A 144,179-nucleotide genomic window follows, 5' to 3' on the forward strand; every position below is an offset into this window, starting at 1 on the left:
GCGCTTTCAGACTTAGAAAAAAGGATCTCCACAAACTCCTTAGGAACAGAACACTTCCTGAGAGAAATGGGACAAATCTATGAGTCTGCTCAGTCACTCCCAAAGGACTTTCGCAGTTGCCTGCAATTTGAAGACCTGCCACAAATCTGTGCCCAGTTGATGTTGGATGGCTTTCCATTGGAGCTGATAGATGGAGATACATCAAACCTACCAATCATGTGGATATCAGACGTGTTCAGAGAACTCCATCGGTTGACCTCATCAAATAGCAAAGTCAGAGTGATCACTGTGTTGGGGGTTCAAAGCTCTGGGAAGTCCACCCTTCTCAACACTATGTTTGGTATCCAGTTTGCTGTCAGCAGTGGAAGGTGCACCCGAGGTGCATTCATGCAGCTCATCAGAGTAGAAGAAGATTTGAAAAAGCAGCTTGAGTGTGACCTTCTCATGATCATTGACACGGAAGGCCTGAAAGCCTTAGAGCTGGCACAACTGGCCAACAGTTATGAACATGACAATGAACTGGCCACTCTTGTTGTGGGTCTCAGTGACATCACAATTGTCAACATTGCAATGGAGAATTCTACAGAGATGAAAGATACCTTGCAGATTGTGGTCCATGCCTTTCTCAGGATGAAGGAAGTGGGGAGGAAGCACATGTGTCAGTTTGTACATCAGAATGTCCCAGACTGTTCTGCCCATGAAAAAAATTCTACAGACAGGAATCGCCTCCTGAAAGATCTCGATAAGATGACAGAGGTGGCTGCTGAAATGGAGAAGAAGGAAGACAATAAGAAGTTCACAGACATCATGGTGTATGACCCTAACAAAGACAGCTGGTACCTCCCTGGCCTGTGGTTTGGTAATCCACCAATGGCACCTGTCAATGCAGGGTACAGTGAGGCTGTGAATGAGTTTAAGAAATGTGTTATTCAGAGGCTGACTGATGCAGCACATCCAGCACATACTTTACTGGATTTCATGGAGTTAACACAAAGCTTGTGGAACGCAGTTAAACATGAGAACTTCATCTTCAGCTTCCGCAACAGCCTGGAGGCTGATGCCTACAACATGCTCTCTGTGGAGCTCAGTAAGTGGGAATTGGACCTCAGAAATCACATGCAAAGTTGGTGGCAACAAGCCGAGGTTCAGATGTCAAACTATGGCACCGTGGCCAATAGGTCAGGGAGAGCCTCAAACCTAGAAGAACTGAAAGAATATCTGAAGTGTGAATGTACTGCTCATTTGGAAAAGGAGGGGGAGAAATTACTGCAGAAACTTGAAGACTACTTTGACCAGAAGCAGAACAACATCCACCTCTTAGTGAAGTACAGGGAAAACTTTGTCAACAGTGCCATGATGCTGAAAGTAGACATAAAAAACTCAATAAATAGCAAACTTGAAATAACGTTGGAAAGTAAACGAGACATGATCAAAATAGATGAGCTCAAAAAGAGCCAGTCTGACAGGATGGAAGAACAGGTGATCAAACTACTCGATGAATGCAGAGAAAAAAAGTCAGAACTGAACCCAGACCAACTGAAAGTGGCATTTGACAAAACATGGAATGACACTGTGAAATCACTGGACATCAGAGGACTTGATACACAGGACATAGACACAGACATACTCACTTGGTTGAGATCTAACATGGAGAGAAGAGGAAGTAGAGTTCATGAAATTATTGGTAGCATCAATTCCCTTGATAATTCCAGTCCTAGCACTAAAGGAGCTGGTGTCAGTGGCTCTTCATTAGGAAAAAAAGTTGTGGGTTTTTTCAAGAGCGGCTCTGATTATTTGAAAAGAGTTTTCAAAAAGTGTCCTGAAAAGCAAGACATGGTAGAGTTGATCACCACCAATTGTAAAAGATTTGTTGAGGAGACACTTAAACTAAATTCAGATTACAACAGCATGCTCACGATACATCTTTTGAAACTGATTGATGACACTCTTGAGAAATCCCATCAATTAAAAATAGATGCAGAGTGTGAGGCCCATCTAAAGATTGATATTTGTGGTCATGCATCTAGAGAATATCAGAAAATGCACATCAGTTTTCTCGAAGCCAATGACCCTCTGAAATGCCTGGAAAAGTTCAAATCTGAGTACTTTACTAACTTCAAGGATTTGTTCGAAGAGGGGGACCAATGTCAGAGAAAGGCAGAAGACTTTACCAAACTCTGTCTGGAGCCTGCAGTGAGAACGTATGTCAACAAATCACTTGGATCAGACATTGTCAATGAAGTAATACAGACGCGTGAAGGCATTGCATTTAGTACCCGAACCTTTTTCCAGTTCTCAATATTAAAGCAACTTCTTTCAAATGATGTATTTGAACAGTATGCGATATACATAACAGACTATCACGGTTTTGTCAAAGAGTTTATTGTTCAGAGGATTGAGAGTGTTTTCTCAAGTGGAGATCGCACCATTGGACACTTAGAAGACCAGAAACTGGAGGGCATAACAAGGAAGATAGAGAAGGTGATTGAGAATCTGGAGGCACGCCCTACCTCAAAAGAACACTCAACAACAGATGTTTGCAGTTTCATAGAAGGCATTTGCCAGGAATTGAGCACAGACCTTGTCATCCCCCAAGATGCACTCAATTCAGTCCTGCATTTGAACAAGGCCAAGACAAAACCGTTCTCTGATCGTCTGAAAGTCTGTGTCAGAGAGATGAAACAGTCACTTAGTGCAGAATTTCACAAAGACAACAACGTGAAGACCAAGCTGGAGGGTCTCCCATCAAAGCCTCAGGATGAGCTCTTTGACTACATGATAGGTTGTGGACATCAATGCCCGTTCTGTACAGCCCCCTGTGAGGCAGGGGAGAGGGGTCACAGGGAACACTTCATCAAGATCCACAGACCTGAAGGGATAGGAATGAACCAATGGACTCAGTCTAGAAAAATGGTATCTGACATATGCAGTTCTCTCGTGGCCAGTAAAACTGTGTTCAAGAACTCGGATACAAGGGACATGTATCACCCATTCAGGAAATATCGGCTAATATATCCAGATTGGCGAATTCAGCCAGACCCCAGCATTGAGGCCAGTGACTACTGGAAGTACGTATTTGCAAAGTACAACCAACAGTTTGCTCATGAGTACCAAGCAGAGCCTGCAGATATACCACCCGGATGGCTTGACATCACCAAAGAGCAGGCCATGGAAAGCCTGGAGACCACTTACAGACTGAAAGTATAGCCTCAAAGATGTAGCTTCATGAGACCATCCTGATCTCGCGAGCTCACATTCTGTTTTTCTCCATAGATATCAGTCTGGCCTTCCCCATAGCTAGAACAATTATAGTGGGTGGGAGTACTTGCCTTGACAGACTAACTCCTTCAACCAATCAGTATAACAAAACTTTTGCCAAATCCAGTCGGAATTTCTTCCAATAACATTACTGCTTGTTGCTTCGGGTGACTGTTTTGCCAGCGGCATCAACTACAGGAACCAATCAGGGGCTACGTTCTACTGGGGGGCAGAACAACAGTCGGAACACAGTCCCCTGGCCCGGTCACAACGTAATTGAGAATAATCATTCCAGGTAGGGGGAAGTCCAGACTGATCTGCAGGATCAGGATGGTCTCACGAGGCAAAGATGCACAATCACCAAAATGATTGGACAAAAAAAAGAGTTGGCAGAAAGTGACTGTCTAGTAGGATGAGAGGAGACAAGACAGGAGGTGAGGAGAGGAGACAAGACAGAAGGTGAGGAAGGAGACAGCAGAGGATAGGAGAGGAGACGGGACTTTGGACTTTAATTCTTGAAATGGTTTGATTCACCTTTGTTGGGTGGGTGCGTGGGGATGGTCATTTGGGGATGGTAGTAAAATATTATAATTGTTTTCTTAATAAACTGACCTTTGTCCTATTAGAAATAATAGTGAACCTTTAAACTTTGGATTTGAATACCCCTGTTCTAAAGATCCCACATATTTGTGTTTTTATTTTATTTTCCTATTCAATTTCCCCTGATCGTCGTTAGTGTTTTTACTCTATTTCTGTTGAATCCGCTTATAGGCCACACCCGATTCATTTACCTGTGGGGTGTGGGAAACCCTGCGTAAATAGCAGGGGATCAGTATGTGTCAGCAGTAATTCACAGGGGATACTGTCTCCAACCAGACTCATGCTCATCAAGAGACCTATTTTCATTCAGAAACTGATGAGCATAGCTCCTCTGATTACTGTCTGTTTCACAAAGTAACCACCCGAGGGCGCTGTAGACCACTACTACAAGAATACCCTTTGTGTCTGGGGACGGGGAACACCTGTAGAACCAGAACAGCTAAAAAGTGCAGCCTGTCTTTTCTGCATACTGCTTGAAGAAATGTGTTCGGTGTGAATACATCTATTTTAAATGCTGCTTTTTGTGTCTGTCCTGAAACACTAGGGTATTTCAGTGCCGGTCAAGGTAACAAGATTGCTGAAAATATAAATAAAGAAATTAATCCAGCTTTCCAGCTTTGTTCTTCACAAAGTCTTCTGACCTGTGTTGTGATGCTACTACTCTAACATGATGGGGGTTTGGGCTAGTTGACCAGAAGGCCGAATCCTGGAAAAAACGCACTCAAAACAATGGTCCAAACTGCACCACTCATATACTCTAGCCTACTGAATGTGTAACTGGAACTGTAAATGGAGTGAGATAACATACTGTAGGAGGCGATGTAGGCGATGACGTGATGGATGGACGTTCTGTACATACTGTAAGCAGCAAGTGAACAGAGTCGCCATTGCAGATTAGTGGATATTATGGTTCAGTGAGACAATTCCAGGCACACTCTTCTCATGTATCTCTTCTGACAGACCAGCAGTTTCTTACATCACCATATTTATCAGTTATCTGGTTAGTGCATATTACCATTGACACCATATTCTTATCTTATACTGTAATTTACATGTTAGTAAGTAGTTTATTCACTAGGCCTACTAATACATTTCTGATTGATGACAGAGCTACTGTCACTAATGTAATTCAGGTCACAGGTGAGTTTTAACCCCTGTTGCTCCCACCAGAGGACCCTAATCCACCAATACAATTACCACTGCCTCACAGGAACACAGCCCATGTACTGTATAGCCCACAATACAGGCGGACAGCATGTTTCTACAGGTACATCACAGAAATGGTAGATGACTGTGGGGTTCCTACCTGGGAATGAGGGAGGAAGTCAAGGAAGATGATCGTCTCCATCTTTCCTGCTGTTTTACTGGTCAGCTGACACCTGAGCTCGTTGTCGTCATCCTCCCTCTTGAGAGTCGTGGTCACAGTGGTGTCACAGTCAGACGTTGTGGTGACCTGGTACCTGGGGTCTACCTGCAGCTCTGTCTCTGGCTCGTCCACCCAGACCCAGCGTACGGAGGAGGGCATTACACCCTGCAGATCCATCATTGCTGGACATAGAGCAGCTCGGTTTCACTGGTCTATTGGGCTCTAGATCTGTCACTGGTGGTGATGAAGACACGGTGAAAGTATAGAAAATATGATCAATTATAAATCAATGTCGGTAATAACCATGCACATTATCCTATAAGTGGAAACTGAGTTGAAACAGATACTCACTGGTTAGAACAGATAGATAAACGTGCATCGCCCCATCTTTAGGGTATTGTTGACAGATGAAGCGTCCATTATCCTCAGCTCTGATATCATGAACAGTCAGGGAGCAGTGAGACCCCAGACTCAGTGCTCTCTTTGACCCTCTCTTCCTTCTCTGCCCCCGCCCCCCAACCCTCTCCACGTCTCACCTTAGCCTATAGCCTATCGATAATCCAAATTCAAAGTGTGTCCAAGTGCTGCCTGCTGCCATGATAGCATAACAACACCTACATATTGATGATTGTTCTGCTAGCTTTTGAATGCTAACCATGTTTTGATTTTTCCCACAGGACAATCTTACTCTAGTTACAAGAAGTGGACTATAGTCATGTATTTGATGGTGTGTAGTCCTGCAGGCAGCATCACCTTGTCCAAAAGCTGGAGTGGAAGAGCATCTGACCTGACCTTCCCTGAAGGTATCGAGGGAATCTGGCTTCATTTCACCACTGTACCACCATCCTGGGAACCAGGTAATGTTATGTTATGTTATTTTTATTTATAATGCGCCCCCCAACCAACTGTTATATCAATAACACTTCATACAGTACAAATATCACTACATACAGGGCACATAATAATGGTGATGATGATAATAATAATAATAATAATACAGATTATTTGTATAGCACCTTTCATACACATAAATGCAGCTCAAAGTGCTTTACAACTGCATGCTTAAGAGTGCTTCACATAAAAATGGACATAAAATGAACAAAAAGTATGTCTATGTCAGACTAAGTAAAGGTAGGAGTAGATGGTCATCTAAACTCCATGGACAGCTGACCCTTACCCTACACTATGTCAGACTAAAGTTAGGCTACTGAAGATGTCGAAGATGTCATCTAAACCATTTGATATTCCATGGATACCTACGATAAGAAGGTGCTCCTCTAATCTGACCCTGACACTAACTCTAACCCAACTAGAACCTAACCCTGACTCTAACCCTGACCCTAACCTTAACCCAGCTAGATCCTGATCCTGTCTCTAACCAGCTAGAACCACCTCACAGGCTGGCAGTTATGTATATCAATCAATCAATCAAAGCTTTATTTGTATAGCGCATTTCATACCCAGAGGCAACACAATGCGCTTTACAGAGAACAAGGGAGGTGGGCATACGACCCACTCTCTACATATTCCAGAGGGAAGCAAAAAAACAGTAATCACCCGGGGGCCAGATAAGTGAGCTGTAAAAATTCTTCCTTGACCCCTCTCAACAAGGCAAACGAGCAAGCTCCAGGAGTATGTTTGTCTACCGGCTAAGAACATTTATAAAGCAATACATTACATTAAATTACATTTCAGAGTAAGAGAAGCTAAAAAAGCATCATAGGAGAGAGGACATCCTACAGACATGCTACGACATCCACAGCAGACACGTGGGTATCTATCAGACTCCGGGAGGTCTGCTGGTGACAGTGGGGCATCCACTGGACCTGGACCTGGTTAGAAGATAGGAGGGAGAGAGAGAGGCACTAGTATATGTATATGTATGTACTATGTATATGATTTTAATGTCCAAATATTTGTATTTTCTTCTTTATTTTTTGTTAATATGTTTTTTTTTTTCATCCTGCTGTTATGTTGGAGGAGTAGTGTCTTTAATGACATGTAAAACCTGTATGAGACCATCATCCTGTCATTCTACATGTATGACCTACCTGCCTGCCTACACAAAGGACACATCTGTATATAATAATTACTATTTTTACTGCATTTTTGTACAGATATTCATGTCAGCCATGTACAAGTAGATAGTTGAACTGATTTTACGGTAATATTAAAAGAGTTTGGTTTTAAAGCACTAGCTACTGTCTGGTTCTTGGGTTGTTGTCTGGGTGGATGTTGAGTTGTAGTCAGTGATGTTTAGCCTTCAGTAGTAGTATCATTCTGATAATCATCTGGTCCTTGTTTTATAAAGACATTCTACCTTGGCTACATCCTTGTGTAGATCTTATATGTAGACTTATTTATTTATTTATTTATTTATTTATTTATTTATTATTAGTAAACATTGTAGTACAAAAACAATTGCATTACAACAACGAGGACTTTAACAACTGTAGTACAATAAGATAAGATATACTTTAATAATCCCTGTGGGGGAAATATGGGGTTTCAGCAGTGGAAAAGTTACAGTAGCAGTGGGAAAGGTACATCGGAATACATAGATAGCTAGTATACATAATAGATCAAATAAAATTACAAAGAAAAATTACATGAGAAATTACAAGAAATGAACAAAATATCTATATACTGTAAACAGTATGCTTAGATATTACATAATACATACAGTACATACACACAAATGCTACATACATACATACATACTGTATACAGTCTGTAGACATACGTATAATAATACTCAAATATATATATACTGTATATATATATATATATATACATACATACATACATATATACATACATACATACATACATACATACATAGGCTACAGTAGTTTGTATTGTTGCACAGGTTGTCACTGCAAATTTGAAATGGTTCATGGTTGACTTTCCTAAATAAAGGTTAATGAATGTCATCTTCAGTTCTTAAGCAGTGCAGCTACCATTCGTGTGTATGGCAAGCATGGTTTTCAAACAACACAGAATATTCCAAAAACCTTTTAAACGGCATCCCTTAGATATTTGAATGTGAGTGAAAATCTGAACAAATTGACAAAATTACATAAACTAAATAAATTATTGAGAAAAAATATGAATAAAACGTAAATGCGGTTGCTTCTATATGTGACATGATGTGTGTTCGTTTAAAGCATGAGATTTAGACCAATCAGAAGTCGCCAATACCGTTGCACACCAGCGCTAGAGGGCAGTAGAGATGACATCATAAAGGGGGAAGCCATGGAATTTAGAATTTGGAGTTGGAATTTGGAATTGGGTTCAATTATGACACCTATGAACATGTTTTTGTTTAACTACATTCAGATTAATTTGGTCATTGCGCATGTGGATAGCTTTGGAGAAAGACACAGTTATTGCAAATTAGTTATTAGAGTGAAATTATGTTCAGCAACTTGCTACTCAAGTGTGGGCGCAACACAGTGCACCCGTTGGTGTGGACGGCCGGCGCGGTGTTGACAGCAGCTGGGGGCGTCTACATTTACAAGAGGTTCTGGGGATCCTCATCCTCATCTGAGGAAGGTGAGCAGCAAACTAGCCTTCATATGCTAATGTGTTTTGTCCAAGGTAACTATGCAGCTCATATGGCCAATTAAATAATGCATAACCCTATGCATTAGTTTGCTCTAAATATGTACTACCGTAAAACTTCAATTAATAGCCCGGGCTTTTATTTCCTTCAATCGCTGAACTCAACCGGCCTATATTTGGGACAGCGTCATATGGAGCAGGCCTTTAATACCTTTCCCACAAAACTCAGCAAAGATGGGAAATACTCTCAAACTCTTTATTTAAACCTGTATGAATATTAGCCTACCCGTGTAAAAATTATCTATCGAATAACATATCAATTATGAATCATTCATTTGATCTGGCGTCGAGACAGCGCATCTACAATAGAACAACCTCATGCAGGAGAGAGAGGACTAGAGGAAGACCTAGCAAATACCGGCCTAGAAAGGATGAAATACGAAAAAAGTTATTTCAAGCCTGTTTATTTGTACTAGCCTACTTCGTCTGAAAAATATTTTAACAAACCAGCTATTTCTTTAGCCTTAATCCTGATCATCCTGTAGACCGAGATTTTGTGCCCGCATGCGATGGATCCACTTGCACATTTTAATCTCTAGCTCATCGCTGGCCTGGTTCCTTCCCCCACCTACGCAGTCTGGCCCATACTTTTTTCTCTGTTTTGCCATGGTGGGCAAATGTTTTACTAACGTTACATACACATAAAATTAAATAAAAAGATTTGCAGCGTCGCAACCAGATAAACAATAAGGCTAATGTAGAACCTACTTCTAATTGAGGCCGGCCTTTATCAAAACGTGTAGCCAGACCTGGCGAATAAAAGGGACAGGCGTCTATTTGGGACTCGGCTTTTAATTGAAGTTTGCGGTTATTCATTCAGTAGAAGTTGGTACTGTAGACCTCTCTTGGTTTATTGTTGTGGTCAAATATATAAGACCTATCAATTTACTTTGGCTGTTGCCATTAATTTGCGTCGCCAGTCTCACCACTGATTGGGCAGTGTGACAATGACAGTAACAAGGTTTATTGCCAAAACCTACATCCGTTGAGTCAGACTAGGGTTTGACCAGTCGCTGTGTTTATGGGAACTAACCACTTTGCATACAGTATGCATCCAATTGGGACATACTACCTTGTCATAACATTGCGCTTTCAAATTTGACCGCATCTGTCGCTGTCCATGAAGCGACATTCGTCCACGGCTGGGATTTATCAAAACACCTCCAGTGTAACTTGCACATGTGACAATTTCTGCTGAACACAGGATTGTGGGTCAAAATAGCCAGAAAAGTGTGCTGGCTTGCATAGGACATCCTGGTATTTTTGCCATACTGCATGTGGCATACTACGTACAATATTAAGACATACTACATCAGTTTCTGGCATACTATTTAGTATGGAAGAACGCAATTCGGAACGCAGCCATGGATTTTCATGTGAACTCCAACTGCAGTAGTTGGTTGGTTTCTGGTTTGTTGAGTAACCAGCTAATTGTCTGTTCTCAAGGCACGAATCATCAGTCTCCAGATGATCTCCCCATCGCTCCTGACGCCCCAACAGCTGAACCATCCCAAGTAAAGTTTCACTTCTCATTGTTTCCCACAAGTCATTCATCAAATAAATGTAGACCTTATAAAGGCATCATTTGGACAGGCTCTGTACTGTGTGTCTTTTGGCAGGATGTTGGCGGGGAGACTGGCCAGCGCCTGCTTCTACCGTGGAAGTACAGTCCAATGCGTTGTGGCCCGGTCACCATCTACAGAGTGAGAGCCCAGAAAGACCCATGAGCATAGTGGGTACATTTATCAATGAACTGAAAACTCTCTAATGCTCTTCTGAGGGTTTTTGTTTTGTTGTTTTTTCTTTTAAGGAGGTCAATCAGGAGAGCGGCCGGCACCTTGCTAACAACACCTGTTGTGGTCCGGTTGTCTCATTCCAGGTCAATGTTACATCCTCTATTATATGTCAAGCATTAATTCAAATCTCTTTGATTGACATGACATGGTTTATATACTTCAATGTGTTCCTATTACTGCGTAATTGCTTTTGCAAATTGTTAAAGTTGAAATATTAAATCAAGTGCACTGCTGTGTGAGAGGAACAATAGTTGTAAGGTGTGGGGATGTGTATGTGCTGGTTGTGTGCAGGCCCCTCCAGAGTCAAGGCTGGCAACCACACAGTCATACTGTAACCAGTTGAAGTCTGAGTACTCCTTCTGCACTGATTCTGAGGTCAGTGTGAAATTCTGTAATGTCATTCCTACATAATAATTATAGTAGTAATAATAACAACAATAACAATAATAATAACTATTATGGTTAATATTAATAATAACAATAGCAATAATAATTGTTATCATTATTATTATTATTGGAATAGAATGCCTTTATTGTCATTGTGCCAACAAAATTAAAAAGAGAGAGCCATGAGCTGCTGCGACCGTGCGCGCCGCTATAGAACAGTCCATTTTATTAATTTTATTTAGAATCTCAAAGGGCTGAAATTATCTGTGCACCATCAGTATCCTGAATGTTAGAAATCCTTCCATTAAAAAAAAATAAATGAAGTGAGGTTAAAGAAATCTTGAGGATTTACAGGAGAACCCCCCCCCCCACACACACACACACACACTAATTAAATTTTTTTTTTTTTTTTTAATAAGAATGCAGAATTATGACCATCAGACGCCTGACTGTGTTAATGTTTGGGTTGTGTAGCAATTCTCAGTCACGACTCAATACGTGTGGCTGACCAGTGGACGTGTGACCCAACTGTGGCGGAGCGATCTAGAGACTAGAGTCAACCTGCAGGTAACGTGTTGGTTTGTTATTGACTTTATAGTGTGCCCCAGTAACAAATACTCATTTATTTTCCTTTGCTAAAGAGTGTGTGTTTGACCTGAACCTAAAAATTTTTACTTTATGGTTACCTCTCTCTTGATGCTGAAGGGTGCACCGATCCTTCACTCCGCCACAAACAACGTCATTGGAGTTAAAGTACATTTCTTCATTTATTTGTAATATATATTTAAAAAAAAAAAAAAAAACGTGAGAGATGAAAATACCTATCATCCTTGTTTGGTCTGCTTATATTTCTTTAGCTAGTGGGAGGCGCTCTAGAGGAGTATATCTCCTACAGCCACAAGCAGAACACCTGCCTCAACCTTTTTGATGGCTTTGGCGTGAGTGGTCATTAAACCTTCAGCACTAACCAGGTGTTGTTTTTTGATACAACCCTACATGAATCAGTTACTGATCGGGTGCTTTTGCATTCTAAAACAGCAGCGGGACGTGACGGTGGAGTTCTCGGGGTTCTACGTGGATCCTAGCGGCCAGGTCCACCCCTCCCACTGGACAGCTGCTCGGACGTTCCACGAATATTCCCAGAACCATACCGACGGCCCCGGCTGCGCCCATAGCCCCGGGAATTCTGATGGGGAGTCACAGGATGCTCCTTCCACCGAGAAGGAGAAGAAGAAGCGGAGGAAGAGAAAGAGGCAGAAGCAGAAGAAGAAGGAGGAAGAGGGGGACAGGGATGCTTGCCGCCTCATGTTAGTCCTGTTAGACTGGCAGTCTGACACTTTATTGTGTCGTTTGATACGTATACTGTAAAGGTTTTCTTCTAAGGAGCCAGTGAGCAATATCCAGCCATAGCCAGGACAGCGCTGACATGTTTGCTCTTCTGCTCAGGCTATATCTCCAGAAGAAAGGATTCACCCAGGGGTTAAGTGCCAAAATGGCCACCCTTCGCACGGCATACGACGTGAGTTCACATTATGTACAAGCGTGCCTCTTCCTTTGTATTCTGTCCATGTACATGAGTCTAGATGTGCGATTTGAGCTCACATTGTTTTTCCGCAGTCCCTCCTGACTCAGGACACCACCAAAAACTACCTGACCGTGGCAGGGAAGATGGTCCTGTGTGGGCTGGTCACCCTCAACCAGACGGTCAGTAGACCTAACCAGGCATCTCAGGCTGAGAGCCACAGGGAATGTGAATACATGCCCATTCACAAATCAACTCAATGATTATCTCGGTCTCTGATTGGTCAGGATTCCAGGTTCATCAGTGCTGCATTTGACCGCCTGGTGAGCTACATTGAAGCCCCAGGCCACAAGGCCGGTATAGAGAGGGAGTTGGCCTCTGTCCAAGTAAGTTTCTGTCTACTGTATATGGGACCTTCTTTTCTGACATTGTATGATTTTCCACTAAGCAGCACATTTCTGCGTTGTTTTGTTTTTTGTTATTTAGGTGTACCACGCCAACTTCATGGACATTGTTTATGAGTACATCCTCATGGGAAAGATGAGGAACGGTGTCCCCCCACCGGCACAGAGAGTAAGCTGTAATTAGCGTGTTGATGAAAGACATTTCAAACTTCATTAAGGAAATCTCACTCTGACTTAGTTAATGTGTTCTTTCCCCAAAAAGGAGGAGCAAGGATTCCTTGACCACCTCTGCCAGGTCCTGGACCACGTTTTTAAACCCCCCACTGGGTGGCAGCCGCAGGCTAAAAGGTTCCTGGAGGTCCTCCAGGTACACACTTCCATTTTCTTTGTCAATTTTGCTTTTGTTAACATCACGCTCTGGATCTTTGTATGGGGTAATAACATGTGTTAATGTGTCTCCCTGCTTTCAGGTCCAGCTGATGAAACTTCTGGAGAGCATGGTGGAGATGGATGAGTCCATATTCAGCCAGCCAGATGAGCTGTCAGCTGTCCTCTTTAGCAGGCTGGAGGAAATGGTTCAGTACCTCTTCGAGGATCTTGAGGGCTGATACATTTTTAAATTTCTATTTCCATAAAGAAATCTGTTTGGTAACATAGCTACACCATTTTTTTCTCATGTATTTTGGAATGTGGTCCTCAGAATTTTTTAAACAATCAAAAGTGGGCCTCAAGCTACAACAGGTCGAGAACCCATTTTAGTTAATGAGTTATTAACGATGTGTTAAATGCTTATTAAGATAAACAGATGCACAGTTACAAAATAACCCCATCATTGCTTCCTCTAGCAGGATTACAATTTCAAAGGAAAACAAAATAACTACCTATTAGGTTACTTCATGTATGAACCTAACATCCATACAGGTACGCCCTACAGTACATAGCATAGCTTCACGTGTCACTTAGAACATTCTTACAGAAAACCTGCGGGCACTGGACCTCACATCTCCAGTCTACTGACGTGCAAACGTGACCTCCTTGCGGAACATGCCCTGCTAAGGATACAGTGAGATGTGTAAACAAGTGTCGCTATCATTACCACAGCCACAACAAACGGTGCCGCTAGCTGCAGTAAGAAAGATATGAGCGGATTGCCATGCAGCCAACCAAACAGATCTGTGAAAAGGGACACCACGCCGATGTGTAGCGAATTAGTCATGGCTCTGATCTGTTCAATCTGATTTTGCAACGGGAGTTGATTATCCGCAATGGTGAAACAGCATGTCCGCTTTAACCTCTTTGAGCGAATCTTGGCAAATCCTTTTTGACTTTAGATCAGTTAAAAATCTTCTACACCCTTATCAGTATGTAGTCTAGCTGTCTAATCATACCGGTAGCCCGGTCCTGGAAGGTCCATCTCTTTCCTCTTCTTTTCTGGAACAGGGTGTTAGCAGCCAGTAGCTCATGTTCCATCAGAAGGGTCGCAAGTTCACCATTTCGGTTTGTTGCATCGTGGTACATTAAGAGTGCATCCTCTGGTCCCAGAATTCTCCCAGAATTGAAAAGAAGTTGTGTGCTGGAACAGCAGAGATTGCTACTCTAAGGTCCTCGTAGAACCTCTCTACTTCCTAGAGTGGAGCCACGTTGGTGGGTAGGTACACATGATGGTAGTGACCGGGTTGCCGTCAAACTCTGTTATAAGGAACCTTTCGGAGTGCTTTTGAACCCGAAGGAGAGCCTTCCGCACCCAGGCGCTCAACATTCATCTCACACCACCTGTCGCTGCCTGGGCCTCAATGCACCATGCAGTCGAGGTGATGAACAAGCTCCTTCCCACTCTGCTCTACATGATTGGGTCTGAGTTCTGGTGTACTCTCCAGTGCTGCTGGACACCCAGAATCTCCAGTCCACACTCCTTGCACAGTGTGCAAGTTCCACCAACCTTGCATCCTCCCTCACTGTGCAAGCATTAAAGGTTCTCAATGATATTTTGACTGTGCATGATTATTGCTTGAGGATGTAGTACTTTGTGTGCTGTATTTATGGATTGATGCTAAGTTTCTCTTCGACCCAACAGATAGTGACACAATATGCCATTTTAGCACTACTGGGCTTTTGTGAGGGGAAAACAGTTATTGTTATATCTGCTTTGCTAATCAGATAAATTGTAGATCTATATTGATTCAAACCATCACCAATGCAGAATTACTCATGCATTCAGTTGGATGTGTTGAGATTGAGCATTCTCTCTCAATCACTTCTTCTTTAGCAACTTGCCAGTTGCAGATAAGAAGAAAGTCAGTGGCAGTTATGAAACTCACAGGAAATGACCAAGCAAGTACACATTCTTTCTAATGAGAGTGAAGAGAGCAGAGTTTAGAGTTGAAGGCTGAGAGAGGAAACCATGGCTCAGGTTAGTCCTACTGTTTGGGAATTATTGGTGACCACTGCATTTCACATCACAGGTAAGACAATCTGTATCTAAACCCATTTAAGAGTGGAGTCCAACCTCTATTTGAGTAGATCACTTATTCTTTTCACAAACATTGTATCTGTAATCTGGATTTGTATTATTGGTACTAGACTATAAATAACAGAGGAAGATATGTGGACACAGATTAAGACCAAACTGGGACTTTATCACAATTTCAAGAGAGACTGACGTACTGCAGTTTACTATCTGGGTGTTATCTAGCTTTGGAAATGTAGAAGTGAGGATAGTGAAGTGGGAATAAAAATCTTAAATGTCCAAATAGAGATCATGTTAGTTTGGTTGAAAATTTTGCTCCACATATAGCCCAATGTGTCTTATCTTATAATATAAAATATAGGAAAATACATTTTATTTGAAAATATGAGCAAATAATCCATTTTCATTACCAATTTACATAGTATTTATCACCATGAAATAATTCAAGGGGACGATGCACATTTTTATCTGATTCTAACCAGTGAGTATAGGCTATCTGTTTCATCTCAGTGGGCCTATGAAAGAATGCACATGGTTATTATTCCTGACATTGATTTATACTGTATGAAGAATGCACATAGTTATTATTACTGACATTGATTTATAATTCACTGACAGTAGCTCTGTTGTCAACATGGATGTATTAATAGAACTGGATAGAGTCACTCCATTCACTGACTGCTCTAAGAAGTGAAGCCCTATTCGCCTTATTCACCTGGCTGCCATATTGGTCAGTCTGGGGTGCGGATGCGGAAGTGCCCGTCGACTTCAATGTTAAAAGTTCGCTGTAAAAACACCACTTCAAGAACCGAAATAGTAAAAATAACAGGGCTTCACTTTAGATTTCGAATCATGGGGGCCTGGTTGTCAATCACATTGTATTGTCAATAGTGTCAATAGTAATCTCAGTAGGGACCATGGCTGTGAGAGTATGTTTTCCAAGACAACTGTTCTTAATACACACTTAAACTAAATATACTTAAGTAATTGTTATGTGGAAATGCTATGTTCAGATCTTAGTGGTCTACAGCGCCCTCAAGTGTTTATTTTGTGAAACACCTTGTTCAGAAGAGTCTTGCTCATCAGTATCTGAATGGAAATGAGTATATTGATGAGCAGGACTCTGGGTTAACACAACAAATTAATAAGAAAACTATACCTAGAGCTACTACAAACAATATATTCTGTGAGTTTAAGGACTGAAAAATCTACAAGAGTTTTACATGGTAGTACTTGGAGACTTCAGACAAGGAAAACTGTAATGTCAATGTCATTGTCAATGTCATTTTATTTATATAGCACCATTCATACAAATCAATGTAGCACATAGTGCTTTACATAAAAGGAGAGGGATAATAACATAAATCATGAACACAGTGAGAACATATTTAAAAGAAACAATAAAAGTAAAAGCATTAAAATTTAAAAGATAGTGTAAAATAAAATAAAAACTGAAAACAGAATGCAAATTAAGAACACTAAGATAATGTCAGTCGGGAATGCTGAGCTTATTAGATATCCTTTTTTACAGTTTGCCTTTCAAATATCTAGCCAGCGACAGCAGACGGAAACTAGCCATTTAAGTTAAATCTGGCTCATTTATAGTGTTGTTACTATTGATTGATGTGCATTAATTGTCCCTGTACAAATAAATAAATAAAAACAATATTAAAACAAGTAAAACTACATGGTAAAAGCAATGTTAAAAAGGTTTGTTTTAAAATCTCTTAAAAATTACCACGGTCATTTCCAGGTCCTCTGGCAGGGTGTTCAAAAGGCTGGGGGCATACGAACTAAAAGCTGCCTCCCCATGCCTCTTAGTCCTGGCTCTAGAGACCATTAGAAGCTCAGTGCGAGAGGACCTGAGGGACCTTCTGGGTGTTTATTTTAAATGTGTATCTGATATGTATTTACAGGTAGGTGCTTGATTATGTAATGACTTATAGACTAATTAAATAATCTTAAAATCTATTCTAAAACTGACAGGTAACCAGTGCAGTGATTTTAAAACTGGTGTGATGTGTGCCCTCCTTCTGGTCCTAATGAGACAGAAGGAGGGTTAGGGTTAGACATGATACCTAGGTTTCTGACTTGGCATTTGGTGTTCAGTGTTGTTTTTAAGTGCCCAGATAGTCTCTCCCTTTCAACTTTTGACCAATGATCAGTTTTATCCTTGTTTAATTGATGGCAATTCTGTGACATTTATATCAGCAATGCATTCTACCAAATAGTCAACTGAGCTGTAGTCATTCAGTGTCACAAAATCATAGCGCTGGTTGTCATGGAAGCGAATATTGTGCCTCCTAATGACATCACATAGGGGTAGCATATATAGACTGAAAAGTAGGGGCCCTAGAATGGATCCTTGTTGGACCCCACATGTCATTGAAGTGTTTTTTGAGCTGTGATCACCAAGGGTGACAAAAAACTCTCGGCCAATTAGGTAGCTCCTGAACCAGTCAAGGATTGGACCAGAGAGGCCGACCCACTTCTCAGGTCTTCCAATAAGGATATCATGATCTATCGTGTCGAAAGCTGCGCTCAGGTCCAGAAGGACAAGAACAGAGTTTTCTCGCATCAGCGTTGATTCTGAGGTCATTTAAAACCTATCTAGAAAGTCATTTAGCTTGAATACAATTTTTTCTAGAATTTTACCTAAAAATGGCAGGTTGGAAGTCAGTCTAAAATTACTGAGGACTGAGAAGTCTAGGTTGTTTTTCTTCGGGAGGGGCTTTATCAGGGAAGTTTTAAGAGCCGATGGGAAAAGACCTGTACTGAGGGAACAGTTAACAATCGCAAAAGTGTCCTCAGACACAGAGTTAAAAAATAGTCTTCAAAAACTTGGTGGAAATAGGATGGAGAGGGCATGTAGATGACTTCAGTTGTGACACCACTTTGCTCAGTATCTCTGTGTCAACCGGTGCAAATAACCTCATCCCACTGCTCAGTGGAGGAGGGTCATCAAGCAAAACATTTGGTCTTGCCTGGGTGATATTCATCCTCATTTATCTTATCTCTAAAATATGCTACGAATTGCTCACATTTTGAAGTAGTGAACATGTTGACAGGTGTGTAGGGGGCATGGTTTATGAGGCAGTGTAACAAAAGAGACAAGTGTGAAAGATAATAAAACAAGGTCAAAAACTGCTTCTGGATTATAGAGTCACTGTATCAATTGAGTGTGTACTATAATAGTAATAATAGTAACAATAACTGGAAGAGTGGGTGGTGATGACACATGAACATGCATACATACAGACTACATCAATGGCACAAAAAATAGTTTTAAAAGTTATATTTCTAAAAAACTATAAATAAATATCAAAAATCTGAATTAATCCGTTAAAGAGCTAAAGATGATGAACATTTTAAAGTTTGAATGAAGTTTCTAGCACAAAGTATGAAGAAGTAGTTAAGGGCGAAAAAACTGGGGAGAACTAGAATAATAATAAAGAAAGAAAGAAATAGTGGGAATATCACAAGTTGGGCTAGCTTCTGCAAGCTAGCCCACCTAATGAACTGCTGGTCTATCAGAAGAGATAAGTGAGAGCCTGGGGCTTCCTGAATGAACCATAATATCCACTAATCTGCAATGGTCTCTCCTTCACTTCCTGCTCAGGTACAGAACGTCCATCCATCACATCGGTATCCACAACTCCTAGTAGGATATTTCACCTTTTGAGTCTTTCTCATCCATATCTGAATGGAAATTAGTCTCTTGATGAGCAGGAGTCTCGTTTGACACAACAGATTAATTAGAAAACTACCTAGAGCTGGTACAAACAATATGTCCTGTGATTTGAAGAACTCTGATAAATCAGTTGATTAAGAGTTTGTCATGGTAATACTTAGTTGGAGACTTCAGACAAGTAAAACTGAATTAAACTATATTTAACTATCTTGTGCAGCAAGCAGATACAGTATGACTGGTAAATATGAATGATGATGTAAAGTAATGATGAACTGCTGCTCCGTCAGAAGAGATGAGTGAGAGCCTGGGGCTTCCTGGGTGAACCATAATATCCACTAATCTGCAATGGTCTCTCCTTCATTTCCTGCTCAGGTACAAAACGTCCATCCATCACATCGGTATCCACAACTCCTGGTAGGATATTTCACCCTATTTCCAGTTCCAAAACTGAATTAAACTATATTTAACTATCTTGTGCAGCAAGCAGATACAGTATGACTGGTAAATATGAATGATGATGTAAAGTAATGATGGACTGCTGGTCCGTCAGAAGAGATGAGTGAGAGCCTGGGGCTTCCTGGGTGAACCATAATATCCACTAATCTGCAATGGTCTCTCCTTCATTTCCTGCTCAGGTACAAAACGTCCATCCATCACATCGGTATACACAACTCCTGGTAGGATATTTCACCCTATTTCCAGTTCCACTTGTACATTCATCGTAGACTACTACTGTATATGTGTGTCCGCATGCCCATAACTGCGCCGGTTCTTAGCTCCTGAGCTACTGCTGCATATTGCACTACTCTCTGTACCCTAGAGGTCCTTTGTTATAGTGTGAGAGAGGACGTCTATCTAACCACATTACATGTTCTGTTTCCTTTCTGGTCATTTTCTCAGACTCTCCCATCTCAACACCCATTGAGGCTATAGCTGGGCCACTGGGAGCTGCTCTGCTCCTCCTGTGCTTCCTGGCTGTCGTCATCATTGTACGCAGAAGGAGAGCTAGTAAGTTTACGTCAATTAACGTCCAATAAATGAACAGTTTATTATTATTTTCCTTCAGTGTGGTTAGGTATTGATTAGTGCTTTTTGTTTAATTGCTTTTCAGAGAACCAAATGCTAACTAGAGACAATTCTGTAAGTATCAATATATTGCTAGTGATGTATCAATTAAACACATACTGTATAGAGGATTGAACTGTTAACTCACTGTTTTTTTTTGCGTGGCTATAAGCCAGCGCACCAAGGATACTGTAGCAAATGTCCAGTTGTGACTCCCTCCCTCCTTCCTTCCCTCTGTCGTGTTGTTGACCTGCAGTTCTATGTTGCTACCACAAGAAGCAGTGGTCCTGGGCCCAGAGAGGGGTCCACAGCCCCTGACCCATGACGCGAGGGGGCGGAGTCTTGCCTCCACGCCACTGTCCACGCTATGGACCCCACAAATCAGCCCCTGAGAGGGCTAGAGAAACACTGTCTTCACCAGTGGGGGCAGTTGGGTAGCCCGGAGAGGGCTCCACTGCCCCCGACCCAATATGAACTGAGGGGGCGGAGTCTCGCCGCCACGGACCCCACAACTCAGCCCTTGAGTGGGCTAGAGACACAGGGTCTTCAAAGTTACTGAACATTCCACCAGCAATTTCAAAACTATTATTAAAAATTTACTAAAAACTATTAAACTAAAAACTAAACTTAAACTTAAAGGACAATGCTCGTTTTTGACAACCTGGACCTTATTTACGACATATTATAAGACGTTTGACTTTGGTGTAGTTCGGAGGCCTGTAGAAGAAATGTAAAATCCAGCGCGAGCCAGTATATCCATGTAATGGCGGTGATCGGGGCAACAAGAATGCAGCTTCTAAAAATCTATTTTCTGCCGCGAAACGGTTGTTTTCATCAATCTGTCTGGATGAATCGCTAGTTGTGCTTACATAGAGCATAACTGTTGTGGTTTTCACATGCCATGATCTTTAGAAACGTCTTTCGAAACGAAATAGCTTCCTCACTTTCTCCAGCACTAATGCGCACAGCGCGCAATCGTTGCTCCAGCACGCTGTGCGCATGCGTGCTGGAGCAAGTGAGGAAATAAACTAAATAAATGAATTTGATGTAAGTAGCCTGGCTTTGCCAGACCCAATTCTATGTGTTTTTATTGTTTCAGGTGAGTCAGGATTGTGAGAATGACCCTGCTGCAAACGCTGTGGTGTTTGATCATAAGAACGATGCTATCTACCAAAACATCCAAAACCTGCACCCCCAAACTACCAACCAAGACTCTCTCTACCAAAGCCTGGACCCTCAAACTACCAACCAAGACTCTCTCTACCAAAGCCTGGACCCTCAAACTACCAACCAAGACTCTCTCTACCAAAGCCTGGACCCTCAAACTACCAACCAAGACTCTCTCTACCAAAGCCTGGACCCTCAAACTACCAACCAAGACTCTCTCTACAAAAGCCTGGACCCTCAAACTACCAACCAAGACTCTCTCTACCAAAGCCTGGACCCTCAAACTATAAACTAGGACTCTCTCTACCAAGTCTGCACCACCAAACTGGACCCAAGGACCCTTAAGTAAGATTTGACCGTCATACTGGTGCTGATATGCCGCCAGAATAAAGGTGAGAACGCATTATACTATTCAGGTTTTTTTTGTTTGTTTAAAGACTTTATATTCCTTTAGTAGTGTTCCTACTTCACTCAGACAGGTGGACGGTAGAGTGGAAGACAGAGTAGGGGGAGGACAGTAGAGATGATACTGGGACCAGGTTTTGAACACTGGCCTGTAGGCTCAGGTACTGTGCTTGATAGAGAAACAGCTGACTGGGCCACAGTGTGGTACCTGTATCTGAGTTCACCTGTGGATCGACTGCATTATTTGTTCATTGATGGGCTAGGTGCATTTTTGTCATGAGTGTGTATGTTTGTGTAGTGTTTGAATTTAGACTTGTGATCAAGAGCAGGGCAGGGACTTGTGTATATTAGATTTCCTGTGGAAGAAGTGAAGCTGATTCGCTTTGAAATGAATGGTTGGACTCCAGCTTTCCCTCAAAAACAGATTCTGTTTGTGTTGTTCACAGCCAAAACGACTGAAGAGGATGGGAGAGCTGAAGTCCCAGTTCAGTCCAGATCGCCCGCATCAGCAAGTTGGACTGTTAGTTCAGAATTGATTTCTGCGTTCGATTATTGCTTTTTTAAAGCCTTGCTTATGATATGATTTTCCTGAGTATAATGTTAAGATTATGTAAAGATTCATGTTCATTAATATGAGAGTTTGACTGTTTGGCTCATTGCTCCTCTTGTAGATATCACAGACTATGCAATGCTGCCACCTAGGGGTTGAGAATGGATACTATTCGCTCGTTCCCACTAACGAGTACTCAAATGGTATTCGGTACAGCCCTAGAAACCACAGGAATATGTTGGAAAGAAAAAACTTAATTTTGTACTTTGTGCTTCAACATTATTCAATAAAATAATTTGTATGACTGGATCATAGTGTTATCTGTAAATGTAACTTTGTACAGTATGACTGGATCATAGTGTCATCTGTTAGTATAACTTTGTATGACTGGATCATAGTGTTTGTTAGGGTCCTGGTAGTTTCCGCCCTGCTCGGCCTCCTGCCCCCAGCCTGGACCCTCATTCCTGCCGGCCTGGACCCTCACTCCTGCCCCCTGGACCACCCTGGACTCTGAGCTCCTGCACTCTCAGCACCTCTGCACACTTCGCGTGTAAGAGGAATAAACACGGTGAATGAGCTTATGCCACGGCTCTGACTCCGGAACCCGCAGAGCTGTGCTTCCCTGCTGTAGCTCCTCTGCACCCACCACTTCCCCCCCCCGAGACATTTCTGCACGTTTGTCACCATGATATGTTTTGCTTCCTAGTGTGTATTGTCCTGTGTTGGTTCCGCCTCCCCTGTAGTGTCCACTCCAGTCCCTTCCTAGTCCTGGTGTTCCCTGATCTAGCCCCCTCCACTCCTTGTGCTCCTAGTCTTCTTATAGCCCCCTACTCCCCTAGTTCTAGTCCATCCAGTGTCCTCTACTTCCTCTAGCCTCTCTGCTCTGTCCCTCTGGTCTCCTCTAATCCCTCTAGCCTCTCTGCTCTGTCCCTCTACTTCCTCTAGCCTCTCTGGTCTGCCCCTCCGGTCTCCTCTAGTGCCTCTAGCCTTCTACTCCCTCTAGCCTCTCCGGTCTCCTCTAGTCCCTCTACCCTCTCTGCTCTGTCCCTCTAATCCCTCTAGCCTCTCTGGTCTCCTCTAGTCCCTCAGGTATAGAGGCACATAGAGGGACTAGAGGAGACCAGACTCCCTCTAGCCTCTCTGATCTGGCCCTGTTCCCTCCTTGTGTTCCCAGCTACCCATTTCTAGTTCCTGTTTTAGTTTAATAGAAACAGGAAATGACGTTGAACTGTCACCAGGGACTTGGGTTCGGTCCAATCACAAACAAGAAGTGTTTGTCCCACTCTTTCCAAAATGTGAAATGTTGTTTTGTGAAATGTCATTGTCTGTTGTGAAATGTTGTCTTTTGTGAAATGTTGTGTTTTGACCCTCAGGGCCACCATACAGGAGCGCATTAGAGAGATTGTTTCACCTGAAAATGTGTTTCAGATGTTTGGATAGATCGGGGGAGCGCTACAATAGTCCTCAGAAAGCTTTTTTGCATCAGGTCTCATTTCATTGGCTTATAGCCAAACAATCTGAATTTTCTATTAGCCTACAAGCCAATAGCCTACATCAGTAACCAACAACACAAAACAACAATTCCGATTTCTTTATAGGCTAGAAAACATAGCCTACCACCACATCTGTCTGTAGTCCTACAAATTAACTTAATTAAGCACTGACAGTCATGCACCTCCATCTCCTTCCAAGCAAGTTTAACATTATTATTTGGTTCTGTAATTTGCACTTTTGTATTTTACACACAATATTGATCTGCTGTGTAGCCTAACGCATTTGCTTCTTTCCCTCTGCAACTCTATGCTCATTTAACCATTCTTACACTGACCCCATCTTTGTATGCTATTATAGCATTATAGCATGATTGGCTTGAGAAAGCCACGCCTGTGCCACATCATTCAATTATTTCCCTCCTTCACTGGACACGCCTACAGGGCCTACTTTGCGCAAGCAAATTCATAACATTTGACAATTATGCCTATTACATTTCACAACTGACCAATCTCTAGTAAGCATTTGTTAAATTGCCGATCCGTTGTAGGCAACAGTAGTATCAACCCACTCTGAAAATCCCTTTTGCTTCTTAAACAATGAATATAGGCAAGTGCAATAGACACAAAACTTAAGATTGAAAATATTCACATTCCTCTTTTAATGAACAAAATAATGTACTTTATTATATAGGCTATGTTAATAAGGTAAAATAAAATGTGCAATATTTAGAAACATTTAGAATTTATTACAGCACCAGGGATATGTTTTTTATTTTATTTTTACAAACAACAGGTTTGAGCAATTTTCTTTGCTTAGTCCAGTTGTAATCCTGTAAGTATTACATATGCATGTATACATATCTGACATGTACATTTTGAAGCCACAATTAAAAGCAATCCTTAAGTTCAAAGTCTTTGTAGTTTTGCTATTTCTGCCTTCAGTGTATTTATTATCTGTAAACTATTCTGGTCTACTGTGAGGAACAGGGGTTATCATCAACTTCTTCCATTAACAAGTTCTGGGTGCAAAGCCCTCAGGATGCATTGATTCCTTGTAAGGTCTGCCGGCAGCTCATTGTTCTGTAAAGAAATACAACAACACCAATCATTACTTTATAATCCAAATGAATAACCACACTCAGAGGTCCTACCTTGTCGGGTAATGTGGGATCTGCGTAGGCCTCGAGCAGATGCAAAACACTTTTGTGATTCCCACCCATGGCTGCAGCGTGGAGGGCAGTGGAGCCATTCTGCAAAACACAATATTCATAAATTGTATTTATCAAACATTTCCACACTATTATGACTGTCCAGGGGGAAACAACTAATCACCTTAGTCATACCTTGAGAAGGCCTAATGAAGGGGCAAACTTGAGAAGCTCCACAATGACATTGTTGTGCCCTTTGAATGCTGCTTTGAATAAAGCAGTTGACCCGTCCTACGAGGGGGTATAAGGAAATATGATCATGATAATGATCATCTGCAGTACATAATTATACAGTCTATAGAGGACTTTCCTGTACTCTAGAGGATGACATACCTTTCTGTCAGCATCCCGATCTGCACCACGCAGCAGAAGAACCTTTACTACTTCACTATGTCCCATCTGGGCTGCCATCCACACAGGGGCTGTGCCATCCTGAGGATTCAAGTGGAGAGAAAAGAACATGAGACAGAGGAAGAGAGTAAATGACAATGAAAGGAAAATTAAATGGTGGACAGGGAGCAACATTTTGGATTATGCCTTTCACAATAATTTCATTCACATTTTTACATTTATATTTTAGTTACAGTGTGGAAGCTATTGGTGAGGAACCTTACCTCTCTGGGATGGTTAACTTTGGCCCCAGAAGACAGCAGTTGACGAATCACAGTCACATGACCTCCTTGTGAAGCAAGGAAAAGTGGGGTGGCACCATCCTGAAACACAATGTGTCTGTCACACACAGGGAAATGCATGCATTGCTTGTCATGTGTAGTAGACTCGCACAGCCAGACCTTTCTCCACACTTTGTTTCACGCTGTACCAGCGCTGGATAAGGGTCTGGCTGCACCTAATCATTATTCTGAGATAGGGGGACAACTTTCTTTAAACCAATCACAATTGTCTTGGGCAGTGCCCTTACAAAATAGTGTCAGGAGATTCAATCTGCTGACACAAGGAAGGCCAGACTGATCTGTGGAGAGAAACAGAATGTGAGCTTGCAAGATCAGGTTAGTCTCACAAGGCTAGCAGCCACTCCCCTTGCTTTAGTTCATTTAGGAGCTATCTTAAAGGGGAAGTTCAACATTTTGGACATAGAATTTAATTTACGACTTGGGTTTAGGGTTAGGCCACTATGCCACTATGTTGTTGTGTAGACCATTTTCATCTTATTCCATGCTGTGTTTCTTGTCGGCATACAGATTTTGCTAATGCTAGCTCAGCGCAATCTCTCCTTTCGTCTAAACTCCTGGTAATGGCTGTGCTTTCTTGCAGAAGTATGGTCGTGTGGGACCAGGTCAGGCTGGACCAGGGCAAAGGGTTTTTTACAACTCATTCTTTTCATAAGTCTAACCACCAGAACAACACCTCAGCCTTAACTGAAAGCAACCCCACCTTTTATGGCCACTTTATGACACTCAGTTAAAGATGGGTTCAGGAAAACCTAAATTAGGGTGGAAGTTCATGCAAATGCTTACTTACACTTTGGGAGTGGCTATAACTACAGTACAGTCATCTAACATCGGTAGTTACTAGTGCTACTACTAGCAGCAAGAAGAACTCCGCTTTTCATAAACCATGTGTATGGGTGTCTTGCTGTAGTATAATGTAGTTTACTTGCTATAGTAGTTTGGGTATTATCCTACCTTTGTTGATTGTTTCATCTTCATCCCCCAGATGGCTGACCACACATACAGTTCACTCATACATACAGTTCACTCATACATACAGTTCACTCATACATACAGGGTACAGTTCACTCATACATACAGTACTGTACACGTTCAACCTCTTCAGGATAGGTCAACGATGTTTAATCACCATTTGAGTGCTTGCATCTTCAACTATAAAAGAGACTGTGTGTGCTTGCTAAAGGCAGTCACAATATTTAGGTTATAAAACTTGTGAGACCATCTCGCAAGTTCACTTTCAGTTTCTCTCTGCAGATCAGTCTGGATTTCCAGCTTTCTCTCCGAGTGTGTTTTGACCGGGCCAATCAGGGTCTGTTCTGACTGCTGTTGCTAGATCATTGTTGTAAAAAAGTTGCACTGGAATTTTGTGGCCAAATCTTTTCTTTCAAATGCCAGTTTGTCCCCTATTTTGGATGGGATTTCTTAGCTGTTAACACCCTATAGGGAGACAAATTTCAGACTCATTGGAGCGATCAGACTGGCAACCCAAATCCAATTTTTAGCATATCCAGATTGGAACCAGATTACTTTTATCAAGTCTGAACAGCTAAAAACCACGAGATCCGCAGCTTCATTTAACATTTTCAAGGGGCACCTGAAAACACATCTGTTGAGGAAGGTGTTTGATTATTACTAAGCCAGTCTGTCATGTTGTTGTGTCTGCTTCTCTTTTTTGTATTATTGTACTGCTGTGCAATTCTTGTACAAGGGCTGTTGTGACAGGGTATTTATTTTATTGTTTTGTGATTTTGTGATACTTTTAGTGGACTTTGTTCTTATGTGAAGCACTCTGTGGATTCGTGCTGGGAGGGGTGCTATACAAATGAAGTTTTACTTACTTACTAAAAACCACATGGAAACTGATTTTTGCGAACCAAATTAAAGTCACAATCACTTGGGTCAGTCTGGACACTGCCGTACATTGAGGAAGTTATTTGAATAGACTACAGTTTATAAGCACATCGGTTACCATTGAAAGAAGGGTGGCAGCCACTCGAGACATTTCAAATGAAAATTTAACTTATCTTATTGAAGATGAGGTGTCATTTCAACTAAATTATCTATTTTGCATAATGTCCTGCCTCCTGTAGGCGTATGCTCTACCCAGGCTCCACCCCACACCTAAACCAACCCAGGATGTGTGAACACGTGTGACACAATCTCTTGTTGTGTGCTAGGCCCACAATGTTATGTTTGACAAACATAACACAACACAGGTACCACAGCAGCCCATGCAGATAGGCTGACGATGTTTGAATACAAAACTCCAATCTGATCACTTGCAAATAACAGTGTGGACAGTCGGTCCTAAAGATCATATTTGAGAAACAAATCAGATTTGCCTGCAGTCTGAACGGGGTCTTCCATTTTATGAGAAGAAACTTTTAGTAGATTTAGCCAAATTTTCAACCTGCAGAAAAATCGATCATGGGAGACAGTATGGGTTTGTGAGGCAAATGTGTTCCCCATGAGGAAAGACATAAGTGTACCAAGTTTCATACACATTGTCAAATGGTGTGGAAATGCCAGTATTGTGTACTAAATTGCTTATTATAACACCTACTAGGGTCGAATCATGGTGACTCTTTGTGGCCTGGTTATGGTCTCATGGTCTGTAGTTTGGACCTGGTGATTTATAGCATGTTTGGTTCAGGACTTCCAAACTTATTCAAGCATCTCCAGGAAAATGAAGAATAATGACAAGAACAATACAGCGTAGGAGCCCTAACTATGGTACTCACGTGAAGCTGGTCATTAACATTGGCTCCATTCTTAAGCAGGGTCTCCACCACCTGGGAGTGGCCATACTGACAGGCAACAGAGAGGGCTGTACCTCCATCCTGTCAAAGCATGATAACACAGATAACACACATGATAACACACATGATAACTCTTTTGTGGGTGAGAGAAAATCATTGTGAGAGCTGGACATGAATTCAATATGGCTGTTCAGGCCAACAGAGCTTTGGGTTTGTGGATATAAACAATATGTAGTCTCGGCCGACTAACAGAACTGACAATACCCCCAGCATTGACCTGCGCCCACGTTTAATGCACCAGTATACTCACAGCTTACCACAAGTGCGTACCACAAGTGCGGAATGGGCTTTTTTGATAGCTAGTATCCGTGTTCAGTGGTAACGTAGTAACCGTTGCACTGCACAGTAGTGAATATCATGGGGAAAATACAAATTGACACCTTGCAGTCATCTGATTAGTCAAATTCCCATGAAGAAGAAAAATGTTCCTCATGAAATTCACTCCCCTTCATACCAGATAGTCCCACAGCTGTGACTATACACACTCTAACATAACATTTAATTTCAGATGGTGGCAGATGTAAAACTGTCATATGAGTGTTGAATACAAACTTGAACAGATATGATTGTAGGCTAGTATGTCATGGAAAACAGCATATGACACAGCTGGTACACTAGCCATATTTTGTGGATCAGCATATCCTGTCAGCCCATGATTATATCCTGTCTCCTCATGATTATATCCTGTCTCCTCATGATTGTATTTGTCTCCCCATGTGTATATTCTCTCTCTCTCTCTCTCTCTCTCTCTCTCTCTCTCTCTCTCTCTCTCTCTCTCTCTCTCTCTCTCTCTCTCTCTAAAACAGTGACAGGGCATACCTGTGTCTGGAACTCAGTTGAGGCGCCAAACTCAAGCAGGAGCTTCACAATATTGGTGTGTCCTTGCTGAGAAGCAAAGAAGAGGGCAGTGGATCCTGTCTGTAGAAACACAGGCCGTGGCTATAAAGCGTGACTTGTATAAGGATGTTCTCTGAATACATGCAGATTGTAGCACACCTTTCTCTGCAGGCTGATGTCTGCTCCCTGCATGATCAGCTCCCTGGCACACTCGTAGTGGGAGCTGAAGGATGCCACCATCAGCGCTGTGGTGCCACACTTAAGAGAGCAAAAGGCATAACAGTTCATTCAAAGTTATGCAAATGAGAGCTACAGTACATTACAGGTTCTCATGCCAATTCTAGCCCCTCTGCACTGATCAGCTTAGCAAGGTCTTAATGAGTATCTAATTAGTAGAATGAGGTGTAATAAACTGGACTTTGAGGTGTGTTGTCTGATGTTCTCTGCTCTCACTTTGCCGTAATGACGCAATGACTCAAGTTGAGGGACACTTCATCGCTCATCAGAGAGAACTTGAAATAACATTTCAAGTGTTTGTTGTTTTTTTGTACAAAGGCATGAAACAAACACACCGACTCAACAAATAATAAATGAAACTTTATACAGTATGATTTCACTCAAAGCACATTAGAGCATAGATAGAGCATTGTGTCGATCCAAAACCAACTGCTAAATGCAAAAAAAAAGACATACATAGTCCTCTGTAGGAGCAGTGAAAACAAGCGCCAGGGGAATGCTTTATGTCCAAGTCATGCCAAACATGTAAAAACATTCAGATTGCGATACATTTCCCAGAAGAACATACTGAGACTGGTAAGATTACAGTATACCCTGTGTTTCCCGTCTCGGAAAAGCACATGTATCATAGTTTTTCAACACGTTTACATATGCCCCATTGACCTCCATTGTAGCCCAGTGAGAGCCTGCATTAAAAACTGCAGCTTGCTCAACACTGGAACAATCATTGAAATGATAGTCTCTATGTTTCAGGTTCATGGTAGACAGACCAGAAATAGGGCTAAGGCCCAATCCCAATACCCCCCCTTAGCCCTAGCCCTTAGTTTTGGAGTGCCCTCAACTGGCTAGTGGCCCTTCAGAACAGAGCCACGGGGTAGGCCTAATGGTTGAAATCTTTACCTAAGAAATGGGACACCACTCGCTACGTCTTCAATCGGAATTTTATTAGTTGCCTGATTTTCATTCATTTGAGTCTCTGGGATGTTACAGTATGATTACTATTGTTATAGTGACAAATCTGACCAAATTTCAGGACAGAACAAGACAGATTAATCAATTGTACAGCCAGGAAGCATGTTTACACATCGCTGTTAACGTTAGTCCTGCCCATAGAAATGCACTGATATCAGATGAGCAGAGAGAAGTGCAGAAAAAATGCTCTGGATTATTTTTCGGACTTTATGAACGAGACATGGAATCAACTGTCACTCAAAAATAGTTGTTTACACAAAGTTTTATTGATTAGATTAGATTAAACATTGCACCGTAGCCTACTGGAACATCAAAATGCTGTTAAATTAAGCTAACAATGAAATGCAGTTGACATTGTGAATTGCGATTTTTTCTGAAATGCGTGTCATAACAATCCAATGACATGTTCCTTTGCATCTACTTAAACTAAGCTATTCCACAGATTTTATAATTTTTGAATGTGTATTTGCGAAGATATTGGGCTTGTTTCCCATGTTTTTTCACGGCACCGGCAGCTATGTTTCATATCACTGCCTCGGTTTGCAAAGCATAGTGTGAGTTTTCATCTACCCCTCGGTTTCAAGTCAGCATCTGAAAACCCTCGATATGCCCCCTAGCCCTAGAGGCTAAAAGGAATGGGGCAAGGGCTAGGGCTAAGGGGGGGTATTGGGATTGGGCCTTAAAGTCGCACTGAAATGAAAAAAGCATTCTGTCCCATTTTGGTTCACATAATTGGTCATAGTGTTCACCTATTCAACGATGTATGCCAAAAAAAAAATCAAAATTCTACTTTTGTTGTGATCTTATATCAAAGTTTTTTCTTATATCAAAATGTCTTACTTCCTGGAAAATGGTAGGTCACGTGCAATGACGACAACAGGTACCTTAGATTTTAGGCCAATAATCTCACGACATCCACCCATCAATCAACGCTATCCTTCTATCGAATCTGTCTAAAGTTCTTAAAACCTGTCCACTTGTCAATGTTCCAATCAAAACATATGTCCCACCCTCATAGCTTGTTTGAGGCTAAAGGAGATCCTAATGAACCACACCAACCACTAAAACTCGACAGGTACATACACATGCACACAGGAGTCTCTCTCACTCTCTCTTTCACCTACCACAGGTGGTTAATGGGTAAAACATGCAGCTGAGTCACCAGGGCATGCAGTGTCCCTACACTGTCTCTGCAGTCGACATCCACGCGCCCACTGTTGAGCAGCAGCTGAAGCAAGGCCAGGTTCCCCTTACGAGCTGCCCAGAACCCAGCATTAGCCAAGGGTGTCTCCTTCTGTTGGACGAACACAAACATCACCAGTCTCAGATTACATTTCCCTTACCCAAGCAAAATATAAGCCTACCGTCTCCGAATGCAGTGCAATATTATGGACACACACACACCTTTTTAATTATTTATTAGCACCATGTCTTGCATTAAGCCAAGCTACCCGTGATGATTTGGATAGATAGATAGATAGATAGATAGATAGATAGATAGATAGATAGATAGATAGATAGATAGATAGATAGATAGATAGATAGATAGGCAGGCAGACAGACAGACAGACATACGACATTTATTTATCCCCTAAGGGAAAGTCCTTAATATAATAAATACTGTACCCTTCTCCTAGGTAGGCTACATCAAAAAAAAGCATCATGAGCATTTGCCTAACCACCTTGCACCACCGCGCACACACACATACACACACACATCAGAAGAACTAATGCTTATAAGGCCACAATAAAGAACACGTAGCCTACCAGCGGGCGTTAGGCCACGGCGCTCTGTGAGGACCATACTTGGTACAGTATGAGGCTACCTCTATGGCGAGGACCAGCTGGGTTAAAGTGACTCATTTCTACAGCTTTATTGCGCACCCCTAGCGACCCAATACCTATTCATCGAGAATTCTTCTTGTATATCCCCCCAAATACTTGAATATAAAATAACGATAGGTCTATAGCCTAGATTGACCTGGTAACGGTTCTAACGTTAGACTATTTGCTCTGGGCTATTTTCAGCGTGAGGGTGCGCAGTGCTGAGAAAGATACAGCGATTACCTTGAATGACATCCTGCAGACTCATTCGTGACTCATCTTCTTGCGTGGTGTAACGGTGCACAAACTTGGTCTGACAGACGGCCTATTGTAGCCTATAGCCTAATAACCGTAGGCTATTTCTCACGTCTGCAATGTTTAGCGCAGCTGTTTGGGTGTCGGTGCTCTCCGCTCCGCCTGAATTACATGAACATGAAGCCTAGGCTACACGAATCGCTGCAGTGCCGCTGCACGCCAGGGCAGAGTTTCGGCTCTGTTCGTGTTCAAAGAATCCACTAACTCGATTCATTTCGACCGAGACGGTTCAGAATCGATCTCATAGAAGCGGCTAAAGCCTGTGCTTTGACGTTTTCTGACATGCATAGGCTACCGCAGTGAGACAGTTTCATGATGCATGGAGTTTAAAGTAGCCTACAGTTTAAAGTCAGGGAGGCCTACTTGCATTGCAGTTTTTTGTTTGTTTGTTTGGCTGTTTTTTGTGTGTGTGTTGTTGTTGTTGTTTGTTTGCTTTTACAGGCGATGCTCGTTATGCCCAGTAAGACTGTAATTTACAGGATTCTAGAGGTGGGCAGTCTGGAGCTATATTTATAGTCTTACTTTAAATTGTCACATGGGTCTCAGCCTTGCAGAGCCTTACTTGTTGATGATGGAGATTCAGACAGGGAGCACGCCCTCATTCAAAGACCATAAAAGAACACCTGATGGGCTAGAGTTAGTGTGACCTCAGCTTCAGAACATGTGGCCAAAACAGCAAAGCATTCCAGAAGGTGAGAATGTTATTCAATGATTTTTCATTTTCTATTAGAATAAGATTGTATAGCAGTATTACCTGCCACCAGTTACTTACCATGATAAATGGCTAAAGATATACTGGTTGTGTTTCCTTTCAGTCCAATGGGCCTGGTGTACAGTGAGGGCAGCGCTGCTCTCTCTCCTCTTGTGTGGTCCACTCCAAGTGGTGTCAGAATCTGATGAGGAGGTGGCATCAGAGTGGAACATTTGGAAGACCAGCTTCAGAGTGTCCTACGACTCAGAGGTTGTACCAAATCCTCTACTGTACATATCCTTACAGAATCACTCTCTACTTTAAACACCCCAAAATATGTACACTTACACGTGTTTCTTTGTTCCTCCTCACAATCATCTGGACAGCATGATGACGTTGAGAGAAAGGTCATTTGGCAGGATAACATGAGAGTGATTAAGGAGAACAATTATGCTTTCCTTGGAAGGAGAAGAATGTTCACCATGGCCATGAACAAATATGGAGACTTGGTATAATTGTTTTCTTCTGTTCTTATCATTTCTTGAGAAGATTTCTCTGTGTATGAGAAGCTTATTCATATTAAAGGGGAAATCAACGGGTTTAGATTTTTAAACTTGCACGTCTCCACTATTATACATCATGACAGATTATTTTCTAGAACCTCGTTAGATAGGCTACATTAGCACTTTTGTGTTACATTCTCGATGTCTGCTGGGTCCCATTCATTTGGTTACATTAGTCACTTTTTTGAAAAACAACAAATTAAGCTGAGTGGTTTGCAGAAATAGATAACATGCATGGACTTAATCCAACATTTTTCAAGCGGATTTAGGATGCACTTTGAAAATGAATGGGACCCTACACAGGTCAAAAAAGCTAACAAAAACTAAAATGTATCTAATTCCACAGTGAATGCTTTGACAAACAGTCTGCCATGATGTATAATAGTGGGAGAAGGTATGACATTTAAAAAAAATACAGAATTCTCTGGTATAATCTAATTCACATTAAGAACATTTGTTTTCTGCCCATATCTAGACAAGACAAGAGTACCATCTTTTGCAAGGTGCGGTGATCAATGGCAGTCTCAGGAAAGGGAGGACTATGTCGGCTAGCAGGCTCCGTAACAGCGCTAGGGGAATACGGGCTGCTTCTGTTGACTACAGAGACATGGGCTTTGTCACTGAGGTCAAAGACCAGGTGAGGTTTCCATCAGCTAGAACATTAATTCTGGAGGATGAATCATTTTGACTGCTATACACACTGTTGATATTCTCTCTAAGGGCTACTGTGGCTCCTGCTGGGCCTTTAGCACTACGGGGGCCATCGAGGGACAGATGTACAAGATGACTGGTCAGCTCAGGTCCCTGAGTGAGCAGAACCTGGTGGATTGCTCCAAGCCTTACGGCACCTATGGTTGTAGTGGAGCCTGGATGGCCAACGCCTACGATTATGTGATCAACTACGGCCTGCAATCAACCAGCACATATCCATACACATCAGTGGTAAGAGCCTGCATCACACTCCACCTTCAGTGTTCACCAGCCATAAAACAAGAGTGTTCAAAAAGGTAACTGAGCTAACTATTTTTTCTATCTCCAGGACACCCAGCCATGCTTCTATGACAGCCGCCTGTCGGTTGCCCATATCAGTGATTATAGGTTCATACCTAGGGGAAACGAGCAGGCCCTGGCTGATGCCTTGGTGACCATCGGTCCGATCACAGTTGCTGTGGATGCATATCATGCAAGCTTCCTGTTCTACAGTTCAGGTTCTCATTCTCACATTGAACATAGCAGACATACAGTATCTCTATAGTTTGTTAATATTTTATTCAATTTAAATTAGTCTAAAACCATCTCTGTGTTTGTTGAACAGGAATATATGAGGAGCCAAACTGTGACCCCAACAGCTTAAGCCACGCAGTACTGCTGGTTGGCTATGGCTCTGAGGGAGGACAGGACTATTGGGTCATAAAGAACAGGTGTGCAATCCAAAGCATGGGCTCACAATTTCTGTTTTTCAATATCCTGACTCTATGTTTGAATGTAAACATAGAGCATTGATTACTTTGTATGTGACTGTTCAGCTTTGTTTTGTTTTTGCATAACCTTCTCTATGTGTAAGGTCCCATGTATGTACATCTAAATGTTTTTCTTTTCTGTCTAGCTGGGGTGCTGGATGGGGAGAGGGTGGCTTCATGCGCATGATCCGGGATGGCACCAACACTTGTGGCATCGCAAGTTATGCCTTATATCCACTTATATGAACATGATGTGATCAACTATTACTTTGTCTGTCTTCCTTATTGTCTTCTTCATTCTCTAACTGTTGTAATGTATGTAGTTCTCATGTCAACCTGCAATGATATCAAACAACCTGTTGGAGGAGACAAAACCATTGAAGGCAACACAAACCTGGAATCAGCTGGATTTTCTCTCTATTTTATTGTTAGTATGTTACGTGTAATTGTTCACACAAGTTGTTGTTGTTCATGTGCTTTCATCTGGGCATCTTCAAAATTAATACTTTATTCATGGCAACATTGTTAACATGCTCTCAATATCATGTTTGAAATAAATGTCAGGTACATCTCCACACTATGCTTTGAGAATACAAAGATGTCATCTTTTCATTCGTTGCATTCATACTAGTGCAAAGTGCCCATTGAAAATACGCTTGTCATAGTTAAAAATACCCTTGTCATAGTTAAAAATACCCTTGTCATAGTTAAAAATACCCTTGTCGTAGTTGAAAGTTGAAAATACCCTTGCTATAGTTGAAAATACCCTTGCTATAGTTGAAAATACCCTTACCATAGTTGAAAATACCCTTGCCATAGTTGAAAATACCCTTGCCATAGTTAAAAAATACCCTTGTCATAGTTGAAAATACCCTTGCCATAGTTAAAAATACCCTTGTCATAGTTAAAAATACCCTTGCCATAGTTGCGTCCCCCTTCTATTACAATTCTTCGTCGTTTGGGTGAGTTTGTACATCCTCCCCCCCCCAGGCTCGGGGCCAAGGGGCTATCCTTTTACCATGCCGAGCCTGGGTGATGGGGTCACCCGGGCTATATATCCGGGCACACCTCCAGAATTTCGCGGCAGAAAATACATTTTTTAGAAGCTGCATTATCGGTGCCCCGTCCGCCGCCATTACATGGATATAGTACTTGGCTCGCGCTGGATTTTAAATTTCTTCTACAGCCCTCCAAATTACACCAAAGTTATCTTGGTGAGTCAAACGTCTTATAATAGGCCATAAATAAGGTCCAGGTTGTTGAAAAAGAGCCTTCTCCTTTAACTTTCAAATAAAGTTAAAGTTCCCCGGTTGAAGGTTGACAATTTTGCTTTCGATTAAGATGAGGGGGTTCCCCTGTCCCCGTCTCCTGCACCCATAGGCCTACATGGTAAGAGCTTTTTCTGAAGCCAAATCCAGGATGGCTATAGGTTCTGTTTGCAGCAACACCGTCAAATGTCAGCTGTTATTTGAGGGAAAATACATGCATTACAGTTGCCAGCTACTTTTTACAGCACCACTGCCAGAGAAGTTAGAATTCCCAGTAGTGCTTGCATCTGTGATACTGCAGCACTGCCACAGGTAACAGTAAGATGTATGACACACCCCATTGTCTCCTTTACAGTAAGGTTGGTTGGCCATCCCTGGCAGCTCGGCGAGACTATCATTGGCTCTTGTTCATTTTCAAGGCGTTGACCGGCAAACAGCCACCTTATATAGCTGCCCTGTTGGACAGGAATGCTCCAGCCCATCAAACACGTTCTAGTGACTGGATCACACTTAAAGTTCCACGGACTAGTACAGGACTTGGCAGGACAGCATTCACTTATGCAGCTCCAAAGTCCTGGAATGACATTCAGTCCAAGTTAAAGCTGGAAGTTCTTCCTTCCCTTAAGGAATTTAAATGCCTGATTTCATTTCTTTATGATACATGTTGTAACTGTTTTTAACTAAGTGCACTGTACATTGTTTTGTTGTTCTATTTTGTTGTACACTCAGCAGCTCTGCAAATGAGGTGGCCTCACCTCAGAGCTCACCTGAGTATAAATAAAGGTTTCAATCAAAGATAAGAAAACACTGTGACCATCCTGATCTCACAAGCACAAAAAGGCTGGGGTACACTTAGAATAGTTTACTCATTTTCTGTAAATTTAAAGCAAGTTTTGCTATGAAGAACTGATAGAATAATGTATTAGAGAACACCTTAGTTCACACCTTAGTAGCCTTCCTTTTTTGTGAGTGGCTGGAAGCCAGCGCACCTAGTATAGCGTTTGTCAGGTTCCTCCCTCCCGATAATGTTGGCCTGCATCTCTCTGTTGGCACCACAAGAGGCAGTAGTCCCAGAACACCAAAATCAAAAAGGACAGCAAAATCAACCTGCCGATCTCCACTGCACAAGTAGAGTAGTGGTCAGAGCATTTGACTCCCACCCGGGAGACCAGGGTTCAAGACCCAGTGGTGATGACTTTATGGGACTATACCCCAAACCTCCACATGCTCATCCTTTCACTCCAACCTTTACCCCTTGCCTTATAAGTCAGATCCTGTCCAAACCCCAACCCTTATTCTAACCCCAACCCACACTAAAGACTGGAAGAATGACACCAAAACCAACCCGCCGATCTCCACTGCACAAGAAGAGTAGTCGTCAGAGCATTGGACTCCCATTGGAAATCGAGAGTTTAACATGTTTTTGAATGATTTTTCACGGTGCCCACCCACATCCATTGTATGACCTAAATGTTGGTAGAGCAATTATCAACTTTCTCAAAAGTGCTAGTTTTGTCAACTTTTTGATCTGAACCATTGTATATGATCACAAGTAACCTTAAAACAGGGCTAAACATGATTTTTCCCTTTACTACTCCTTTAATTTATCAGAAATTATTACATTCAATTTCAATTCACAGCTATGTCAGTGGCATGACTAGCTTCCTTCCTACCAGTCCTGAACAGAAACAAGCCAGCCATGCACATAAGCCAGGCTGTAGCCTACCTGGCCTGGTTAAAATTGTTGCACTCTGCTGTATGCTTAAACGGTCATAACAGATAAAGTATCCTCGAGGAGGGGCCCCAAAAGTTAACTTTGTTGGCCCAAAATTAACAAACACGCCTCTGCCTTTAATATTGTATAGGACTCAAATGACTGGTTATCTATGGAAGATAGGCCACTCGTAATTGTAGCCGAACGTCAAAGGCGGATAGGCGAGATTTGAGAGTGGGACTGCGCATGCTGCACTCTCAGTTTAGACGAAAATAACATCATAACATCATGATTATTAATCTTATAGGAATACAAACACTTCCTATGGCAGAGCCGTCAAGGTGTGGTCTACTTGTCGCAGTCGACGAGGATCAACAGCCCCGTAGCCAAGACGGTAATCGGTGCTGATCGACTGTGCAGGTCTGATCCTCACGAACGAGCTCAAACACGACCGACCGGTCTGTCAGATATCATCACCAGTCGCTGGTTAGGGATGTGACGAGAGAAACCGGACAGACAGAGGGAAAGCCGAGCCAGGAGGCGGCATCGGCACGGTGATTTATTCTAATCTCATCGGGCTTCATCGGGAAACTCATCGAGATGCTTTGTGTGTTATGCGAAGTAGGCTATTTTTGACTGACAACCAATGCGTCGTGCAGCCGCCTCTATCCTGATTATAGGCGAAGATGTCGAAGACAGACGTTATTTAGCCCAATGGATAACCTGGACTCATCCAAAGAACAGAGTGATAGTAGCCTAATAATGAAAAATAACATTGACATCGACAGAAAATCATGCCATGGACGGATGCAATCTCATGAAGCATGAAACGCACCCAGGCCGATCTGTTTCGCTTTCTGAGAGGGCTGTCTAGCCTGTTTGAACAAGTCTGACAGCTACAGTAGGCTACACATTTTTTCCGGACGTTTTTCATAATGTTCGCCCAGCCCGTGATACAATTGGGTACAGTCTCAGAAGAGGATTAACCCTGGGACCATATTATTTCATCTAGCGGTCAGTAGTCTGCTTAAACAATGGCGGGGCCTCAGCAGCAGGTAGAGGACCAGATAGATGATGCGGAGCTGGCTCTGCAAGGCATCAACATGCTTCTCAACAACGGATTCAAGGAGAGCGACGAGCTTTTTAGAAGATACAGGTGATATATTTCTGGCTTCCCCGCACCCCCTTTTTTTCTCAAAGCTAATGCATAGCCCTTAGGCACCCCTGTGTTATTTTATGTCTGATGGCCAGGTATGACGTAATGGACGTCCATTTGAATTGCTCAGTGATTCCCAAGGGTGTTTCTTTAGCAACTTAGTTATTATAGCAGCTGCTCCCAGCCAAGCCCCCTCTCCCCTGGCTTCTCACCACTCCACTACTAGGCTAGTAGCCTACTTGCCATTCGCCCTCTGGCTTGGTGCTGCCCTCCTCCAGCTTCTTACCACCTCTTTCTGGCTTCTCACTGCTCCCCTCTGGCTCCTCATGTTCTCGCCAGCCTCCTTGCTGTTACCCTCTGGCCTCTCGCCAGGCTCTCCCTCCCTCCCGCCAGCCTCTCCCGCCCTGCTCGTCGCTAGCTTCTCACTGCACGCTCTGCCCTCGCACCGCGCCTCCTTCCCCTGCTCCTGCTGTGGGGCCCTCCTCTCAGCATTGCCCCCGTTCTCCACAGCCTACGCCTCCCCTGCCACTGTGGTCAGGCGGTCTAGCATTGGCCGCTTGCCCGGCCCTTCCTAACCGCGTCCCGCAGCTCCTCCAGCGGTGCGGCCTCTCCTCGGTTTCCCCGCTGCGTCCCCCGCGCCTGCCTTGCCCCACTTCCGTTTCGGATTCTGTTGGCTTTCACCACAGAGTGATTTCATGTCAAATCAGCCGGCCCATTATACATTTTCAGCAATCACATTATGTAAAAAATGACACATAGGGCCTACAGCTAAAGTAAATTGTGTCACATTTGTGTAATATAGGCTAGCATTTATTGATATGATCATTTAGACTAGCCTTTAGTGATATAATCATATGCCCATTGCAAATCAGAATAAGCCTTTGGGCATGTCTCCCTGCTGTATGCTGCCCTGCTGTGCACAGACTAATCACTCTACTACAGGATGTTATCCTCCTGAGACTCGCGGCCCCAACTATACCTGGAGGTGGTTGAAGCAGGGATAACAACAAAACAACACAATAGCAGCAGCCTATCAACCATAATATGAATTTATATAGTAATTTGATTTAGTAAGTGTTGAGCTTACCTAATGAGATGGGTGGGCACTATGCTTGGTCTGTTTCACTAATCACCTCAGGGGTAACGTGGGGACAAAGAAAATCTCCGCATTGTATTTTTTAATTAAAATACAATTTTACCTTTTGTAACAATTATGGTTAAATATGCTATTAATCAATCGTTTTAAAATGGTATTCTACACATTCTGGAAATAGGCAATTTATAATTGTAATTTTTAATTTAACCTGGACTTACTCCCACCCCCACGCCCATGTTAACCATCCCCGCCCCAAAAATCACTCCATTCACATATCTAGCGTTAAAGTTGTGAAAGACATAATAGTCCATTAGATTACATGGCACCAGTTATTGCTAAATATCACTTAGGTGAAATCTAAAATAAATTACAGCTGTTGCGCAGCAATTGATCAGGGCTAGTAAAACATTTTGATGTGCTGTGGGCTCAATTTTTGATATTTCAAAAATCTGTGAAGATCATTTGTGGAGGACAGTCTGAAGATGTAGTGTAGCAATCGGGGTGTCAAGTGACCAAACATGTGGGAGAAGTAGGGCTTGATAGGTTTGACAGTTTTTGAGAAAAACTGAGTGATGGACTTCATAATTCCTGCCAGCTCAAAGCATATGGATGTTTATACTCACTTGGGCCTACATTTTGGTGGTGGTTTGAAAGTGATAGCACGTTTGGCTGATTTGTTATGATTTTTTTTTAAATTTTAGACTTTAGACGGTTGCTATAGCGCCACCATCTGGACTATTGTTCCACAATGCCAGTTGAGGACCTCTGGCATAGGACTGAACCTATATATGTGCAATTCTTTTGGATTTTTTATGCATGGGAAGTCAGACTTCCTAGGAAGAAGGAGAAGAAGATTCAGGATTCAGAATATTGGGAAATACAAGAGGGACCGTCAGCTGAGGCTGCCCGCCTCCTAACAATTAAACATGCTTATGACAGTGTGAGCTAAACCAGGCCAGGTCCAGCCTGGTTTATGTGCGTGGCTGGCTTGTTTCTGTTCAGGACTGGTAGGATGGAAGCTAATCATGCCACTGAAATAACTGTGAATTGAAATAATTTTTGATATAATGTCTGATAAATTAAGATAGGTCTTGTCGCCTGGATCAGTTCCAATGCTAATCCTGCACAATAAGAGTGAGATAGCCAGTTAGCTCATGAGCTCACAACAACTAGCAGCAGCTTCCATAACATTAATGGTAGCGGTCAGTGGCTAAAGCAGTTATACTGATGATTACTGTAACGTTAGCTATTTTGCTGCAATTGGTTCAACTTCTATTTCTGCCTCTTGCCTCTCGGGCAGCACGGTGGCTCAGTGGTTAGCACTGTTGCCTCACTGCAAGAAGGTCCTGGGTTCGAATCCCGGTCGTTCCAGGTCCTTTCTGTGTGGAGTTTGCATGTTCTCCCCGTGTCTGCGTGGGTTCCCTCCGGGTACTCCGGCTTCCCCCACCATCATAAAGACATGCAACGTATGAATGTTGGTGGTGGTCGGAGGGGCCGTAGGCGCTGGCTACAGATGTAGCTTACCACCACCGGCATGACTGTCTGAATGAATACTGGACTCTGTAAAGCGCTCTGGGTATCATGAAGGGCGCTATATAAATCCAACTTGATTGTGGTAGCAACATAGAACTGCAGGTCAACAACGGCATAAAGGCACTGACGACTACTGGGCATTTGCTATTCTAGCTGCGCGGCTGGCCAGCCACGCACAAAAATTTTTAGATTCTTCAGAGAGGTGTTCGGAGACCTTCCTCCTGAAATGGCCCACAGAACCCACGTTCACCTATTCCAACTTGTTCTGAAAGACATCCCAGGAGGACGGTGCCCAAACACTGAAAGATGTTCATAGCAGTAGCTGCAGGGGAACTTCTAAAAGAAGCCTGTCCTGTGACCGTGCGGTGTAGTCCTCCAGCTAGGGGGCAAGTGGAGGACAAAACTCCAGCCTTCTCACGTTCCTCCTGACAGTTCAATAGTGACTGAGAAATCCAGGGGTAGTGCACTCACAGAAATCCAGCTCTGTATGTGCGGACAGCACAAATCTCTCAGGCTAGTCAAGCTTTTCTCCCCCAGGAGCTGCTTGATACCGGCTGTCCTTCTGTCAGGCACTCTACAGAAATCCAGCAGTGGAGGAAGGGTTGTAGTCTTTTTTGTTTGTTTGTTCTTGATTGTTTTTTTCTCTCCAGTTTTTTCAACCAGTTTATTTATACATTGTAATGGATAATGATTCCAAATATAAAACGTTTGTAGTGATTTGTTGCTTTTCCATCTCTGTCGGTGGTGTTTCTTCTTCATATACTGTATATTCTGTTGTGTTCTCCCTCTATAGGAATCAAAGTCCTCTGATGAGCTTTGGGGCCAGTTTTGTCAGTTTCCTGGTGAGTTTCCACCTATATTTGCTCATTACTGTACAGTATGGCCCGAACCCCCTGGCTGCCACACAGATAGAGAACTCTCTCACCCCTTGGCTCCTCTGTGTCCGTCAAAAATCAAGAAATGAACCTCGGCAATTCTCTTAACGTCGTACGCTGGCGTCGAACATGATGCAACGGCTGCAGTGGAGCCGCTGGCATTAATTACAGTGGATTTTCCTCAGGGTCTGATGGTTGACGCAGACGCAGACGCTGACGCACGCAGTGGAGCCAAGCCTGACATTTCCCCTTATGACATCACAAACATGCAAGGACATGACGGAGATGAAGCATAGATTCCTCCTCACGCATCACATCAGTCATCATAAACCATGCAGAGTTCTGACTGGTTTTGATCAAGTATCATGACTTGACATTAGTTTGTTGGAGGGATTACTTCACCTGTCACCACTATTGCTAATTTCCTTGCTTTTTCATCCTTACTGCAATGGGATTTAGTTTTATCTTAGTGATAACATTCGCTTGTGGGGAAAGATGCTGCAGCAATAATGTACCCTGGAAGCCAGACTTCCTTGCAAAAAAAACAAGTTTTTGTGATATCATAGGTATAGGTATCGCAAAATCTTTTTGCGAGGAAGTCTGTCTTCCAGGCTAGCAGTAATGTGTCTGTCACCCTTTCAGTCAGTGAGGGGGGGGGGGAGATTTTCCACAACATGGTTACAGAACAGGCTTTGGCACCGCCCCTTCTGCCACCTGATGTAACATCGCCTAAAAAGATAGTGGGTGGATGGGTTGTACAAACAAATGTCCTCTTACAGTGTGATGACGGAAACAGAACAAAGATGGAACAATAGTACAATTTTTGCATGTAATATAGCCATATGGTGACACTGTGATACACACAGACACACACACACAGACACACACACACACACACACACACACACACGGATATCCATGCCTTTGTCTGCTCAAGGCTGGATGACTGCAATGCACTGTTCATTGGGATCCCTGGCAAGCGTCTTTTTAGCTTGATTGTTCTAGCACTTTGAGATTGTTTCATAATGTAAAGTGCTTTATAAATAAAATCAAATATTATTATCATGTCACTTTGTTCTTCCATGTCATCTACCAAAGAAAGGCTTGTGTGTCCTGAGCCTGGTTTTTGAGTTCATGGTGTACCGTCCTTTAGTCCTATTACTAAATTGTTCCTCGTTTTAAAAATGTTTGTAAGCCTTTTCTAGACAGGATCTTTTTGCCCCAACGGTTCTGATGACACAGTTTTTGCCTGATGTATAATCTTATGAACTATTTCCTACAGTTCATATGTTTTATTTTTTATGACTCGTAATCTTTCTGCCAATAAGTCTGTGGCTGGGAAAAATGTGTTTGTGTTTTGTGTGTGCAATGTTCCAGAACGCCATGATGACGTTTGAGGAGGAGAAGATGCAGACGGCGTGTGACGACCTCAGGACCACTGAGAAGCTGTGCGAGCGCGACAACGTCGGTGTCATAGAGACAATCAGGAACAAAATTAAGAAAAGTGTGAGTGGGAGAAGGGTGTTGCAGTCAAAAAACACGTAAAGAATGTTTCCTTTAAATCGAACCTTCACTCTAGCTCTATCTTGACATTACTGGCGAGGGTGGACAGCATGCTGTGTGTTCTGTCTGTTAGATGGACTCCCAGGAGTCAGATCTGTCGGTGGTGGACCGACTGCAAAGACAGATCATCGTGGCTGACTGCCAAGTCTACCTCGCTGTGCTGTCCTTCATCAAACAGGAGTTGTCAGGTACTGGGAGAATCCACATGTTTAAAATGGAAGTCTTTGTCTATGTTGTGTCAGTATTGTCTACTGATTGGGCAGTGATAAACCAATGACCAGGCTTGCATTGATTGAAAAACTTGCATTGATTGAATTGACATGCGTTGAGTCTGACATGAGTCAGACTAGGGTGGAAGCAATACTGACAAGTGACACGGTGTCACAGCTGTTACACTAGCAACTTATCCAGGCTCTCCAACTAAAAAATATTTAGCCTAGTTACAACTCAAGTGTATCCATCACTTCATAACAAAACATTCGACTGGTCTAATGCCACTCAGTATACAGTGAGTGTGGACCCTGCCCCTTTCTAGTCCCATGCTGACATTGTTGTGCCGAGTCTGGTGCTGTCTGTGGTACTGAAACAGCAGAGATTATTTCGGATAATGCTTTTATTGAGTATGCACAGAGATAGACCTTGCCTATATCTATAGTATGTGGTTATATCTTTAGTATGTGGTTGTGGTTGGCTTTTATTGCGTTGAATTATGTAATCACAGCATTGAGTTATGTACTCACAGTAAGTCACAATAGAAACATTCTAGTGCCAAGACCAGAGGGAAGTGAAAGGTTGTGTGTTCAAAACAGAACAGAAATCTTAAAGATGAGTCATACTGAGGTAATATGTAAATATATGTTTTTCCACTGACATTATTCTTTACTGATTTACTACTTTATTAAAAATAAATGTATTCTCAACACGAATGTAAGAAATAAAATGTATAATTTGACAAATAGGTGTTATTGGTATGTGTTTAAACAAGATACATAAGACTGCTCTCTTCAACAGCATACATCAAAGGGGGATGGATTCTTCGCAAGGCCTGGAAGATGTACAATAAGTGTCACAGTGACATAAGCCAGCTGCAGGAGACCAGCCAGAGGCGCTCCTCCATCCACAAGGAGGCGCTGACATCTGACGAGGCCAACCATAACGCCCAGATGGAGGGCGCCGTGACTGCCGAGGCTCTGGGCCGGCTCAAGGGCTCGGTCAGCTTCGGGTACGGCCTTTTCCACCTCTGCATCTCCATGGTACCGCCTCACCTGCTCAAGATCATCAACTTGCTGGGCTTTCCTGGTGACCGTCACCAGGGCCTGTCCTCCCTCATGTACGCCAGTGAGAGTAAGGACATGAAGGCCCCCCTAGCTACGTGAGTAGGCATGTGTGCGTGTGTGTGTGTGTGTGTGTGTGTGTGTGTGTGTGTGTGTGTGTGTGTGTGTGTGTGCGTGTGTGAACCAGCCTCTTTCAGAGCTGCAATCTGCATCCGCTGCCTTATACAAATCATTTGTGGAGTTTCAAAGTGGTGTTGAATGCTGATAAAACCAGTGTGTTATTCTCCAAACCACACAGGAATTAACCTATTGACTTGGGCTTAGTTACTGTGAATGGTGCTCATATTGATCACGTCCCTGCATACCTGGGCATTTGGATAGAAGATACACTTCCCTTCAAAAGGCATAAAGATGAGCTTCTCAAGAAGTTGAGAGTAAAAATGGGCTTCTTATCTAAAAAAAAGGTCATGTCTCTCACTGAGTAGAAAACAAACAGTCCAGTCCTCTTTCATAGGGAGGCTAATATCTATATGAATGTTACGACCACTGCCTTAAAACCACTCACTGCAAGTCCATCACAGCGCTCTGCACGTTATTGCTGGCGACCATTTTAGTACACATCCCTGTACACTGCAGGCTGGCCCTCTCTCAAGTCATGTAGGTCAATTCATTGCTCTCTTTTTGTGTATAAGCTCCTCTTTCAGAAGCTATCAGCATACAGTATCTAACCTCCTTGATCAGTTTTAGACACCATGCATCAGTCTCAGGGAGGAACACACTTTGGTCACATCAGTTGGAAAAGTCTGCTTTCAGTTATTTTGCATCGTCCCTAAGGAACAATCTTCAAAGCTCTTTAAAATTGGACACACTGGTGGCACTAAGGCAATTAAAAGAAGCGTGTCCCTTGCAAAAGAGATCTTAAAGGGGCTCTTGGCTTAAATAAAAGTTAAATAAATAGATTTATCAAAGAATAGTTACAATAACATCCATGGTCATAAAGATGTCTTGCTCTGGCAGAAATTAGAATTTGCTCATCAAATTTAGATGGTATTTTACCATATCACTGCAGTGAGACTCAAACTTGATCTATTAGTCAGATTTGATTACAAAGTAGTTGAATCATGGTATTGCATGTATCCTTTTGTCATAGGTTGGCCCTCTTGTGGTACCACACAGTAGTGCAGCCCTTCTTTGCACTGGATGGTTCTGACACACACGCAGGCCTGCTGGAAGCAAAAGCCATTCTGCAGAGGAAGTCTTTGGTCTATCCTAACTCTTCCCTCTTCATGTTCTTCAAAGGACGGGTTCACAGGCTTGAGGTGTGTATGGTGGAGCCAGAGAGCAGCATATCAAACCCCGTTTAGGTATCTGTCATACCTAAAATCCCCATACAATACTATACAAATTAAAACATGGCAGTATTTGGCTAATAAGTGCTACACGGTTAGCTGTTATCAAATGCTATTCTGTTTCATCGGTCTGCAGTGCCACATCAACAGTGCTTTGGCCTCATTCCATGATGCACTAGAACTGGCATCAGACCAAAGAGAGATACAACATGTCTGTCTCTATGAGATTGGTAAGTCTTTCTCACTGTAAACTTACAGACATGCACTCGCTCATTATGCATTCTGGGATATTAAGCTTACAGTTCCTCATAATAAAACGATTCTGTCTCTGTATGGATACATATCTACCATACAATATAACCTGTCTTTTTCCTAGGCTGGTGCAGCATGATAGAGCTGAACTTTGAGGAAGCGTTCAGGGCTTTTGAGAGGCTGAAGAATGAGTCACGGTGGTCACAGTGCTACTATGCCTATCTGACTGGAGGTGATGGTGTCCATGCCTTTCAAATAAAATGATATAGCTATGGACTTTGTTAAATTGAAATTATAAACATTTGAATTCCTTTCCTTCCCAGTATGTCAAGGAGCTGCAGGTGACCTGGATGGGGCAGCAGGGGTCTTCAAAGATGTTCAAAAACTGTTCAAAAGGAAGAACAACCAGATTGAGCAATTTGCCCTCAAGAGGGTAGGTTATATCAAGAAGATAGACTATACTTATCAATCAATCAATCAAAGCTTTATTTGTATAGCGCATTTCATACCCAGAGGCAACACAATGCGCTTTACAGAGAACAAGGGAGGTGGGCATACGACCCACTCTCTACATATTCCAGAGGGAAGCAAAAAAACAGTAATCACCCGGGGGCCAGATAAGTGAGCTGTAAAAATTCTTCCCTGACCCCTCTCAACAAGGCGATCGAGCAAGCTCCAGGAGTATGTTTGTCTACCGGCTAAGAACATTTATAAAGCAATACATTGCATTAAATTACATTTCAGAGTGAGAGAGGCTAGAAGCATCATAGGAGAGAGAATATTCTACGGACATGCTACATCATCCACAGCAGACACAGGGGTATCTATCGGACTTCGGGAGGTCTGCTGGTGTATGTTTGAATTTGTTCAAGTGAAAGTGACTGTTACAAATTCTCCCCCTCCCCGTTCTCGCAGGCAGAACGACTCAGGAAGATGACTCCTACCAGAGAGCTTTGTATTCTGGGGGTGATTGAGGTGTTGTACCTATGGAAGGCCCTGCCTAACTGCTCCTCGTCGAAACTGCAGGTGATGAATCAGGGTAAGGATGTCAGATACAGTATATTAGCCTTTTAAGCCTCCCTATGATAGACAGCATCTAGCAAGCCCTATTTACAGTTCGATTGTGCTTGTGCTTGAAGTGGCACGCAAAGACTTTCAACATTAATCTTGTTTTCGAAAGCTTTACAGAAACGTCTGCATCCTTCTGCTACACTCCCAATAAGTGCAAAAATTGAAATCATTGAAGTTAATACAAAAGATAAAGTAGGCAGCAGAAGTTCGTATTCATATTCAGACCTCTGATAAGCAGGTGCTTAACTCTGAAATTGGGCAGCACATTTAATACATAAATGAGCAACTCTCTGTCTGTCTGTATCTCTGTCTGTCAGGCCAGACAGTGACGGGGATGGATTTTATATTTAGGTGATTAAGGCTGACTAATAGTCAATTACTGCTAAATAATTATGAATGATAACACATCTCTTCTGCCATCTTGCATCACACACCTTCTAAAATCGACCAGATGTCAAGAGGTGGATATCATTGGATTCCTCTCGGCCTACAGAATCAAGCTATGGGCTTTTGAGCAGTCATTATAAGCACAAAGAATAACCGCCCATTAACCACCATTCAGTTAGGACTTGGGTTCAGGAGCAAAATACATTTCCCCATTCATTCTCTATGGCGCCCGGTTCAATACCTGTATCTCGGGTTCTGGGGGAGCAACCGACATATAATGGACTAAATGGCCAATTACTGATTGTGTGTTCCAACAGGTATCAGAACGAGTCTTAATTACATCAATTTGACCTCTCTCACCTCGGACAGACAACCCCCTGTGGTTATTAGTTTGACCCTTGACCCTGACAGTGTCTGTCTGTGATGCCTGGTTCTCTGTGTGTTTAGTGTTACAGAGTGTGGATGATGCATCGTGCAGAGGCCTGAAGCATCTCCTTCTTGGCGCCATTCACAAATGCCATGGAAATATCAAAGATGCCGTTCAGGTTTTGAAACAATTTATAACTATCATCCAAAACTGTAGCATTTGACTACTTTGTTGTACGGAAATAGAACCAAGCTAAGCGTTTAGCTACAGTTTATAGCACAGTATTTATAGCTTGATCCTCTTCCTCCTGTCTAGTCATTTCAGCTGGCAGCCAGAGATGAGTACGGGAGGCAGATCAACTCTTATGTGCAGCCATATTCCTGCTATGAACTTGGATGTGTACTGCTCGCCAAGCCGGAGGTAAGGCTGTAGCCACCAACTCAACAATCTTTTGAGTTATGTTGGTGTAAGATTTGAATTGCTAGAGGCTTATCATGTGGCATCACTAAGGATGTGTACTGTAAATGGACTGCACTTATATAGCGCTTTTCCACCTTAGCGGCACTCAAAGTGCTTTACAATGGCCTCTCATTCACCCATTCACACACCAATGGCGGTAGCTGCCATGCAAGGTGCTAACCTGCTCATTGGGAGCAATTTGGGGTTAGGTGTCTTGCTCAAGGACACTTCGACATGTGGACAGTTGGAGCTGGGATTCGAACCACTGACCCTTCGATCACTGAACGACCCGCTCTACCAACTGAGCTACAGCCGCTAGACCGTGCAAGACGAGCATGTTTTAGTATTAGAAATGCCAGTGGGAGGGCTGCCATAAAGATCAGGCTCAGTCACATTCTAAATGACCTATGTGAGAATTTGACCTGATTATTGATGATATGAATTTATGCACATCTCACCTACTGTATATCTGTTCTTTTCATCCAGACTGTGGGGAAGGGGAGATCATTACTCCTTCAGGCAAAGGTATGTGTACACAATAATTCCATAGGGGCATGTGAGATGATGTCTTCTGATCTTGAGCTAATGGTGTGTTTTCTTCTATATCTATCAGGAGGATTATGCTGGCTATGATTTTGAAAACAGGCTCCATGTGCGCATCCACTCTGCCCTGGCCTCACTGAAGGAAGTGGTACCTCAATGACACCAGCTACTACTGAGGGACGGTGCAGTGACTCCGCCTCCTCCAGCTGTGCTCTCGATCATACAGGAAGCATAGCTTTTTTTCTGAAAGCCATTACAAAACGGCAGTACTTTATGGCATACTGCACTCTTGTAGACAACTCCTCCACCACTTCCTTGTAGGTGTTTTACACATCCAAATACCGTAAATAATAGAATATTTCAACTATCAATTTCAATTTTATTCATAATGTAGTGTATTAGGGGGATTTTAGCTGTGTTCTGTTCCCATTCTGTGAGCCAATAGAAGCCTACACACAGTATATTGTTGATTAAATACACACTATTTCCATGTAATAGTTTCTTGATTATGGGTTTAAATTACAGGATAACCCATCTTTGTTTTCTTGTCATACTAAAAGAATTGTAACCCGTATTTAAAAGGTTAATGATCTATTGCCAAATGATTGACTTAGTTCTTGCGTCATGTGACAGCGCACAACATCGTGTCCATAACTGTCACATGTAGGCCTACAGCTGATATTCTGTTATATTCAGCTCGCTATACTGTATCGTGCCCAATTTGTGGGCAGAAAGCAATTTTACTTTTTCTTTTGAAGCCAGTGGACTTGAATAATAATTATGTGAACTATGCATGTGGTGATGGGCAGGGGGAGGCAGGGTGTGGGTGGCTCCAGGACTCTACAATAATCCGTACTTTTCTTTCTGATAAAAGGCATGTACAGTACAGTATAACCATATTAAACTGTGGTTTGTAACATAATCTAATAGATCCTTATGGATAGAGGCATTGTCACAACAAAATGTTTTACATTTAAATACAATCTGATACAAGCTTATTTGATTATTCAGTCATTTTAGTATGACCAGGCTTTTCTATCAGGCCACACTATTTACAAATTTGTGTACAAATGATTTATGTAGGCTATATCAGTTAAAGACAATTGAACTGACAGGGTATTACTGTACAGTATATCACTTTTTTGTAAGGTCACCAAGCAATAATAAAGTGAACAAGAGTAGACACCTCATCTCATACTGGAAGTAAAATGTCTTTCAAAAACATTGTTTTATTTTTAAGTGTTGTGTAGGCCTATGTCCATGTTTTGTTGCCTGGCTCATTTTGGTTCTAGTCTTGAAATTACAAGTAGCCTAGCATCCCATCTTCTCTTGTGATTGTGATAAAAGGTGTTGGTCTGTCCACTCATACTACTGTAAGTCCCGTATAATGTCATAATATGAGTCTACCAAAAAATCCCTCGTCATTGAACTGTGCTCTGGTCACTGGTGAGGTGGTGAATCATGTCGAGGTGGTTAAAGTGTAACAGGGAATGGTTTTCTTGTGTGATTATGTTCTGAGGGCTCTAAAACCTTTCCATTAAAGTGTTGTCCATTCATTCTATTATTTGAATAGGGTATTTATTTGGGATTTTAATAATGTCCTCTTGTGACTTTTAAATTGAACATTTAAATGAGAAAACCTCTGTATCTCTGTCTGTTCCCATTTTCCTCGGACACCGTGGGCCTAACAGCATTCATATTTGGCACAGGTACCAGCAGGGGTCCCAAGCAGACAGTGACAGGGCCGGACTTTTTTTTTTTTTAGGATTTTTTGGGGGCATTTCTGCTTTATTATATATGACAGTAATCGCGTTTCCATTACACCTAGAATTGCGCAAAACCTAAATATCGCTATAGAAAATTGGTAATGGAAACACCTACATTTTGAAAAACCTCTCAAATTTCTATAAAACATTTTTACGCTCTCATGAGGTGGTTTTTGAGAAGTTTCGATATAGAAGTATATCGCAAAAGCGTAATGGAAACACTTTTTTCGAAATTTAGGCAGGAGAAGAAGAGGTAGGCGTTATGTGATTTGCTTGCTTCAAAAAATGACGTGATATGCCTCCATAGCAAGTGGAAGACCCTAAAGCAACGATACTTAGCTGGGAAACGCACGCTGTTTAAGAGCGGAGCCGAGGGGAAAGCTCAAATAAAGTTCAAATATTACAACGGTTTGTTGACTTAATACATCCATGGTTTACTTCCTGGTTGCGCTTTGCGTGAATTGTGTGGCGTCGCGAGACTAGACTACGAGAATTACGGCTCTTGCGCAAAACACCTTTCAATGGAAACACCTGCAAGTCGCAATTGTACTTTGTCGAAACTAAATGATGAAAAGATGGTGAAAATAGATCATAGGAAGTACTGACATGAAATGGTACAGAGGTCTTATTCATCATGGGCCATTGTGTATGTGTGTCTAAAGTGCACATCTGGAGTTATGAAGCCTTAAAAAAAACAGTACAATAGGCGGAATATCCCCCAAAATATTCTCTGCACTAAGGGGTTAACATTGTACGTTGTTTTGTTGAAGGAAAAAATAAAACTTTTCAAGACATGATGCAAGTCAAAAAGCCACCTTATTTGTTGGATCAAAATTAATTAACAATACTGTGGCTGCTGGTGTCATGTCACTTGTTCATGACAAATAGGCTTTAGTAATTGGCTTGTGTCTCACGGTGTTTGATATTTGTTGTTTGATTTGATAGGCTAATAGCAGCAAAACATGTCATCGGTGACATTGCGAAAGATAAAATAACATGCTATTTCGCCTTAAAGTCAAAGGAGACTTAATGTTTTCTAAACGTGTGCCAACAACGCGTCATCGTATACCTGTATTGATATATCTGTATTGTGACGAATGATAATTGTCATAGGCTGTCTATAGTATTCCGTCGTTCTATTCCCGGGCCAACGACGACAGAAGCCAGGAGATAAGATAGAAGAAACAACAGCGTCCTCCTCACACAGTAAGTTGGCCCGAACTTACAAAAATGTAGGCTATAGAGGTCATCAGGAATTTCAGGGGAAAATGTACTGTAGGCTTTTTTGGGAAAAAAGAGAATCCTGGTGGAAATTTACTGTATGGATCAAAACAAATTAGGCTGTTGACAATTCGTAATTGCTGTAGGAAGAACCCTTATTTATTGCAATGTGATTTATAATATTAATAGTATAGTATACTATATATAATAACTCGAGTTACCAGTAAAATCATGTTAATATTTCAGCAATTTTAAATGATAGATTTCACAGCACTAACTCCAGTTAATTCAAACAATAGAATTACCGTTTTTCTCATACTGCTGTTGCCACTTCTAGATCTGGAGATTTGATGTGATAGAGTCACGTACAGTGTACAGTATACAGACACACACACACACAAACATCTTTATTCGTCATACGAACACACAGCACAGGGAGGCGGTGACACTGAAACACACATGCGAGTGACTGCTCCTGGACAGACAGTTACTGGTCTGTTCTCCTGCATGTTTTCGTATTGGGTTGTTTATGGGGGTAGAAGAACATACAAACTCGGGCGAGAACGGAAGCCCCATGTGTGAATCAAACCCAGTACCTTCTTGCTGTGAGGCAATGGTGTAACGAGCCACCGTGCTACCCATAAGCAATTTGGGGTTCAGTGTCTTGCTCAAGGACACTTAGGCACACTTCCGGGATCAAACTGAGGACCTACCGATCCCCATCCGGCCACTCTATCTCCCAAGCTACGCTGGGCAGATTAAAATTGGTTCATTTCGTCGTGGGGGGACACAAGCCTTGTTGGTGAGGCAGCTGGCTGTGGGGAAGAGACTTTTTGTGGCGTGAGGTCCTAGTCCTGATGGACCATGGCCTCTTGCTGGAGGGGAGTGATTCAAAGAGATTGTGACTGGGGTGGGAGGGGTCGGCCACAATGTTTCTGGCCCATTTCAGGGCCCTGGAGGTGTGCAGGTCCTGTAGGGATAGCAGCTTACAACTGATCACCCTCTCAACAGTGGACATGTGGACATAACAGTGGACATGTGGACTACTGACCGGCAGTTGTTTAATTGTCAGCTCACACCACACCATTTACTACCCTATTATCCTAGTTTAGTGCACTAATGTGCTGTTCAGGGGAACTGGTAGTCCTACCACCACTGGGTGATCGGTTTTAAAGTTCTAGGTCTGACATTATTTATATTTATTTCATATTTAAGTTTTCAGAGGGAGTATGTGTTATATGTAATATGATACTAAAAAGAGAGGTTAGGACCAGACAAGTTTGTACATCCTCCTGTCCGTTCGAACGAACGAACGCTTTTCGGGGTATCAGGTTGACTTGTATGTTGACCTGAATATTTTATGTCTTTATGTTTTATGTTTATATTTTGAACAGTTTGAGATAAATAAAAAATAAAAAAATAAAAATCAATCAATCCTACTTTTACAGCCTCAGTCTGTCTTGACCACCACCCACCAGTCATGCTCTGTTTTATCTCAATGGAAGAGTATAGATAACAGCTGATGGTTAGAAATCATGTTTGTAAAGTTCAGTAGTTCAGTTCAGTACTAACACATTCTACCTTGCAGGTGAGTCATGACCCTGGGAAAACCTGAAACATAATATGCCAGGAAGAGTGGATTTGTCAAGGTGACTACAGTAAGTTATACAGTAGCCTATGGATACTTCCTTCATAATACTTTTTACACAGAGACAACTTTTAAGCAAAATCACATTATCCTAATCTTTGCAAACCAATGATCACAAAACCAAGACCATGGCAGTACAATGCCACAAACGTATGGAGGAATGTACTGTAACGTTTATTCTATATATCTGTGGTATCTATGCTGTTAATTTTACAGTTAAGCATTGTAAAAAAGTTGTTGACCATAATGCACTGTGGTTTACGGCAATGCATTAAGCGGTACCATACTGTACTGATTTACTGCCTTTTACTGTATTATCCATTTTTACAGTGCAGAATATTCTTCAACAAACACAAAGAAACACTCTCAAAGCCGAGATGTACAGATATCCCGCCAAAGTCACTGTGCCACCAGGCTTGAAGACACTCGTGGAGGGCCTGAGTCGGGCTGTAGTGGAGCTAAAGCCAGACTCCATCTCACACTTCGCTCAGTTTTATTTTGCTGAGCTGTTACGCTTCAGGACAGGTGAACATATGTACAGTGCTTCTGTAAAATTTGTTTACATGTAACACAATACTTTGGGACATAGAGTAAATGTGTGAAATGAAATTCTTTATTGCTTTGCTGTTTACAGACCATCCAAGTCTTGGAGTCAGAGACCTAGTGAGACAGTTCAATCTAACTAAAGGTAAACTGGAATATGTAGAGAGTGGGTCGTATGCCCACCTCCCTTGTTCTCTGTAAAGCGCATTGTGTTGCCTCTGGGTATGAAATGCGCTACACAAATAAAGCTTTGATTGATTGATTGATTGATTGATTGATAAACTGTAAACCGTGTAGAATCTAGCAATTATCCAAAACGCAGAGCACATTGTATGGCATGTTAACGTTCTATGTTGAACAGCACAACCTCTCACAAAACATTAATAGAATACAGTAGGCTAGTATGTTCATTAGGCAGTTAATTGTTCACTTTACAACCTGGCATACTTGCGTCACTTTTTCATGCATACAGTATACACCCATATTACATATTTTTTAACAGGAACTACGTCGATTTTCACGGCTCTATTCAAAAGTGACCAGTCTATCATTTTTGTAACAATATTATACATTATATAATCAACACATATACTTTTTCTTCCAGTGAGCAAGTTCCCGAGCCAGGGGATTGGAGCTGTTATAGCATCACGTGCTGAGTTGGCAGTTCAGAGGGAAGCAGTTTCTTCAGATGGTTCAGAGGTCAGGCCAGGAATCGTGTACCCGCCTCCTGCAAGGAATGACCAAACCCTTTCCAGCTGTCCAGACATGGAGCATGGGGCTACTGAGCCCAGGGTCCACGGGCAGGACATTTTGTACACAGTGACAACATTGCCCAACACTAAAGACACATGCTCTGCAGCTGATGAATTTCTGAGTGACTATGGCCTGCAGAGCCTTCTGGATGAAGCCACCTCTGACCTCTCCCCTCACCCCGTCTCAGAAGCGGTAGTGGTGTACCGCAAGAAAACCAGCACTGAATGCATGATGGCTACCACCGACACCGACTCTGATTCCCCCAACCAGTGCGAGCGCATTGGGTCAGCCCTTTTTGAGAGGGTCCCTCTGGGTGAGGTTGACGTCATATCCAAAGCAGTGCACGTGCTGATTAGGACACCGTCAGTGCCGTGCGAGTACATGATCGTGGTGCAGTCTGAGAATGTTCCGGAGACCATAGTGTTTCGGAGAGACTCGCTGGTCAGCGAGAGGGTGAGAAAAGCCCAGAGACCAGCAGCTGGTGGTGCTGACGCCGACGGAACCGGCCCCACTATCAACACATCGGTGAACATTCAATCCTCTGGTCTTCTGTACCCTCATGTCCAATCCACCAAAGAAACAATTTCACCTGGTCTGGTGTACCCTCCAATTTCATCCCCTGAGGAAACAAGGGCACCTGGTCTGGTGTGCCCTCCTGTTTTATCACCCCAGGAAACACCCAGTCAGTTGTACCTCCCAAATAAATCCCCACAGGCATCCGCTGTGCCTGGTCTGGAGCACTCTCAATTTTCATCACCTTGGCAAACTGGGACAACCGGTTTAGTGTGTCCTCCAATGCTAACGCAGTTGGAAGTGTCTGATGCCACCGCATCATTCAACCCACCACGTGTTTCAGTAATACAAACCCCTACAGCCCATACTGTGGAACCAAGGAAGAGCGTGCCGCCCATTAATCCGCTTACTTCACTTCTGAAGCTGGGAAAGACTATTGAGAGTTTGTTCAGCCCTTCTGTTCCTGCTGCCGAGGAGATGATTGATTCCACGGTGGTGGACGATCCTGTTCACTCATCTGAAGATGGGAAGGCAGCGTGGACTTCACCAAACCCATTTATACCAGGGCCACGGGAAACCATTGCAAATCCACAAAATGAAGCCCTGGCGGGTATGAAAGTCCCCTCAGTGACACAGACACAGGCCCTGTGTTCTCACCTGCCTCAGTGCTCTGGTCTAGCAGGACATAATGCAGCAGTAAAAGTGGAAAACAGAACGCCCTCTGTGGTCCCACACGACTCCCCAAATCATATGGGAATGCCACAAATGTGTGCCCGACAACATCAGGCCCAGTGCAGTTGGTCCAGGGAAGCAGGTGAGTTCAAAGCTCTGTTTAAGGGTACCCCCAAAATATGAAGACCTGTACGGGCATAAGAGCACCCCTGGAGGCACACTCTCTGAAACCTAGAACTGCAGCTTTTTTTTTTTACCAACAGCTCATTATTTTCTCAAGCATTCTATTATGATTTTAATTGTATTCATTCTAATTGTATGATATTACATTTTGATATGATCCCTACTTCAGTTTTGCTGAGGCCATGTGATGCAGGGCCCGCTGTCGCCATGCCAGAATGCCAGTTATTCCGCCCAGCAGAATGTGGTAGCAGCTGGACACTCTTCCACCAGGCACATCCTGGGTCTATGAGTGGGATGCCAACAGCAGTGGCCCGTTCGGGGGGATCCAGAACTGTGCTCGGCTGTGGAGCTGAACATGTCAACATCTATGACCAAGCTAACGTCCCCATGTACCAGGACTTTAGTCCCCGCTCCAGTTCCAACCGTGTACTTTTGCTTTTGGGCGGTGGCTGTGGCTCCTTTCAAACTATGAGTGGTACTTGCATTCCTGTCCAACCTCCGACACCTACCTTCACACCCTCTGACCATCGCTGCTGCCGTGCCCCTGGTGTGATCCCGCCTCACTACGTGCTGGTCAACAGCCCGACTCGGTGCATGTGCAGCACACACAGTGAAGCTGGGAACGTGGCGTCACCCACCTGCCCTGGTGTCATGGCCCAGGCCGGACCCCAGCAAGGTGCAGCTGAACACTGCCACATGGGCAACTTGATGTCCTCTGGCCATACACCTTTCAACGGTAGGCATACATTTCTTTCTCTGCTATGCGTTATTTAAATTTGTCATGCTTGTCACCATTGCTGTGATCTAACGTATCAGGATGCAGACTCAGGCCTCTCTTTCTAACCAAGAGAGCCCTAAATTGCTTTGTGCCAGCAACCATGCGTCTTTAAAATGAATACGCTTATTGATCCCTCCCTTGTATATTATATTGTTAGATTTGTATTCCGACAGACTGTGTGGACTATTTTTACCATGTCTGCAAGTTTTGCCTTAATGTCACACCTGAAATTCTCTCTGGAAAAAAATAATTAATTCTATGCCATTGTATACTATTGTCTGTGTAATTACAGGTTAATGACACCTTAGCCAAAATTAATGAAGAATTTCAGTCATCTCCAGAAGCTACTAACTGAACTGCTAACTCCCAGCAATAAACACTTCTTCAGTGCAATCAATGTTTGATGAATTACTGTATATTTAATAGACTTTACAATGCTCATATGTTTTATTATTGTTGTTTATTGCATTCAATATATTTTGTAGGCTACTGCATCACTTTATTTTTCACAGGTAATAATTGCTAAACTATAAAATGTAGATGGCCCAAAGAAAGCTGGAAGAATTATTAAGAAATTGGAACTCCCATTAATTCCAAACTACAAACACTGTAGAAAAAGTCTAATAAAATGTGCTGGCGGAAATTACACCTCTTCCAACAACTGATATGAGTACTGAGCCCTTCTGTGCTGATATAATAACAACAACAACAACAACAACAATAATAATAATAATAATAATAATAGGATCCAAGGAGGGGTTTTCATTCCGCCACACAGTGATCACACATTACATATCACATGGTGAGAGGCACACAGCACACACATGGACCACCGGTGGAAATTGTTCGCTGCATTTCTCCCATCCAAGCCATCCTCCTCCAGGGGCAGCGGGCAGCCATCAGTAATGGCGCCCGGGGATCAAGTCCAAGTGCTCAGTCCAGGTCTTGGTCAGGTACTGGACTGAAGAGCATCCGTTCTTCTGTATGCTTTTTGTGTTGGGTTCTTTTGGGAGGAAACCCTTGCAAACACGGAGAGAACATGCAACTGACAGATACACACAGAAAGGCATACTAACTCCTCATAGAAAGGCCCAGAGACCTTCTTGCTGTGAGGCGACAATACAAGGTACTGCGCCACCGCGCTGCACATGAGCGATTTTGGGGTTCAGTGTCTTGCTCAAGGACACTTTGGTACACTCTGGAAGCTGGGATCGAATCAGGAACCTGGCGATCCCCAGCGCACCGCTTTACCTCCTGAGCTATAGGACATTTGAGCCTATGGGCTCCTATGGGATCATATATTGGTGGATAAAACCAACCGAAGCATGATAAATACAGCTGATGAACACAACAGTGATGTCAATAATAAGGTCATAGAATGCAATACTCAATACAGTATGAATGTTTATCTTTGTGAATTGGTTCAGATTAGGTTTGGAATAGCAAATTATTTTATATAGGTTCAGACTGATTCTATGTATAGCGAACTGCACTTGTAAAAATGTAAAGCATGTATACAGTCTAATAAAAAATTCAAAGGTTGTGTCTTGGGCCTCCGGGAGTGCCACCACACGCTAACACCCCCCCAGCCCCTCACGAGGTTCTGCCCCTGGACATCATCTAGCTTCACAGGGTTCACTCATGTCTGGTTATGGCTGAAACCCAGACAACAGATTTTGAAGTACTGTTTTATGACAATTGGTACAGGTTGGAAGAGAGAGAATACTGGAGTGCTTAGTACATTTATTTAGTTTTAGTACAAGACAAACATGTAGTCGTGTAGAATTGTAAAAAAATCTAAAACTGTACCGACATTCAAAACGTCATGGTACAGCAAGCCAAAATGGTACTATACGCTGATGGAAAGACACTGCTCAAAATTATTCCATGAGTCGTATCATTTCGCATCAAATTATCTCAGAATTCTTAATGTATAGAGTAGCAGGGGAACCTGAAACTGAAGAATAAGTGACGACATGGTATGTGTCACATTTATGCATTGTGTACATGCTCTAAACTACACTAGCATCTCTTCAGGGAAATAATAGTGTTAATTGTTAACTTGTATCGCAATTCTACAGCATATTACTTTGAGTATTTACATAGACTTTGCTCCAACAAAATACGGTTGACAATGTAAAACCTGCAACTAGTGATAATGTCGGCAGTAGAGATCTCAGCGGAGTGGGTCATTGTAGGCAATATGGTGGATATTCATAAAAACTAAGAATCCAGAGCTTTTACCACATTGCCTCCATATCAAATCCCCTTAAATCGACCCATGTGCATTGACATTTGGCTTGGGGGTTGATTTGGGTTTGTGGGTTTTGTGTTCTTCAGTTGGCTGACCTCAGGACAGTGGGGGGTGGGTGGGGGGTCTTCACACACCACCACACCAGCAGTTCTTTTGGTTTTGGCTGACCTCAGGACAGTGCGTGTGAACCCTACATAAGCAGTTCTTTTGGCTGACCTCAGGACAGTGTGGGGGGGATTCTCCTCCAGAGACCCCCACACAGGCAGTTCTTGATCCAGCGTTGCTCCCACTGCTTCATTGCATTGGTCTTGTTAGGTGAACGGAGCATGGTCACACACCCACACCTGAGAGAGAAAAAAAGTTTGATCAGAGTTAAAGCAGCATATTCAGAGAGAATAGGCAGATTCTGTATTCAATCATTTAATTGGCCGCTAGGTGGGCATTCAGTTTGTGTATAATGCTCAGCGATTCACCGTTACAAATCACTCAGAAGTCGACACCAACATGTTAAATATTAGGACTGACCCGATGATTCGATCGAAGGAGCCTATTCGAACGCCAATAGTTGAATCGTCGCAGTTGCGGGAATATGTTATAAAACACAGGATCATTTCATTCGGGTGTCTGTTTTACATAGAATTGCCTGGTTTCCCCAATGAATCATGATATATAGCCTATTTTGGTATTTAAATATCAAATGTAAAATAACTCATGTGCTTCCGATAGATAGCGTGCAGGTCCAGGCCTATAGGCTTAACACACCCAGATGTCTGTGGGTGGTGATATGCAAATTAGCCATGTGGGAATTCACACAAAAAGACATCAGGACAGATGACTAGTCTCGGTTAAATATATGGAATAAATCCAAAGTTCATTAGGCCTACTTGCAAACTTTGGGTTCACTTCAAGTATTTTGGTAACACTTTACAATAAGGGTACATTAATAAGCATTAGTTATTGCATTATTAAGCATTAAATAACAGTTAACTAATGTCTCTATTAACCATTTACTAATGTTATTTATGTTAACTAAGGTTAACTCACCTAACCATAACCTTAACCTTAACTAAGGTATTAACATTAGTAACCTAACCTAATCCTAAATAAGCATTAGTTAACAGTTAACTAATGTTTTTTCTGACCCTTATTGTAAAGTGTGACCAGTATTTTTTAAGGTAAGAGAATATTCTGGCATGTTTTCTGTGACTGAACTGTGACAGACCAGCCTGCTGTGTGGTGTGAGTGTGCATGTGTTGTTTGGATTCAGACACATTGCTGCGTGGTTGTGGCTATTGTTAACGCCGGGGAGACTCCACTGTTGCAGTGAGTCTGTGGTGGAGCAGGTGGTTAGGCTCCACGGCCCGGCGGGCCAGACGTGCTGTGGTTCTCCTGTGCGGCGGAGGCCAGCGGGCTGGATGTCTGCAAGGATGGGAAGGTTGTCCGTAGGACGCAGGCATCCTGTCACCATGCGCAAGTCTTCGTTGATAGGCGGGTTGATGAGACGGGTGTGAGCGCTGCGACATCAAACCGGTGCACAGTATTCACTGGTCGAGTAGACCAGGGCTAGGGCTGCCGTACTCAATATTTTTGCGCCGGCGCCCCAGCCTGATCGGACCAGTTGCCTCATCAAGAAGGAAGGAAGGCGCCGACACTGTCTTCGCCTCGCCAAGCTTCAATCTCCATTTCCGGAGGTATGCTGCTAGTGTCTGCATGTCCTGGCTCAATGTCTCCTCCACGGCCTGCCAGTCTCCAGCTGAGTACAGCAGCGCAAGGTTGTCTGCGTAGGCGTACTTCCTGGAGACTGTGATCGGCAGGTCGTAGGTGTAGATGTTACATCTTGTATAAAGGAGGGGGACCAGGACAGATCCCTGGGGGACACCGTTCTTAAGGCGTCACAACCTGCTTTGCTGTCCGCTACCAGTAGGGCTTGGTATCGAAATTCAATACCTTTGTGGTATCGACCAAAACACTGCTAGGTATCGAGGTATCGAAAGATGTAATGAAAAATTATTGTAAAAAGACTTCCATAATGGTAAAAACATTTTCAGGTGATTGCATTACAAAATGGGCTTTAATTAGTCTAGGTATCGAAAAAGGTATAGTTTTGGTGTCGGTAATGCAAGGTATCGAAAAATTTAGAACGATACCCAGCCCTAGCTACCGGTGGTGAGGGTGAAGCTGCGGTTTTGGACAAGCTCCATGATCATGCTGACCATGTGCCTGTCCGGCAGCAGGCGGAGCAGCTTACAGGCGAGGCCGCGGTGCCATACGGTGTCGTAGGCAGCCGTCAGGTCTATAAAGACGGCTCCGGCCTTCTTTTTAGCCGAAAAACTGTCCTCGATGATCGACGGTCGATCTTCCACGTCGGAACCCGGCCTGCTCCTGTGGGAGCAGCGGATCGATGATTGGTTCGATGCGGGCGTAGATGAGCTGGTAGTGATCTGGCTATGGCGGCTCGTTGCGTCCACACACCAGGACGACGTGTTAGACGCTACACCACCGCTGACCCCGTTTGGCTTTTGTAATCGTTACAGCATATCTAAATATAAAGAGTGAAATAATTCAGGTATACAGAGGTAGAATTGTCCAAACTGACCTGGTGCAGGCTTTGCTGTCCTCTGTGGGGCACACACCCATGTGGAGACAGCGTAGGTTATCCATTCTCTGGGCACCTGGGCTCCTACACACACACGCACGCACGCACGCACACAAACACACACACACAGCGTGGAAACAACATTACCCTTTACATTTTTTCTCCATTTGTTGAGGACACAGAAAAGTATAACTTAATGTCCCAGTAAGTGCAAATACAAGCTAAATGTTCAAAATCACAGAGCACCAGTTTAATATTTCCCATTACTATGTACAGTAGGGACATTTGAGCTCTTAGTACTATTCATGTTTCTGTTGAGTAGTAATACAGTATCACTTAATAAATACATATCTAAATAAATAAATAGACTGCTTTCAGCGAGCATGAACATTTGTACTTTATTATGTACATTTTGTTTCCGTATATGCAAAAGGCTGACATCTTCAAAGAACAAACCGCGCATTGCCCTGAACTCTGGCTGTTTCAACACCTCTCTCCTAGTCCTTACCTGGAGAAGATTTCCACCTGGGCGCTGGAGTTCAGCCCTGGCAGGCTGTAGGGCTTCCCGAACTGCAGGCGCAGCGGCTGTTTCCCCTGCAGCTTGCAAATGACCCCGTCGTTGACGGGCAGCCAGTCCATCGTGGGCACCAGGAGCTGGCTAGGCAGCAAGCAGCACTCGTCAATCAGGGTCTCGTCAGGGTCCTGGGGGTGGCCCTCGTCTCGAGCTGGGAGTGTGGGGGAGGGGGCTTAGGTGAGGGCATGTACAGACTTCCACAGCAAAACTTCAATAAGAAATAAAGGCACACAGATGTACTCAAACGTACAGTACATAGAAACGGCCCCATAAAACATCTATAAAGAAACAAGCACACACACAGACACACACACGCACGCACGCACACACACACACACACACACACACACACACACTCACACACACACAAAGAAAAAAGGACGTGATACCCAGCAAACACCAAGTATCGAGATGTTTTAATACAAAAATTGGAGATGTTTTGAGACCAGCTGTGTGTCAAGAGGTAAGTTTTGGGACATTTCTCATATGTCTTGAAGACATGTAATTCAATTTTACCAACATAATTACCAACCTAAGTTCCATCCCTCCCTCCATCCATCCATCAACCCACCCAATACTTTTATCCACACCTTTCGAAAAGCTCTGTGGATGTATTACTTTCTATATCAGTGTACACAGTCTACATTGAAATCTTGACTACTGCACCTTTAATATTATATCATTTCTTTTTTGGGGGAAATTGGTAACAACAGCCACGTTTTTAAATTATTCCTTTTGTATTTTGACCACCACACTATTGACATTTTGTGCAATTTGGTTTGTATATAGATGTTTTATTGTAGGATTCTCACATAGCATCCATTGTTTGGTGCCTCACCTAACATCCTACAGTAGTCACATCACTTCTGCTTCTGGTGGAGCAAAGAGCCAAAACAACAGAAAGGCAAAAAAAGGTATCTCTTACAGCACAGCCAGAGTTTGGTGAGGAGGCGGAAGAGCAGGGACATGCTGTCCTGGTTGTCGGAGGTGGCGGTGTAGATGGGCAGACAGCCTGGCTTCAGCAGCCCCCAGATCCTGATCATCACCATCACCTCCCTCAGCATCCCCAGCGAGGAACCGTCCCGCAGGAACCCAAAGCCTGGACGCACTAACGAGCCCTGCAGAGTCAGACACAGAACTCACTAACGAGCCCTGCAGAGTCAGACACAGAACTCACTAACGAGCCCTGTAGAGGGGTCAGACACAGAACTCACTAACGAGCCCTGCAGAGGGGTCAGATACAGAACTCACTAACGAGCCCTGCAGAGGGGTCAGATACAGAACTCACTAACGAGCCCTGCAGAGGGGTCAGACACAGAACTCATTAACGAGCCCTGCAGAGGGGTCAGATACAGAACTCACTAACGAGCCCTGCAGACTCAGTCAGACACAGAACTCACTAACGAGCCCTGCAGAGGGGTCAGATACAGAACTCACTAACGAGCCCTGCAGAGGGGTCAGACACAGAACTCACTAACGAGCCCTGCAGAGGGGTCAGACACAGAACTCATTAACGAGCCCTGCAGAGGGGTCAGATACAGAACTCACTAACGAGCCCTGCAGAGGGGTCAGATACAGAACTCACTAACGAGCCCTGCAGAGGGGTCAGACACAGAACTCACTAACGAGCCCTGCAGAGGGGTCAGATACAGAACTCACTAACGAGCCCTGCAGACTCAGTCAGACACAGAACTCACTAACGAGCCCTGCAGAGGGGTCAGACACAGAACTCATTAACGAGCCCTGCAGAGGGGTCAGATACAGAACTCACTAACGAGCCCTGCAGAGTGGTCAGACACAGAACTCACTAAGGAGCCCTGCAGAGGGGTCAGACACAGAACGCAGCACAATCAAATGGAAGCACTGAAAGCAGGTTGGTGATCGTCATTTTTTGAGGGGGATGGGAGACACAAAGTAGGGGCGGGGTCGGAGGATCACCCTCCCTGCCATTTCCTGATACTAGTTCTGATACCCATTGGAGGGGCACACAATCACTAATTGGCCATTTAATCAGCCCTAATTACCTAATTTAAAAATCCTGCCTTCCGGAAAATGGAAACAAAGATTGCTAATTTATGCTGAGTATCCAAGCAGAGTGAAATCTGCTTGCTTAGCTACCTACATCACTCATGGCTGCAAAGGTTACAAGAGCGATTTCATACACAAGTTGGCCAAAAATCCATTATGCAAAATGCCAGGTCTATAGTACAGTCAATCATGTCGAGTAAGCTTTTAGATAATTGATTACCATTTGTCCTGAATGATCCACTCAAGTACCTCCCACTTTGTCCTCATTTGTAAGCACATGCTTAAGTCAGCAAACTAAATATACCGTACCTACATATTAATGAGAGGTAGAAGTAACAACATGGCTAATTGATGCAAGAATTGATGCAGAAGAATCAACCCTGGAAAAACACACAATGCTGTCTGTGCGCTCACCTGATTAGGAAGGTTGGCCATCAGGTAGAGGACAAAGTCTCCCACCCACTGGATCAGCTGCTGCAGAGACTGGAGCGGGGGGCCGTCCAGGACAAACTCCTCCGTTTTCAGATTGATCATCACTTTGTCAATATCTATGGAGATGGGTCAATGACAGGAGCAAAGTTAGTCTCTACCAAAACAACTGAGGTCATTTACAACTACACTGCACAGGCCAGCATATAGGGGTTGGTGGTAACAAACCTGGTAACACTTCTCTTTTTCTCCCTCCATTTCCAAAAGAATACTAAAATGCTTTATGTTGAGATGTCTTAACAAGGCAAAAATATGTTTAGAAAAAAACAAAACCAGAAAAAGACATGAAAAAAAGGACATGCAAAAAGATGGTATGATAATCTACTAGGGTTGCAAATTGTAGGCGCGTCCCTGAATCGATCTTTGGTAATGTTAACGATCAATCAATGGATTAATTGTAATTAAAATACCAAAATTTCCAAACAATACAAAAAGCATTTGTTTTTCTTAATCATCGCTTTATTACGGACGGACTGGATTATTTTTTTCTGCCTGCTGTCATAGCTCCTCCTCGCAAACACTGAGCCGATGGTGGGTTTGCTGCAGGTGAGACACGGTTGAACGTTAAAGTGATTGCAGGCAGTTAAAGTGAACAGCATTGCTGTTGTCATCGTGTTGTACGTGTACACGGCATCACAATATTTCCAAGTGGCTTCTTGTCCTTTCTTTTCAAAGTGGTCTCACACAATGCTTTGCTTGGCCCGCTTCATTTTTCAGAATGCTGAATATATATATAATATGCAGCAGCATATATAATATGCTGCTGTTGATTTCTCTGCATTTCTCCCAAAATGGCTGCTTCGCTACCACGTTGTTTGATAGTACATAAGAGTAAATTTCACGTGCTCAAATAAATCCTTGATTTTCGATTAATTGTTTGCATCCCTATAATCTACTATTCATTTAAAATGTGCCCACAGAACAGTTTGTTTCCTTTCAGGAATACGTTCTTGAAACAGTCAAAGGCTCCCTCTGCTGGCCGTATAGCGTTATCTGCTCCATGCATTCTACAGGGTCCAAGAACAACCAAAAGAGCTACTAAACACCTCAGGCTCTGAACTGTGCGGATTTAGAAAGTAGACAAGCTCCTGAGTAGAACATACTAGACTTTTACTGGGTGGATCAAGAGCAGTGTGACCACAGCTGTAGACTATTCTGCCACAGCCTACTTGCATCACTGAAAGTTCTTCCTGAATGTGTATAGTCATGCTATTTTTGGTACCTGTGTCAGTGTTTTTGGCACAGATCTCAGTCAGTCTGTCTCCAGGGCTCTTGTCTGGTGTGTTGAGGACGTGGGGCCTCAGTAGGGACTTCAGGGTGGAACTGATGGCGATGAGGAGGAGCTTTGCATGAAAGTCACAGGCTCGCGCCACCGTGGCCGACGACAGCTTGCACAGGGAAGCTTTCACCGCCACAATACGTGTTGAGAGCACCTATGGCAAAAGAATGCAGAAAAACCTGGCTAAAGAGGGGCTTTACTCATGAATTCTGTCCCCCTTTGAGACAGGGACATTTTGCATACAAACAACACAAATAATTGGAGGCGATCCACTTGTGAAAGTGTGAGTTGGCAGGAGCATAGAGTTTAGAAGGGGCCATCCACCACTTGCCAAAAGACCATTTTAACATGTCAAGCGGTAAAACTGTTAATCAAAAAATTTTGAAAAAGTTTCCTTGGAAAATTTACATCACTGACAAGTCAAACAATTACTTTAAAGGAGTAGTTCTGACATATAATTCGCCATAAAGTAAGATTCTAGTTCATCTGGAAAGGCTTTTTTAAATATTTAGCATAGAACTATTTAGTCGCAGCACCAATTACCCCCTGGGTGAGCTTCTTGTCTTTGAAATCGAAAGTTTAACATGTTTTTGAATGATTTTTCACGGTGCCCACCCACATCCATTGTATGACCTAAACGGTGGTAGAGCAATTATCAAATTTCCTTCCATCCATCTATCCATCCAGCCTTTATGACCTGTTTAATCTAAAATATCCATCCATTCATCCATCCCACCTGCTGCAAAGCCTGGTTCTGTCTCATGTACTCCTCGTGGAGCTTCTCCACCAGGTTGTGGACCATTCCTGGCTGTACATGGAGCAGGACGTCCCACCAGTCGTAGCCCGTCACCATGCAGTACTCCAGCAGGAACAACAGGTGGCGCAACAGTGTGTTCATGTCCACCATTTGGCCCATGGAGGGAGACACGCGGATCATATGCAGCTGTAGCGAAAATTGAGGCCAATCACATGGCATTCTCAAATCAGCTCTATGTAATGAGGCCAATCATACCATTCTCAAATTAGCTCTATTTAAAAGCAGGCAAATCTGTTCAAGTCTGTTGTCACTCACAGTTTGTTGGTCCACAGGAACGCCATCACAGCTTGATAGTTGTGTTTTGACTGTGCAAGTCTTGAAATTGCAATTGTAATTGAGCTATATGGGGGGGAAAGGAGGTCTGGGCTCACCTTGCCGTGGTTGTCGACTCCAGCCAAGGCCAGCGAGGTCCAGGAGAACTGCAGGGCGGTGAAGTGAATGGTGGGGCCGGCAGCCCGCTGCCGTTTGATGGTTGGCTCGTCTCCCGGCCGCTGGGCGGAGCCTGAGGAGCCGTAGAACACGCCCATCGTGTGCAGGGAGAGGCGGTGGAGGATCTGGACGCTGCCGTCATGGAAGGCTAGGGCAAGACCTTGGAACAATGAGAGAGACGGGGGTTATATACTGCACATCGACCACACTGTGTGTGACATATTCAATGTTCTATAATGTTAGACTATCTACACAATATAATTATTTAAAATTTTAAGTGGAGTACAAAGCTGAAAAATCTATCACTTTCCAAATGCTTTTGGTGTTCATCATAAATCATTTGTCACTGTGCAGGAGGCCACTGAAACATGACACAGCAAAGTCACCTTGTACCACTAACTACAATATCCATGTAGATGATGTAAGATATCATAAGGCCTAGAACCTAAAACCCACATCACATACCTAGGCCAGGGCAAAACTTGGTGTCGGACGCCACCTTGAGGTCAGTGTTGGAGATGGAGATGGGCAGCTTGGGGAGAGCCACAGCAGACACTCTGTCCAAGTCATTGGTGGCTGAGAGGATGCGCCATTTCAGGATCATCGGCTGTTTCTCACCCACTGTGAGGAAAAAGGATGATTATGTTAGAATTATAATGTGAAGGTGTCTGTATCAATCCCAAAAATCTAATTTGGCCTCCTCTATTTTTGTCCTCTCTGCAAACGTGTTAATTTTCACAACAATTTTAGATCTTCGAGTTACTGTACAAACCAGAGAACGCCAACCGCTGACCGTGCTGCCAAAATGTCTAGAGTCAGCGACAAGGAGAGCCAGACAATGGGATCTGGATGTGTAGATCTGGATTTAAGCAAGGTTCCCACTCTATGTCAAATGTCAAATTCCCTGACTTTTACCTGACTTTAAGTGACTAAAAAGCTGAATTTCCATGACCGGTAATGAACGGAAAAAACTGTTGACGATCGGGAAGAGGATAAATGGATGCTGAAAAATCAAATAACCATAACAACCGCTCACGCAATACGGGAAATGAGTGAGATAACCTTATAAAGAACTAGAAAAAACACGTAGCGGCTAAATGCCTCCACCCAACAATGCCAGTTGCAGTTAACCTACCTAACCCTAACCCTAACCCTGACTAACCTCTAACCTAACCCTAACGCTCGCTAGCTAACGCTAATGCTAACTCTAGCTAGCTAGCATTAGCATTCGGATTAGCATTAGCTAGCTAGCGTTAGCGTTCAAAAGTGCCTTTTGTGATGTCACGGTGACCTTGACCTTTGACATTTGAATACCAAAATAGAATCCAATTAATCTAATTAAGTCCAACTGGACATTTGGCCAAATATGTACAAATTCTGTCAAGCCGTTCTTGAGATATTGTGTTCATCACGCCAAAAACACATTTTGTGAGGTCACAGTGACCTTGAACTTTGACCTTTGACCCCCATGATCTAAGTAGTTCATCCTTGAGTGCCAGTGAACATTTGTACCAAAGGGGAAGAAATTCCGTCAAAGCGTTCCCGAGATATTGCATTAACAAACATCGGACGGACGGACGGACGGACGGACAACCCAAAACCATAATCGCCTGGCGGAGGCATAAAAATATGGCATGTTAAATATGACATTCGGATAAACCGCCACTAAAATCTAAACATCCTACAAACAAAAGACCCTGATATTCCATGACATGGCCCAATAAATGATCAAATCCCCTGACATTCCATGTCTGGAATAGACTTTTTAAAATCCATGATATTCCAGAAATTCCATGACCAGTGGGAACCCTGTATAAGGCATCATGGGTGAGGGACAGCATGTCCTGTGCCTTACCGACTGGTGAGCGATGCTGGAAGATGTTGTTGACAGGGAGGCCCTCCTTCCGCAGTGACCAGCACTCTACAATGCTGCCAGTCTGACTAGAGGCACAGAGCAGCACCTGCAAGCAGAGCCGCATTACACAGTTAAGTCATATTTGCTGATCGTAACACTGCTGCGCAGTGGTTTCTCCATATATTACCATGACAAATGCAATCTACTTGCAACTGAAATGCAATGTGTTGCATAAAACTTCTTGCTGACTTTGACCACTGTGATCGGGTCCGTATTCACTGGCCGGGGTGCCCAACCACACCATATCCCTTACCCTATCCCGGGATATATGCATGAAGGGGAAAAATAATAAAAATAATAAGCCTTCTTCCTTTGTCTAGCATTAGGACTTCTGGTGTCACTTCAATCAATCAATCAATCAATCAAAGCTTTATTTGTATAGCGCATTTCATACCCAGAGGCAACACAATGCACTTTACAGAGAACAAGGGAGGAGGGCATATGACCCACTCTCTACATATTCCATATTCCACTCGTCAAATGTACTAATTGTAAATCCTTTTGGGTCAAAGTGTCTGCTAAATACCTGTTCAGAGTTCTCCCTGGTGAGGAATTTGAGGTGTGTGACCGCTGGGTACCGATCCCTCCTCACAGGGTCGGTGGTGCAGCGCATGAAGAGTGAAGGCAGCAGCTCTGTGTCGATGCGGCACTTCTCGTTAACCACGCTGACACAAACCTAGGAAGAGATTTTAATTGTATAGCACGATTAGGTTTGTTTAACATAGCTAATGATTAGGTGAGACTTCTTGAGCAAACTTCTTTTGGAGGACATTGGAAACTGAGTTCAAAAGTCTAGAACAAGGCATTATTACACATTGCAGATTACTTACAAAGGATTTATCCCATTGTCTAGCGATGAAACAAATTTACCATCAAAGAAACAAGTCACCTCGCAATGTATATTGGCAATGGGTCGAAGCTACGGGGTTGAAGATATAGAGGTAGGTACCTAATGTATCACTAATGACAACCAGCCCTACCTTGTAGAACTGCACTGGTGAGGAGCTGCTGCCGTCAGTAGCCGCCACCACAATGTTCCCTCCACCTGTGAAGGCTATGTCAGCCAAAGCCACACGGCCTCTCAGGCGACATAGGCTCTCGCTGGCCGTTAGCAGAGTGCCATTGGGCTTCAGCAGGGACACGGTCACCAGGCCGCTCACTGTCACCGCCAGCCAACCTTCCATAGGCTTGCCGCCGAAAAGTGTGAGTGATGGCGAGAACTTGACCCGTGAGAATTTCTCCCCAAAGTTGGTGGATCCCGACTGGAGGAGAGGAGGAGAAAAATGCTTAATTGTCCAAATACACTGGGCACTGTATAATGTCCAAATAGAGATTTCATTTTCTGACAACAGTACACCATGTTGTGTCCTCCTGAAAGTGCTCCAGCTGTTGACCAGACTGTATCAATTACCATTTCCACATGCAGAGCTAGCTTGACTCCATTGTGCAGCCAGGAAAGGGCTACGATGGGGTCGCCATCCACTGAACTTCCTACAGTGCTCTCCCAGCTGTTCACTAGGTGGTCTGCCATCAACCAGCACTTAATCTGACCATCTCCATCAGCAGACAACAACCTGGAACCTGGAATATATATGCACACACCCACAAACACAATTTTCAACATATACTGTATGTTCATGTGTTAGTTCTTTCACAATACTACCCTATCATGGAGATCAGATCCACTGCAGCAAACAATTGATTGCTTACTAAACTCCGCCTAAGAATCACGATTGCCTATCATACCATAATAAACCCCCCTGACAGCAGACAACAGCTTCATTTGAGGGGTGGGGGGGGGGCTGTTGGTTACCATACTATGGAGAGTATGGTACAGCTAACTAGCTAGACTCTCACATCCATCCACTCCACCCATGGCAGTATCTATTGCAGATCTGACAGTCTTCTTCAAGGATGATAAGAAAAGAGATTTTGGTGGAAAATGTGGTCTGGAAAGCCCTGCGAGTGTGACCATTCAAAAAAATTATAGCATAAAATATGTATGGAATGTGTCACATATAGGGTCTAAGGTCCAAAATAGTGAACTTATCCTTTAAGTAGCAAGTATGACATCAAGTGAATCCTATCCAGCAACAATCAGTAAGGTGGGCGGAGCTTATCGAATGGTAAATTGGAGGAGCTTTTAGGCAAATATTTGATGAAAGTTTTTCACACACCTGATTGGTCCCACTCCAGACACGAAATGACCTCAGCGTGCCCAGAATTAATGGAGTAAACATCCCAAGGGTGCTCCGTGTCAATGATGTGGATCATATGGCTGACATCTTTAACAGAGTGAAACCTTGTGATTATGGCAATGGAATGTATAAACAGCATCATAAAGATAGTTTAAACTGAAACTCGGGTTGCACAACTTAAATGTAATCTGAGCAGACTCTTGGGTAGGTGCGAGTCTAGATCTAAAACAACTAGCCTACATGGGAATACATAAATTGGGGAAAATATTCCAAGGTACGGCTGAGCAAATTTTTTATGATGCTCAACATATAGCCTAGTAGTATACTGTAGTAGTAGTACTTTATTGATCACCAGGAGGAAATGGCAAGGGGATATCCTATCCTGTTCAGATCTACACAAGTTAGAATTCTGAATACTGGTGTACTAGTGTACATACCTTTCTCATCCTCTTCATTTTTTAGGTCAGTGGTGAAGGCAACAAGGTTTCTGCATGACCAGGCACACACCAGTGGAATGGAGGGACAGTGGTTGCTCTTCGGCCTCTTCTCCCACTCGCAGACATAGGCGACCTCCATCATTAATCAACGTGCTTTAAAGTCAAACATGGACAAGGGGGATTTCAGTAGTCTGTCACATGTATACATGACAATCTGAAAGTTTCAGGTGAGGACTGGTCCCTAGGTTGGGAGTCTTGGGACGGGAGACCCATCGGTCACCCCCAAAACAGAATGGGGAGATCCCAAAGTTTCTCCCCAAAGTTTGGGCACTGCCTCCTGCGCGTCATTGCCGGCGAGGTCTCTTATGTTGTCCACCCTACGTTACTACAGTAGGTGATCAGCTAGCATAACGTTATAACGCGACTGCAAGGCCTCGCTCAGGCTTTCTAGTAAGTCTTAAGTATAGTCAGTGTTTGCCGTTTAGTAGCTCATTTTGTCCAAGAAATCTGCGTTCTATCGCCCACCTCCTCCTGTAATATGAACACGGCTGTATCTAGCTGGATTAGCAAGCTAGCGTTAGCTAGCTCGCAATAGACGGGTTATTCTACGTTGCGGGTTATTCTTCGAACATAAGATACGGTCATATTCTCATGAATCTCAATCTCATGATGTATATTCTTAAACATTGATTAATTTACTTGAAATACCTTTATGAAAATGAGCCAGTTTATCACACATCAGGCTGTTAAACTCAGTAGGTGCCCGTTCCTACACATCTTTATCTCAGGCGGAAGTCTATGCTGATTGGTTCCCCAATACCTCCATGATTGGTTCCCTTGGTTGTTCATTAGCTTCCGCCTCGGAACAGTCGTTGCGGGGCACACTCTTTGAAACCTTCAAAATAAAGGTCCATATATATAAAAAAGATCCCATCCAATTGCCGAATTTGAGTTTTTTTCTTCTTCAAATTGACATGTTCATGTGAGTGAATTGATGAAAATGTTTACATAATAAAGATAGACACTGCAGTGCAGATCACAATATACAATTGATTTCACATCTACTACCATTTTGTAATAAATTGCTGTCACTATGACACTACCCAATTATTTTCCAGCCTCTAAGGATGTTCTCACTTTAATCAGAAAAGTGTAAAATGGATTGGGACTGGGGTTGAAAGGTCACTATAGCATAACCATAGACCTCTCAAGTGTAATTTTGTGGGTCAATATTAGCTGTCTGTGACTTCTGCAGTTCTAAAAACAGAAAGCCTATGGCAAAAATGAATGGGTTTTTTCCGAAAAGCTTAGCAATGGGTTGCACCCATTTTACATTTGTTTATATAGGGAAAAATATAGATTTTGAAAAAAAAACTGTCTTTATACAGAGAGAAATGGTGTCTGCCTGTATCCACATACTGTATCTCCACAACCAGCCATTGTGTGAATTGATATGCGGCAGGTGTTTTGCTCAGGACCCAAAGAGGGCATGCATGTGTCGCGTGTGAAGTTGTTTGGGTCAGTGGTTCTCAGCGGGTGCTATTGTAACCCATACCTTTCGGCATGCCCAGGGTGGGATTAGTACCTGGGTCTCCCACCTAGGAGGCGGTCATGCTGACAGTTGCGGCAATAGGAATGTCCCTCTTGGAGGGACTGTCAGTGTTCCTTTGAGGAGTGAGTTTCTCTAGCTGCTCCAAGTTTCACTCGACTACACTGTGCCGGTAAAAACATCCGGCAGGATACGTTCCTGGCCATCCAGTGCCACAGTCAAACCCATACCAGAGGCATTTTACAATGATACCAGGAAGATTTACATTAGCATGTATGCATACTGTAGGAATAAAGAAAAGTCAAAATACCTATCGGGTCAAAACCTCTTTGACCAAAATGGTCAAAACCTTTTCGGTGAACCTCTAAACCTCCCAGACCTGGGACCAATTCAATTGGTGGTAGGACTAATGTCAATAACTTATGCATAGCTTCTTTTGTTAATAGCTTCAGAATTCAAAAGATTAGGACTGAACACTTGGACTTGGTCCCGGGGCGCCATGAACGATGGCTGCTCACTGCTTCTGGCTGCCCGTGGAGGGGAAGGCGTTGGATGGGATGAATGTATAAATACACCAGCGACCCCTGAGTGCATGTGTGTGGTGTGTCGCCACTGTGTCTCTTGCCATGTGGTGAATTAAAGACCCCTCGAGGTCCCACATTATAGTCAAACAACTGAACATTTTTCGTCACTTTTACTTTGAAATTCCTGGAAAAAACGCTACCGGGCCAGTGGTAGAAGTTCTCTCACGAGGCAAATCCGTTCGTCTAGAGAGAGGGCGCTCGCGGAAACCGAATCCTCCTCGTTTTGGAAAACTTATTTCCTACATCGTTGTCTTGGCTTGGTGTTGTTACGCCCGGCCGTAAATTGTTGTGTAAACAACTAACTACTCATCGGTTTAGATAGTGGAACTTATATAATAATTTACTGGACTCCAACATAAACGGGAATGAGAGACTGATCCTAGTTAAGTTTCGAGGCTAATTCACTCATTTGGTTTTGGACGTGGTCATAAATTGAACCGAACGTGAAAGAAAGTAATCTAGCCAGCTACCTTTAGCTTAGCATTCAAGAGAACCGTCCTGCTGCTGAGTGGGCTGGGTACTTTCACGCTGTTTGTCAGATCACTGCCTTCTTAGTGAGCAACGCAGCTAGTGTTAGCTATATTGTGGGGGGTAGCTAATACAATGCGTATGGTCCAGATTGGGGACGTTATCTAGCTACCTAACGAGTCAGTTAAAGGGAGAATATGTGTCGAACCTCGTAGTTTGTGTGATCGCGGAACTAAAGGTTGTATAACGTTAATGCCAGGAACGTGATAGAGTAGCGAGCGGTAATGGCTAGCAGGCTGGCTAGCTCTGTTGTAGCTAACGTTAGCTAACGTAGATCTAAACACTGCTTGTCCTTCGTGGTTTCATGTGTAGATGTTTTACTTTGCGACGCTGAGAATAACCTGATTCATTTTGCAAGAGGGAAATGAGCTAGCTACCAGTTAGCTAACCTTTGGCTAGACTCAATTACGTTAGTGGTTGTAGCTAGCTAGCTACATTACTTGGGTCTAGATACCAAGGTAGATAACGCTAACGTGAGCTTGTTTTGGGAGTGCACTGCAGCCAGTTAATTCTCAACAAAATGACATGGTCGTAGTGCGACGGACACTAAGTTTATCTCCGTCACCCATAGTGAAAACAGTGTTTAGCGTCTGGGATAGTGCTAGTAAAGGTTAGCTTATGTCACAGCCGATATTCATTTCTGGGTGCTTTTACTGTTAGTCGCACGGTTGTCTCTGTTCTACCGGCGTGCATTTATCCTACTTGTGACCTAAATTGGCACTATCATCAAGCTTAAAGTCAGAGATAAAATGTCGGAAAACCAGGGCAACGCTAATAACAACGTCCCGCTAAATAATAATGGTGGGGCGAACAGGATCCGAAACCCCAACATCAACCAGAACCCACTCATCAATGTCCGAGACAGGCTCTTTCACGCCCTCTTCTTCAAGATGGCAGTGACGTACGCCAGACTGTTCCCACCGTCTTTCAGGAGAATCTTCGAGTTCTTTGTGCTTTTAAAGGTAAGACATGTTCCCATTAGGATCCCATGTTTCCATAAAATAATATTAAAATTATATACAAAATTATCCTACATTTCATATACATCTAATTAACTAATCACAACTCAAATTAATTAGAAAATTTGTACTTGTTTTTAAAGGTGCTGTGTGTAGACTTCTGTGATAGAATTAGTGTCAGAAATTGAATTTAATATTCGTAAGAAATTGAATTTAATATTCATATAATCCCATGAAAATAAGATTTGTTTTTTTTTGTTACCGTAGAATGAGCCCTTTATATCTACATATTAGGGAGCGGGTACTTCCATGCAGGCCGCCATGTTGTAGCCTTGTGAGACCATCCTGATCTAGCAAGCTCACATTCAGTTTCTCTCTATCTGTAGATCAGTCTGGCATTCCCCCTCTCTATTGATTATTGTGGACGGGAGTGCTTGCTTGACTGACTTAACTCCTCAGCCAATCAGTGTAACAAAACATTTACCAAATCCAATCGGAAGAACGGTGATAACGTATTTTCCTCCGAGAAACTCTTGTTCTTGTTTAAAAGTTTGTTCGAAAAGTGTTCTGTCATCCTTTCACGAGCATTATGGTGACTTTTCACACACATATCACACAATCTCAGGAACAGCCCTACAAATCTTGTTGTGCCCCTTTAATTTAAGGCAAGTTAAAATTACTGCATTCTAAACAAGCTTGTAGCCTAAACATTAGCAGATATTTAGTACTATTTTAACTTTTGGAGAATGTAATGTGGCCACCAGAATATGCCTTCTCTCCAAGCGCAACTCTTACTACACAAACCGTGAGCCTAGACTAGAGTATGTACCAGCATTATTATGTGGGAAGCCAACCTACAGTATGTTGAGATGACACCATTAGACGGTGACCATCAATTTAATAGGAGTACCAGAATCGGAAGACTATTTAACCATCTTGTATTTAAGTGCTATTCTCTTATTTCCCCCTCTCTTCTTCTCCAGGCCCTGTTTGTGCTCTTCATCCTGGCCTATATCCATATTGCATTCTCTCGCTCACCCATCAATTGCCTGGAGCATGTAAGGGAGAAGTGGCCACGCGATGGTATCCTGCGCGTGGAGATCCAACGCAACTCCAGCCGGGCGCCCATCTTCCTGCAGTTCTACGATACGGACAGCTTCCAGGGCCTGGTGAAGGAGTCTGAAGGAGAGGGGGAAGGGGATATGGAGGGAGGTGTCGCAGGAGGACTTGGCCTGGCTGCGTTAAAGCATGAGGAGGATGAAGAGGAAGAGATGACCCTGGAGATGTTTGACAACAGCTCAGTGCAGGTGAGGTGCTCGTTCCTGGTTGATGCAACAGTCGGGGGGTGGGGAGGGGGCTCTTTGGTGTTTTTGGCACAATGTGCCAATGATGGGGCAGACGCTGGTTGATTTGCTTCTTTTCAAATTGAACGAATCACCTGTCTGTGTTCCGGGGCAGCTGCCCATCGGGGAACTGGTGGTCTTGTCAGATCTGAGTATGGCCGGACACCAGAGGGAGTGGCCTATTGGGCCACCGCTCCCCAAGTGTGGTTAGTTTAATCTCATCTTGAGATTTCGTCACACAACAGCAACCCTGTCTGGTGTTGGAATTACGGTTGGGAGCTGAGATTGTCAAGGACTTGTCTCCCTTTCACATTGCCGACCAGCCGGGTTCCTCAACAGTTAGTAGGGGGTAATTGAATACTAGGTCAGAGTCAATTGGCTACCAAATTGGATGAAAACGGGATATCATCCTAAAATAAGTATATAAAATAAAATAAAAAATTGTTGAAAAATGTTATAGGTTACCAAAGAAGGTCAAAATTTCCTAAAGTCCTGAACTTAACTTCCCATGGTAAATTTCCGGAAAGTTTCCGCCCCTTTGCCACTCTATTCGCCTTATTCACCTGGCAGCCATATTCAGGTCAGTCTGGGGTGCGGATGCGGAAGTGCCCGTTGACTTCAATGTTAAAAGTTCGCTGTAAAAACACCACTTCAAGAACCGAAATAGTCAAAATAACAGGCTGAATACACTATCGGGGTTACAAACTAAAAAAATCATTACCGGCACTTTTTCACTGCCGTTGTTTTCGCGTTTGGAAATACATGGAGGTGAATGAGCCATAGTTAGCCGTCAGCTGCATTCACTCCGATGTATACAAAAAATGATGGTCTCGAGCTCTGTTGTGGGCATGATTCATACACGCATGCAAAAAAATAATAATCTTGATGACTGTCATATCAGTAAATGCACTTCTTTCAGGCCTGGGTTACGCAAGCTCGTTTCCCCCCCGTTTACGACTTTCGGGTCTCGTTAGCACCTCGCAGTCACACAAACACAGCTTTTGCGTTGTGAAAACCTGTTAAGTTTTGAGAACGCTGCAAGGGGTGTTTTCGTTCTCATTTTCCTCGATTCCGTCCTTGTCTGAGCTGGCGAAGGCGATCTCATTTTGATAACAATGACGCACGTCCGGCTATTGTACAGTTAAATTATAACACAACATAATTTTAAAGACCAGAATGTGATTGTAGGATTCAATGTGATTGCTTGGTCGAAATACTCTTGTCTGACCAAGATTCTATTAGTCGAGCAATAAAGCTTGCTAGACAAAAATCGTCTATAGGCTATATAACATGAATAAAATAGACTGTTTCCTAATTATATGTTTTATGTTATGTTAAGACTGATGACTGATTTGCTTCCATACACAGGAGAGCCTATTTTGAACAGGGTGCTGAAAAAAGTGTCCTGCCCAATCTCTAAAATGCATGATGGTTGTGCAGCATTGTACAATGTAGGCCTATCGTTTGTTACGCTATTCTTTTGGTTCGATTATGTTCTGCTATTCTAATCTGTTCTATGTTATTCTTTTATGCATTATAATAGTCAATACGCAATCTCCAAAGACATAGCAGCAGTATTATATAATTTAGACAAAGTGCAATCTCCAAAAATACACTAGAAGACTTTGAAAAGATTTTTTACACCCTCTCACATCCAGTGTTAATTTCGTTGACGAGAACTATGACGAAAACTATTCGTCAACGACATTTTTTGGGTTATCGTCACGAGACGATAACTAAATAAAAGTGAATGTATGATGACAAAAACTATGACTATATCTATTCACATTTTCGTCAACAAATAAAAACTAGACTAAAATGGTTATGGAGGGACGTATGGGAAAAGTTCAAATCAGAATGTCGAGGTTCGGGATGTGCGCAGTTGGATCATGGATGTATTAATAGAACGAGTTGGATGCAACCTACAGGTAGCCTGTGTGTATTTAGCCTACATTTGAATAGTACCGTTGCTACACCGGCCGGCGGGAAGTCAACTAACAGCATACGACTGCTGCGCCTGAACTGTTCAGTAAATGACCACAGTTCAGAAATGTCTTTGTCAACGTTCGCACACACCGGGAGAAAGAGGAGAGCAGACATCAGGATAAACTTCATATTTGATGCAAAGGAAAACAAAACCATTTGTAAACCGTATGGGGTGAAAATGACTAGCAAAAATACAACAAACTTAAAGCGACATTTGGAGAAGTCATCCCGAAATTCACGAGAAGGTAAGCACCCCCCCACCCCCGGCTAACGGTACTGTATTAGCTAAAACCAAGCTGGTGTGTTTCTGAAATACTGTACTTCAAATACAATACAAGCTAAAAGAAACCAGTGTTTCACGTAGGTTTGTGGCGGGCGAGAACTGAAGTGTCTGATCATTGCAACGCTAACGTTAGTGGCTAGCTAATGTTAGGCACAGGTTAGCTAGCAACAAGTGGGGCTATGCTTGTGGCGGCTGGCGGGGGTATCTAGCGTTAGCTAGTCTGGGTAAGATAGTCTGGGTTAGCTAGTCTGGGTTAGCTAGTCTGGGTAAGCTAGCTAAGCAACTACTGCTGCTGTCTAATGTTATACTGTAGCTAGATGGATAAGACACGAACAGTTAGCTACCTGGCGCCGCCATAGCCCCTCTCCTCCGGTGTGATCTTAGCTAGCCTGTGCCTGATGTTAGCTAGCCTGACTAGCCAACTAGTGCTGACAGGATAATGTTATAGCTTGCTATATCAGGCACAAACACAGTTAGCATCAGACTGGGGGAGAGGAATGCTTCACTATGAAACTGTCTGACAGAAGCAGCCACGCTTCTGTCAGTCTGCCCCAGGGCAGCTGTGGCTACAGATGTATCTGACCACCACCGGTATGACTGTGTCTGAATGAATACTGGACTCTGTAAAGCGCTCTGGGTTTCATGAAGGGCGCTATATAAATCCAACTTGATTGATTGATTGAACTAAGCCTGTTAAATTTGAGTTGTCTAAATCTATGGTAGATTTCGTCGACTAAAATCGTAATGATATTTAGTCAACTAAAACTAGACTAAAACTAAAACAAGTCAGATGACTAAAATATGACTAAAACTAAATGGCATTTTAGTCAAAAGACTATGACTAAAACAAAATCATAATTTGCTGTCAAAATTAACACTGCTCACATCTAAAGACGTGGAGTTTTGAGTCACAGACTATACAATTTTGCAAAGACATGCAGGTCATTTGCATTAAGACTAAATACTTCAGATAATATTAAACATGTTTGATTTTACTGGAACTTCAAGAAGAGAAAAAGACTGATTTAAGACTCGCATTGCCACCTCAAACGGGGAGCGCGACTCTAGCAAAACACTCATGATTTTATTCAGACATTGGAAAGTGCATTTATTTAAATAATTTGGATGGATGGACAAAATGAGAGGCTATGGAATATGATCCAGGGTAGACCAACTTGAGATCAAGTGGAAGTGAGTTGACTGAAAGTACCTGGTCTAGCAGGCCTACATCAAAAGAAACAATAATAATAATCATAATAATAATAATACAACTTATGCTGAATAATGGATAAGGCCTACTAGTTAATTACTTATTAAGGAATAGGATCACCCTAATTTGGAAATTTAAGCCTGAGAACAGGCTGCATTCGGCAGCCCTAAATAAATGCATTCAAAGTTTATTTAGGAACAAATTATTTTCATAGATTACTGTCAGGGTCTGTTTACAACAGGCACGAATATGCCCAGTGTGACTTTGATAACTTCTGGCAATGCTGATAAAACGTTTGTGTTACTTGGAGGTCGTTCTCGTTTTCATTGTCATTCTTGTTCTTGTCTCGATGTCGTGTAACCCAGGACTTAGTGTCATGTCAGTCTCATGCACACCCCTTCAAATAAACTTATCATCTTTTTTGTTTGTTCTGCTCTTATCCAGCCTTGTATATAACCCTAACCCTAATAAAACTGAAATCAAATACATTGTACACGATCCTCTTTATGAATAAACATAGCAAATTTGATGCATTTGACTTTTTTCATTTGACTATTTTGCATGAAATTTCTTAAATCTCATTTTTTCTGGGATTTTGGGCTCAACGTCTGAAAATGCCCAAGGGATATCACCGGGCACCCTCCTGTGTTTTGAAGAGGGACCCCCAAGCTGCAAGAATCAGCAGAGAAAAAAAACTTGACCCAACAAAACCAGGTTTATCAAAATATAGCAGTCTGATTCCAGGACTAGCATGTTAGATCAGTTGAGTTACTGGAGGGCTTACATGCAATATTTGGTATGCAATTGTTGCATTGAAGGTCATACTACTCCCACTCTGGCCAAATCTGGTTGAAATAGAACAGAATACAAAAGAAAACACATGGATGATGCCTGCAGCTCTTCTCTCCACTTTTGTTCACAGAGAACAAGCTTTTCGTGATCAATTACATTCTCAATGTAGATTAAAAAAACAAACAATTAATACCTGTACATGGCATAAGAAATTAGGTCTTGCTTTAGATGAAGTGCAGCTTATAAAGACTTCATTAATAGGGGTTGGAATCACAGAGTAACTCAATACAATAATATTACCTGTATGTTTTCTACTGCTCTTGAGGTTAGGAGTGGTGCTGCAGTTTTTTGCGTGCCTTGGCGGTGGCAAATGTGAAGAATAAATTGATACGGATCTCTAAATCCCGCCCCTCTCTCTGTCCTCTCCAGTTTGAGCTTGACATCGAGCCCCGTCTGAAGCCGTCGCTGGGCGGCGGTGGTGTTGGTGGCAGCGGTGGACAGGGAGGAGGGGGCTTCAACGAGAGCCAGGACCTCTCCTTCAGCCAGGCGCCCACTAAAGGTATGCAGCCACTGAGGGAGACAGTCTCAGAGATTGAGATGCTAGCACGAGCAGGTAAACCTCATTCCCTCCACCTCTTCTTTTCTCCTTGTCTGATCATCCCGAATCCACCCCTCTTCATCCTCCTTCCTCTTCTTTCAACATTGATTTTACTCTCTGCTGTTCCACTGTTGTGCTACATACCCTGCACTAGGATGCCCCTCTTGTCAACTCCTACTTTTAGTCTCGATTCTATCCTGAAGTATTATACCCATGTGCATTCAAGAACTCCCTCTTAATTTGGGTTGGGTATGAAAGCACAAGAGAATATGATGAGCTGCCCCTCTTGTCAACTCCTTCATTTCGTCTTAATTCCCCCCTGAACTATTGTCCCTGGTATTACAAACCATCACCGGGCCAGGGGTTAAATCTGCTTATCAAGTAGTGAATCACCACAGTGTGAGTTATGTGTCCTCCAAACACCACATTTATGTCAAATCACATGATCTTGAAACACACAGGCTGCCTTTCCCACGTTGGCCCAGTCGGGATATATTTTTCTGAGATCCGTGATAAGCACTTCGCAGGCATGTCACAGGTACATGGCAGGGTTTAAAATGAGATCAAAGCAGTTGAGTGGGTCCAGGTCATCTATACCCTTCTCTGTGAGAACGTCACTTACACTGGGTATTATGAGTGCACATCATAATTCCCAAGAAAGCAAGTTTCAGTGGTTCCCTCTGCCTCCAACTTCACAAAAGAACAATCATTTTTTTGTCGGTAGTGATTTACAATTTCATCAGTTATAACGGCGATAAAATAATTTATCTTCAGTTTCTCATCAAGCTCTTTGACTACAATATCGTTATATCGTTAACAGACTTGTACTTATAAATGCCCTCAACCGTAATTAAGTCAGGAGCCTTGACAGCTCTGTCACTCTATCAATCCTCTGTATTGATGACATGGGATGTCATGTTCGCCATGTTCGCCATATAGTAGAGGATATTTTGTTGGGAGATAATTACGTTATTGGATGACTGGTCTTTTTTTCCAACGTGGTCATCGCACTCACTGTGCTCCGCAATATCTGATGCTTTCATATTGGTAGTCCCCCTTGTAAAGCCATTTCTCTACCCTGACCTCTGGCGAGAGAACATCTTGTCCACTCCGTTAATAGTTTTGCATCTTAGCATTGAATATTTCCCTGGCCGTTCTGATCTGAAGGTTTATATGGTTTATGTTTCTTGGCTGGAACGGCTGCCTCAGGGCCAATCTCAGAGACGGTTAGTTGGCTTGGCCTCTGTGACCTGCATTTCACCATCATTAACATTAGATCGGCTTCTGCTTGCCTTTCTGAAAAAGCTACTTATAGACGGTTGTTTGGTCATTTTGAATAACTGGACCCTCCACACCTCGGTCGAAACAGTGATTTTCAAGTGTGCACTGTTTCTGTCTCTCTGCAAGCTACGGCAGCCTGGCTGCAGATGTACTCAAATCTGCCTGGGCTAGTCACATCTTCATCACCCAATCACATTGTGTATTCTGATTTATTTTGATCAATTATTAAAGGACAATGCTTGTTTTTGACAACCTGGACCTTATTTCCGACATATTATAAGACGTTTGACTCACCGAGATCACTTTGGTGTAGTTCGGAGGCATGTAGAACAAATGTAAAATCCAGCGCGAGCCAGTATATCCATGTAATGGCGGTGGTCGGGGCAACGAGAATGCAGTTTCTAAAAATCTATTTTCTGCCGCGAATCAATCTGTCTTGATGAATCGCTAGTTGTGCTTACATAGAGAGCATAGGCCTGTTGTGGTATTTCACATGCCTCTGTAATATGATCTTTAGAAACGTCGTTAGACACGAAATAGCTTCCTCACTTGCTCCAGCACGCATGCGCACAGCCAATAAGTCAAACGTCTTATAATATGTCGTAAATAAGGTCCAGGTTGCCAAAAACGAGCATTGTCCTTTAAAGTTGCTTTCATTGATTTTATTTACATTGTGAAAAGTAATTAAAACCACCTGATATCAGATTGTTTCAGTGAGCGTCCTACTTTAATGACTCACCCCTACTGGTGGCCTGTCTGTTGTTATTCCAGCATTTCTGCCCCTGTGTTATCAATAGCCAGCCCATGCCTTTACTCCACCCCCGTGCGTTATTTGGCTCTGGACATTTGTTATAGCCATTCATTTGTGCACGCGTTTGTGCGAGTACCTTACTGCCATTGGTAAAATAAAATCAATGAAAGCAGCTTTAAATTGAATTACCGTAATTCAGTGAAATGTTAACAGGACATTGATCGGCAGGATTTCAAATTGTCGGACATTGACCATTTTTGCCAGCCAAAATCTGTGATTAATAGTCAAACTAAACGTTGGTTCTGACGCCATCTGCCCTTGTTGGAATCTGACCAGAAACCAGCAAATTATGTTCTGATTCTGATTCTGATTCTCATTGGCATCATGCTTGCAGAATTCCCTGCTCCAAGACTTTGGCTAGTAAAATATTGGCTAGTTACAGTAGGTGCGCTAAATTACATCAAACCAGCAATGATCACATGTACCACATACAAGTCTTATAAAACACAGGATTGATAACATATTAGGCATAGTGCATATTTCCTAATGCTAATAAACAGATCCCGAGTTGGAATGTGTTCCTTGTAGGCTATGAGTGCACTACAACCACGGGGGCTGGGGTTCTGTATTTTACATTTGGATACACTTGTGGATAAATGTCTGCCCTGGTGTGGATGTAAAGACTAATATTACTCTCATCAGTGTTGTGTGTATGTGTGTGTGTGTAGGGGGGGGGGTGTAAATGATGCCCATAACACACCAACCCAATGGTCAGTCGACTGCTGACAATTCACTGGCTGGAGTCAAACATAATTTAACATTTAACAATTTAAGTCATCATTGTAACTAGGCTATTCACACTGATCCGACGGTAGTTCAGCTTTTTTCCCAAATGGATTAAATTCATTTTTTCTAAAAATTCTACATACAATGTCACAGTGACAAAGTGGGAAATTTTTTTATTTTGTGTGAATCTTTTGCAATTTTATTTATTAAAAATAAAACACTCATATCACATGTGCATATGTATTCACACCCATTACTCAACACTTTGTTGAAGCACCTTTGTCAGCAATTACAGCCTCAAGTCTTCTTGAGTATGATGCCTACAAGCTTGGCACACCTATTTTTGGGCAATCTCTCCCATTCTTTGCAGATCCTCTCATGCTCCATCAGGTTGGATGGGCAGCTTCGGTGCACAGCCATTCTCAGATCTCATGTTCAATCGGGTTCAAGTCTGGGCTCTGGCTGGGCCACTCAAAGACATTCACAGACCCGTTCCGAAGCCACTCCTTTGTTATCTTGACTGTGTGCTCGGGGTCGTTGTCTTGTTGTAAGGTGAACCTTCGCCCCAGTATGCGGTCCAGAGCGCTTTGAAGCAGGTTTTCTTCCAAGGATCTCTCTGTAAATTGCTGCATTCATCTTTCCCTCGATCCTGACTAGTCTCCCAGTTCCTGCTGCTGAAAAATATCCCCACAGCATGATCCTGCCACCACCATGCGTCCCTGTAGGGATGGTATCGGCCAGTTGATGAGTGGTGCCTGGTTTCCTCCAGACATGACGCTTGGCATTCAGGCCAAAGTTCAATCTTGGTTTCATCAGACCAGCGGCTCTACTCCGAGTCTCTCCCGGAGGACTGAACTTCTCACCCGATCTCTCAGGGAGACCCCAGCCACCCTCCGCAGAAAACTCATTTCGGCCGCTTGTATCAGTGATCTCGTTCTTTCGGTCATGACCCATCCTTCATGACCATAGGTGAGGGTGGGGACGAAGATAGACCGGTAGATTGAGAGCTTTGCCTTTTGGCTCAGCTCTCTTTTCGTCACAACAATGCAGTAAAGCGACTGCAGAACCGCACCAGCTGCTCCGTTTCTCCGGCCAAGCTCCCTCTCCATGGTTCCCTCACTCGTGAACAAGACCCCCAGTACTTGAACTCCTTCACTTGGGGTAAGGACTCATTTCCTACTCGGAGCGGACAGACCACCGGTTTCCTGCTGAGAACCATGGCCTCAGACTTAGAAGTGCCGATTCTTTTAATACATTTGCAAAAAAATCACACAACCTTTTTTTCTCTGTCGTTATGGGACATTGTGTGTAGAATTTTTAGGAGGGAAATAAATGTAATCAATTTTGGAATAAAGCTGTAACAAAATGTGGAAAAAGTAAGGGATATGAATACTTTCCGGATGCACTGTAAGTCCGCCAGTAAGTGTGGTGTGTTAAGGGATTAGAAGTGATGTTACTACAGGATGTTTACTGTGTGCAGGGTGGATGTGTTAGGAATATAAACCTAACATGAGTTTGTGTGTATATATTTGTGTTTCTTCAGTGTGGCCGCAGGAAGAGTACATAGTGGAGTACTCTCTGGAGTATGGCTTCCTCCGGCTCTCACAAACCACCCGGCAACGCCTCAACATCCCTGTCATGGTGGTCACATTGGGTAAGCTGCATTATAAAGCACAAGTATTACGTATTACGCGGTGCGCCACGGCAAAACCTTACCAGCGGAAAACGCTGGTCTTACACCAACCACCAGTGTTTTTCTCTCATGAAGAAATGCTAATTAGCCATTTTGTGCTTGGAATGCCAAAAACCCACTAGGCTAATGTTTCAAACTTCAGATTTGGGAGCTGTGGTCTTCTGTTTTTCAGACCCCATGAAGGACCAGTGTTTTGGGGATGGTTTCAGCCGCTTCCTCCTGGATGAATTCCTAGGCTACGACGACATCCTCATGTCCAGCGTCAAGGCTCTGGCCGAGAACGAGGAAAATAAAGGTCTGTGTGCGCGTCAGCGTCTTAACAGTGCATGAACCTGGCCAACCATTTTTTACTCTAATCGCAATTTAAGTGTTAAGTTTAGCCAGCGTCATGAAGTTTCACTTACTGTGTGTCAGCAGGCTTCCTCAGGAACGTGGTATCAGGTGAACACTATAGGTTTGTCAGCATGTGGATGGCTCGCACCTCTTACCTGGCTGCTTTTGTGATCATGGTCATATTTGTAAGTATTTCCATAAACCTCATCTGGAACAAATGTTTGGAATGAATCTGCAGACATGACACAATCAGAACAACTATTTCCTAGATCTCCTCATTGTTAGGTCTCAAGGGGCTCTTCTAGCCCACAGTCTTTGTTACCATGTATAAATAGGGGGAGTCTCAGTGCTTTTGTTAATCCGTCTTTCATGTTTCCATACCTGCAGACCCTGTCAGTGTCTATGCTTCTGCGTTACTCCCACCACCAGATTTTCGTCTTCATCGGTGAGCAGCAGACTCAAATCTTAACGCTTCATTCCAGATCACTCCAACATTATCCCTGGCTCTCACTACAAAGACAGTTTAAATGCACCTAAAATAAATGAATAGAAAGCACTCTCAAGAAAACGGACTCTGGATTAGGCCACAGTACTCCACACGTTTAGCTCTCTTCAATCTCAGACCACATATTTACACCAAAAAACGCCAAGAGTTCTAACAGTTCTAAGGTGGAATTGTTGCTCAATTAATTGATAATTGCTAACTAATTTGCATTTGTGAATTGGTCTGGTGGTGCCAGGCTAACATAGTGCAGCTTTAGAAATGACTTCTGCTCTCTTATCTCACCGTCCTGCCATGGCGTCCTCCACGGTTGAGTCGAGCACCGGGTTGCCAGCATGAGCAGTGTCCCTGGATGTTAGGAGCTAGTGTGGGGTTAAGTGCCTTGCTCAAGGACACCACAGTAGGCAATTACTAATGGGAACTCACCTAGCAACCCGAATGGCCCAGTTTGGGACTCAACCGAGCATACTTTCAGACTTTTAAACTTTGGAAAAGCAGGGCCATTTGATTAAAAAATCATTGAGAATTTGAGTATTTGTTTATTTGATTGTGCCAAAATATTCCAATAGAATCCTTTGTGTTAAGACAATTGCAGCGCAATACACAGACCCCCTAACCCTTGTGTGAGACCTAGCTGTCAGACAGAATCTTTTTTTATCAACCAATACTTACCTTTTCCTTTTTCTCTGTCTTCAGTGGACTTACTTCAGATGCTGGAAATGAATATGACCATCGCTTTCCCAGCAGCCCCACTGCTCACTGTGATTCTGGCTCTCGTAGGTAAGACCACCTTAAAGGTTTGGGCCTTATTTACGATGGTCTTCTGTGTGTATAGGCCTAGTATGGAAGCTGAGCTAAGGCACATTTCTAGTGCTTAAGGTTGGAGGTAACTTAAATTTCCAACACAGCCTTCACTCCATAATGGTCGTCCTGATTCCTAATTGGCATGATTCAGTTCCACTGTTATAACTGCCGTGTCATGAGAAGCCTGCTACTTGTGAACTGACAGTTTCACACATATAACTTAGTGTTATGAAGTCATGAAGATGGGAAGTGGCAAATGAGAGTTGTTGTTCTTCATTTTCTCAGGCATGGAGGCCATTATGTCTGAGTTTTTCAATGATACAACCACAGCCTTCTACATCATCCTTATCGTGTGGTTGGCTGACCAGTACGACGCCATCTGTTGCCACACCAACACCAGTAAACGCCACTGGCTGAGGTAAAGCCCCGACACACATCTTAGCACGTCAACACCGGCTAATGTCATTGGCTGAGGTGATGGCTGAGCAAGCGACCGCATAGCAGCGTGCAACCTTATTGTAGCTTTTTATTTGTTCTATTGATTTAACTACTGTTTATAGCCTAGATACGTGTTCTTCATTGATCAATCCAGTCTTTGACACTTCTAGCGGCAAACTGTGAAGCTTGCTGATGTTGTTTCTCTTCCAGATTCTTCTATCTGTATCACTTTGCGTTCTATGCCTACCACTACCGCTTCAATGGCCAGTACAGCAGCCTGGCCCTGGTTACCTCCTGGCTCTTCATACAGGTGAGCTGGTAAAGCTGGAAAATGAAAAGAAAAGACTTGGTTGAGTCAGATACTAAGGGTGCGTTAAGTAGCTGAGCGCTCAGTCAGCAATCAGTGATCAGAATTCACTTAGCGGGTTGCTCAGTTACGCTCAGACTGATCTGCTCAGAGCACAAGTGAGCAGTTTTGAACTATGATCTGTTTGAGCCAAACACCACGTCGTCATCATCATCATCCCTGAGCAACAAAAAACAAGGGTGCGTTTTGGCTTGGGAATCGTTGGGACACTGCTCGTTAATCACACATTGACAACAGGTGAAAAGTTCTCGTCTCCTAGCAACTCAGCGCTCAGAGAGAGCATTCACTCACTGAGCGCTCAGCTACTTAACGCACCCGAAGAGTTGTGAAAATCCCCCTGATGAATGTAGAGCAGTTGAGAGAAGATGTTGGGGTAGTGTATATGAAAATTCCTGGCTATGACAGCTTTTAAGAGCTGCATGGATTGGATGTGAAGCCTGGAAGGAAAGATTCTTTTTTTTAAAAGAGAAAAAAAGGTGAAGAGTGAATGATGGAAAGAGTGAGAGAAAGGGTGAGAGAAATAGTACAGTGCTTTCAGGAAATATTCAGATCCCTTCACTTTTTCCACATTTTGTTACGTTACAGCCTTATTCTGAAATGGATGAAATTCTTTTTTCAGCAATCTGCACACTTTTTCAGCAATCTCCACACAATCCACATGACAAAGTGAAAACAGGTTTTTAGAAATGTTTGTAAATGTATTCAAAAATGAAAAACTGAAATATCACATGTACATGAGTATTCGGACCCTTTGCAATGATCCTGTTTTCATTGATCATCCTTGAAATGTTTTTTAAACTTGGAGTCTTGCTGTTGTCAATGCAAGTAGGGGTGTCACGATTCGAAATCAAATATCAATCAAAATCAATATTCGATTTCGAACTTCAAAATCACAAGCTTTCTTTCTTTCCTACTTTCTACTCTGCGCAGATCAAGTGTTTATGTGGCAAACTCATTCAGAGCGCTGTGATCATAGGCACCCGCTCATTTGAAAATTGGAATGAAAGACTATTCGGGTTGTATACTGTTTATAAAGACAGGGATATACTGTACGTTTTCACATATCAGCCGCTTTAGGTTTTATATATAGATTTATCTTTTTGGCTTAATGGGTTCAGTGGGGAAACCATCCCTCATTGAAAATCAGCACCAGCATGGAGTTTATGAAGCAGCATGGGAGTTGCAGTATTCTAATTTGGTTTGATGCTGTGAAGGCTAGACCAGAGAGGCAATAGTATTCTAGTAGGGGTTAGACCAGGTATCTATGGTTAGACCTACCCTAAATCAAAACGCAGCATATATTTGTTTCATTCACACACTTTATGGGCTGGAGTTGAGAGGACTAATTGTCGTTTGGTGGGTTAGGGTTAGGGTTAGATTACTTGCACTGCTACCAGCAAACAGTTCCCTACTTAATCTGTGAGTAGCCACTGTACCCTGAGGATAGTCAATATTGCCAATTAGGAACAATAATCAATTTAGTCAAAGACAGACAGAGGAGAATGGAGCCACCTGAGTTCCCAGGAAGTGACCTGTCACTCAAAGCTATACGCACATGCCCTCTCACGCCTCAGAATCAGATGGTCATTTAGATCATTTTATGGCTCATTTGATGATTTTTAAGATGTGTACCCCTCTGTTGGCTATTTGTCTTTAATAGTAGTGACTGTTTTTGCATGTTGATGTTTTGGCTGCTTATAATACTAGTGGTGACAGCTCAAAAGCTTTGCATATGGTTGAGAGTGAGACTAGACAATGTTTCCTGTTCAGATTTCAGATTCAGATCAGTTTGCACACCTCACTCATAATGAACTAATGATGGTCTTCAGTTCAGACCGTGAAGGTGTGAGACCACCCAGGGCTGAAAGCTAAGCCGGTGTACTCCACGGCCCACCAGAACCCATGACAACCCTGCTTCAATTCTTGTCTGTCCACAGCACTCCATGATTTACTTCTTCCACCACTACGAGCTCCCTGCCATCCTGCAGCAAATCCGCATCCAGGAGATGCTGCTTCAGAACCAGCAGGCGGGCCAGGGCAACCAGACGGCCCTGCAGGACAATCTCAACAACAACACGACCACCAGCGGCGAGGCGCCCCGAGGCCCCGCCGACGCGGCCCCGGCTTGGAGAGGGGCAGCCGTCGGCCAGGGCGGCACGCCGGCCGAGCCCCAAGCGGCCGCCCACGGCCAGAGCCCGACGCAGGCCCCTCAGCCCAACGGCCTGGCCACGAGAGGTGAAGAGGCGTCGGACCTGGACCGGATGGCGGAGACGGACGCCATCATCACCGGGGCGCTCTCCTCCTCGTCCCCCCAGCAGCTGGCCGGGTCACTGCTGGGGAGTGCGGCGGTGTCGGGAGTGGGGTCGGCTGAGGTCGACGGGGTGGGGAATTCAGAGACAGGCCTCGGCATAACGGCAGAGGTTCGGATAGGGCCAGCAGTAGCAGCAGCAGGTGGTGGTGGCGGCGGCAGGGGAGAAGGAGTGTGTAGTTTAGGGGCCGGTAGTTCAAGCCCGGTCGCAGAAGATATCAAAAGTATAGGAGGTTGTAGCGACAGTGCACAAGGTTCAGGCCCGCCTCTTATTCACTCTGGCCCAATGGAAGGTGCCCAGGGAACAGAGAGCGTCCCACTGAGCACCAAACTCTCCCCGCCGCACATGAACTGCAGGGCCGGCCCCCTGGCGTCCGTATGCCCCTCCAAGCAGACCTCTACAGACTGGGACCAAAAGACAGACGACCCCCCTAACCCGCCCCCCCCCACACCTACCCACTCTTGAGCCTCCACACTCCACACACATTACCCATGCTCTAATCGCTCCGTCGTTACTCTGTATTCGCCACGCAAAGCGGAGAAGAGGAGATGGATGGAGATGGCTGCTGAGAAAGAAAAAAAAAAGCCCCCTACTTTCTCCCTCCAGTGTATCTACTATGGGCGTCGACGGCTGCTTTCAGTTCAGTTTCAGTACTTTGAGACTCATGTTCATCAGTTTCATGCTCTCTTTTGAAATATGTTTAGAATGTGTCACTTTTGAAGTAAAGGTTTGTGATCATACGTCAAGGCTTGCCATGTGATTTTTCAATTGTATGATTAACATTTGATTTGTAAAACTAAGGGGAGGTAATTCTGTTATATGTTATATAATATTCCATGGTGACAATGAGTGAGAGAGTGTAGCAATGGTATTGAATTGGACACTGTTTTTTTCTTTTGAAATGGGTAGACTAAGGCTATCATGGTTATCATTTACAAATATTGACTTCTCTGGGTATTCATTCATCCATTAATTTATTCAAAGTATTTTACCCTCTCTCCAGTAGGCCAGTGCTCTACGATCCTGAACAAGTATATTTCTCTCAAACCTGGGAAATTAAATACCATTGTTGTTGTGGTAGTTAATTGTGACACACATTATGACCATTCTATCACCACCACATTCAATTATCTGTCCATTGTATGCACAAATATCTGCGTAGCAAATCCACACAAAACAATCATGAATTATGACGGCAGCACTATAGAGTAATTTGAAGGGAAAGTCTCACTCTTGTGTCCACATTTGGTTTTCAGGAAACCAAACTTCAGTAACGAGAGCAATGTACAAAGGGGCATGCTAACCTTCTGTATTTATCCAATTATGGTAGATATTCTGATATTGTACTGTCTGATTAACTCAGCTCCATTCTGGGCATGCCTAAATGGAAATTTTGTGATCTTCATGCAAGATCAAAGAATTTCTCCTCTTGATACTGCAATGGAAAGCAAGCACCATCGCCATCTTGTGGAGATTTGATTGTGATTGACCCAAATCTGCAAGGCTGTATAAGTGTGGTGTCCACTCCACAAGAATGTGTTTTCTATCAAAACACAGTTAGGCAGTGAATGTGTGTAGTTCAGACCTTAAAAGAAAAAATTAATTTGCATTCTGCAAGGTTGCATATAATTATAAGATGTCAACTTCAAGATGGTTGATGGTAATTATGGGAGTAATTGACATTTTTAGAGTATTTATGGGTACTTAACTACCATTAATTTACTGTGCACTTTCGCACTTTGACGAACAATCTCGAAATTCTGTCTTGTAGCTCGTGGTGATTTATTTTTTTGTAGAACGCTTATGCTTAATTGTAGAAGATTACTTTAGAAGCTTAAACTGTTGCCTTAAAATATATTTTCAGTAACCTCAAAATCGACTCGACTACAATTTCTTGTTTGAGGAAAACCAGGCCAGGTCCAGCCTGGCTTATGTGCGTGGCTGGCTTGTTTCTGTTCAGGACTGGTAGGACGGAAGCTAGTAATGCAACTGAAATAGCTGTTAATTGAAGTGACATGAAATAATGTCTGATAAATTAAGATCACATCAGTTCCAATGCTTCCAATGCTAATCCAGCACAATAAGTGAGATAGCCAGTTAGCTCATGAGCTCACAACAACTAGCAGCAGCTTCCATAACATTAATGGTAGCGGTCAGTGGCTAAAGCAGTTGCACTGATGATTCCTGTAACGTTAGCTATTTTGCTGCAATTGGTTCAACTTTTGTTTCTGGACAAAGGTAAGGGATAAACCCAGATAACACAAGGCTAGCGGACCTACAGCGGGTCCCCGATGGACAAGTTGGCGGACCTCCGGCAGAATATAACACAAGGCTAGCGGACCTACAGCGGGTCCCCGATGGATGCTCCACCATTCCACCAGTAGTTAATAATAGGAAAGACATTCAAGTGATTCAACATGTTTATTAGACTACAAGGAACCATATAATCGAGGAATTTCGAAAATAAATAAACAAAGAACGGATTGTTTTGATTCACGTTTCGTTGGATACCTTTAACCACTAGGCCACCGGAGCTCTTGAAAATCAATCGTGTCATAGTCTTTTGTTTTGGTGTTCTGGGACTACTGCCTCTTGTGGTAGCAACATAGAACTGCAGGTCAACAAGGGAATACATAGGGATGTATTAATTGGGAAGGGAGAGAGGGACAACCCGACATTTGCTCTCCATGCTGCGCTGGCTTACAGACGGCTTTCAGCCACGCACAAAAAGCAGATCTTTCATAGGCTAAGTATCAACGCTCAAGGCTTGCTATGGGTGTCACCCTAGCTTAATACATCCATGATGACCTCACTTAGCGCAAAGGTCTCTTTCAAAGCTCTTCTACTTCATGCAGCCTGTCGTGTTCTCATCTGGACTATGATAATACTATATTAGTGGGCAGTGTGGTTGAAGCATAGATGTAGGCTATTTATAGAACCCGTTAAAGGCGCAGCAAAGACGGCAAACTGTTCTACTCCACGTGGCCTGTCGTGTTCTCATCTGGACCATTATAATATTAGTGGGCAGTGTGGTTGAAGATGCAGCAAGGTGTGCATATCCACAAAAAACATTTTGAGAACTGGTGGTTTTGGGAAACGGAAGAGGGATAATAAAAGATTAAAAGAATTTCAAAAACATGTTGTCCTTTAGGATTCAAGAGTTTGGACATGTAGTGGGCTGAACCTCATGTCTTAGTCCCAGAGAAGATCGAGACGATATGCCAAACGTTTAGACTATTTACTTACACACACTTGGCTTCTAAATTTAACACAAAATCTGATGACTGGCATTGTAGGATTGAGAATGACAAACACAAATGTGGTTTGTGGCCCAAATCCCCCCTTAACCGTGACAAGCCAAATACAGGGACAAGCCCTCAGTCACTATAGCCTACAGTAAGCTAGCCTAAGGAAAACACAGCAGTTATTTACAGTGACGGGGACAATCACAAATTTGAGTAAACTTTTGTTTCAACCTAGCTGGGCAAATCATGGGACGGTTCTTTTCACATCTCTATTTTGACTTTAAAATGCATTGTCAGAATGATCTCATAGATCGGGCATCTTTAGCTGAAGGCTAAGGATTTAAAATTGTAGGCATCACAGGCGGCTTAGAGATCCAGCGTCTCATTTTAAACTTAGAACAATTTCCTGGCGAGATAACTTTTATTTTAATAATGCTTTTGTTTTAGGTTCAAGTTCATGTGACACTGGAATTCTGGAATGTGAAACGGGTTGAATCATGGGGCCTTATGCTAGAGGGTTGTTTTTCACAACCACAGGACATTTCACTAAATGGTTCTCCTACACATAAAAAAATGGGGGATGATATCTGTAAATCCCAGTGAATGGGTAGAGATGGCAGTGATGGAATTAAGCAATAAGCCACAAGAGGCTCCGCATCGCGTCGTACTTAACAACGCCCCCTAGCTGTTATAAAATCACTATAACACACGCCTCGAGTGGTTTATTGCTTTTATACAACGGTTACTACAGCTATTAGTGTAAAATAAACACACAGCAATATAAACTTGAAAGTACATTTCATGGAGAAAATGTGAGGTGGGCTGGCTGCTGCAGCTGTATGTAACAGCTACTGCTAGAACTACTACGGAACGGGCAATCTCCATGCACCCACCGGCGAAGACTGTGCGTCTCTAGCCCACTCGGGCTGAATTGTGGGGACCGTGGCGTGGACAGTGGCGTGGTGGTGAGACTCCGCCCCCTCAGGTCAGAGCTGGTCGGGGACAGTGTACCCCTCTCCGGGCCACCTACCTGCCCGCACCAGTGAAGACCATGTGTCTCTAGCCCACTCAGGGGCTGAGTTGTGGGGCCCGTGGCGTGGATAGTGGTGTGGTGGTGAGACTCCGCCCCCTCAGGTCAGAGCCAGTCAGGGACAGTGTAACCCTCTCCGGGCCACCTACCTGAATCCACCGGTGTGGACCGTGTGTCTCTAGCCCACTCAGGGGCTGAGTTATGGGGCCCGTGGCGTGGATAGTGGCGTGCTGGTTAGGCTCCGCCCCCTTGGGTCACAGCTAGTCGGGGACAGTACAGTGACCTCCGGGCAATTTCCTTGCATCCACCATTGAAGACTGTGTGTCTCTAGCCCACTCAGGGGCTAAAAAGTGGGTTCTGTGGCATGAATAGTGGCGTTTGCTGAGCACTGAGCAGTACAGTCAGATCTAATTTTTTTGCGGTAACAGATCAAACCGGAAATAGTTGAGGTCGACGGACGAGTTGTGCCATTGGTGGATTATGAATATATATTTTTTTAAAGGTAGCCTAGTTTAAGTAATAAATACACTTTTAAAATGAATGATGACCTAACACAAACTGGTACAAACACAATTATGTATTTAATAATTGTGTTAATTAGTTAAAAAAAAAAAAAAAAAAGTTTTTTTTTTTTTTTTTTAAGAATTTGAGCAGAGTTGGGCTGGCCAATCAGGGGGGCACTTGCCCTCCCTGCCCCCCTATAAAATCGCCCATGGCTATTATTAAACATTAACATTGGACTCCCACGCAGGACATTCTCAGAGATTACTGTCTACTTACTTCACCACCTAAAGGGAAGTGCATACAGCAGGTACTTACTTTTGTCCAGAAACAGAAGTTAAACCAATTGTAGCAAAATAGCTAACATTACAGGCATCATCAGTGTAACTGCTTTAGCCACTGACTGCTACCATTAATGTTATGGAAGTTGCTGCTAGTTGTTGTGAGCTCATGAGCTAACTGGCTATCGCGCTCTTATTTTGCTGGATTAGCATTAGAAGCATTGGAACTGATGTGTCCAGGCGACAAGACCTATCTTAATTTATCAGACATTATTTCATGTAATTTCAATTCACAGCTATTTCAGTGGAATGACTCCGTCCTACCAGTCCTGAACAGAAACAAGCCAGCCACGCACATAAGCCAGGCTGGACCTGGCCTGGTTTTTAAATTCCCCACCCAATATTGTTCAATTTTCCCTTGTTACTGTGGATGATTCGTCGTACAACTCCGACACCAGACAGAGATGCTGTAGAGCGACAAACCCTCAAGCCGCAATTAAACTAACCACCCAATATGCCACTCCCTCTGGGATCCAGTCATACTTGGATCTGGCGAGACCAGGGTGCGGTCCACAGTGGGCAGCTGCACCGAAACATGATGCTTCGACCGCTACATCACCGCGGCCCCCCCACACACACACTACATATATATGAGTCTGGACAGACATGGATGTAATCTGCAACTTGACTTATTGGCAGAGGCATACAACTGAGAGGTGGTAATTTATAGTTTCTGTTTAACTTCTGCACCCCGCTGAAATCCCTTGGCCCCACATTTTGAATACCGCTGCATTAAACCATGTCCACCACCCTGTGTGTCTTTCAGTAAAAGTCTAATAACAACCCCAGTTACTAGAAGGCTGCTCGTAATTCTTTGTATTGTGTTGCTGGCCTACTTCTGCTGAGTGGAGTAAGGGTGACAGGGGGTGGGGGGGGGATTGTTTGAGATTTGCATTGTAGACAGATTGTTCTACTGTTAAAGATCTTTGATTGAGGACCGGGGCTTGGCCTGTTTGCCTAGGAAGCTGCTTGGCAGGGAAGGAGCAGAGGGCTCTGCTATATTGGGAGTCCCTTGTGTGATCCCAGGCAGTGAGAAGGCTGGACACTGAGGACTGCGGAGGTGATTGTGTGTATTACTTGCAAAAATGCCAAAGTTATTACTTTACTACCGAGTTTTGAATTTTGCCGAGTTATGAATATTGCTACAGATGTTCTTTGCAACACAAGGGGGAAAAAAGACCATGATTTTTCCTCTACAAATTAGCATAATGTGTGCCACACTCAAAATACACTCCTCCTAGATGTTTACAATTACATTTAAAACTTACCTCATTGATTGATTGATTGATTGATTGTATTTATTTTTAAGACAGGGACAAGGTACAGTAGACATTTACCCTATAGAATAGGGAGAGATGCACTGTACAAGGTTATAGCTAAACAGCTAATTTCCACCCGCAGTCCCTGGGCAAATAAATATACAGTCTTAAAATAGTGGGGCAAATAGTACACAGTAGGAAAGTTACATACATAGAAGGAATACAAAAAAGTTATGTAGCAAAGATTTCACTCATCCCTATACCCACATCCCAACCTCCCCAGACCCTTAAAAAACAAACCCTAAGTACAGCCCCCATACATATGTGCCATAGCACCATTAGACCTAGTTCTTGAATTGTAAATGGACTGCACTTATATAGCGCTTTTCCACCTTAGCGGCACTCAAAGCGCTTTACAATGGCCTCTCATTCACCCATTCACACACACATTCACACACTAATGGCGGTAGCTGCCATGCAAGGCGCTAACCTGCTCATTGGGAGCAATTTTGGTGTTAGGCGTCTTGCTCAAGGACACTTCGACATGTGGACAGTCGGAGCTGGGATTCAAACCGCTGACCCTTCCATCATTGAACGACCCGCTCTACCAACTGAGCTACAGCCGGTAGCTGTGGTCTTGCAATAGAGGGTATTGCTAATATTTCAATATGTGCTTGAGACATGCAATCACAAAATGATTAGATACTGGAGGATTTAATTTGGAAGGAAATCCCTCAAGTCTTGGTCTCGATTTATTTTGCATACTAAATAATGAGACCCATTAGGGATGTGTCATTTAGAGCTCCACTTATTTAAAAAAAAACGCTGTCCTGTTAGCCCTCTAGGTCAATGGGTCCTTTCATTTATTTTGCCAGTCAGCCTGGGTTATCAGGGCTGGGCTGGAAAAGGCCCAGAGAACCAGATAAGGGCCATACTAGACGGCTCAGGGCTCCCTCTTCTCTGGCTGCCTGTCTGGTTCGTGACTTAATATGTTCAGCTGTCTCTCTAAGTGCCACAGTCACAGACTGTTTTTTAAATGATGGGGATTTAGGGAGAAACTTCCCACTCTTTTGATAATAGAACAATGCATAGATTAGGGCAAAGTTACAAAGCACATTCTTCTCTTTCCTGTGACTTTCCCTTTGGTGTCATGTCTACTGAACACAAATTAGTCAGAGACCAGCATGAGAACTACATAAGACCAGACCAAGCCCAGGGACTAGAAGGAATACCTAATACCAGGACCAGGGACTAGAAGGACTACCTAATACCAGACCAGGGACTAGAAGGACTACCTAATACCAGACCAGGGACTAGAAGGACTACCTAAGACCAGGCACTAGAAGGAGTACCAGAGACCAAGACTAGGGACTAGAAGGAGTAACTAAGCAATGGCTGAAATAGGCAATAAATTCCTTATTCCTCTATAGGTAGTCCATTTGATTCTAGATGTCACTAGCCATGAAAGAATCCAGTATCATAACATCCAGATATTTACTTTTGTCCAACAGTATTTGATCTAGTCATGCATAGAATAACAATATAAATACACAGAGTACTGGCCTCACTGCCAGTGAACCACACAGTCCTGAGCTCTGATGTCATCTGAGGGGCCAGGAGATGAGGTTTATCCTTCTCCCTTCTGAGACTGGGACAAATGAAAACTAACTGTCCTGTCCATATCAATAGTTGGAATTCTGTTTGCACAACTGCCTGGGAGCAAGGATTAGGACTGGTGAAGCTGCCACGATGAATGGGGTGTCTTGTTTTTTCTGAGGATTGCTCACGCCATGGTTTTCTTGCTGTAAAGGGCAAACCTTTGCTGGCTGGATGTTTTCACTGCCTGTGTTTCTCAAAGCCACTGTTTTGCTAGTAGGCTAATACTGTTAGTTACCATTATTACATTAATGTGAGGAACAATATGAAAAAGAAATATAATTATTATCTATGTATCCTCCTCCTTGACTGTATGGCACAACAGGAGCACAAACCCTCGATTTCATTTTATGGCATTCACAAAAATACAGATTCCTGCTTGGGGCCTCCCCTCACCTAGAGATGGCTATTTTCAAGCCATTATGAATTACTCAACATGAACCTAGACTTTTGCAAGGTGGAAGGGGGTGCTTTAATTTCATGCTGTGAAAGCAAAAGTAGCTTTTAATTCAGCAGACTGAATAATCTGAATAATCAGGCTTTTAGCCTTTGGTTTCTCTTTCTTTCTCCGTTCTCTACACTGGCTCCCTGTAGCATCTCACATCCAGTTTAAAATGCTGGTACCAGCCTACAGGGTAATAAAAGGAGCGTCTCCCTCCTTTCCTCCTACCAAGTCATGGTCAAGCCCTGCCCCCGACCACTCTGAGGCCCCTGCGGTCGATCAACACGGTCACAGCTCTTTTCTGTCCTGGCCCCGCAGTGCTGGAATGAACTGCCCATTAACATCAGGACAGCAGAGTCGCTGCCCATCTTTCGTCACCTCTTCAAGAAGTACTACCACGATCCTCCCTCTTAAGCACCTATTGTATTTTGTATTTTGCTGCTCTTGCACTTTGGCTTTAGCACTTGATTATGCTCTTAGTGACTGTTTAGAAAGGAGATGCCCTTGTGAGTTCGGGAGAGTAAATTCAATTATTGTAAGTCACTTTGGATACAAGCATCTGCTTAATAACTGTAATATAATGTAAGGGATGTGTAAGGATGGAACAAATATTTTGGCCAGATGTTAAATTTAAGACGAAAGTTTAGTAATCCCAATTTATTTATTTTTTTCTTCTTCTTAGTAATTGAGCTCCTCTGTTATAACTGAAATTTCTAGACCACAGTTTGTCTCTGCTACAGCAATTATAACAACTTTTATAATTTGGTGTTGGGTCAACACAAGAGCATTAAAAATAAGCTTGGATGGGCGTGGCCACACCTGGTTCAAAGCTAACCCAAATATACCATACTGTATATACAGTAATACACTGTAAAAATAGCCACTGCCTTAGATTTATTGTTAAAGCTAGCTACTCTGGGACAAAATGATGATGGATGACATATCATCTTTATGTATTTGTGGGCAATACATGGGATGAGTTCCTTTAACAGGACACATATCCTGCTGGTGATTCCGAATGCTTTAATGAAATAAAGTTGAGAGTTGAACTAAAAACAACCGACAGTAGGCTACAGTATGTGTATAATTTTGTTAACATGTTAACATTTGTGGAAGCTCCCCACTCAACTGAATGGACCATAACTACAGAGTCATGCAACATGACATATGTTAACATGTATGGTAAATATAGACCAAAAAAATACAGATAAGCCACGTGTTTGTACTACAAGTCAATCAATCAATCAAAGCTTTATTTGTATAGCGCATTTCATACCCAGAGGCAACACAATGCACTTTACAGAGAACAAGGGAGGTGGGCATACGACCCACCTCTACATATTCCAGAGGGAAGCAAAAAAACAGTAATCACCCGGGGGCCAGATAAGTGAGCTGTTTGTACTACAAGTACTATATTATTACACAAAATCAGTTGTACAGGGCTAGGTCTCAGATCAGTTATACTGTTTTAGACATGTTTGCTACAGTGGATAGGTTGATACTGCATGTATGATAAAATAACATCACAGACACAGTCCAACAGCTTGTAAACAACATGATAATCTACGATAGGACCAAGATTGTGTAAAGCGCTTGTGTGGGGAGCAAGATCTGTACATGGATTCTCAACAGGTAAACCTACTGTACTGTACTCATATGTAAATTTGGGCCAGTCAGAGGGGGAGAGTGTGATTTCAGTATCACCTCTACACAGGACAATGAAGCACTGGTTTCTGCCATGCCTATGACAGCATACAAGTGTGTGTGTGTGTGTGTGTGTGTGTGTGTGTGTGTGTGTGTGTGTGTGTGTTACGACTGAAAATTGATAAGATAATTTAGCTCAGTGTACAGGTCATTCCAAAACATTATTTACATGTTATAAAAATCCAGTAGAAATTTGAGAATTTACCAGGACAATGTCAACTATCACTATGTTTTGAAGATGTACAGTAGACCTACTATATAACACCAGCAGCAGTGTTTATAAATTGCTTTTCTTCAAAGTCCTTGTCTACTGTAGGACCAGGATCACACAGGATATGTTCTGAGGCCCCTAGTTGGGCCCTGTGAATAGTGAAGTTAAATACTAAGGTACACTAGCAAGCATCAGTCTTTGTCGTTGCTCCACACATCTTCAAAGGCAGAGTTGGACCTGCCACCACCGTCCTAGCATACAAAAACACATTTCAATATTCAATTTTAACTCTACTCATACTACACTCAACATCCATTACCCCCACTTAACAGCTAAAGGATATATTTTTTTGCACCACTAGGTTGATGCTAGGCAATTCAGAACTGTGTGTGTGTGTGCCATGCTGTTTGTTACGAGTTGTGACCGTAAATTCAAGACAGCATAAAAAAGTAATGTTGTCAGTAGAAAGCCACTGGGACCCGCCCTCATACCTACAGTAGCACAATGGAACAGTAATGGGATGACTTTGAGCCATGTCTGTCTAATTATGTAACACCTAATACTATGTGTGCATAATTCATATTAAATGTGATATAGCAACTTACCATTTGTAGGATTAGGAATGATGCAGAGACTGGTGGAGTGATGGAGAGACTGGCGGAGTGATCAAGAGACTGGTGGAGTGATGGAGAGACTGGTGGAGTGATGGAGAGACTGGTGGAGTGATGGAGAGACTGGTGGAGTGATGAAGAGACTGGTGGAGTGATGGAGAGACTGGTGGAGTGATGGAGAGGCTGGTGGAGTGATGGAGAGACTGGTGGAGTGATGGAGAGACTGGTGGAGTGATGAAGAGACTGGTGGAGTGATGGAGAGACTGGTGGAGTGATAAAGAGACTGGTGGAGTGATGGAGAGACTGGTGGAGTGATGAAGAGACTGGTGGAGTGATGGAGAGACTGGTGGAGTGATGGAGAGGCTGGTGGAGTGATGAAGAGACTGGTGGAGTGATGGAGAGACTGGTGGAGTAATGAAGAGACTGGTGGAGTGATGGAGAGACTGGCAGAGTCATATGGCTGGGGGCAAACAGTAAGAGTAGGTTTGAATGTGCTAAGATATACAGAATGAACAGTATGAACAAAGTGGTATGAATACACTAAGATAGCTGTCAGTCTGTCCTGCGCTGTCAGTTACAGCGCAGATTTGTTTTGGAACTTCAGAGAGCAACATGAAACACGTGATCGCGTGGCGGCGAGATCAAAGAGTGTCGCAACTCTATATGACACTGTCCCCGTTAAATCCCGGCTCGGTCAGTATGAGTAGGTGCCCTGTCTGAACATGGTTTTGTTTTTAATTTTCATTTGTGTCGGGATAGTTTCTGAGTTTGTTTTCTTTAGTTTCCCTGTCCTAACTCTTAGCGTGCATGGGGGGTTTCACCGCAGACCCTTTGAGGGCAGCAACGCGCTCTGAAGCGTTTAATCTGCCGCAAAGCCACACGAAGAAGAAGAAGAGAAGCGTTTAATCTGCCGCAAAGCCACACGAAGAAGAAGAAGAGAAGCTTACGATTCACTCCATTCACTAGTCACTGAGCTGTCAGATACGATCACCTTACCCCTTCCTTGTGTGTGTGTGTGTGTGTGTGTCCACATTTGATCATCAAAAATCTAGGTAGATTGCTCTTCAACGACGTTTTTTGGATAACCACAGCCTTCGTCTCACCATGACTGTAAGGTGATCTTTAAAGAGTCCGGGTGGTTCTGGTAAGTGTGTTGATTCAATGCTGGGCTGTCCACATCACCCCATGTGTGTTAACGTTAGCCACTAACGTTAGCTTAGCCAGTTCGCTAGCTAGCTAACAAGCTGATACCTCCACTAACGCATAGCTAACCACGTCTATCAGTCTCCCAGACTCTGAGTCAGTCTCAGTCATGGAGGTAGTCAGCGCCAGCAGGCCAGCTAGCTGTTAAATGCTGTCGTTGCGTTAGGTAACGTTATCCAGACAGTTATCCAGACACAGTTAGCTGGCTTAGTTCGTCAGTTATCAATCATGCGTTAGTGTGTCAAGCAAAAAGTGTTTCCCTCATTTTGGTTTTCTGGGGAAATTGGCAGACGGTCATCTCGATGAAGACATGTAACGTTAGCTAGCTCATGTCACGTTAGCTAGCTCATGTAACGTTAGCTAGCTCATGTAACGTTAGCTAGCTCATGTAACGTTAGCTAATGAAACATGTGTAACCGTGATTGTGCCAGCGTGACGAACGTTTGCCAACAGTTGACGTTAGCTTGCTTGTTCGATGGCTAACCAGAGACAACTGAAGGGACAACGACCATCACTTGCTAAGTGCTTAACCTGCTCGCTAAAAGGTGTAAGGTTGCTAGCTGGCTATCATGGAAGATTGCAATTATTGTTAGTCGCTTTGGATAAAAGCGTCAGCTAAATGACTGTAATGTAATGTAAGATTGCAGGACCGCCAGGCAAGATACTGATGTTCGTGCAGTTGCCACGAAATCTGAAACAAGACGTGGTTGGTTGTAAAGTACAGAATGTAGAGTTGACTTAGTCTTTGCCCCGAGAAAATGAGACGACTGTGTTCCCAGAAAAGATACGTTTCCCAGAATTGAGTGCAGTTTTATCTATTTTATCTAGCATCTTCCTTCAACATTTACGTAATAAACACTCCGACCAGGTCGCTTATGTGTAAGACCAGATAGAGCCAGTGATGGGAACCCCGATAGCACACATGCGTCAGATTTAAATTGGCTAGATATTGAGCCTATTATAACTTTCCAATGTACTTATGACTACAGTACGTAGGGAGATTTTGCTATACGGCCCAGGCAAGTGATTAGGATCTACTTTAATCTGTTCACTGATGCATAGCATTTCCCCTCTATTTGGACCTTATCCTACCATTTAGTGTAGGCCTATAGTCGTGTAGTGTAACCACAGGTACAGAGTACTTCATCATTGATGTAAAAACAGCAATTTCAGAATATTTACTGTTTAGTATACAATTTCATTTCAGTTCAAAGGGCTTTATTGGCATGGGAACATGTTTACATTGCCCAAGCAAACATAACAAAAAGTTACAAAACTGTTAAAATACAAATGTCAATACAAATAGGTGAATTGAGTGAATAATTAATTGTAATATTTACAAATGTATTTAAATGGTAACTTTTTACAGACATTTTAAGTTTGTACAGTGTATATGTGCAGTGATCAGTGCGGTGAGCAGGGATACTGATTGACAGCCTTTACAGTGGTTGTGTTCCATTGGATGTCCTTTTCCTGTCACAACTGCTCACAAATCTTACAGCTGTGTTTGTGTATTGGTGTATTTCCCCCAGCAGATATGGAAGGAATTTGTCATGTTTGGCTCCGCCCTGCGACCGCTGGCGGAGGGTATATTTTCAGTCTAGTGTGTTATTTTGTTCGTTCGTTCGTCACGGCACATAGCAGGATTATACAAAAACTACCAGAGCGATTTTCATGAAACTCGGTGGAGGGGTGTAGCATGGGCCAAGTTAGAACACATTAAATCTGGGTGCCGATCAGAATCATTGGCTGGATACATGAATGAAAAGAAAACAACATTTGCCATACTTGGATCGGCTCCCTTCGATTTATATTTACTTCTGCCGGGTTTAGTATACCGCCGGCTGCCGAGTTTATAATGTATCAGTCTAGCAATGTGTAACGGCTATGGGCCCGTCCCCACTGGTCAACTGTCACTCGCGTCAATTTCCGTATCCAATTCAAAACCAATGGAGAGCAATTGCCGGAAGGTGGAGTCGAATGATCTTCGGTCGCGGGGAAAACGCCCTGGCGGCACGTCGCGGAGTCGCGAGCTAATTAGCATAAATTAGACATACAAGACATTCAAGGCATGCCCTGATGGGTTTCACAGCACCAGAAGGGCGCTGAGCATTGGCATTTTTATGTAAAAACATACAGGAAAACTATAGTAGCCTAGGCTACTGATGTTTTTTTTAACACATCAACAAAGGCCAATAATTTGAGAGCGAGCGAATAAGAGGGCAATATTTAGGCCAAAACAACCAAGCTTTTAGGGACAAACTAAATAAACTACAAAGCCATTATATGACAACAATGGCCAAGCACCACGAAAAGGAATGACAGAACGATAAAATACACCCCCTTAGGGCACAGCACTCAATAGCCTACTCCCCTACTTCACTAATCAGTGTTTAGGCTACTAGGCGTATTAGCCCACTACTCCTGGTCTTGATGTGGTCTTGATTTGATTTGGTCTAGACTTCTGTAAGCTAGAATCATTTTACCTGGCCTACAATGTTAAGTGAATAACGAGCTAGTAAGACCAGTGTCAACTGACCGTAACGTGGACTGTATTTTCATGAGGACTCTAGGGGGCGACTGTGCACTACCAAAATGCTAAACACGGGTGAAAATGAAGCGATATGGCTTAATACAAGACGCATTTAAGTCAAAAACAGTCAAAGTCGATTTTCGTGCCTTCTTTCTCACTCACTATTTCATTAGGTTTTGCTAGCCGTTAGCCATCTCCGACTCCCCGGGCCTCGAGTTAGCTAGCTAGCGTGTTAGCTAGCACTAGCTAATGTTAGCTAGCTATCATTAGGCTTCAATTCCTGAACTTAGCTTTAGCTTAGCGTGCAGCCAGGTTATGGATTACTGTTTACTTCAAATATTACTCTACATTTCAACCAGACATTCCAGTGAAACCAGGTAGTCAAAATAACTTACCTGATATAAAATGGGCATTCTGATGATGTCCTCAGTCCAGTCAGTACGCTTAATGGCTTGAAACCACAGGTGACTCCAGGTCCTGAAAAGGCCGGTTTCCTCTTGAAACTAAAAGTTTGAATCCACTAGAGCGCCGATTTGTACACCCGTAAACGCAACAGTCAGACATCTTGATGGTATATATAAAAAAAAAACTAGTCTTTGCACTAGAATTCTGTCCTTGCTCTAAATTTGTCTGTCTCCCCCTGCTACTTTTTCAAGAATGCGCGCCCATACTTGTGCTGACGTAGGCTGTAAAAGGGTATATAATTAACAAATATGACCCACGCTCGTTTATTTATGGGCGGTGGCTCTACCACATAAATTCAATGACTGACATGGTAGCACAACCAGGTCAATAGAATCGATGCATTTGATTAATGGACCTGGTGGCATCCGTACTTCATTCTTTTGTTGCCAAAATGCGCACACTTAATTGTTTACCAACAGTAAAAGGATCTATAATGGGTAATTACTGAGACACATATTGTAGGTATAATTTCAAAACAGGAGTATTTCATATGTTCAATCACTGCACATAAATTCAATAACTGACATAGAACCAACAGGTAACCGCATTTTTACATAACTTCTATACCATCCAGTGACAAAAAACTGTCCACACCACAAGTTTTGAACCCACGAGTTTTGGGATTTGAACTCACACATTCAGCATGGGAGACGAGCTCCTTAACCACTAGGCCACTGGAGCTCTTGAAAATCAGTCATAGTCTTTTGTTTTGATGTTCTGGGACCACTGCCTCTTGTGATAGCAACATAGAACTGCAGGTCAACAAGGGAAGGGAGAAAGGGACAACCCGACATTTGCTCTCCATGGTGCGTTGGCTTATAGCCACGCACAAAAAAACAAGAAGTTGGAATCAACAAGGTCGGAACCGATCCTGGTATCAGGTTCAACCTCTTTGCAAACCCAGAGTTGTACTTCATCAGATTTTCAATGCAGTCCGGCGTGAAGTGAGCAGTGCAGAGACGCAGTTGTGGGCTGACATTCTCTGGGACGCTGCCTGAAAAAATGAGGTTGAGCCATTCCTGGCGTAGAGCTGGGCTCAATGGAAGGGTGTGCAAGGATAGATTAATGGCAGTACAGCCAGGTACTGCACAGGAATGATGCTTGCTCATTGTAGGAAGACGAAGAGACAGGAAAGAGAGATGGAGAGAAAGAGAGAATGGTGCTCAAAAGTCTGAGTGAGCGAGCGAGCATGTGTGAGTAATGGATGGATTAGAAAAATGTGTGACAGCTAAGTAAGTGTTGTAAGTAAATCTATGCTGCAAAACAAGAAAAATATGCAGTATAGTGGAAGCACAGAGCTCTTTAGCATCAAATACATGTAACATAAATGGCATAACAGCACCAGGTAGACCTAGCCTACTTAACCTCACAATAACGTGACCACCACACAGGTCAAACATAACTGTTTCTGAGCAGCAATGTTAAGAGGTGATAGCAGGATAAACACAGGTGCAGTCAGAAGTGTCGTGCCTATAGAACTTGAGGGGGCACGTGCCCCCTCAGATTTGGGGGTGTTTTTTTGTTGTGTTTCTTATATGCCCTCTTGTGCAAATAACAAAAAAAAACTGAAATCAGTATGTGGTTTCTTTAAGCAAACGGACATTTGAGATCAACTTTCGTAGTTTGACATATTTCAGACTCAAACAGGCTATAAGGGCGGGTCATAACGTTTAGAGGAATTTGACTGGAACGTTGACAAGTTGGCAGGTTATAACAACCTCAGACATATTCGATAGACAGATAGTGTTGATTGACGGGTGGATGTTGTGAGATTATTGGTTGACCTTGCTCTTGTTTGCTGACCTAAACACTCGGGAGATTTTGTTTATTTGTTTATGTAAATTCTGTCTAATCAAATAAGTCTTTAATGTTGATTTATTAGACTAGCCTCCCATTCCTACGTAGGAACAAAGAGAAGTAAGCTACATTTTAATTGAATTGTGATTGCACCAATGCCTGACAATCAGCCTACTTCTCCACCCCGAGCTTCACTTTTTCCATTTTAATAGCCTGTTTTATCTCTAGTTCCTCTTGTATAGAGACTTTACATTGTCTACTCCAACCTGAAACTATTAAAAACTATAGCCTACATTTGCTTTATTTAAGCGTCCCCTGCCAGTCTAGGGGTTGCAGCTGAAAGAATAAGATATATTGATATAGGCTACAATTGCTTTACATGCCATAAGAATAGGCATAGCCCAATGATCTAGCCTACTCGTGTTCATGTGGAGGATAATGATAAAACAAAGGCAGTATTTTTCTAGCTTTCCTTCCTGCCTTGGGCAGTAGCGACTGTGTTGTGTTGTGTAGTTTATATTTCTATGTTATTGCTCCTCTTGTATAAAATACGGTGGACGGAACTTGGTTATGCGTATTGTTTGCCTTGTCCATGGCCCTGTCCGAATACCTATACTAAGTTATGCGATTGGTCATTTCGAGCAAATACCTCCCCTTTTACCGTGAACGCGCTCATAGCTAGATTAGACCAGCTGGGTAGACTTAACCAGTTGATAGCCACCGTCGTAGTACCGTTTATCCGTGATTGCGGTTGTCCGGTTTACTCGAGCAAGCTAGCGAAAAGTTATCCTGGATATGTTGAACGAACTTCGTACAGCATTCGACTCCAAACAATGAAAGCTAGATTCTGTTGGCCGAGGGGAATTCGATGATGGCCACATCTAAACATTTGAATTTTACTAACCGCTAGATCAACGATAAGCCTACCAATGTCCTTCACTAATGTTACATGCATCTGGGTTGAGGCTAACATGTAGTTGTTAGCTAGCTAGCATTAGTACTAGGCTATAGCCTAGACAAAGAGAAACAGCACAATTACTTACACTTCTTGCATGATTTCTGCGGACAGTAGATATAGCTTTATCATTCAGGTTGAGATGACTTGAAAATCCTGCATTGTACTGACCCAGGTTGACAAAGCAATCTGGCAAAAAATGGTGAGCACAGACCAACAGCCTTTTAGGAACTTGAACTGCTTTTAAGAACTTGAGGTACATTGCCATAAAAAATAAACTTAATCCACTCAGCTCTTCTGTCCATTGAGGTTGGGAGACGATGTAGCGATTTATGCTGGTTATTACACCCAAGAACAGAGCATTTAACGTACGCAGACATTATGCTAGCTTGCGAGGCCAGCAACGCTGCACACCTTTATAGCCAGGTGAGGCAGGTAGGCGGAGATATTAAAACGAGGGCGGGACTATTATAATGAGTCTATGCTTCTGACGTCGGAAAAATAGATCGAATTGAGTGGCCCGCTGTGAGCTGGGTTTTCTGCATTTCGCCACCCACAACAAAAGGAGTGGGTTGTCTTACCTGATCGTTTGTGTGTTAGTAAGTCCATCAGAGACTCAAATGTATGCAAAGACACTGAAAAAGGGAGTTTTGCATTTGCTGGCCCCTTCAAGAAAAAAAAGTTAACTTGCGAACGCAGGAATCCACGGTTCTTGGAAATTTAGAACCGACTCCAAATTGAAACTGGTTCTCGATACCCAACCCTAAAAGCGACAGGCTATTTCACTGTTTGTGGAAGGATTGTGTGTTTTTGCTCAAGGTTTCAGGACCATGAATAGGACTACCCAAGAGCTTGCTCACATGAGCCATGAACCGTATCCCAAATTAAATGGTCTCAAGTACAGGGTGTCCCAGCCAAACTGGAGATTTGGAGGTTGTTAAGGGAAGGCTTGAGAAACTCTTTGCCAATCTCCCCCACATCTTGTAGCCAATGTTCATGGACTTTTCACAGGTGAACTTAAAGGCAGCAGCCTGTGACAGAAGGTCAGCCAACGTTGACCCGGAGTTGGGGTGAGAAATATCCTGACATGGTGCAAGTCCCTTCAGCAGCCCGACAGTGTTTACTCTCCAAGCCCCCAGGCAGAGGTTCAGAGAGACCGACCTTTCTAGTCTCAGCCCCAAGGTTGACTCCTGACTAGACCAAGACAAACTAGCGCCCCCATCACTGGAAGTGTGATTGAGTGCTTTGGGTTCAAATAGAAATGAATTTTTGTGGCCCTGTGGTTTACCTCCAACTAGGCCAAGACAAATCGGCACCGTCCAACACCAGAAATGTGAAGAAGTGCTTTGGAATAAAATAGAAACAACTGTGAAATTTAGCACAACAAAACAAACCCTAGAGACTAGACATCTTGCCGTGGGAAGTCAGAATGATGTGTGCTTAAGATCAGAACGTTGTAGTGAAGGTGATGTGACATGCAGAGAGACTACCTGTCCTTAGTGTTTCCCTTTGCTTCTGACCTCTGATCGTTTTAGGGTCACCTGTGACCCATTTCAAGTTAAAATGTGTAATAAATATCTTTTTCATTGGAACCAGCCTTCTTGATATCCTTAAAACAGCTAGGAAAAACACAATAAAAACTACAAAAAGGATAAACACAAACGCAACAAAAAATTGTCTAAGAAGAAAAATCTAAACTGTGGTGCTATGGGTCAGATATGAGAATATTGGCTTTTGATTGTATGGCATGCATCATGGTATGGTATTGGATGATGATCATTGTTTTTGTGTTTTTTGAGCCAACTTTATAACAAGGTTAAAGGAAGGAAGGTTAAAATTTCTTGTAAGCCTTACGTTCAATGTTGACAAGAGGATGTGCTCAGAACTACTATGAACAATCAACAGTATAGCCTAATTTGCTATGGAGTACTACACCAGCAGTTTTCCCAAGCAGTAAGGCTGTGCCACTGCTAATCCACTAGCATGTGGCCTGACTTAAGGCCGTTTGATCTCTACTTTTATTTTTTCCCACTTGTTTTGGACTCCTCCATGGGTTTCTCTCATTCTTGGCTTCAGGTGCTAGCCTACACACATCTTTACCCAGGGTGTCATCTCAGCCTCCTCCCTCATCTCTTTACTGCAGTTCTTTCCTCTCCTGGAGGATGAACACATGCCACTGGTAAGGTGAGCGGATCGGCTAACTCGTTTGAAGTTAGTGCTAGTATCTAATCAGAGCAGGACTTCAATTTCCTATTTTTACACTTCCATTGGGGACAAGCTGTAAGTGATTTGATTGAGAACTGAATCATCTAGACTGGACATCAGGACTTCTGTTGGATATTTTACTCTTCTGTTGGATGGAGCATCCAGGACCTGCATAATGTAAAGACATCTCAGTCAGGGCTCCAGTGTGCGAGTAAATTGGTTGGAGTTGCGACCATTTCTCTGTCCGGTGTGACTGGAATTAATTGGTCAACGGTATGTATGCGACCTGACTGCCACAGAATGTCTTGCACCTGTCGGCTCATTTTAGGCTACATATGTGAGCAGAGATTCTCTCACCATGGATTAGTGGCGGTATTAATACCAACAAATATCAATTAGGCTATTTGCAGTTGAAGATTTATAATGCATCCTCAGAATTGCGTGTACATTGCATGTGCATAGCCTAATAACAGGTGCTATACACACATCCATGAAAGGCCTTTGTGAGTTTTCCATACTGTATTACATTTTGGTTTAGTTTACTCTAGGCTAGAGCATTCTATTGCTAGCAAGTAGGAGTTCTGTCTCATGTCTGTCTGTTTCAAGTCTCTTAAAGAAAAAAAAAAAAAAAGCATTTTCATATATCGGAAGCTGGTGTATTTGTAGGGAGGAAAGATGCACACCCAAAAGTTAGTCAAGGTGCGGTAGTCCAAAACGTAAAGGAAGGTTACACTCGCACACACTATTTGCTCCAGTTCATTTATAACCGGAGCCATCTTCCTTTACGATTGCGTTGAATTTTTGAGCCTCTAAATAAGGTGCTGGTGTGAATGCATGCATAAGGTTAGTGTATGTGTGGTGTGTGTGTTTGTGTGCGTGCGTACATGCGTGCGTGAGTGCGCACATATCATCCTGGTAGTCAGATATTTCGACTGCATTGTTGTTGCTTGTTCAAATCTAAAGTGGAGGAATACAGAGCCAAAATACCTTAAAATGTGCCACTGTGTGCAAATACATGGACATTATTATGATGTATTTACCAATCTGACAAGTAGCCTCCGTCTGTTTGCACACCACCCTCCCCTTTCACCTTCACTCTGAAGTATTCTAATACTTTACCTGAACTGCCTGTCCCCCTCTGTTCCGTCCACTTTCAGTTAAAAGGTGAGATATTGATGGTTTTTACAGGCATTCTCTGTAGCCTGTGGCTGTGTACCTGCAAAATAAAAATAAAACTCGGATGCACTAGTCTAGTCTGATTTTATGTATGTATTTATGAATGTGTTTTTCATTCTATAGGCCTCACTATATTTTATTGTAAATGTTTTTGTGTGCAGGGCTCCCTTGTAAAAGAGATCTTTGTCTCGATTTGACTCCTTTCAATCAAAATTATTTGTTTCAATCTGAGCTTGACATCACTGTTTCTTCTGGCAGAAAGCAGGTCTGAGAGAATAAGAGAATAATAGGTAATTTCTGTTTTCTATTAAAATACTATTTTATGATCATTTAAAATCGGTACTAATTGACAATTTATGATTGCGCTTTAATTTTGTGTCGGAATTCACATGACAAAGGTGAAGTATTTGGGGCCGTGACAGAATCTAAAATGCAAGTAATAATATTTTGACCAATTTGTTATTCAAAAGGACCTTCACTTGACTAAATTTTTGTCCAGGACAGCCTTTAGTCAGACATTTTCATCTTGAATAATACAGTGAAGAGGATGGCCAGATTGAATAGTGAACTGTAACTACTGAGACAGATCCCTTCAACTGTAGCTCATTCTGTCAGCTGATTCTGTCTCTGTGCTGGCAGGGCATAACCACCACCAGACAGACATAATGCAGCTAGGCTAATCAAATGAGTGACAGGTATGTGGGGTTTAGCCCGGCTGTGGAGAAGACTATAAATATAATTTGAGGTCGTTCTGACTGGCCCTAACAAAGGGTCCTTTACCTATGAAAATAAAAGTCGTCTCATCATTCTTCTGGTTCCTTTGAGGGTTTGATGTGAACTTACATGAATTCTCTTTCAGTTCATTCCACCGCAAAGCCCTAGTCTAAAATATCCAGTTTGTGCATTGCTGTTGCCTACCTCTTAATCTTAATGTGAAGCTTTTCAGGCCTGTTGATGTGTATCAATCCCATCAGTTTTTGTTAAGGTCTTTGAAAAATGTCTAATGCCGTCTTGTCTACTTGTCTCCTGGGGTTCAGGTTGGTGTGGTAAGAGAGGGAACTAACAGAGGGAGGAAGGACCGCCTGGGGGCTTCACTGTCCAGGCACGTGAGGTGAGATCACCATGTTTCTTGTACTCCTGTGTGTCCTGCTATGTGGGAGTCTGACGGCTCAGACTTTATCTCCACATGTCTGTCTGACCATGACTGCTTTCTGGAAACCTGTTGAAGTGTAGCAGTAGCTATAGCTTATATGAATCGGCAGGTCTTAATTTAGGAAATATTCGAACATAATTGAAGATGGCCTACATACCATTTTTTTTATTGGACAAAAGTCCTAATTTGTAGTTTTTCACACCCCCTCCCCCTTAATCGTCACTTTGAAGTAGGATAATACTTTACCTGAATTTCCAAGGGAACATTACTGTCCATCCTCTTAGTTAAAAGGTAAGATAGTGATCCTAGTGTGTAGCCAGGCCTTTTCTGTGGCCTGTAGCTGTGTACCAGCAATGTAAAACCAGTGAGGCCATGCCAGGTTAAGAACAGGTGAATGATTAATTTCTAACAGGCTGCTAGATGTGGACAATTCCAGCGTTATGAATGTGACATTTGCACTCAAGGCGGAGCTGAGAGATATGACTCTAGGCTCAAAACCACGCCACTGCAAGGCCGCAGCCTGTTATTCCCGCGATCGTTGTTTCCTACGCCATATTAATGATTTTACAGAAAACTGAAATGAGATTGATAGTGGTGTCTAGCTAGCGAATGTAGCTAGAGGTACCATACCATACCATTTTATTTATAGAGCACATTTAAAAACAACAAAGTTGACCAAAGTGCTGTACAAGTCAAACAACAATAATACACAAAGAACACATAGTAAAACATACGCAGTATGTCACATGAAAAACAGCATGCAACCATGGAGATGATAACATGGCACTAACGCTATCATGTTTATCAGGGAGAGAGGACAATGACATTTGTCATAGTGGCATCGAGTGTGGATGGTCCAGCTAGCCAGCTATATTTGAGGTAGCATGGTGCTGTCAACAGCCCTCGTTCTCTAGCCTGCCGACTTGCTCTTAGCTGAGCTCATTTACATATGAAAAAAAGTGCTCACTCCGCTAAATCTGATCTCGTGGTCAACAAAGGGGTATAGAGGCATGCTAGAACGCTTATTCTGATTGGTTTTTGAGCAAAAATACTCAGACATGTTTTGGGGATCCCAATGACCTATATTAAATAGTTGAAAATTAGCGTCGTAGAACACCTTTTAACATCAAACACTGCAAGTGATGTCGTTTTTAGTCATGCGGGCCCAAATCTAATACTCTATGATTCCAATCTTAAATGAGCACAGTCACATTTGGTTCAGTTGATATTATTTTGATTAAATGCTTAAATTGTGTGTGTAGACCTTTTAAAATCACCTCCTATATTGGAAATACCGCAACAAAATTGTGCTTCCATTTTCCATATAGAGAAACAGTTATACGAACTGTGATTTTAAAAACACCTACATACAGAATTTAAGCATTTAATCCAACTGAAACAAGTGTGACTGTTCCCCTTTAATTAGCAAGAAAGAATGGCAAGTTCCACAATGTAAACTGTATAGCACCATAAGGCACTGATCTACTATTTACTCAAATAAAATAAATAAAATATCCCAAATGGAAAATATTAGCTGTTCATCAGCTGATCTTCAGTGTTGCCAAGAAGCTGTGGTAATTTGGTTTACGGTAGGTTAGCAGCAAATGATGTGCGGGAAATTCAGTGACTTGTGGACGACATGGGAACTCCAAAACACACATAAGGGGTGAAATCACAGGTCTTTTCGTCTTGAAAAACCGAGGAGAGTGCTGAAAATGTACCTATTTTGCTTTCTAAGCGATAGTAGAATTCTAAAACCGACGCATCCGACAGTAATGCCTAAGGCATGCTATCGAGGTACATTGAAAACTATATAGGTATAGGGCTATATAAAGACAAATCCACTAACAAATCGTTTCTTTGTAATTTATTGTCATAATAAATCCTCAAATTGATAGCTATGCATGTAGAGTGGTTTTCCTATAAGCAATTTAACACAGTTGCTGCCCAGGTCGTTGGCCTGTGCTAACGCTACAGTGAGATACAGTAATGAAACAACTCCTTGACATGGTAAATGTTTGATAACATCGCTGAATATCTCATCACTATTTCGCTCATTAAGGATGTTACAATGAGCGAAAACATAATTTTTCCTTTTGGTGAATTTTGGAGCTCCCATTGATGACGCGGGGGCCATGGCGCCTGAACTACATACTACCAGGCCTAAAACTTGGCTGCTGTGTTGACAGCTGCCAGTGAACCAACATATTCACAGCAAGTAAACTTATTAGTTCATTTAAAACTGTGCTAACTACCTGGGACTGTCACTAGTCAGCTAGCTGTAGTGTTCCAGGCAACCAAATAAGGTACCAAAGGAGAGCTGGCTAACACAACAAGTTTTGTTGGCAATTTGTTTTGACAACTAGTCAGTTGATACTGTATGTTGAACAACAAACAAGCAATACCGCATTATCATCATATCTAGCTTGGTAGCAAAGTTAACTTGCCCAGCTGGCATGGTTACTCAGGGCGGCTACTTACTGGAAGCAAATGTAATAGGCACTTAACATTAAATGTACACACGGTTCCAAATGCATGTTCATTGGATGTCATTGCTGTTCATCTGGGAAATATCCTTACCCTCAAAACATAGAAATTTGGTTCACATTCTTTGCTTATAGATTTTTTTTTTGTGTGTTTTCTTTATCAGATATTTTTAAGGAATAGCACAGTCTCATTTCTAGAATGAAAATCAGATGCTTTCGATGGCAGGCCAATTGATCGGGCCATCCCTAAATAAAATGTTTTTCCCAATTTCCCATGAGATGCTTTGACCTTGGGACTTGGCCTATTACTTTGCAGCATTATAGAGGGTCCTAGGCCAAACCCTAACCTGACACATTCCTGATAACCGTTCTCATCCCTAGGAATGTACCTACACAACACAATGCTGAAATGCAATTCATATTGAAACATTATCTATTTCTGAATCCTTTAATAGTGTTACATTTGCGATATGCAGTATGATCCGTTTGTGGGTTTTAAAAGCATTTCACTGTAACCATATTTTCAGTACACTCGGAACTATAGGAAAGTACAGTATATGGAGACAAATACAGAATATAAAACCAAAAATTCAAAACTTTTTTTTGTGAAAATTACAGCATAAATTCCCCAAAGAGCTTTGCAATTCTTCATCTGATACATTAAGGCCATTGTTTGAGGACGGCTAGCTAGAATTTCTATGGCCGTCACAGAGACAAAGCTGTTATGAGCTTGTGTTTATCTGATATTGTACACTGACTGGCGGTCACACACACACACACACACACACACATACACACAAACACACATACACACATACACACCAGAGAAATGCCTGCCCAGCCTCCACCCTCCAGCACCGGTCCAGGCTCTTGCTGTAAAATGGTAGGAAGGGCTAGGTCCCAAGCAAAATATCCCAGTTGTGTGCCAGGGAAAGCGCAATGCCATGTGCAGCGGTCAGATAACATCGGGGCCAGAGGCCAGCTGCGCAGGGTAGGGATCCCAAGCAGCAGGGCGACCCATCAGCTCTGACACCCAAACGCTGGTCCACTGCTGGGTCAGGTTCCTGCAGAACCCGCCGCCGCCCCTGTTGCCGTCCCCTCAGAAAAGCTGTCTGCGTCTGCATGTCTGTCCCCTTCTAAAAAGGGGCAGGAGGGCATATCTGTGTGTGCGTGTGTGTTGTCCAGCTAATTACAGGCATGAACGAGTTGGCCTGTTTCCTCCCTCAGCCCACAGTTCTCAGCCGTGAATCTCACTAAATCTCCATCTCGTCTGGTATTTCACGACGCTACACCAACTCTCTCTCTCACACGCCCACGCACACACAAAGAGAGGATGGACCTCCTGTTGGTACCAACAGGCTTTTTGATAGGCTTTTATTGCTGTACCAGAACCCAACAATGGCCATTCAGATAAGACCATTCCTGCTGTTGGTTGGCGTCATTTTTGGTGACTGTTAGGGCGTAGACGATATTTCGGACCTCCAGAGTGCAACTAAATTGGTCCCATTTGCAATCATTTCTCTGTCCAATGCAGATTTTTTATTGGATGCACCAGTGCACCCGTTAGAGTCTAGCTGGTCAGATTCACATTTTCTTTTCTTCTTTTGAAACATTACATCTGCGTGTCATGGCAAGTGCTAATGTGCACTCAAGTTTGGTTTAGTTGACTTAAGGCTACAACACTGTGCATTGTAGTACTAGCATATAGGACTTCTTTCTCAAGTCTCTTAAAGTGACCATTCCTTCAAAAATGCATGTACATGTACAGTATGGGAAGTCCTATAGAACTACAGTATAGGAAGTCATAGAAAGTACAACAATGCATGTCTATTGTACTGTGTTGAATATTTGCTTTGCCTATAGATTGAACAATTTCTAATGGAGTGCAAGCAAAAGTTATTGAAATGAGAAGGAGTTTGTGTTTTGTAACATACTGTAACTTGAATAGAAGGACATGTAAAATATACAGTGCCAAACATACAGTAGGCCTACTGTAAGATACTGTAAGCCTTGTTAATGTCTGTTATTTTCTGTTAGTAACTTTAAAAAGCCAGGGGCCCAGGTCGCCAGTGTCAAATTCACCTTCATGTCAAGTCTTGTATAGCAAACTTAGGTTAATAATGTGTTCTGAGTAGTGTGTGTATATTAAGTCAAGCTTTGGCATTCAAAGTAATATTTGCACCTTATATGCTTATAAACGGTTGATGTACTTTGATTTCAAAGCAAATCCATACAGATGTCTGATCACTCCAGCATGGGGAAAAAACAACAGTTTTTCTTCCATCAAGTTTAAGACCTGTCCACTGCTGGTATTCTTGATGTGATAAGAGTTGACCCCCTTCTACATCTTACAGTTCAAAGTTAGAAAGTCATGCTCAGCGATTAGTGCAAACTATACTCAAGTAGACTATGCAGACCTGTGCTCAACACTAAAATTGGTGGATGAATGAATGAATGAATCCTTCGCTGTACAGATGCAGTGATGTGCTTCTTGTCTTGTTGTTTCAGTGAAGTGGCCTTGCTCTGTGGGCTTGGTGACACGTGTGCAGCATTATGGAGAAAGAAGATGTGAAGATCATCAACAAGGGGGAGGAAGATGAGATGGTGTGTACTTGGTCCCTATTTTTCACAAACACCAACCCCTGAAACTTAGCACGACACTGTAGTCATTTTCCTGATTTATGTTTTGTGAAATAATTTTTATGAAATGATGTTGAAAATATCTCATTCATTCTACTATGCATTTATTTTGCCTTGTACTTGCTTCAGTGGCTGCCTGTTTCACTGCCAACAATGGTCACAATCCAGATATGTGACCTGAAATTCTCACCATAGGCTAGCGGTGGCACAACAAATATAAATTCATTGTTGAACATTTATAATTCTCATAGAACTGCGTGTAATGGTGGGTGCTGACGCACCACACATCCGTGACAGACCTTAGTGAATTAGTTTAGTTGCTTGTAGGCTAGAATACATTGCAGTGTTAGCCAGTGTTGTAGTCAAGTCACTAATCTGAAGTCCGAGTTGAGTCTCGAGTCCCCAGTGTTTGAGTCCCAAGTCTGTCACCAAAGAAAAGTCTGAGTCAAGGCCCCATTACCCTAGTCCGAGTCTGAGTCATCAAGGTTGAATCTGAGTCAAGTTCCAAGATGGGCTCAAGTGCTCCACTCTGGCACAGTCAAAGAGCTGACACACAAACAAAAATGATCTTGCATGATGTTGTAACATCATGAGATCCTATGATACGATGACACATAGTTGGTCTGAAACAAACCCATCGAAATAGAGAACCGATACTACAGTAACTGATGCTGTGAAAAAGGGGAAAAAATAGACTGACGAGAGTCCTTGTCTCCAACTTATAAGTCCGAATGAAGTCAATGCTTGACTTCAAGTCCAAGTCATCAGAGCTCAAGTCCCAGTCGAAAATCAGGACTTGAGTCAGACTCGAGTCCGAGTCCTGGACTTGAGTACTACAGCACTGGTGCTAGCAAGGAGTTAGCACCAGTGCTCATGTCCGTTCCATTCAAAATGCATTTACGTGTTGGGAAGCTGTTTATGGTTAGCCTAGAGTTAAAAAAATAAAATAAAAGTACAACAAATCATGGCTATTGTACTGTATTTGGATTTCAAATACTCAAAAATAAATCTGTTTCGCCACATAAACTCAGTCAATAATGAAATGACACAATCTTCCTGCATCATCTTAGGGAAGTCAGCTGTGTGGAGACTTCTACAGTAAGTGTCGGCCATACTGCTCTACCTAAAAAAAAAAAAAATAGTGTTCTAACCTCCTGTCCTCCCTCCGTGGCCCCCTACAGGAGCTCCAAGGGTACCAGCTGTGTCGGTGGCGCCTGACGTTGGTGAGCCTGGGAGTGCTGTGTACAGGGGGCTTCCTCCTCCTGCTACTCTACTGGATGCCTGAGTGGTGTGTGAAGGCCACCTGCACCCGGACCATGGTCAGAGATGCCCAGGTGGTGCTGCTCCAATCCACAGTATGTACCTGACTGACTCATTCATGAACACACACACACACACACACACGTATGTATGTATGTATGTATGTACAGTACGAGCGAACGAACATGCATGTGAGTAGGACCGACACACACACATAGGTTGCCAACAACGTTTTTGTGTTGCAGGACGAGTTCAAGCGCTGGTTCTTGGCAAAGGTCCGTGTGATGCTAGCCCCTGGGAGAAACCCCTTTGAGAGCCTGGAGACCCAGACCAACGGACACCCATCCAGCCATCCCTCCGACAGCCCTGCCCAGGAGTTCATCAGGAAATATGCTGAATATCAGCCTACCCAGGTCATATAGACACACGCACACACATCAGTTTCTGCTTCAGATCTGTACTATTGTAATATGCTGATGGTCTTTTCTGCCCATCAGATCCGCTATTTCACATTACACAGCACAAAATACTACTGGAACGACGAGATTCAGAATTTTGAAGTATTAACGTAAGCAGTCTCCCGTTTCTTCCTTGCTCTTTCTTTTAAAACACTAGTATAACACTAGTACATGTATAACCCTAAGTGCATTCACCTGAGAACTCCTATTAATCCATCATGTTCCAAGAATGTCTACTTACAGTGAGTTTTGCCTCCCCATTGCTACCCATCGATACAAACACATTCACCATAGGGGCCTGGAGGATCTGGAAGTAAGCTGCTCCACCATACACACAGAGCATAGCAATGGGCTGACCCGGAACCAACAGGAATACCGGTAACTCTACCTAATCCACATGTTGACAGCACAGTGTGTGTGTGTGTGTGCGCATACGCTTGTCCAGAGTTTGTGACCTGCCACACTGAACTACTTAGTGGAGAATTGTCTGTCTCACAAGCCTTAATTACTGTCACTTTTTATTCGTGTGTGTGTGGTGTGTGAGCAAGATACAGTACCTTCAAAGAGCAGGTCAGAGGCACTGATATTCCAACTTGAGCACTGTAAAACTACAACCTTTGTTCTTGTTTTCACCTGACAGGAGACTGTTTTTTGGAGTGAATGAAATTGCAGTGAAAGTGCCTTCAGTTTTCAAGCTGCTAATCAAAGAGGTAGGGATGGTCTCTAATTTGGACTCCTAAGACATTCTAGGCCATCTTAGAATGAAATGGAATTAGAATGAAAGTAATCCTAATGAGAAACAATGACACAATCTGTATTGTGTTAAAAAAAGGTTTTTCTATACAGGAAAAAAATTAACACTTTATTTGTAGTTTCACATGCACAATATCCACATTATCCTTCTATGTAATTTAGGGTCGGTACACAAAAGCAAGTAGAGATGTAACAGTATGAAAATGTCATATCCTGATTATAGTGACCAAAATTATAACGGTTAACAGTATTATCACAGTATTGTTAAAATGTGCTGAAAATGTTCAAAAACTACTGATACACACTGAAATCATTTCAACAAGTTTTATATTGAAAACCACAAATAAAGTTAGCAGCACTATGCACTTTTTGTTTGCATAAACATTAAAATAGTGTCTTGGAGATGGTTGCTAACATTGGTTGATGCTGGACAGTATTTACTGTGAGTTTTTCCGAGCGTAGAAATCAAACATGGTTTTAATGATAATTTTATCGCAATAAATTTTATCAAATTTTATAATGGTTTATCATTATCCCGGTTATCGTTACATCCCTATTAGTAAGCCTCTAAAATTATTAGAAATTTGTTTCAATCCAAATTCAAAATATTGTCATTTACGTTTTTTAAATGTTCTTAATAGTGGGGTTGCATTGGGCATGGTGGTTATGATCAGATTTTTTTACGCACATAATTTCGCAAACCAATCATAAGAACCTCCACGTCAGTTGTCCCACCCCTATTGGGCTTATTGCTCGTCACTTACCCAGCTAACTAGACTGACAGCAACTGGCAATTTGGTCTCCAAGTAGTGCTAAATATTTTCCACATTTTTTTTTTTTTTTTTTACAGATTATGAAAATGCTGATTGTAATCGGTAGTGCAAATCTGACAATTTCGATAGCTTTGTTCTCAGCCATTTCAACATATTTCCATACGAAACTTTAACACCTACAGAATTTCCGCTAAAAATGTAACACCCACAGAATACAACTAGAATGCACCACAACAAAAACAATATACACACTACAGCACCAGCCTCATTCAGTAAACATTAGCCAAAGTCTGCATATTCAATCAATCAATCAAAGCTTTATTTGTATAGCGCATTTCATACCCAGAGGCAACACAATGCGCTTTACAGAGAACAAGGGAGGTGGGCAGACATCCCACCCCTACATATTCCAGAGGGAAGCAAAAAAACAGTAATCACCCAGGGGCCAGATAAGTGAGCTGTAAAAATTCTTCCCTGACCCCTCTCAACGAGGCTATCGAGCAAGCTCCTGGAGTATGTTTGTCTACCGGCTAAGAACATTTATAGAGCAATAAATAACAGTATATTCTGCAGATTAGCTTTAAACGTGTTGGTGTATTTTATGGTAGCAGGATCATCAGAATGTAGGTTAGCCTTACATCATTTCATATCAATTATTGGAATGACATTTTAATTTAAAAATAAATATATATATAAAATTAAATATTGAGTTGTAAAAAAAACTCAAAAACATGCTGTAAGAAAGTCAAACAAGCATCCAAACTCTTAATTTGTCCTCTGCGATACCAAGGTTCTTCAGCATACTCAGCTTTGACACTTTTGGCCATATGATGGAATTGTGGAATCTAGACATAAAATGTGATTTTAGACATAAACACAATAGCACAGAATTGAGAGATTCTGGTGAAAGTGAATAAAAAAAAACATATTTTGAGCTATTTGTAACAAATTATGACAAACAAAGACATGTTTAACACTATATCCCTCTGTTTTGTCATGATCGTCAGGATTTCTGACCTACCTGGTTTTTCAAGTAGACTGAACATTCTATTTCAACCTTTTCAACTGTATTTTTCACTGATACTCAATATTTAATGGTCAATCGTCATTTAAATAAGTTCATTGATTAAAGTTAAATCCATTGATTCTTTAAGAAAATAATTTAACCCCTTGCTTGCACGTATTTTGTCAATCCATATCCATTTCTCCATTTGTGAATGTCTTTGTGAACAGATCATGTACATGTATGGTGACAATATAGCCCATTTTAAACAAGTAGAATACGTTCCAATCTTAACTATCATGTTGGTCTCCTGAACTATTTGCTGTCCAAATCACTGAGTAGCCTGTCTACATTTACAGTAAGTTGCATTTCTCCATTTCCAGCCCATCCCTTTAAGAAGAAGAAAATGACAACTGCCATGCTAAAATTTGATCCTACTGTAATCATTGAGTTATTCAATGAGGAAAATGGGTAAAGTACAGTAGACCAACAGAGCTACAGTACTAAAGAAAGTGTCAAAGCTGAGTATGCAGGAGAACTTTGCAACTGCAAAGGTCAAATTACAGTAAGAGATTCACAAAGAATCTTAGAGAATTTATTGAAATTTTCACTGTGGGCGGCTGTGGCTCAGGAGGTAGAGCAAGTCGTCCAATGACCGCAAGGTCGGCGGTTTGATTCCCGGCTGCTCCACATGTCGAAGTGTCCTTGAGCAAGACACTGAACCCCAAACTGCTCCCAATGAGCAGGATAGAGGCTTGCATGGCAGCTTGCCGCCATTGGTGTGTAAATGTATGTGTGAATGGGTGAATGAGAGGCCTTCATTGTAAAGCACATTGTCCATTAAGGTAGAAAGGCGCTACTGTATATACAGTAAGTGCATTCCAAAAAATCCTAGATAAAAGTTTCCCCAATTCATGAAGCTGCCCAGACCAACTTTTACTAAGGAATGGCTTGAACATTTTAGCTAAGGAAGGGCAGGGTTGTTGCTACAGTACTTACTGGTGCATCATAATCAATCAGGATTGATTGATTATTACTGTGAGAGGTACACTGTAGATGTGGGGGGTGCCTGCCTTGTGTGTTGGTGAATTCATCACAAAGAGAAATACAAATTGGCTGGAATGGAGTTTAAACAATGTAGGTTAGTTGCGATTATAGGACCATTTAAAATCACATGGTGACATTATAGTAACATTGTTTTAACATAATTCACCTATACCTTAGTCTACTTTTTACCCATATTATAATCATAGAATATTTGAAAAGGGGACACATTTTCTTCCATGGAAGACTCAAGTTAATAGTCAAGTGGAAAAATAAATGAATCGCTGGTACTATTTTGGGGACTGGGGAGGGTATGGATAGTTTGGGTTATGACGCTAGTCTGACTCACCGGATGTAGGTTTTGGAGATGAGCCTTATCATTGGGTTTATTACTGCCCAATCAGTGTCAACAGGAAATTCTCCCGGCCAATCAGATTCCATCCAGACTTCTCCCCTTCTGCTATCTGCGTGTTACACTTTTAAAAGGAGAGGCTAGCCCCCTTCATGAAACAACAGCAACCTACAGTAGCAACCGCTCCGCCCAAGACGACTGTGATTGGTTTAAAGATATACAGCGTTTTCCTCCCCCCTCTATCTTCGAATGGTAATGATTGCAGCCAGACCTTTCTCCAGTGCTGACACAGCGTAAACAAAGTGTGGAGATAGGTCTGGTTATGCAAGTCTATGACTGCTGACTACTGGCTGTGACAGTCCAAAATCATCCCCACTGCATGCATTGTCCCTGTGGCTAATAGCACCATAATGCCACCACTTTTATCTGTGGTGTTATGGTGTTGCTTTGTTTTTTTGGAAGTTCCACAGTAAACAAAATGTCCTGATTGACACCGTACGTACGTCCTTACCAACTCTTGGTTGCTAAACATCTAACATCTCACCGATTACGACATGCATTACCTGCCGCAGTAATTTTCCTTTCTTTAGGAATTATTTTAACTCCTAAAAGTCCTCCCCACTACTCCTAAATACTCCTAGGTTTATGAGCTAATTTAGTGCTATAATTGCCCATTTAGGAGCAACTTTTAGCACATGATTTGTGAATATGGCCCCTAGTGTCAATTTGAATTTCCTGTCTTTTTGAGCTTTTCACAACTCTTAAACATTTAAAAAATATATATTTGTACTTTAATTAATATTTTTTGCATTAAATAGAACAATATCTAGCTACATTTATTTCACTGAGATCATAAAGAAAGCAAGACAGACTTCCAAAAAATGTCACGCTTGACATCTTAATGGGAATGTTCTTTTGAATGCAAGCTGAGACTTGAGATTTTAGTGACTAGGCCATTTTAGTGTTCTGCTAGTCTGTAGTGGTCTATTGGGTGCACTGTGAGTGAATAGAGCCAACAATAGCAATACAAACAGCCTTGTCCTCCCCACGTCCCCTCTGCTCTTTTTTTCCCTTTCTCTCTCTCTGACCTCTTTCTCTCTCTTTTGGGATTTTTGATTTGAAAACATAGAATGTTCATAATTGTAAGTTCCAAAATGAAAGGCTATTTAACATTCATGCCATTTAAACTTTGATGTTTTGTCTACAGTATGTGAACACATATAAAAATGACCTAACTCTCCCCTCTATCAACTGTTTCATCTTCCTCCTCTCCACCACTCTTTCACTCTCCTTCTTCTCCTTTCTGACCCTCTTCTCCGTACAGGTCCTCAACCCTTTCTACATCTTCCAGCTCTTCAGTGTGATTCTGTGGAGTGCAGATGAGTACTACTACTATGCTGTTGCCATCGTCTTCATGTCCGTCATATCTATTGCTACCTCTCTGTACACCATCAAAAAGGTTTGTAAGACCTGGCCCTGGGCCATGCCTGAGCCGGGAATTAACCATGTGTAACACACACACACATACACAGACAGACAGACACACACACACACACACACACAGACACACACACGCACCAAGTCTAATCCCGACCCATTCAGGCTTACATGAAAGGCCCATCTCTGTATTGTCTGCTAACTTTGGGTTCATGGGTTCATGAGAGGGAGGGGTCTCTGGAACTTTATGGGAAAATCTTCAACCTGTTTGAAGTTTGTCGATGCATCATAAGACGTGTGTATTGTTTTTGTTCACTTGTTCATTTGCTGAACCTCTCCTCTTTCCTTTGTCCCTCTTCCAGCAATATGTCATGCTTCATGACATGGTGGCAACTCACAGTATTGTCAGAGTCTCCATCTGCAGAGCCAACAATGGTTAGTCAGTTAAAACACATTTAAATTACACTACCTATGTCTTTATTGTGCTGACCTCAACTGTTTTCTACAGTACATGTTGCTATTCAGTGTCCGGTATGCTAGTATTCAAGTTTTATTGCTAGTTTGTTTCCCATAAAGCTCTCAGACTGAACTTGCAAACTTGTTCAATGTTATATTATTTGAGAACAAATGCTCTTGTTTTCTAACTAGGGATGTTAATAGTTAAGCGACTATCGATTAATTGCCAATAAGAATTTACTTGAGTAAGATTTGGTTACTCGATGAATTGCTTGTTAATGGAACAGAACTTTTTTGGGGGGCAAAGAACGTTTTCAACAGGGTGAAATGTAATCATGATTTAAGGCCTGACTGCACATGAGGGTGCCCCGCCATGTAGTGAAGGCTAATTAGGATACCGGGAAATTTCAACAACACAGCGGAAGAAGACAAAACAATGAAGCGAGCAAAGCGCAGTCCGGCACGGGACGTTCTTATCAATTAATCGACTATTGTTTGTTAAGGTTAACATTTATCGATTAATGAAATTCCTTGAAATTTGCAACCCTATTTCTAACAAATGACCCCATTGGCCAATAAAGTTATTTGGTATTTGGACCAGTGGGATCGTTTTGCAAATATGTATTGGAAGGAAAATAAATCCAAAACCTCATGGTCATTGCTTTTTATTTTCCTCTATTCCCCTATATAAGTGTTGTGTGATTGTGACTTATGTACACTTATGTACTGAACAAGACTGGGGCTTGCTCTGATGCACCGAAACCCATTCCACCCCTCCCTCCCTCAACTGTCTCCTTCTCACCCTTCCTTTCTCCTTCTCTCCCTCCCTCACTTCTCCTTCATTCCATTCATTTCCCACTCCTTCTCCCCTCCCCCCCACGGCTTGCCCGTCGACAGAGATCGAGGAGGCCATGTCCACGGACCTAGTGCCCGGTGACGTCATGGTCATCCCCAGCAATGGCACCATCATGCCCTGTGACGCCGTGCTGGTGAGCGGCACCTGCATCGTCAACGAGAGCATGCTCACAGGTGAGTCTCCTCGTCCGTCAGATCCCCATCACTCATCCAGTCTCATGGTTCACTTATTTTGTTTGACCTCCGTTGTTTCCTCTCTTTCTCTCCATCTCTCTCTCCATCTCCCGTTCTTTGTCACTGTTCTTCACCTGTCGTCACCTTTCATTGTCAATGGAAATCCTCCAAACGTGTAAACATACACCTCTTTCTCCTTTCCAGGTGAGAGTGTGCCTGTCACCAAGACCAACCTGCCCAACCTGTGCCAGGCCCAGGAGGGGAAGGAGGGGACGGACGACGAACCATACAGCACCGAGGACCACAAGAGGCACACCCTCTTCTGTGGCACCCACGTCATCCAGACCCGCTTCTACTCCGGGGAGCTGGTCAAGGCTGTGGTGGTCCGCACAGGTGCCGCGTTTGCGTGTGGGATTCTTCTGCCGTACTGCGTACCTCTTGTGTCCTGTTTTTTTTTTTAACTTGTCTCGAATCCTCTCTCCCTTATCCTCCCTCTCCTTTTCCTCTCTTCTCTTCCACCCCTTCTCTCTGTCGCTTTCCGATATCCGATGACCAGGCTTCAGTACGGCCAAGGGCCAGCTGGTGCGCTCCATCCTCTACCCCAAGCCCACAGACTTCAAGCTGTACCGCGACGCCTACCTCTTCCTGCTTTGCCTGGTGGCCGTGGCTGGCATCGGCTTCATCTACTCCATAGTCCACAGCATCATGCACAAGGTACAGCACCCCTGTACAGAAAACCTGTGCTGTGTTCAAATTCAGCCAACAGGCAGACATTCGTGTTTTCTTTGAACGGTTAAATTTGAACGGATAGTCCTTCTATGGTCAACAATGATTTTCTGGATGATATATTTTGGATGTAGTCCCGTTAGTACAACCAAATTTAATGTTAGTTAGAAGTAAAAGGGCTTCTGGTATTCAATTCATTCATTCTATCATACAATTACATTTCCCTCAGTCCAGCATCTGTTTTTGTTCACCGTGTCAGACCATTCGCTTATGTTTGCAAAGGTTTGTGGCGAACACAAAGCTTATTGAAAAAAAGTTAAACCCTTTTAGTACAGTGAGTACAGTGCCAACATTCCAAATATTAATTGGATTTTTCCTATATTACTAGAAAGCACAGTTTCTCAGCTTTCAGTAGTGTTGGATTTTTAAAAAGATTATATACAGTGTATATATATGTATTTATTTATTTTTTAAAGATATTTTTACATTTTTGCAGGCGAGAAGGTTGTATTCAAAGGGTTAAAACAGTTTGCAAACGTTCGTGAACCTTTTCCATGTAAGCTGAATTTGAACGTACCCCTGCTTTAATGGGTACCAAGCATCAAAAGCAAATCTATTGTTAAGATGTAAATCAACATTGTTTTTCACTGTTCCCTAGGTGCCAGCTAAGACCATCATCATAGAGTCCCTGGACATCATCACCATCACTGTGCCCCCAGCGCTTCCCGCTGCCATGACGGCAGGCATCGTCTACGCCCAGCGCCGCCTCAAACGCATCGGCATCTTCTGCATCAGTCCCCAGAGGATCAACATCTGTGGCCAGCTCAACCTGGTCTGCTTTGACAAGGTAGGGACATATACTGTATATTCACACTCTCTCTCTCTCTCTCTCTCTCTCTCTCTCTCTCTCTCTCTCTCTCTCTCTCTCTCTATATATATATATATAAAATATAAATATATAATAAAAATAATTTAAAAAAACAACAGTAATTGTCCATGGTGTAGTTTGGCAGTCTGAAGAGAATCTGAGGCACTCTGTGAATTAATAAAATAAAAATAAACTTCATTGAATCATGGACCACAATATGAATTTCAGGTTTTTCAGGAAGTTGGTATTTTGTGTCGCGTCCCTTACAGTAGAACACAAAATTGCTTTGGTACTGTACAGTAGTCCTGTGGTTAATGCTTCCCAAGCTTTTTGCAGAATGACAGATGTTACTATTATTAGTAGTAGTACTAGTAGTATTATTATTGTTTATTTGTATTGACTGTAATTTTATATAGTGTTTTTATGTAAGTAAACTATCCAGATTAATACCTTTAAACAATTCTTCTTAGGGGGCCTAAGACTGCACAGTACTGTATATACAGTATGCACTCAAGTGTCATTGTAATAATCTAGTGGTGTTAAATACTGTTCTTCTATCCGGTCAGACGGGCACGCTGACAGAGGACGGACTAGACCTGTGGGGGGTCCAGAGAGTTGAGAATGGCAGGTGAGAGGAATCATAATCATTAAAGTTATAACTAATGAGCTCCTAGTCATACTGATCAAATCATCATCCACTAGTTATCTTTATCCTCATCAGATGAACAACATACCACCATATCTGCTTTCTCCATCTGAGCCTCACAAGAATGTGCCAGTACATATATGAGATCTCAGTACTTACCACTCCTTTACTTGTCATCCAAGATCATGGCTGATTATTAGTCGAACATGTCAACACTAAAATAGCGCAGTTCTTTCTGTGGTCATCTTGCCAACTGTCTGTTGTGTAATTCTTTGTCCTGTAGTGGCATATGTCCATGTCGTTGCCATGTTTTGCTCTAGCTTTGCTAAACTTAAAACAAGTGACATGTAGCCTTAAAATATTTTTTTTCTTCTTTTTTTTTCTTCCTTTTTTTCTTCTTTTTTTTTTTTTTTTTTTTTTAAACCCTCTGGCTCTGCTCTACCTCTCTTCCAGTTTCCATATTTCAGAGGAGAACACATACAAGGAGAGCCTGGTCAAGTCCCAGTTCGTGGCCTGCATGGCCACCTGCCACTCCCTCACCAAGATCGAGGGACAGCTCTCTGGGGACCCGCTAGACCTGAAGATGTTTGAGGCCACAGGCTGGGTGAGTGACTGTACCCGTGGACGACCTCACCCCTCCCTTTGTGCCCCCAGGCCCCTGGGTCTCTGCTCCCCTCCTTCTGGAATCCCTGAAAGTCAGGGGTCAATTATTTTATACAGAAATGTATACCTGCTTGGAATATGATACAGGTTAGGTATAGCATAGAAGATCATGGTCTGGAGCTATAGTGTGTTTTTGAGTGTCTACCCTTTTCTGGGGCCTTTTTTTTTTTTTAATCAATATTACGTAGAAACTATTCTAGAAAACAAAATGTTTAATGTTTGTAGTGGTCAACTATTTAACAGGCTGTGTCATTGCTGTGCGTAGATTTGTCTCACACTTTCCATGGAAATGACCCCACGCATGGTTTATGCACGATAGATAAATCAGGCCCTGAACTCCACCTCAGTCTCTCCTCTATTCCACTATCTCTCCATGTCGCTATGCTTTAGATCCTGGAGGAAGCTACAGAGGAGGAGACCTCACTTCATAACCGCATCATGCCCACTGTGGTGCGACCCCCCAAGCAGCTGCTGCCCCCCGAGCCCGCAGCCTCCCCAGAGCAGGACATGGTATGTTCCAGTATGCCCTTTTCCTCCTGAAAGTGGACACAACCGTACTTTAGCTCTGAAATCACTTCTCAGTCATAAAGAGACGTACAGTCACGCTTGTTTCAGTTGATGATATTTGGATTAAATGCTTTTTTATTTTATTTTTTTTATATATTTTTTTATTTGATATTTTGAAAATGCTTAAATTCTGCCTGTATAAAATAGAATTGAATACAGACCTTACTTCATAGGGGTGCACCAAAATGTCATATATAAAGCATTTTTATTTTTCAGTGCCAACCAACACTTTTAAAGATGCACAACAAAACAAAATTTAAAAAGTTAATATCCATCAATGCCAGTCTGAAATCTGTTGTGCACACCTGTACTGCGAGCTTAAGTGTTATGAAGTTTAGGCTTACCTGTAGATTGACTGCTTATGTTAGCATTATTTACTGAAGGTGAACTAAGGGTTAGGTTAGCATACTTTATAACATTATACTGAAGTACTTGGAATCAGTACTTGGTAGGCTACAGGGATCTGTATGAAAGAAGTGGTATTAATGCAACTCTATTATTTACATGTCCGAACATTTTCCAGATCTCTTTGAGAAATTTCAGCTACTTTTTCCTCATATGACAAGACATGTATCTTTATCTATTCCCAATCCTGCTCTGTATATTTTCCTTGTGCAATTAAAACTTTTTTTTTTTTTTTTAAGTATTGATATATTGATTTTATTGCACAGCTTTATTAGTGCCTAAAATATGGCAACACAACTTTGGATTTTGATCATGATGCATTTTCTGATTGTACATCCTCTTTTCTCTTCCCCCTCACTTTTCTCAGGAGCTGTATGAATTGTCGGTAAGTGTCTATTGTATCTCTCTCTTGTGTTCTTTCTGAATGAGTTTTAGAGAACAGATGGAAGTGTAAAGGTCTTCTCTGTGCTCTGTTCCCAGTCGGCCTATGAGATCGGCATTGTGCGCCAGTTCCCCTTCTCCTCCGCCCTCCAGAGGATGAGCGTGGTGGCCCGGCTCCTGGGAGAGAGGCGCATGGATGCCTACCTCAAGGGGGCGCCAGAGGTGGTGGCCAGCCTCTGCAAGAAGGACTCGGGTAACATATAATTAGTTTCCCGCAAATGTTCTTATTTTTGTAAACACACACACACCTATACAGTCCATAGCAATTTGCGGTCGATTCATGGGGCAATAACTGAACAATTTTGTCTTTGCATTGAGTTACAGTAAAGTTACAGAAGGTGAGTTACTGCCGTATATACAGGTGCATCTCAGAAAATAAGAATATTGTGAAAGTCCAATATTTTTCATAATTTAATTCAAACAGTGAAACCTTCATGTATTCTAGATCCATTATACAAAGTGAAATATTTCAAGCCTTTTTTGTTTTAATCAATTGTACAGTATGTTCAGTATGTTCATTTATATACCGGTACTCAAAACTTGGTGGGGGCTCCTTTTGCACAAATTACTGCATCAACGTGGAGCGTGGCATGGAGGCAATCAGCCTTGAAATATTTCGCTACATGTGTAATGAATCTATAATATATGAAAGTTTCATTTTTTCCATTTGGTTAACATTTTCACCTTGGTAAAGACAGTGTGACAGTAACCCCAGCTTTAAAGTGACTACAAAAGAATGAAATTTTACAAATTTTACGTTTGTGTTCACTGACTCACTGACTCATTGCTTACGTTTTCATGTTTTACCAACGTGATAATCCAGATAATCAATAACATGGGTAGAGGGGTCAGGATCACACTCTTTATAGGGAACCTCTTCCTGTTTACGGGTGACAGAACTGTCACTTTGAAGGTGTTGTTGCATTAAGCACAATTTCCACAGTGATAATCATGTTAAAAATTGGCATCAACACCATTTTATCCTAAAGTAAAAAATATCTAAATGTACTACAATAATGTGCATTAAACATATTGATGCTAGTAAGAGCTCAGAAAACATGAAAGAATGGAAAATAAGTAGTAACGAATAGTTGCTACTTATTTATTAGTAAAAACTAACTTAAAATTGTTTGATATTTGAAAAATATTGCTAAAATAAATTTAAGAGATAAGATCATGTGCTGTGAGTTCCAGTTTTGTTCTCCAGTGTAACAGGAAATCTCAGGGTAAAACTAATGTAAATATGTCAACCCACAGGACAAATGTCACATCATATGATATGTTTTGTAGTTAAAGCTTCATGAAATAACTTCACACTTTGGCGGCCCCTCTGGTCGTGATGAAAACTGCAGTATACTAGCGGTGCACTAGCAGTATACTAGCAGTACAGTGTACTAGCCAGTACCCTGAAATAAAAAATTATACACCTCATGGTCAAAGGAGCACACTCCCTGAGTAATGGTCTGTTTAAAATGTTTTTGAATAAGTTTGGGACACACCATTCTCACAAAAAGACACCTGTCTGGTACAATATGGATTAGGGAGCTTCTATTAATTTAATAATTTTTTTATTAGGCTACATTTTGAAGTTGAAATTGCGGGGAAGTCACACCAGTAGGACAATTTTCATGTTTGTGTGAAAATGACCAAATATCTTGTGTGTGTGTGTGTGTGTGTGTGTGTGTGTGTGTGTGTGCGTGTGTGCGTGACTGCGTGACTGCATGCCCAGTTCCAGATAACTTTTCGGAGGTTCTGGAGGACTTCACCAAGCAGGGCTTCCGGGTCATTGCCTTGGCCCACCGCCGCCTCGAGTCCAAACTCACCTGGCACAAAGTTCAGAATGTCAACAGGTACCCAACATGCTTCATCTCAGAGGCATTCATTCATTCATTCATTCATTCATTCATTCATTCATTCATACATACATATGTGAGAGTTCAACAAATAGATTTCTGTCTCTCTAATTTTTAAAGATTATGTTATTATATTAACTGTTATGAAAGCTAATAAATAAATACATGAGTTGTGATCACAACTCTTAATTTGAACTTTGCACTAACAAGGCTTTACAGCATACTCAACTTTGACATCTTCAGTACTGTAGGTCTGTTGATGCACTGAAATTCACACATGGCCTTACTGGGTAACTCAATGATTACAGTTAGATAAATCAAATTATACAACGGTTAGTTCTGGTTCTTGATTCTGATTGGCTGGAAGCCGTGTTAAAATACTTTGTAACACACACCTGGGACCGCATATCATTCCATTTTCAGTATGAATGCGCCTCCCATTTGATCCAATACATTGTAGTTGTTGTTGTTGCTTGGCAACCCATTTGTTAGGGGAACTATTTTGCTCCGCGGAATTGAGGGAATGATGCTTCGTTTTGAATAAATGTTAATATTTTACATTGCTGTGTGTCTATTTTACACTAATAGCTGTAATGTATGTTGCTGTTTTCTCAAACATGATCAAATCCTGACCAATTCATCTTTAGATACAGTAGATACTGTAGATATCAATTTTATTTATTCGCTTTTTTCCGATTCCTTATGAACAAAGACATTAAGAAACAATGGTGTATTTTTTGTTTGACGGCCGTACTGAAAAAGGAAGTTACGCCCATGTAGTGGTTACTGCAAGTGTGATTTCAGTTGGGAGTCGAGCTGAGCTGTGCACTCCAGGCCATGCTGACATTTATCACAGCTTATAGGCCTACCCTTGCCATAACTTTGAGGACATCTACTGCAATGTGTGAGAACTCCTTTTCAACATTTTGAAACGTTTTCTCCGGGCATCAGCATAATATGTTGCACAAAGTTCAACATACTATCAGTCAGAGGGAGAACGAGGAAGCTCAGTGTAATTAGTATGCGTCAGTGCTGCACAAAGACGGTAGCGTATCGTATCAAAAATAGTTAATAATAATTGTGCCCCCTCATGCAGTTCATATGCCCCCCTTAACTCTAAGCCCTATTGACATGTCTGTTTAGTAGGCCTATAAGAATTTATGACGGTCCTTTCACATTAAACATTAATGATGTTAACATGGGCCGGTTTCAAGCTTTTTTCCCCACACTTTTTTCACACCACAAAAAGTAAAAATTGTACACATTTTATGGCTTCTATGACACTTAAATTTGCTATCTGTTTGAATCATTTGTGAATCATCACGTTTCAAGAATGAGTGAGTTAGCTCCACTAAGATGAGAGTTGTGAATGTGTGTGAATAAGCCTAGCGTATTGGTTCGTTTTAAAACACGATCAATTTTTGTTAAATATGATGTGCTCATACAATATTATTTAAACATATTTTTGATATATTTAACAAAAATACCATTAAAAAATATTTTAAACTCTTTCCCAAGGACCCCCTGTAATTATGCAAGTGAGCGATACTTATACTGAGGAGTGAGTTTAACCCTTTCAACTTGGTTACAATAACAAAATGAATTCATAGGCGGATGCCTGTGCTCTCTGAGCACCCTTTCTAGTTTTATGTGAAATAGCTCAAAGGCTTGCAGGTAGCTAGCATGCCACTTCTATCAACTACGGGCTATAGGGTTAGGGTCTGGATATTTCCCTGGTGCTTGAGTCCAATACATTGTTGTTAACAGTCTGTTTGCTACAATAAAGGCACTGGAAACAGGGCTCTGATCTCAGGCCCTATTCCCACCTATGGTGCTGGATGCATGTTGTTCATATGTACTTATTTTTGTTCACTCAATAAGAAACTTAGAGATCCCCTATTACAAACTGGAAGCCTATTGTGAATTCTATAAATGTGCATACTCCATCTGACTTAAGAACACAGAGGGCTTGGACTGATGCATTTAAATGTGCTGTATTTAATCTATCAAAGTAGTATCTAAAATGGAAATGATTGATATTTGGATGCAGGAAACGGATCTTGATGTTTTGGTACTCTCAATAGACTAGTGCAGGGGTGAGCTTTTTCACAAGTTGCTTGTCCCTAGAAAGCAAAATGAGAGTAATTAAGCTAGTATTGTATTAGTTTTAGGCTATATTGTCTTTATTGGTTTGATCTGATCCCTAATAAAGGATCCTAATGCTGTTTTGGATTGGCAGGGATCACATTGAAGCCAATATGGAGTTCCTGGGCCTGATCATCATGCAGAACAAGCTGAAGGCCGAGACCCCCGGCGTACTGGAGGACCTCCGCAGAGCCAACATCCGCTCCGTCATGGTCACTGGTGAGGCCACACACTCACTCCTCTGCTCAGTTTCTTGGACAGTAACAAGCACTTCTCATTCAGTGTTTAATGTGGTAACGACAGGCGTGATAGTTGACGAAGGGCAGTTGTATGCTCTGCTGTCAACCCCAAACAAACATTTCTTTCCTCCTTATTTAACAGGGCTTGACACTAATAATAATAATTATTAAACTTAATTTGTATAGCACAAATAAATGCAGCTTATTCAAGTTCTTATTCAATCACTCAAGTAAGATAATTTTCAATGACTTTTCAATGTTATTGGCCCGATCCCTGAAACCAGTGGCCAGATTATATCTGAATTTTTATACAAAAAAAACTATACAACATGCACTATATTGCCAAAAGTATTCACTCACCCATGATGACAGAGCCGGGTCAGCGGAGGCTGAGGTGCATAGTGTGCAGAGGTCGCCAACTTTCTGGAGAGTCAATCACTACAGACCTCCAAACTTCATATGGCCTTCAGATTAGCTCAAAAACAGTGCATAGAGAGCTTCATGGAATGGGTTTCCATGGCCGAGCAGCTGCATCCAAGCCATACATCACCAAGTGCAATGCAAAGCATTGGATGCAGTGGTGTAAAGCACGCCGCCACTGGACTGGACACGAGTGACGAATCACGCTTTCTCCATCTGGCAATCTGATGGACGAGTCTGGGTTTGGCGGTTGCCAGGAGAACGGTACTTATCTGACTTCATTGTGCCAAGTGTGAAGTTTGGTGGAGGGGGGGATTATGGTGTGGGGTTGTTTTTCAGGAGCTGGCCTTGGCCCCTTAGTTCCAGTGAAAGGAACTCTGAATGCTTCAGCATACCAAGTGATTCTGGACAATTCCATGCTCCCAACTTTGTAGGAACAGTTTGGGGATGGCCCCTTCCTGTTCCAACATGACTGCGCACCAGTGCACAAAGCAAGGTCCATAAAGACATGAATGAGCGAGTTTGGTGTGGAAGAACTTGACTGGCCTGCACAGAATACTGACCTCAACCCGATAGAACACCTTTGGGATGAATTAGAGCGGAGACTGCGAGCCAGGCCTTCTCGTCCAACATCAGTGTCTGACCTCACAAATGCGCTTCTGGAAGAATGGTAAAAAAATTCCCATAAGCACACTCCTAAACCTTGTGGAAAGCCTTCCCAAAAGGGTTGAAGCTGTTATAGCTGCAAAGGGTGGGCCGACATCATATCAAACCCTATGGATTAAGAATGGGATGTCACTTAAGTTCATATGCGTGTAAAGGCAGATGAGCGAATACTTTTGGCAATATAGTGTATGTTAGCCATATGAAAGTTCACCATCTTAGCTTGAAACCCAGGATCCATCTCCCCATTCCGGTGAATCCCCTCAAGACTGGGATGTGATGTGGCGGATGAAGGCCTCTTCCACTGGGCACGCACTTTGTGAGCGGGGCTGTTAATATGTGGATCTAAACTTGTCCATCAGTCCATCAACTGGCCTTTGAAGAGGGATGATTCTCTACAATCATTAAAAAAAACATGAATAATATAGTACTACAAGTACAGTATCATGTAACTAGCATTCTAAATTTACATTCAACACTTCCTATCAAGATACTTTGTTTTGAGAAAAAGAAAGGATGTTGTTGTACCTGATGTGGTGATTGTTTTAGGGCCTACTGGCAGCTGAGCTTCACCCAGGTGGGTGCTACACGATGGTTGTGGATGAGTTTGGCAGCTGTGCATCCAAGCAGAGGGAACAGTTGTTCGGCGGAGTGAGCGGACCTGCTTTTCATTTCTCGGCTGAGGACGAGCTGGAGTGACCTTAATCTTTCTGGTGCTCAGGAAACGCTAATCAGACCTTGACTTCCCAAAAAAGGAAGGCTCATAAGACTGGGTCTGGGCCAGGATGGGTGAACAGACAGAAACCTGCATGAAGTTCCCTCTGGCAAGAGAAGCATCTGGGCAGTCTGGTCCTCTTCTTCAAGAGGCCCAACCGTGGACTCCTTTCCTCACCTGCCCTGATCGGGCCAGGTCAGCCCAGTCATGGAGTATGACAAAACAATGTCAATTTGACTCAAAAGCCCTACCTTCCCACAATTCTTTGGCATTGCGTTATTTACCAGATTATACCATCTAAACTTTGCTAATTATTTACCACATTATACCATCTAGCCTGAGTTTATTACTTTATGTACACATTGGGTGTAAGGCACCTTAGATCGACCTGTGTATGTTAGTTTGTTCATCTGTCCGTCTTTCTGTTTGTCACACATGTACCAGAGCCTACCACTATGGGGCGCTGGCCACTATTCATTTTTCCCATCGCCAAGTAGATTTTGCTTTCTAGATAAAACAACTATGCTTTGTGTCTCAGTAGAAGTATAGTCTATTCTACCCAGGGGCCTGTCTACTTTCTAAATCCACACAGTTTAGAGCTTGAGGTGTTTAGTAGGTGCTTGTTGATTGTCATAGGTTAGTATCAAGGTTAGGTGCTCATTAGTTATAGTCGTTGTATGGGGAAAACCCTGCTCACTGACTCTGTTGCCGTGCCCTCACTAGAGAAACAAAATCATGACTGGGAGGCTTTTGTTTTTTGTGTTGTGGGGCTCAAGCCTAATTCCTCTGTGATTTGTTGAGGCATTCCAGGAATCTGGACTAATGAAGTTCTAGGCCTACCAGCTCGACTGGCAGAAAGCTCCAAAGTTCACCGCTTCCTCACACCCGCTCTCTCTAGCTCCTAAGCTGGCAGCACTGTAAATTGAATCACACAATTAGATTGCGTCCTCCTTGCCGGGCTCTCTCACTAAGCAGGGGCCTGTCACGCACACCGGTCGTTCAGCAGGTCACCCGGTGTGTGTGTGTGTGTGTGTGTGTGTGTGTGTGGGGGGGGGGTCCGGTCCGGTCCAGGAGAATACCTTCTCTGTTGAGCCTCTAACCTCATTCTCTCTCACTCTCTTTCTCCGCCTGTCCCCCAGGTGACAACATGCTGACAGCCATTTCGGTGGCCAGGGACTGTGGTATGATCCCCCCCCAGGACAGAGTGATCATTGCCGATGCTCTGCCCCCGAGAGATGGACAGACAGCCAAGATCACCTGGCGCTATGCTGAGAAGCCCAGCAAGACCCAGCATCTGGAGGTGGACTGTAGCTCTAGTTTAATTATAATTTACCCACACAAACACACGCATGATGTGTTTGATGACTGACAAGTACCATCTACTGACCCATTTCAGACGCTCAAGATTCTGCTGTAGCTTCACTGATCCTTTCTTAATTGGATAGAGAGCCGCCAGTGAGCACAAGCAGTAGGAATGGATGTGTTTTAGAGTCCTAGACCAATATATTGATGTCAGGTTATACGTCCCATATAGAAAATAGCCAAATGAGTGACAATATTGCGGAACATGTGATTATGTCAGTAACCTCAGTTCTCTGGAGGAAACCGCATTGCATTCAACCAACTTATAGGATATCATACTTGCACGATTTGCTGGAAACTCTTATGAATGCCTTTAGGCAGAAAGGATTGGCCATCTCGGGTAGCCCAGCCCACCTATCGGGTATTATCACCTGCGCTGCATCCTTTCTGTAAACGATAAAGCTCTTGAAGACAGAGATATCTGATTTAAACAGAGATATGTACTGAATTGTGGGTTTGGTGCGCTGTTACACCCCTTACGATAATCCCATAGAGATCTCAGTCAAGAATGGAGGTTGGGGCGTAACGTAACCTTAGCATTCCCAGGAGTGACTGGGCAGGACTGAAGGAGTGTGGAGATCCGGCTAGGAGTTTTCTGGACTCGAATGATGTGCTGTTAATCAAGATGGAACAACGATGGTCTTTTGGTGGTTTAAAGTGGAAACCTGTTGGCAAGTTGAAGCAGCCGTCAAGTAAAGTTAGCAACAGGCAGTCCCACCACAGGGCGGCTGTGGCTCAGGAGGTAGTGCGGGTCATCCAATGATCGTAGGGTCGGCGGTTCGAATCCCGGCTCCTCCTGACGACATTTCGAAGTGTCCTTGGGCAAGATACTGAACTCCAAATTACTCCCAATGAGCAAGCTAGCACCTTGCATGGCAGCTGCCGGAATTGGTGTGTGAACGTGTGTGAATGGGTGAATGAGAGGCCATTGTAAAGCGCTCTGGTTAAAAGCACTATATAAGTCCATTTAACATTTACATTCTTTAGGGCAAGGCCACTAAAATTGTCCAATCTTGTCTGTCTAACAGGTTTTAAAAGTGTCAGCCTCATACTGTACGTTTTGTCAAAGAAAGTTGACTGAAAGATAGTTATCACTATCCTAGTACCATTATTTGTATTGTTCTTAACATACATGTTTTCTTTCATCACTCCTTTTCATCCTGTCACCTACACCTGCGGGGCAAACCATTTTCGGTTACTTCCTGACCAAAAAGGAAGTGGAGATCAGCCTGGAGCATGAGTGTCACAGAGACGAGCCCAAGACTCAGGAGAAGTACCATTTTGCCATGAGCGGCAAGTCATTTGCAGTCATCACTGAACACTTTCAAGACCTGCTACAGAAAGTAGGTTTGGGGTTGCAGAAATAACTTTTACACCCAGTGTTATGGTTATTAGAGATTGTGAATATATGGTATGGTATATATATATATATATATATATGGTATGGTTTGTGTTCTCTTGTAGCTTGTGCTACACGGCACAGTGTTTGCCCGAATGGCCCCCGACCAGAAGACCCAGCTCATTGAGGCGCTGCAGGGTGTAGAGTGAGTAACAAACACACACACGCACGTGTCCCCATGCGTCACGTTAAATTGGATCTGGTGGCGACAATGTGAACGAAGAAATTAACACGTACAGTGTACTGTAGCAGCTTTCGCTGATTATGAAGAGATTGTTTCCAATTTTTACTCACCGAATGATGCGCATGCTGACATTCTTTGTGTGAAGCAGCGCCGTTAGGTTGTTCAGATTACAGATTTTAATTTTCCTGTTCCCCTTCCAGTTACTTTGTAGGCATGTGTGGAGATGGAGCTAACGATTGTGGCGTAAGTACAGACTCTCCTTTTCCTCGTTCTCTTATCAGGCGACTAGGGACAAGCACACTTCTGATAGTCCTTGTCTTGGTATGGTTTTCCTTTTGACTAGTTGTAAGTTGTGGTGTGACTCTGAGTGCGTTCTGTGTCCTCTCTCCTCCCAGGCACTGAAGAGGGCCCACGGTGGCATCTCTCTCTCAGAGCTGGAGGCCTCAGTGGCCTCTCCCTTCACCTCCAGAACCCCCAACATATCCTGTGTCCCCAGCCTCATCAGGTAACCACCAACTTTGAAATAGGAACTTGTGGAATATCCGTCTGATGTTCTAGTGCGTTCTTGTGAACGCTCAAAGTTGTAGTGCAGAACGCACAAATCCCTGATCTGAGACTCAAACAACGCTTCTATCAAGGGCGGGGGCGCCCTCCTGTGTGTGATTGGTGCACTGTTGTGCTGTGTCTCATGCTGTGTTCACACCGGGCGCAAATTTTTCCTGCGGCGCTGCGAGTTTACATAGAAAGTCAATACAATTCGCGCGAACTGGGCGGCGGGCGGCGCAAATCGCAGAACTCGGCGGCGCGGCGGCCAGGATTCGCCACACGGCGACATTCGCAAAAGTTCAATTTTTTGAACTTTCTGCGGCGGATTCGCGCGGCGACCCATTGATCCCACGGCGAGATTGGGAGAACTGGGCGGTGCGAATTTTCTCGCCGCGCCCGGTGTCAACACAGCATCACACATCAAGAAAGTTGGGCTATGACAGTTCTGGTTTAGTCAGAAAACACCGAATAGTAAATATGGTTTACATAATTCTCATTGGTGTGTAACAGTGGCAATATGTTGTGCAGTCTGGATTTCTCCATGTATTTTTGAAATCAACTGTTTCTGTTGCTTGTCAGCAGGAAAGCGGCACAGAGATTAAACACTTCTCTCTCTTTGAATGATAAAAATAATAGTTCTATGAATAATCACACAGTACAACTACACAGTGACACCTTTGAAAAGAAAGATAAAAAGGGAAATAATGTATTTGCATTTCTAACAAGCTTTTATTCAAAACAAGGTTTAATTCAATCAATTTGATTTTGCAAACGATGAGCTATTATTGTCTGCGACAACCCACGACCACCTTACGACCTCAGAATCGTGGGTTTCATCGCACAGTGTACATTCGGCTTTACTCATAGCGTCACACGCAAGCCATCCTCTCTAAACTCCATTGTCATTGTACCTCCGCTTCTCACAAAACTTCCTAAACTTTTTATGGTTTAATGTTATCCTTTTTCTCCATTGAGGGGTTTTCTTTTTAGGGGTGACTGACTTCATAGTATGTGTTGACATACTTACTGTCGTCAGCTGTGAGCTTAACTCCGTGTTTTCTGTCCACAGAGAGGGGCGCGCTGCACTCATCACCTCCTTCTGCGTGTTTAAGTTCATGGCCCTCTACAGCATCATCCAGTACATCAGTGTCACCCTCCTCTACTCTGTAAGTAGCGATTGAATGGTCAGTGAAGTATCGAGCTCTGTTCTACTCTGCTCCCCTCTACCCGCTCGTCAGCCTAGTCTCTGGTCTCTTTTGAGGGAAGGCTTCTCTGCTCAGATTACCTTTATCCTGTGCCGTCTTGTGTTCTACCAGATCCTCAGTAACCTAGGAGACTTCCAGTTCCTCTTCATCGACATCGCCATCATCCTCCTCATCGTGTTCACCAGTAAGTAGACTGATGGAGAAAGAAACCACAGGTTGACATCCAAAGGCAGATTGGTTTTGGCTGCTACCGTAGCTGTACTGTATGGTATTGTAGTTTTTTTCCTTGTCTGACGATGTCCCTGGTTCATGTCCCTCTCTCCCCCTCCCTCCTGTCTCCCTCTCTCCTCCCCTCCCCTCCACCAGTGAGTCTGAACCCGGCCTGGAAGGAGCTGGTGTCCAGGCGTCCTCCCTCAGGCCTAATCTCCGGACCGCTGCTCTTCTCAGT

General features: G+C 42.8%; 7 protein-coding genes across 12 annotated transcripts in view; 5 read left to right on the top strand and 2 right to left on the bottom strand.

Moving 5' to 3' along the window:
• Positions 1-4,415, top strand: part of LOC311307074 (interferon-induced very large GTPase 1-like) — a 10,354-nt gene extending 5,939 nt beyond the window's left edge. For both annotated transcript variants that reach the window (XM_084435829.1, XM_084435828.1), the window contains one exon: positions 1-4,415. This exon is cut by the window's left edge and continues 1,454 nt beyond it. In XM_084435829.1, coding sequence (XP_084291955.1) covers positions 1-3,207 — 3,207 coding nt within the window. In that variant the 3' untranslated portion in view covers positions 3,208-4,415.
• A 20,376-nt stretch (positions 4,416-24,791) lies between these two features.
• On the bottom strand, positions 24,792-32,910 carry ankrd29 (ankyrin repeat domain 29; the record flags this gene model as incomplete). Its single annotated transcript, XM_084436144.1, has 11 exons — positions 24,792-24,875; positions 24,947-25,045; positions 25,139-25,234; positions 25,337-25,435; positions 25,618-25,716; positions 28,434-28,532; positions 29,331-29,429; positions 29,508-29,606; positions 31,741-31,851; positions 32,625-32,637; positions 32,855-32,910. 11 exons carry the CDS (start codon positions 32,908-32,910, stop codon positions 24,792-24,794), a joined length of 954 nt encoding a protein of 317 aa, XP_084292270.1.
• A 959-nt stretch (positions 32,911-33,869) lies between these two features.
• cts12 (cathepsin 12) lies at positions 33,870-35,656 on the top strand (the record flags this gene model as incomplete). Its single annotated transcript, XM_084461664.1, has 6 exons — positions 33,870-33,896; positions 34,426-34,587; positions 34,671-34,892; positions 34,990-35,158; positions 35,266-35,371; positions 35,557-35,656. 6 exons carry the CDS (start codon positions 33,870-33,872, stop codon positions 35,654-35,656), a joined length of 786 nt encoding a protein of 261 aa, XP_084317790.1.
• A 3,770-nt stretch (positions 35,657-39,426) lies between these two features.
• Positions 39,427-50,477, top strand: ttc39c (tetratricopeptide repeat domain 39C; the record flags this gene model as incomplete). 4 transcript variants are annotated; one of them, XM_084436427.1, is made up of 14 exons in its annotated part: positions 39,427-39,548; positions 42,971-43,019; positions 44,430-44,558; positions 44,689-44,803; positions 45,627-45,987; positions 47,040-47,208; positions 47,375-47,468; positions 47,615-47,722; positions 47,814-47,923; positions 48,406-48,529; positions 49,396-49,493; positions 49,631-49,735; positions 50,261-50,299; positions 50,388-50,477. In XM_084436427.1, 14 exons carry the CDS (start codon positions 39,427-39,429, stop codon positions 50,475-50,477), a joined length of 1,713 nt encoding a protein of 570 aa, XP_084292553.1. The 4 variants fall into 4 exon arrangements, with proteins under 4 accessions (XP_084292553.1, XP_084292554.1, XP_084292555.1 ...); XM_084436428.1 differs by having other exon boundaries at positions 39,463-39,548; positions 44,430-44,573; XM_084436429.1 differs by having other exon boundaries at positions 39,463-39,548; positions 44,430-44,564.
• A 9,645-nt stretch (positions 50,478-60,122) lies between these two features.
• On the bottom strand, positions 60,123-74,201 carry med16 (mediator complex subunit 16). The gene is made up of 16 exons (XM_084436291.1): positions 74,119-74,201; positions 73,411-73,563; positions 72,953-73,060; positions 72,187-72,356; positions 71,756-72,037; positions 71,302-71,451; positions 70,716-70,821; positions 69,326-69,481; positions 68,803-69,020; positions 68,351-68,557; positions 67,558-67,768; positions 66,261-66,394; positions 64,744-64,936; positions 63,753-63,969; positions 63,245-63,328; positions 60,123-60,992 (listed from the first exon to the last, which is right to left on the bottom strand). Exons 2-16 carry the CDS (start codon positions 73,550-73,552, stop codon positions 60,866-60,868), a joined length of 2,505 nt encoding a protein of 834 aa, XP_084292417.1. The 5' UTR covers positions 73,553-73,563; positions 74,119-74,201; the 3' UTR covers positions 60,123-60,865.
• Positions 74,202-75,904: 1,703 nt separating this feature from the next.
• On the top strand, positions 75,905-94,030 carry tmem259 (transmembrane protein 259). 2 transcript variants are annotated; one of them, XM_084461717.1, is made up of 11 exons: positions 75,905-77,033; positions 78,014-78,337; positions 83,074-83,257; positions 87,604-87,714; positions 87,926-88,048; positions 88,171-88,271; positions 88,474-88,531; positions 89,285-89,368; positions 89,678-89,810; positions 90,041-90,140; positions 92,135-94,030. In XM_084461717.1, the coding sequence occupies exons 1-11, from the start codon at positions 76,821-76,823 to the stop codon at positions 92,969-92,971; spliced, it is 2,268 nt and encodes a 755-aa protein (XP_084317843.1). In that variant the 5' UTR covers positions 75,905-76,820; the 3' UTR covers positions 92,972-94,030. The 2 variants fall into 2 exon arrangements, with proteins under 2 accessions (XP_084317843.1, XP_084317844.1); XM_084461718.1 differs by having other exon boundaries at positions 83,074-83,203.
• Positions 94,031-104,533: 10,503 nt separating this feature from the next.
• Positions 104,534-144,179, top strand: part of LOC311307056 (polyamine-transporting ATPase 13A3-like) — a 52,961-nt gene continuing 13,315 nt past the window's right edge. Inside the window, exons 1-29 of the mRNA XM_084435802.1 lie at positions 104,534-104,650; positions 114,878-114,951; positions 119,988-120,083; positions 121,301-121,474; positions 121,625-121,792; positions 121,877-121,947; positions 122,132-122,215; positions 122,478-122,547; positions 127,087-127,221; positions 127,562-127,634; positions 128,553-128,684; positions 128,889-129,077; positions 129,241-129,398; positions 130,069-130,257; positions 130,845-130,906; positions 131,378-131,528; positions 131,978-132,097; positions 132,927-132,944; positions 133,040-133,193; positions 134,730-134,850; positions 137,093-137,217; positions 140,175-140,335; positions 141,612-141,740; positions 141,862-141,941; positions 142,181-142,223; positions 142,376-142,485; positions 143,596-143,692; positions 143,843-143,915; positions 144,098-144,179. The exon at positions 144,098-144,179 is cut by the window's right edge and continues 96 nt beyond it. Of these exons, the coding sequence (XP_084291928.1) occupies positions 120,033-120,083; positions 121,301-121,474; positions 121,625-121,792; positions 121,877-121,947; positions 122,132-122,215; positions 122,478-122,547; positions 127,087-127,221; positions 127,562-127,634; positions 128,553-128,684; positions 128,889-129,077; positions 129,241-129,398; positions 130,069-130,257; positions 130,845-130,906; positions 131,378-131,528; positions 131,978-132,097; positions 132,927-132,944; positions 133,040-133,193; positions 134,730-134,850; positions 137,093-137,217; positions 140,175-140,335; positions 141,612-141,740; positions 141,862-141,941; positions 142,181-142,223; positions 142,376-142,485; positions 143,596-143,692; positions 143,843-143,915; positions 144,098-144,179 (3,020 nt within the window). The 5' untranslated portion in view covers positions 104,534-104,650; positions 114,878-114,951; positions 119,988-120,032. The remainder of the gene's footprint in view (positions 104,651-114,877; positions 114,952-119,987; positions 120,084-121,300; positions 121,475-121,624; positions 121,793-121,876; positions 121,948-122,131; positions 122,216-122,477; positions 122,548-127,086; positions 127,222-127,561; positions 127,635-128,552; positions 128,685-128,888; positions 129,078-129,240; positions 129,399-130,068; positions 130,258-130,844; positions 130,907-131,377; positions 131,529-131,977; positions 132,098-132,926; positions 132,945-133,039; positions 133,194-134,729; positions 134,851-137,092; positions 137,218-140,174; positions 140,336-141,611; positions 141,741-141,861; positions 141,942-142,180; positions 142,224-142,375; positions 142,486-143,595; positions 143,693-143,842; positions 143,916-144,097) is intronic.

The sequence above is a fragment of the Borostomias antarcticus genome, assembly GCF_949987555.1.
Source record: "Borostomias antarcticus genome assembly, chromosome: 3".
NCBI lineage: Eukaryota > Metazoa > Chordata > Actinopteri > Stomiiformes > Stomiidae > Borostomias > Borostomias antarcticus.

Excerpts from the sequence above, each read along its gene's own strand:
- med16 (XM_084436291.1), bottom strand. The coding sequence starts at position 73,552 with ATGATGGAGGTCGCCTATGTCTGCGAGTGGGAGAAGAGGCCGAAGAGC. Across the intron at positions 71,452-71,755 it reads CACCAGTGCAGTTCTACAAG|GTTTGTGTCAGCGTGGTTAA; the intron begins GTAGGGCTGGTT and ends ATCTCTTCCTAG. Across the intron at positions 70,822-71,301 it reads CCAGGGAGAACTCTGAACAG|GTGCTGCTCTGTGCCTCTAG; the intron begins GTATTTAGCAGA and ends CTCTGCTTGCAG.
- tmem259 (XM_084461717.1), top strand. The coding sequence starts at position 76,821 with ATGTCGGAAAACCAGGGCAACGCTAATAACAACGTCCCGCTAAATAAT. Across the intron at positions 89,369-89,677 it reads TGTGATTCTGGCTCTCGTAG|GCATGGAGGCCATTATGTCT; the intron begins GTAAGACCACCT and ends TCATTTTCTCAG. Across the intron at positions 90,141-92,134 it reads CCTCCTGGCTCTTCATACAG|CACTCCATGATTTACTTCTT; the intron begins GTGAGCTGGTAA and ends GTCTGTCCACAG.